The sequence below is a fragment of the Astyanax mexicanus genome, chromosome 2, assembly GCF_023375975.1.
Source record: "Astyanax mexicanus isolate ESR-SI-001 chromosome 2, AstMex3_surface, whole genome shotgun sequence".
NCBI classification, from domain to species: domain Eukaryota; kingdom Metazoa; phylum Chordata; class Actinopteri; order Characiformes; family Acestrorhamphidae; genus Astyanax; species Astyanax mexicanus.
The window spans coordinates 35463707-35607885 of NC_064409.1; the positions used below are offsets into that span (position 1 = coordinate 35463707).

A 144179-nucleotide genomic window follows, 5' to 3' on the forward strand; every position below is an offset into this window, starting at 1 on the left:
CTCCAATTTTATCCATTCACTTTCATATGTGGTATTAAATGTATGAATTATATGTATTCAATTTATGGCAGAGTGAACCATATACTAGTGCATCTCAAAAAATTATATCATCAATGAAAAGTTTTATTCAATGAAAATTTTATTTCAGTAATTCAGTTCAAAACTGACTTTAGACTTGATAATAAAACACAGTGGATCAACACCAGCAGATGACACGTCTCTCCAAACCATCACTGATTGTGGAAACTTCACACTAGACCTCAAGCAGCCTGGACTGTGTCTCTCTCCACTCTTCCTCCAGACTCTGCTCCCTTGATTTCCAAAAAAAAAAAAGTAAAATTTACTGATGGACAGTGATGGTTTTCAGAGTCATGTGATCTGCTGGTGTTGGTTCACTGTGTTTTATCAAGTCTAAAGTCAGTGCAGTGTTTTTCCTGAAAATCTTACAGCACTTCACTCTTCCCTCTGCTGACAACATTTATGGAGATGTGGATTTCATTTTCCAGCAGGACTTGGCACACTGCTCACACCAGATCTGCCAAAAGTACCAATTTGTCTTATATAATATGCACATTTTCTGAGGCATTGCTTTTTGGGTTTTCGTTAGATGTCGCGATAATCATCAATTAACAATAAAAACAAACAAACAAAAAAAAAAACACTTAAAATAGATCCTTCAGTGTGTAATTCATCTATATTATAAGAGTTTGACATTTTGAACTGAATTACTGAAATAAAGTAAATTTTTAAATATATTCATTTTTTTAGATGCACTAGTAGTGCGTATCTCAATGTGAGCCATACAGGAGTATTTTAGGTCAGGGAGAGGCGAAATGGATGATGGATGATAATGGATGAGTAAGACGAGACATTTTTGACTGGTGTTCCTGTACAAACTAAATTAGAAGGCTTGTGGTTCTAAACATGGAAACATGGAAATTTACGAAGTTTAAAGAATTTAAGGACACAAAAAAAAAAAAGTAGCCATAGCTGAATAACATGCCCTTTTTACCACAAGCTGGGACTTGTCCTCTATTATTAACCCAGCTTTTAGTCATTGTATCGGTTTTGATAGCTCATGTGATTCTAGAGCCTTATTTCTCATTTTTCATGACACATCTCCCAACATAATTTAAGAAAATTGTATATTTTTCCACTTTTATCAGGTCAAAAACAAGACATTTTATCTGTTTCTTTTAATGACAATCCCAGTCAACTGTTAGTAAAAATGATACTACATTTAATGAAAAGAATGTTATGTTATATTACCATCATTTGACATTACATATGGCTTACTTTCCACATATTGCATGACACTGAGCTTAAAAGTGGTAATAGTGTATGTTCAGGATATGTTTCTCTGTACATTCAGATCAAATTTAAAAGACAAAACATTTACTGCAGGAAAGAAATTAAAAACAATTAACGCTGGAAAGCAAAGAAGTAACTGAATTACAGATCAGCATCAACCGAGTGATGCCTGCACCCTAAAATACTGCTGCGGTATTTATTGAAATACAATGTTTAAAAGAACAAATTTAAGCTAAAAAAAGACATATACAAATACATTTTATGTCGGGGTAAAAACAAAGGGCTTTTTTGCAAGAGCATGGACAAGACATTAGTGGCAGTGATGCACAATATACTGATGAAGCTCCCAGACAAAGATTAACCCTAGTGTTGGAGACTTGAGTCCCGCTTTATACTGATTGAGGCCAGACTTAGACTTAAACGTATGAAAACCAGTCGGTCTGATAGTCTGAATGGAAATGTTAGTGGTTTTTATTTGCTGTGAGCACCTACCCATATTCCTCAATGTGATAAAAGACAAGACTTGATGGCTGTCCAGCTAGAATCAAATGAGCAAAAGCACGTCTGAGTCCGAGTGCTGATGACACAGTATTAACACAATGCGGCTAAACCCTGATGCAGCTGTGACTATTAGCAGCCCAAAACCTTTTTAATTTCACTCCCTTGAACAGCATCCATGGGAGCTTCTGATAAACAAAACAAAAAAATGTGATTTGAGCAACCAAATGTAGTTAAAACCATACAGGAACACGAGCGCCTGTTCATGATCACGATCATGTTGTATTTGCAACAAACAAAACGTAGCTGATGTTAAAAGCACCCTTTAAACAGCTACATTCCTTCTGCAGCAGCTGATAGATTCAGGGTGTTGCTAAAGGGAACCTGGGTGATCAGTCTTGAGTTACTGGAGGTTTTGATGCCATGTGCCCTGAGCGTGTTGATTCTGCAGGAGTCTGTGAAGCTCCTTAAACTGCTCCACAGTCTGGTCTTTCAGGTCAGGGTTGGAGATCTGCAGACGGATGCTGTCTGTGGACCAGGAGAGCTCGCCTGAGAACATCTCTGTGAGGATCCTTGCGACCACAGGCACCACCTGGACAGAACATTTATAAGAAAAAAAAAATTACTTATCTGGGAACTGCACAATATGCTGCTTCAGCCTTGCAATAAAATCAACAAACAAATAAACAAAGGCATTAAAAAAGTACAGCTGTTATCATATGCCATGCCTTAACTACTAGAGGCATTATATTTGCCATATATATATATATTTTTTTTTTTTTTAATTTTGGACACATAGAGTACATTACTCGATCTGACCCAGCTATTAAATATACTTATTTTTATTTGAGCTATACTGCTGATGAGGCGCAGTTAAATCTAATACACAGGTCCTTCTCAAAAAAATAGCATATTGTGATAAAGTTCATTCTTTTCAATAATGAAATGATAAAAATTAAACTTTCATATATTTTAGATTCAATACACCTATTGAAATATTTCAATTCTTTTATTGTTTTAGTACTGATGACTTTGGCATACAGCTCATGAAAACCCAAAATTCCTATCTCAGAAAATTAGCATATCATGAAAAGGTTCTCTAAACGAGCTAATAACCTTATCGTCTGAATCAACGAATTAACTCTAAACGCCTGCAAAAGATTCCTGAGGCTTTTAAAAACTCCCAGCCTGGTTCATTACTCAAAACGTTAGGTTATGAATATAACCCCTGTTCCCTGAAGGAGAGGAACGAGGTACAACACATAATGTATGGGATATCACGCCCTTGCGTGTCTGGCTGAAGACACCTTTAATCACGCCTAAAAGGCAGATGATGCATAGTGACGAGGGCAGGAGGGCCCGCCCCCTGCATATAACCCCACGTCACCAGCATCACTCCTCAGTTCAAGATGCTGCTCTTCACTGAGCTAACAGCGAAGCGGGGCAACCTGTGTTGTACCTCGTTCCTCTCCTTCAGGGAACAGGGGTTATATTCATAACCTAACGTACCGAGTGAATCGACTGAAAGGGAACAACACATAATGTATGGGACCTATATACACGCCCCGCGGAGCAGACACCGAACCAAGCGGGCACACTAGAGCACCCCAGACCCCGAAGAAAGAACAGCATGAGCTACTGAAGGGGCCACCACATCTAGGCGATAGAAGCGCACAAAAGTATGAGGTGATGCCCAGCTGGCAGCAGCGCAAATGTCTTTAACGGAGACACCCTTAAAAAGGGCCCACGATGCAGCCATTCCCCTAGTAGAATGAGCCCGCACCCCCACAGGCAACTCCAGACCCTTGCTGTTATAAGCTAATGCAATAGCTTCCACAACCCAGTGAGAGAGACGCTGCTTAGACAGAGCCCTGCCACGAACTGGGTTGGCAAAACAGACAAAAAGCTGGTCACACCCACGGAAAGCCTGAGTACGATCAATGTATGTACGCAGTGCACGCACAGGGCAGAGCGTGTGCATTTTTTGCTGCTCCTCAGAAGCAAATGGAGGATGAGAGAAAGAATTAAGCTCAAAGGCTAGTGAACTATAAGACATAGGCAGCACCTTTGGCACATACGCTGCATTAGGGCGTAATGTAACCTTGATGTCCCCTGGTGCAAACTGGGTACATGAGGGGTGCACTGACAGAGCATGAAGATCACCCACACGCTTAGCAGAGGCTAAAGCAAGCAGCAGAGCCGTCTTATACGAAACATATTTCATGTCTACAGAATTTAGGGGCTCAAATGGAGGCCCAGACAGGGCTTCGAGCACAATAGTGAGGTCCCAGGGAGGAACGGCTGGCCTAGATACAGGCTTTAGACGTCGCACTCCCTTTAAGAAACGTATAGCTAGGGGGTGTGCCCCAGGCGACAATCCCCCAAAACCAACATGACAGGCTGATATAGCCGCCAAATATACTTTTATTGTCGAGAAGGAGAGCCCACGCTCCAGTAACTCCTGAAGGAATGTCAAAACATCCACAATGGAACACTGGAAGGGAATCAAATTTCTTCCCTGACACCAGTGCTCAAATGCACGCCATTTATAAGCATACAAACCTCTTGTAGAGGATGCCCTTGCACACTGAATGGTAGCCACAACATTAGAGGGCAAACCGCTGGCCATCAAGGCAGACTTTTCAGCGGGTAGGCATGGAGACACCACAGCTCCGGCCGGGGGTGAACAATTTCCCCTCCCGCCTGAGACAGGAGATTCGAGTGAAGTGGGAGAGCCCATGGATCTCCTGCAAGGAGACTGATTATTTCTGCGTACCATGGTTTTGATGGCCAGCAGGGAGCTACAAGTATCAGAGAGAGGTTCCCCTGGCGCACCCTCTCCAGTGTTGGCATGATCAGCTCCACCGGGGGGAATGCATAAAGCAGAGTGTTGGGCCAGAGATGTGCCAGTGCATCCACTCCCAGGGGAGCACCCTGGTCTGCTAGAGAGAAAAACAGAGGACAATGCGTGTTTTCTCTGGATGCGAAGAGATCTATGTTGGCCCTGCCAAACCGATCCCAGATCTGTTCCACCACCAGGGGACTGAGTCTCCATTCTCGAGCTGGAGGACCTCCCCTGGAGAGGAGATCCGCACCCAAGTTCAGGCGGCCTGGCACATGTGTCGCCCTGAGTGAAAGTAGGTGAAAACTGCTCCACATTAGAAGGGAGTGGGACAGATTCAGAAGCAGGAGTGACCGCGTGCCCCCCTGCCTGTTTATGTAAGACACCACGGTGGTGTTGTCTGTTCTGACTAAAACATGCTTCCCCCTCAATTCTGAGAGGAAGCGCTTTAGGGACAAATGGACCGCGAGCAACTCCAGACAGTTTATGTGGAGGGAGCGCTGCGCTGAAGACCACGCCCCCTTCACAGCTGCCCCGTTGCACACCGCACCCCAGCCTGTCAGGGACGCATCTGTTGACACTACCACGCGAAACAGAACTCTGCCTATAGGCGAGCCCTGGCAGAGCAGGCGGGGCTCTCTCCAAGGAGATAGTGCTTTCATACAACCCTGGGTCACAACTATCTTTTTCTGGAGATGGTGTGAGGCGTTCAGGCGGTGTGATAATAGCCAGTGCTGAAACGCACGCATTAGAAGTAAACCCAGCGGAACTACCGCTATCATTGACGCCATTTGACCCAACAGCTGGAGAAATTGGCGAAAACGTAGACTGCGCGCCAGCTGAAACTGCGCGAGGCAGTCGCGGAACGCACATATTCTGCGCTCTGACAGACGCGCTCGGCTGGTGAGAGAGCATATTTCCAACCCCAGAAAAGACAGCTTCTGGCTGGGAATTAGAGAGCTCTTTTTCAAATTCACCGAGAAACCCAGCCGCTGAATATGGGATAACACAGCCCCTGTGTGCGCTAAAGCTTCGTCCCTCGACCGTCCAATTAGAGCCAGGTCGTCTAGATATGAAAGCACTCGCACTCCTCGCATCCGCAGAGGAGCGAGAGCTGCTTCCACACACTTCGTAAAAGTGCGCGGGGCCAGAGAAAGCCCGAACGGGAGAACGAGCCACTCGTAAGCCACGCCCTCGAAGGCGAATCTGAGATAACGTCTGTGATCTGGATGGACTGCAATGTGAAAATATGCATCCGTGAGATCTATAGACGTGAACCAATCCCCCGGGCCGACCGCGCGAAGGAACTGGCGAAGTGTTAGCATTCTGAATTTGAAAACTCTTAAATGCTTGTTTAATGTTCTTAAATCCATAATTGGACGTAACCCCCCGCCCCTCTTCGGCACCACAAAATAACGGCTGTACCAGCCTCTTTGTGCATCGGCCTGAGGAACTACACGGATCGCCTGCTTGCAAAGAAGAGTTTCTATCTCCTCTCTGAGCACCGCCGCAGCGTTGAGTGACACTTGCGTGTACACCACGCTGGAAAAGCGGGGGGGGCGCTTTCGAAACTGCAAGCGGTAACCCATGGCAACAGTCCGCTCTACCCAGGGCGAGACTGCGCATGCGCGCCAGTTTGCTGCACGTGCAGCGAGCCGGCTGTGATGATATGCTACTCGTGGAGGGGCGGAGCCCTCCTGTGGCTGAAATTGGGAGTGCAACACATTTTTTTGTGGGCTGGACATTTTTATTTCGCCCTGAGTTACAGAATGCAACTTTATTATTAGGGCACCCTCCCCCCACCCCTGAGTACAGTGACTGGGCTGTGGGAATGCTTGAACACACGTGTTTACAGAGAACAGGTGATTTATAAACGATGTTGGGGCAAAACGTGCCCTTTTTGAACTTGGCCCCGGAAGAGGGGAAAAACTGCGCCTCTTCGGTGGCTTTAGGGGAGAAACTGTGGTGTCTCCGACCAGCGGAGACCTCACTCCCCCTTCTCTGCGAGCTAGGATGAGTCAGGCTTCCTCTTCCTCACCGCGGAGTCTTTCTGGTGCCCGGGAGGAGGACCTTTGCTCCAGGCTGAGTGGCGTGGAGTGTGTTTGGGCTGCTGCTGCTTGGGCGGGGGATTCCCCGCAGTAACCGTAGCAGCGGGCCTCTTCATCGGAGGAAGCGGCGCTGCGGGCTTGCGGGCAGTCAACTGCGGTTTCTGCTTCTCCCGTCTTGGCAGAATAGATCGCAAAGCCTCCGTCTGCTTTTTCCTCAGCTCGAACTTGGCTTGAATGGCTTCGAGTGACTGGCCAAACAGACCTGCCGAGGAGACCGGCTCGTCCAAATAAGTCGCCCGGTCTCTGTCTGGCATGTCAGACAGCGTTAGCCACAAGTGGCGCTGTGCCACGACAGTAGACGCCATTCCTCTGCCCAGCGAGAGAGCCGCACAGCGACACATACGCAGGATGTAATCTGAGGCAATTCTAACCTCATTTAGCAGAGCTGTTAGCGGGCTGTCCGCGGGTAGCTGGTCTCCGAGTTCGGCTAGACACATCGCCTGGTAAGTCTGGAGGAGAGTGACTGAACTCATCGCTCTGGCCGTGCCTGCCTGCGCGCAATAAACCTTGTCCAGCTGGGAGAAGGAGAACCGGCAGTGCTTGGAGGGAAGCACGGCTGGTCCCGCGACTCCCTGATTATGAGACGGAGCCAGGTACGCTGCCAGCGAAGGCTCCATCGGAGGGGGGTTTAGCAGCCCCGCCTCCCCTGACCCTTCCAGCTCGAGAAACTGCGCGTAACCAGGCACCGTGGTGCGGGTTGACAGCGGTTTAGCCCATGACGACGTCAGCTCTGTCATGAAGTCGGGGAAAAGTGGGAGACGATGCTTCACCACTTGCGGAGCCGGGGGAAGGAAAAATCCCGCGAATCTGGTCGCTTTTTTGGACAGATGAGGAGCAGGCCACTCCACGTCCAGCTTTTGCGCCGCACGACGGTAAAGGGAAAAGAAAGAGGTGTCAGCCTCGTCCTGTTTACCCTCCGCAGCCGTCGGGGCTGGAAGAACCTGCAGCTCTTCCTGCTCGTCTTCGGAGTAATCAAGCTCGTCTACACCGAGACCGAACGGGTCGTCGTCCTCGAGCTCGGCTGCAGGCTCGGAGAGCTGCGGCTGACACGGAAGAGTCAGCGACGGCGAATTCATTTCGCACATCTCCAGACTCTCCATGTGCTCAGCCCAGTTAAGGCAAGGTTCCCCTTCGTACTCGGCTTCCTCGACGTCCGAACAGGACGGCCCAGCCTTTCCGGAGATCAGGGGATCCTCGCGTGCCACTGCTGCTTGTCCGAGAACTTTCTCAACGAACGTTACACGGCGTTCGAGGGTCGACCGCCTGAGCTGGCGACAGAGCGCACATGCATCAGGTTGGACCAAGGCCCTCCTAGCATGGACGATTCCCAGGCAGACTGGACATGCATCATGTTGGTCCTTCTCGGTAATGGCAAAACCACATCCCTGAGGACAAGGACGGGAGGCTTTCTTGCCAGGCTGAGAGGTAAGGTTGGCTTGCGAGCTCATTTTAGGCAGCCGTTAGCGAAGCTAAACAGGCTAGCCCCGAGACTTACAAAGCAGGTTTAAAAGCAGCAAAATCCTTTAAATAACGCTCCGCGGGAAGACGACTCACCAATATGAGGTTGTTGTCGTGCTTGCCTAATGGAACAGTTAAGTTATCCGAAGGATTGCTGAATTGAGCTAACTAGACTAGCAGAAAAGGTGTAAGGTGTTCTCAGCGAAGTGAAGAGCATAAGAACTGAGGAGTGATGCTGGTGACGTGGGGTTATATGCAGGGGGCGGGCCCTCCTGCCCTCGTCACTATGCATCATCTGCCTTTTAGGCGTGATTAAAGGTGTCTTCAGCCAGACACGCAAGGGCGTGATATCCCATACATTATGTGTTGTACCGAGTGAATCGACTGAAAGGGAACCGCAATCATGGGTAAGACTGCCGACCTGACTGCTGTTCAGAAGGCCATCATTGACACCCTCAAGCAAGAGGCTAAGACACAGAAAGAACTTTCTGAACAAATAGGCTGTTCCCAGAGTGCTGTATCAAGGCACCTCAGTGGGAAGTCTGTGGGTAGGAAAAGGTGTTGCAGAAAACGCTGCACAACAAGAAGAGGTGACCGGACCCTGAGGAAGATTGTGGAGAAGGGCTGATTCCAGACTTTGGGGGACCTGCGGAAGCAGTGGACTGAGTCTGGAGTAGAAACATCCAGAGCCACCGTGCACAGGCGTGTGCAGGAAATAGGCTACAGGTGCTGCATTCCCCAGGTCAAGCCACTTTTGAACCAGAAACAGCAGCAGAAGCGCCTGACCTGGGCTACAGGGAAGCAGCACTCGAATGTTGCTAATTTTTGCATGTCATTCGGAAATCAAGGTGCCAGAGTCTGGAGGAAGACTGGGGAGAAGGAAATGCCAAAATGCCTGAAGTCCAGTGTCAAGTACCCACAGTCAGTGATGGTCTGGGGTGCCATGTCAGCTGCTGGTGTTGGTCCACCATGTTTTATCAAGGGCAGGGTCAATGCAGCTAGCTATCAGGAGATTTTGGAGCACTTCATGCTTCCATCTGCTGAAAAGCTTTATGGAGATGAAGATTTCATTTTTCAGCAGGACCTGGCACCTGCTCACAGTGCCAAAACCACTGGTAAATGGTTTACTGACCATGGTATTACTGTGCTCAACTGGCCTGCCAACTCTCCTGACCTGAACCCCATAGAGAATCTGTGGGATATTGTGAAGAGAAAGTTGAGAGACGCAAGACCCAACACTCTGGATGAGCTTAAGGCCGCTAGCGAAGCATCCTGGGCCTCCATAACACCTCAGCAGTGCCACAGGCTGATTGCCTCCATGCCACGAGGCATTGAAGCAGTCATTTCTGCAAAAGGATTTCTTTACTTTTTTTGCCAAAATCATCAATATTAAAACAATAAAAGGCTTGAACTACTTCAGTTGTGTGTAATGAATCTAAAATATATGAAAATCTAATGTTTATCAGTACATTACAGAAAATAATAAACTTTATTACAATATGCACAGGACCTGTATATGAGCCAGATAATATACTGCTAAAAACAAATGCAGTCTCTGCCGCTTCTTGCTGTTTACACACGTGGTCTGTGCTGTGCTAACTGCTCGCAGCAGCGCAACTCCGTTTAATACATCTGCGCTGCATGTCCCATTGAAAACACTGTTTGAAAGAGCAGTGGCAAACTTTCAGCGTTGTGTGTTAAAGCAGCTTTACACTGCACAGATATACACGCTCCTGTACCAGACTGCTCTAGCCAAACAGAGACAATGTGTTCGCGTTTAATGGTGCGCATTTTGGTGCGTTTAGGTTTATGCCTGTATGAAACCAAACCAAACAGAGGAAGAAAACAGTCCGAGTAAACAAACTCATTAAAATGATCCGGACCAGAGAAACCAACTACAGGTTTAAAAAGGACCTTTTATACTCAGCAAATTAAGTTCTAATTTTGAAATCCTTACAACCAAGCTGAGATGTTTACAAAAAAAAGTTTTCTCTAGCCAATTTGTCATGCATTCTTTATTCCAGCAGCCCACGTTGGTTTGTATCCCCCCTTAAACATACAAGTATATACTGGTATTTTAACTGACACCACTAATATAAATATAGTTGCATTTTACATTTCTTACATCCATTCTTTTATTTACATTTACATATCCACTATAAAAACTTGCATCTTAAGAACAAGTGTGATTAATCTGGAAAAAAGAGACCACTTCAGTTTCTGAATCAGTTTCTCTGATTTTGCTATTTATAGCTATATGTTTGAGAAAAATGAACATTGCTGTTTTATTCTATAAACTACAGACAACATTTCTCCCAAATTCCAAATAAAAATACTGTCATTTAGAGCATTTGTTTGCAGAAAATTAGAAATGGCTGTAATAACAAGAAAGATGCAGAACTTTCGAACCTCAAATAATGCAAAGAAAACAAGGTCATATTCAGAAGTGTTCAGAAGAGTTCAGAAATTAATATTTGGTGGAATAACCCTGGTTTTTAATCACAGTTTTCATGCATCTTGGCATGTTCTCTTCCACCAGTCTTACACACTGCTTTTGGATAACTTTATGCCACTCCTGGCGCAGAAATTCAAGAATATATATTATATAATTACTTAATTATTTATTGATATTTATTGAGCTACACATATAGACGCTGTGTGTAATGCATGTGTAGCAGCATGCCAGATGTCTCGGAAAGGAGTTGTGTATTCTGTGTGTTCAATGCAAGCTCTTGAGAGCAGCAGTCTGTGTATAAACATTGTCCTGTTGGAATAGATCATTAAAGTGTGCATTCAGAAAAGGCACAACAGGCCTTGGATGTGTGACGCATTACAACAAAACATTCCTCTTGGCGCTGATCATTCATTGGTTATGTTCTCCAAAACAAAAGCAGAATATCAGCGTGTCAACTTTCGTAACAAGTCCCACTCTTCTATCTGGCCAATATAAAGACTTTTAAGAAGCTCACCAACTGTATGCTGAGACATCTGGCATGTTGTGTTACTCATGTGCTACACACTACTACTATAGGAGTAGCTCAATAGTAATAGTAGCTCTATATTTTTTTTTATCATTTATTGTATGATACTTCCTCCTCGGTGAAACTTCCAGTATTGTGCAGCCCTAATCTGGGGTCAACAGGCATAATGTATTCAATTATTTTGACATGTTTTACAGGTTGTATATTTGTCATCACCCATTTTAACTTCTTTTGAACATTTGTTAAGGCCTTCTGTGATTGGACAGCCTGACTTGCGATCGTGTCTTGTAAGCAAAGAAAATATGGCAAGTAATTAAATACAGAAATCAAGACCTATACGCTGAGATCATGAAATATATGTCCTTACATTGACTGAATACAAAGTTACAAGCAAAAGTCTGGGGTGAAATGTATATTGATATTAACGATTTTATAAGAAAATATAAAAAACACATCAGCTGAACACACGTCTAGTCATTTTATGCTCAATTTACTTAACATACTATATTAACAAAATACATAAAAAAACCTGAAATGAGTTTAAACACTTTCCATCAAGGATTTGTTACTTAAATAGATAAGTAATTAGCACATAACCATTTAAAGTGGTTGCATATGACTGTGTGTGACATTAAATATCACTGTGTGACTCTACAGTTCAGTAAACATAATTAGCTAGCTAGCCAAACAACAACACCGGTAATTGGTAAGCAAACACTCACTGTCTGAACAGGCTTCATTTAACACCTAGGAGAACATGGGATAAGTCAAAACTTGCTAAATATGCATGCAGGAATTGGCCATTTTAACAATATAAATTTTAAATGTGATTTCAAAATCTGATTTGAAATACTGTATTCTAAGCTTTTTTTAAGGTCTCATTTACACCTAATTTTTCACTATTTGTTAGACAAAACTAGTTTATATGCGCATGATCTTAATTTTTTTTCATTGCCATTTGATACTTCAGATTTATGTAAATAAGATTAACAATTGTCCATATTCAAATTCCAATAAATACTTAAAATTAGGGATGCCCTATATTTTGGCAAACAAAATTAACAGTGTTCAGCTGATTAAAGGAAACGACTTATTTTTTATTTATAACAAATAATACTTTTTTTTTTTTTAAGAGGAAGACGAACAAAAAAAAAAAACTAAGTTATTTTACTATTTTGATATAGAAAAAGGTTGCAAAATTACTGAACATTTAAGAAAAAAAAATCTAAGGTATTCAGAATTTTTTGGTTTGATTTGGTGCATCTGGTGCATATGTTTTCATGTTTATTATTTAAATGTATTATTTATTTTAAAATGTTGTAATTTCATTATTATGCTACTATATCAGTGTTACATGAGTGTTATTAAAAGAAAATTACAATACTATCGTTACAGGCTTAGTTAAAACATAGAACTGGCCATTCTGATTTACTAAAGTCTACTTGACAGTAAACTCATTATTCAATATGAACTTGCCACTGGGACTATGATCTAGCCGTGAATCTAACTGAAGTAATCAGGAGCAGGGCAGTTCTACCAGTCTAACGTGGTTTTGAAGGAAGTCTAACGGACATGAATGTCTGTTGATGTCGACACATGAAGTAGAGTTAATCATTATTCACAATCTCGGTCATTGCATTGCGATAATCCCCAGATGACTCACTGTATTTAGTAATAGCGGTGCTGAATTTAAAAAGCAGTTTAAACAATGCAATCCCTCAGATAAGCTCTCCAGCTACATCAGCGACTGAATCATAGGCATTAAATATAGTCTGACAAACACAGTCGTTGTCAGCAGGTTATACAACAACCATAGTGAGTAATACTAATCAAAGTATAAGACGGCATTACATTTTCAAAATACGTTTTAGTGAATTTACTCAAACCTGCACACCTGGACAACGATGAGCTTCTTCTCTTTAGGCTTACGGTCAGGCCAGTCCTCCCCAAAGCAGAAGTAAATTTCAAAGGGAGGAGGGCTGGGCGCCTCCCCTTTCTGGTACAAGATTAATCCTGAGAAGAACAAAATATTTTGTGATTAACAGTCATGTATAATCACTAAATAAGTCAAATCCTACCATGCTCAAAACAACATACAACAGAAACGAACACACATTTTTTATTAAAATATTTCTGACCAGTCGTAATCATTTAAACATAAAATAAGCCTAAAAGCACATTAAAAAGAGCGCTCTATACTTTAAAGGCATTATTGGTGATTTTTTGTAGAAACCAAAAGTGTTAGCCAGTTAAAAAATATACACAGTGTGTAGGATAGAGGTGCAAAACACAACAGGGAAGAGATCTTGTAAAGTCATCCTTCAGATATGTGGAATTTGTGCAAAGTACAAAATGTGTTTGTTAAAGTATTATATTGTATTGGCCTGCACTTAAAGGATAACCATTGCTTACTAACTATATTACCGTATTTTTCGGACTATAAGGCGCACCGTATTATAAGGCGCACGATGAGTGAACGGTCTATTTTTAGTGTTAGTCCATACACAAGGCGCACTGGATTATAAGGCACACTAAATGAAACTTTATTTATATCAGTAACAATAACTCTGAGCAATAAATCCTTCACAATACCGCGACGCTCCTGACAACGGTAGCCGCAACGCTCCGACAGACCATAATATTATGTTGAAGCACAGCAAGTACGTATTACTCCGCGACGCTCCTGACAACGGTAGCCGCAACGCTCCGACAGACCATAATATTATGTTGAAGCACAGCAAGTACCGCATTACTCCGCGAGGCTTCTGACTATAATAGCGTGTTGTGCCGAATTCGGTGAATAAAACGGTTTTAAAACAGAGATAAAGATTGGATAAGTTTCATTTCTGGATGAAGTGATTTCCAGCGCTGTTTGGATATAACTGTGGATTACAGGAGACTGGATTGATGGATTCTCTTTAGTCTGGACGCGTTTTGAAGGTAGGACCTGTGGCTGAGCGCGGGTGTGTGTTCGGGGGGTGGCGGCAGTGACCGGAGGTTACCCCAGGACAAAAGGAGAGCCTTTTATTACTGGAAACATGCGCTCTGACGCAGCTCTAATTCATGAAACATACATCCTACAGTAAAAGCACAGTTCTGGAATCCGGAGAGCCAGACGGTTCGAATGGTGTATGACATGACCGCATTCGATGAAATATGGACGAACGATAAACGCAAATATGAGAGTTATGAATTATTAAAATCATAACCAAGGCATATTTCGCCCTAAATGTTTATTTTCTGAAAGGATATTCCGCTAAATAGGCTAAATAGCTCAAAAGCAGAGATTCTAAGCTTTAAAATGGTATATTGGATGTCTATATTGAACCTGTAACTGTTCATAACTATTCAGAAACACAGCCAGTTATGAAATATTAAATATTTCTGGCCCGCCGGTGGGCCAGCGCGTGTTAAGAGGTTAACTTTACTTAGAAGTGGGCGCTAAAAAGAAACAGTTTGTGCTATTACCCCAGAACGGGTGGAAAGGAAAGTTTACCGGCACCTTGTTCTGGCCACGGAGCTACAGTGGAAACTAGCTACCCTGAACCACAGCCGAGAGGCAGTACGGCAGTCAAAGGTAACCGCGCGCTAGCCCAAGAGGGGGATCTTTTTCTGGCGTGGGTGAGGAATTCTGCACAACAGAGCGCCGTGTACCACATAAAATCGAGGTCAGTAAACACAAGCAAAATCCATACACAAGGCGCACTGCATTATAAGGCGCAATGACGATTTTTAGGAAAAAATAAGTATTTTAAGTGCGCCTTATAGCCCGAAAAATACGGTAATGGAAGAAATATATTTAAAGCGGCAGTCCATATTATTTAGTTTTTAAACTGAAAGCAGAAGCATTTTTGAGTGGAGAAGGGATAAAATATTGTGTTTAATATTACCAGTGGGCTGGATCAACCATCCCTGCTAAGCCTAATATATTCACTCGCTTTTTATGGGAGTTCTTCTGGCCACGTCATGAGTCTTTACGTACTTACGTCACATGTACAGCCTCTAAAAGAGGATCCGGCTCAGTTTTACTGAACGCGAGCGGCTGGTGGAGCAATGGAGACTTCAGAAGAGAAAACTCTGAGCTCACTAGCTCATTCACCCATAGTAAAAACAGAGAAACGAAGGAGTAAAGTTTCTGACTGAGCGCACTCTCTCTCTCTTTCTGACTGAACATAACCTGGAATCGGATTAATCTCCTCTGAAAGGAGACCGCATCACACTCGCCCAGTTTAAAATGATTCTTCCGCACACTCAGTGCAATTACCCATTCTCACCATAGAGGACCCTAAATCCCAAAACCTTCAGACATCATCACCAGTGCTTATATTCAACAGTGCCCGTATATGTATAAAGCACAAGGGGTATTAAATGTAAATAAAATCACCAGCATTTTATTGGCAAAAATAAATTATGTCACTAACTTTAAAACTAATTGTATTAATCCCAATATTGTGTAATTAATCATAATTACAATACTGATTTATTTTTTTTTAATGCTGGAATTTAATTGTATTGTTGGGGGGGGAGGCTAATAATAATAGTGTAGTGTGTATTAGGGCGGGGAGGGGTGAGGCAGGGCAGGGCAGCTGGGTGAAAATAAAGCGCTCTGATTGTTGGAAAGCACTAAATTTACGCACAGATCTTTGTTACTCAGCTGTGGAATCAACTTGTGTGACAACCTGACTGAAACTGGCAAAATGCAAGATCAAATGATATGCGAACTTTATAACATAAAACTGTACAAGTGTACTAGGAAGTTGAAATGGGTAAATTGGGAGCCCGTTAAACAAAAGGTCTGCATATCACAAATAAATCAGCTCAACGTAAAATGTCACACAACGTACACAAATAAATGCAAGATAAACACAGCTAGCTAGTTCACACCATATGTAGCTGAGTAAATAACAGGTTTTAAATGTCTCAGTCCATTAATACAGCAAAATCTCATCAGAAACACCATCACAAGCACTGTTGCCTAGCATGGAAAGCAAATATCTAATAGAATTCATTGTTGAATTTTAATATAAAATTTTTTTTTAAAAATCATTACATAGATCTTCTCACTAGATTCACACTGCAAATATCCATAATTTAAACACCATCAGACTCAATTCAATCAACTCAACAGGAGATCTCCATAACACAAAGGTTCACACAGACACTGAACCTGATTTTAAGCATTAAAACACAGCTCTCTAAAAACAATTGTGTTATGTTGGGAAAGTCATTCTGGAAAACAGTACATTTCATCATTAACAAGGCAACACTGGTAATTACCAGCTCAACAGCATCACTTTCCAGGCTACAGGTTACTCCCTTGTTTAAATAATCACCGATGGTCACTACAGTTTGACCTGATCCTTCATCTAATCTCTTGGCGGATTCTGTCTGTCAATAGCAGTGCAATCATGTGAACTAGCTTCTAACACAGAGTGTTTATGTTTGAGTCTGTGTAATGGACTCTATGCATGTGTAAATTTGCAGTACATTTGCAGTTTTTTACAGTAATACAATTATTACAATTAATATTTGCTTTGAGAGCAATTTGACTAATTATGTCTTTACCTTCCCTTTACCATACAAAATATTTAAAAAACATTTTTTTTAAAACAAAGCCAAGTCATGCATAAAAAAAATCAGAATATACACTTCTACTCACCCTGCAGGAAATTGTTGAGGCTGAACACGTTAATTTTGCGCTCCCTCTCCATGGGGTTAGGTGGGCCCTCCTCATGCACCCCTGGCCCAGACCAAAACACTTTACACTGACACAGACGCACAGCATAGATGTCCTGCCCTCGGATCTCCAGGATCAGCCCCCTATCCATCACATCCAGCAGGTGCTCTGTATAGAACCTCTGCTTCTCGTTCTGGATATCAGCGGTTCCGGGAAAAAGCACCTGATGCAGAGTGACTGGCCCAAACAGCTCCACCTGCTCCGGTGTAGGAGCTAGATTACCATAGTAGAGCCGACATCCCTGAGGATTGCTGACCGTCAGAGAACCAACTGACCGGCCCCGGTACTGGAACTTCAGGTCCAGGTCAGTTACTAGAACAAGATGAGGGAAGAGAAATAAAAATCAGATGGAAATCCTCATCTATATGGATAAAAGAGGTTTTTATCTTGGTCAAGTTAAAAAAATAAATAATAAGATGCTCAATAAATGGACCTGCAAAGAAATTTAATAAAACATGGGACACGTTTTTTGAGTTAATAGAAAAGCTTACCTACAACACTTATTTGCACATTACAGAAGAAACTTTGTATTGGCTGCTCACAGAATACTAGGCAAATTGTAAATTGTAAAATGTAAAACGTATGACTCTAAATACCTATGCATATTAAGGCGTTCCCCCTCCCTCCTTTTTTAGACTTCTCTCCTATAGGGTTTTTTTTTATTGTATATTTTGCTTTATACATGTGTTCACTAATATCCATGTGCCTTCTAATATGTGACTCAATAAACAAAATAAAAAAAATGTTTTAATGTTTAATATAATGGACCATTAAATCAGATCAGAACTAATATAAAATTCACTATTCACAGCTATTTCCAAGTCGTGAGATTGTACTTGCAAGAAAATATGCAAGTTAATGTCTGTCAGGCTTTGACAACTTCCGCAATGGATACAAACATACCAGCTAAGCTGGAAAAACAATGGTATAATGAGCTACTGTGATGACATTTTACATCATCTTCATTCAGATTAACTATGTATATGCTGAATGGCAAGGCCATGAATGTCAAAAGCGAGGAAATCAGTGGTTATTCAGGTATGTCTGCACTCCAGACAGGTCTTTCTTTCTCATAAAGAGAAGAAGAAGCACCATTAGAATATCCTAATAAACTACCTGCATGTATAACTAGGGGTGGGAAAACATATTGATATTGCAATACAGTACAGGCCAAAAGTTTGGACACACCTTCTCAGGGTGAAGGCAAAGGAACTCCTTCAAGACTGTTGGAAAAGCATTTCAGGTGACCACCTCTTGAAGCTCACTGAGAGAATGATAAGTAATCAGAGAAAAAGGGTGGCTATTTTTTTTTTAGTTATTTCACCTACATGAAAACTACATAAAACTCCACATGTGTTCATTCATAGTTTTGAGGCCTTCAGTGTGAATCTACAATGTAAATAGTCAGGAAACTAAAGAAAATGCATAGAAAAGTGTCCAAACTTTTGGCCTGTACTGTATATCAAATTGTTTTGATTGTATTGAATTGATACAAGGCTTTAAATATTGATAATTTAATTTTTTTTTTCACTTACTAAAGTTACTGCTTTATCATTCCAAGAAAAATTTTGGCAGTTGCTGCTTCACATTTTTTTAAACTATCATAAAGCTGCAACAACAACAAAAAAAAACTTAGCAGAAAGCTTTTTATTAAAAATGAGAGATGGAGACAGCCGGCCTCTACTGGCCTGGAGTGGATTAGCAACAATAGCTAACAAGCGGGTTAAAAAAAAACTTTTTTTCCCGATCTGTATTACTTAATGATATACTGATGTTCTTGTGAAAGCTCAGTCTACAGCCTCCTTTGTGGCTATAGGAAGCCCTGCTGTCTGTTTTTAGCAAACCCTGATGCCTTTTTGGCTCAATTTTGTCTCTTGGCATCCTGTAAATTGTAGGGCTGCAACAGCAAATCAATTAAACTGTTCAATTATTAAAATAGCTGGCAACTAATTTAACAGTTGATTAGTCAGATCTACAGGGAGCTGTGAGCACTGCTGACATAAAGTTAGCTTTGTTAGCCTTAGCTAGCATATTTCCTCCCACCTTAACTAGTGCTGCTCCACCAACAGTTTCAAAATAAAGCTGTAGTTGTAGTCAAGCAACTGTTAGTGACAAGTTCTATTTTGTCACTCACTCGATGATGACTGAACAATATCTGGTCAAATACTTAAAATAAATATTTATTAAATTATATTAATAACTATATTTCCTTTTTATCATGATCAAGTTAGAAAAAAAAGCAGGATAACTCACAAGGCAGCATATGAGGACTGCTCAACAGGTCGGAGATACACGGCTGCACCTGGCTCTCTGCTTGCGGGTGCACTTCCTGCATAGGACTGTCCACCATGGCCCCTGGAATACTGACTGCATGTGGGACAACAGGTGGAGGCATGACCCCAGGACCCATCCCTAGTCCATTTTGAAGAACGTCGCCAAGAATATATTCCTCCTGCTTTACAGTAGCAGCTATATGGCTGTGTCCGGAGAACTCAGGAGGTATGATAGATTGGAGGAACGGATCCACTGGGTTTGCTGAGAATGCAGAGTAGCTTGGAGGTTCACCAATTCGAGGATCTGTCACAGGAAATAGCGTTAACAGGAGCAAAATTAAAACCACATGCACACAAGCTAAAACTCTTAATTAAGCAAGAAAGAGCATACACCAACCCCCTTTCCATCTGGTATTAACAAGCATCCTTATTGATCTGATCAAGAGTGCTTACCAAAATGCATAGATGTTCATATGTGGCTTTTTACATATCATCGCTGTCCAATAAAAAAAGCACTTATCTCCAAAACAGCAACTTTACAGGACAGAGAAAAAACCTTGCAAACTTTCAATGGAAGTCAATGTAAAAAAAGTTTATTTCAGGTCATTTTGAAGAGTTTCTATTGGTCCGTTCATCAAGAAATTTTGGCACAGTGTAAGGGACAGTTTATCTGTTAAAATTATGTAGTAAACTAAAATTCAACAAAAATGGAGATGGGTGTTTTTCATAGGACAGCGACGATATGCTTACACTTACAAAGTGTTTTTTCTACAATAAAACCCAGTTTGGCAGGTTAGTTAAAAAACTGGACATTTTAGCTAACTGTGTTCAGCTAATTGTGTGAACTGTGGCTCGGTCACCGGCAGTGCTAACACAGCTTTGGACAAGTGAAATTAGATGGCCCTTTCACCAGCAGTATTACCGTGGCACTAGTGCCACTGAACGATCCGGTGGCCGCTAGCAATGTTAATGAGACACTAGCACAGATAGAAAATCCAGGCGCTAGCAGTGCTAATGCAGCGTTAGTGCCGCTGGACATTCTGGTTGCCGGCAGTGCTAGCGCAGCACTAGTGACCCTGGCAACTTTATGGCATTCCTTTAATGATCAACTCATCTCTGATCGGACAAAATAAAATAATAACACTTACTGAGCTTCATTCTCGAGAAGAAAAAAAAAATCAAGTCAGGCGTCAGGTTCCCCACTCAGTCAAATACACAAGGCTGAAGTTAAACTTCTCAGCAACACATGCTGATGACAGTCCTCACTGAAAATAATCTAAAACTAAATGCTGAAAATGCTGAATGAAAAATGTTTGTTAAGTTGAGTGTTGTTAATCACTTTCTTTTAATCTTAAATTTAATTTTAAACTGAAACAGAGTGAATAATGGGCTGAAGGGTGCATCCCTCCGGTTTAGCTTCACACCTGTTTTATTGATTTTCTGTTTAAAATAACAAATAATAAGTAGAGATTTTCAGATGGAGTTGGACATTTTAAATCCTGATGGAGAATTTATTTTGGTGTGTTATTGGTGAATTATTTAGGAACATGGCTGTAAATCACTCAACGCTGCTATTTATGTTTCCGCATTAACCAACACGAAAGTGTGAAAAAGTTTGTAGGAATGATCCAGCAGGGGCAGTGACACGGCTAATGTGGGCGGAGCTTTACTGTCTGGGAAAATGGAGACACAACAATAACAACATGGTCGTATGCGTCTCTGGCGGCCCTCCGAATGTGATTTGAGTGATCGGATTACAACGCGTTTTCAAGATGCTGTGTATCCCATTCAAACCTATACTTTGTGCTCACCACTTACAATGAGATCACACAAGATGCGTGTTAATGCCAGATCTGTAATTACTTCAATGCACAAACACAGAACATGAAGGAATAACTTACTGATGGATAGTTGCTCGAAGTTTGCCAGCTGAAACATAAAAAACAGGAACATGAAGACAAAGCTTGAGGTTGTTTCACTGTATTTTTGTTATAATAAATGGTATGTTGGAATACAGTTTCCTCTTCCAGTAAAGCTTACCTCTTCCTCATCATCCTCGCCTCCATCTGAAAGAGCATAAGGGACAGTTTTACCCTCGAATGCAGATCTAACTATAACTATAACAAGCCGATTCAATCATTCCTTACCTCCATTGACTGGTTGATCGCACACCTCATAGATTTTGAAAGGCTGCATGGGGGTTTCTTTGGTGCCGTCATATTTCAGGTTGAATTCTCGGCTCTTGTTGAGGGCACAGCGGAGGTTGGCCTTCCATTTAGCTGGATCTGGCTCGTCCACACCCTCCTGATACTTCCCTGTCTCTAATGCCCAGGCCTAGAGAGAGGGGTAAAGAAAAAAGTGTGGGGTTGAGTTGGAAATATTGGGTTTTGGGATTGTCAATAAAGTTGTTTTCTTAATAAGCAGTTTATCATTAATTTCTCAGTGAATTCCTCTATAATACATTAACAGTTCAATCTGACTATTTCTGTAATGCTTCTCATCCAAGCAGCTGCACCTCTGTTGCGTTTGGAAAGCAAAATGTGAAATTAGGAATGAAAATAAAAGTTATGGGAAGGAAAAATAAAGAAGCAAGACAATAATACATGTGGAAAAGCACAACTATGAAACAAATGCAGATGTTTCAGAAAAGACGTGCGGTTTTAAGGCGCCTTAATACTTCCTCTTTTGCCAAAGTCCTGTTGAACAGACCACGTGTGGAATTGAAACTAGCTCCACTTTTACTTCTGCAAATTGTTTATGAGAAGATCACTAAAAAGCCCCCAGAACCCAAGCTAAAAAAAATCATGTAAAAATGCAACCAACGGAGTTGGTCAGCTTAAAACACTGAGGATAATAATTTGATGTTAATCACCATTTATTTATTTTTTTACCCAATTTAGTAGTTTAGCAAAATGAGCAAATTAACCAACCCAACCCCATCCACCAATCACAAGGAGGTTGAGAACAAGAACAAGCTTCCACCGATACATGTGAATTCAGACACTGCCTCTTTTTTCACTGTGGCTAGTGGAGCATCACTAGGCAGCTAACACAACAATAGGAAAATGCTGGATCCCCAGCTCTGATGCTTTAACCAACATCAGAATGGCAGTAATGAGGAAAAAGCATGCTGACAGTTGTGGTTTTTAAGGCTCTCGCTGCTGGTGTTGACATGGAACCTCGCAAGCCTCAGGTTATAGAAGGACTGGGCAAAATATCGAGGTTTTAAAAAATAATTATATATTTTCACACAAGATAAAAGATGAGATAATATTGTTTAGAACGATATAGACAGTGTTCCAGTGAGCTCCATAAGTTCGCCCAGTGTCTCTGAACAGCTTCACCTTGCTCTGCCTTTCACATGGGCAGTGTGCCAAGTCCTGCTGGAAAATGAAATCCACATCTCTATAATAGTTGCCAGCAGAGGGGAGCATGAAGTGCTGTAAGCTTTTCTGGGAAAACACTGCACTGACTTGATGTAACACAGTGGATCAACACCGGCAGATGACATGACTCTCCAAACCATCACTGATTGTGAAAACTTCAGACTACACCATAAGCAGCTATGACTGTGCACCTCTACACTCTTCCTCCAGACTCAGTGATGGCAGACTGAAAGTTCTGAGATTATTTTGAGGGAGCCCTAGTACCATCTCCAAAACGCCAAGTTTCATATAACGGGGGATGTCAGAGACAGGCTACAACAAACTCACACACTCCCATACATCCCCCAAGTGCATGTCCCTGTCAAATGTGGTACCATTGTGGTACTTTCCAATGCTATAAAATTAATTGCCAAGAAGCATTGTTACAACAACAAAAAAAAATAATGTACCAAACACAAATGTCCCTACTTTTCGTTCTAAGTTTAGTATGTAAGCCTGAGTTAGTAAGTTCCCCAAAAAGTGGTAAAAGTTTCAATTAAGAAGATAAAGTGGGTTTTACAGGACGCTTAGCCTATTAAATGGAAACAAACAGAAAAAAGCCTGGTGAAAAATCTGCTCTTCTCAGGAAAGACTGATCAGTGTACATCATCTCTCTACGTAAGCAACTTTCAACTTTCACCTGTCCGAAAAAAACTGTGCAGTTTATTCTAGAAGTTTGTGTTTTTTTTAATGACATCTATGCACCTGCACGTGAATTTCAATAATTCAAGATTCAATATTCAAAGAGTTTATCGTCATGTGCACAGTAAGATACAAGTGTCCTTGTACAATTACATTTTTTATTAGCTCCCCGCAAAGTATGCCGCATAAAGATAAAAGTAGAAAATAGGCATTAATAAAAGAAAAAAAATAACTAAATATAAACATTAAATTGGTGTTAATTTACATCCAGGATGGAAATATGTACATGATAACAGTAATGTGTTATGGATATTATTTACAAGTACATGTTTGTTTACAGCAGTGAAATATGAAAAAAAGTGCAAAACATGTGCCTCTGATAAATGTCCTTGACATGTAAATGTGTAGAGAGAAAGGTGCAGGGAAGTGTCTCAATCTGGTCCCAAACGTACCATGGAGTGGTTAATTTGTGGGGAGAATGTGATCTAACCTCAATGTGAACAAAATATCAGCTGTAGCTTATATATTTGAGCTAAATACATTCTGCAGGTGCAGTTTAACCTTGCATATTAACCAAATAACTACAACAGCAATGAACAAATGCCACTAGTTCACTAGTTCTGCTTTTCAGCGCGCTTTTTCGGACAAGGCTGAGCGATTCTCACTTGAGCGGGGCGTGGCAAACCCCCTCATTCACACATTCTCTGTCTACACACCTCAGGGGCGTTACTCACGCTTTAAAAGACAGTCTGGTGGAGCTGATTTCCTATATCGCCCGCACCTGCGCGCAAATTCAGACTCCTATGTCGTTACTCACACTCGCCGAGGCATCAGCCGAAGGCGTCAGCTGTTGTGTGAAGACCCTCTCGTGTGAAGACCTAACTCGGGTAAAGACCTGCGAGTCTACCTGCGCGAGTCTACCGAGCAAGGCCACTGACAAGGCAGCCCGTCCTACTGCCTCACAAAATGTGCTCCCATCACATTCCTGTCATCTCCGGTACGCACAGAAGGCGTAAAAACACACATAGACGCCAGGACCATACTAACCTGCATCCTCTTAAGCAAGCCACGCCCACTACTACCTCATTCTCTGTTGGGCTATGGAACTGCCAGTCGGCGGTTAATAAAGCAGATTTCATCGCCTCTTATGCAAATCATCTCTCACTACAACTACTGGCTCTGACTGAAACCTGGATTAAACCTGAAAACATTGCTACTCCGGCGGCACTTTCAAATAATTATTCCTTTACCCATACTTCTCGTCTCTCAGGACGAGGAGGTGGAACTGGCCTATTGCTCGCGAATGGCTTAAAATACACTCCACTATTACCTGCAAACTCATACAACTCGTTCGAGTATCATGCCACACTGGTTAATACTCCATCAAAACTTACTGTCGTTGTCATCTACCGTCCTCCTGGACAAATGGGCGAGTTCACGCATGAACTTGACATGCTACTGTCTTCTATCCCCGAGCAAGATTGCCCCATGCTCATTCTAGGGGATATGAACATCCATCATGAAAGTAACAGCTTCACAGACTTCTCATCCCTCATGCAGTCTTTCGATCTGGAGCAGGTCCCCAGCCCCCAACACATAAAGCTGGCAAACATCTAGACCTGATCTTCACTCGTAACTGTGACACCGACTCTTTAACTGTCACTCCTCTACACCTCTCAGACCACTTCTTCATGCAACTCAACGTTCGCATTTCGAAAAAACCCACAGCTACTCCTACTATGGTCTCGTTCCGCCGAAATCTTCGAGATCTCCCAGCAGACCAGTACTCCTCGCTGGTGACTGACAATATGCCTCCATTAGGCTCATTTTCATCACTCAATGTTAATGATGCCACTGATACTCTTTGCTCCACATTAAGCTCCTGTTTGGACAACCTCTGTCCTCTTTCATCTCGAGCCATTAAACCAAGCAAACCGCAGCCATGGCTCAAAAATGACACGCTCAGGGAACTACGCTCCAAACTCAGAGCTGCTGAAAGAAAATGGCAAAAAAAGCAAAACCAGACAGACCTAAAAAACTACCAACTGCTCCTGGCTTCTTTTTCAGCCAGCCTCACTGCTGCTAAAGCTGAATTCTATCACAAAAAATCAGCTCCCTCACAGACTCACGGAAACTATTTGCTACATTCAAAACACTACTCAACCCTCCACCTCCTCCTCAGGCTACCTGCCTTACGGCTGAAGCTCTTGCCTCATTCTTTACTGGGAAAGTGGCAGCTATCAGCAGACAGTTTACTGATGCGACATGTAGCAGTCCTACACCATGCTCTGCTGCCCGGTATCCCTCTACCGAAGGCGTCGCTTTCTCCTCGTTCGCTCCTCTCACTGAGAACGAGACACTGGCTCTCCTAACGCGTAGCCGTCCTACTACATGTCCACTTGACCCGATTCCTTCAGACCTTCTGCAAACCATTGCACCTGCAATCATTCCGGCTATTACTCACACGATCAATGCCTCTTTAACATCTGGTGTGTTCCCGACTGCTTTTAAACAAGCACAGGTCACACCACTGCTTAAAAAGCCTTCTCTCAACCCCGCCCAGGTTGATAACTACAGACCGGTCTCACTACTGCCTTTTCTTTCTAAAACATTAGAAAGAGCAGCTCTCAATCAAGTCTCTGGCTTCCTCACCCAAAATGACCTCCTGGACCAGAACCAATCTGGTTTCAAGAAAGGGCACTCTGAGACGGCTCTGTTGTCTGTGACAGAAGCGTTAAAAACTGCTAGAGCTGCAGGACAGTCCTCAGTGCTCATTCTGCTGGACCTCTCGGCTGCTTTCGACACAGTCAACCATGATTTCCTCCTAACTATACTCTCAAACATGGGGATCTCAGACAATGCGCTGTCATGGTTCAGATCGTACCTCACTGGGCGCTCGTTCAGGGTGTCATGGCAAGGACGGCTGTCCCCAGCCCACTCGTTACCCACTGGGGTTCCCCAGGGTTCGGTACTGGGACCTCTTCTCTTCTCAATATACACCATCTCTCTAGGTCGGGTTATCCGCTCACATGGTTTTTCCTACCACTGCTTTGCTGACGACACTCAGCTATACCTGTCGTTCTCACCAGATGATCACTCAATCTCTGCACGAATATCACAGTGTCTCTCAGACATATCCGCATGGATGAAGGAACATCACCTCCAACTAAACCTCTCAAAGACTGAACTTCTGGTCATACCAGCAAAACCTTCTATTCAACACAACTTTGCCATAACCATCGACTCTCTCTCTCTCTCTCTCACCGACAAAGGTTGCTAAGAACCTGGGTGTCATGGTTGATGACCAGCTTCTCTTCACGCACCATGTGGCCTCAGTTGCTCGATCCTGCCGCTTTGCGCTTTACAACATCGGAAAAATTCGACCGTTTCTGACGCAACAGGCCACCCAACTCCTGGTACAAGCTGTGGTAATCTCACGCCTCGACTACTGCAATGCCGTACTAACTGGCCTCCCGGCCTGTGTAGTAAAACCACTACAGATGATTCAGAATGCAGCAGCACGTTTGGTCTTCAACCAACCAAAACGGGCACATGTCACTCCGCTGCTCATTGAGCTCCATTGGCTACCAGTTGATGCTCGCATCAAATTCAAAGTGCTTACAATCGCCTACAAGGTGATGACAGTACAGGCTCCTTCCTACCTGCACTCGCTCCTGAAGGCTTACGCTACCTCCCGGTCGCTGCGCTCCTCCAATGAACGTCGCCTCGCTTTGCCAAACAAACATTCACACAAAGCAATCCAGACTGTTCTCATACAGAGTTCCCCAATGGTGGAACAAACTACCTTCCACTACCAGATCAGGAGAATCTCTCGCTATCTTTAAGAAACTCCTGAAGACAGAGCTCTTCAAAGAGCACTTACTCTCCTAACACCTCTAACAAACTAACTAATTCTAACCTCATCTCCTTCTTCCTCTTCTCTACTCCTCTATCCCATTATTTCCCTCTGACCTCCTTAAGGCCCTATCTATAGATGCTTTATTTTTAACTTCTATTATTTTTGTACTTAACCTCTTCTATTATTTGCACTTCAATATTGTAAGTCGCTTTGGACAAAAGCGTCTGCCAAATGTAATGTAATGTAATGTAATGATACACTGTCCAGGACACAGGACCTTCTACCTGTATTTATTTTCTTGCTCCTTCCACAGACAGGTCTGACCAATAAGCAGAGAATGTTCTCATGTTCTGATAAAACGGGAAATCCAGAAAAAAGGCAATAAGAACCCAATGGAACCAAACATTTAACTGTGCAAATGTATGAAACTGCATTTTGCATTAAGTTTCATTTTCAGGTTTTTTTTTTTAACAGTGCAGTTTAACATCTGTATGATCGGAAATTAATTAAGCCAAGCTACACAAACTGAAAACATAAAAATATATATATAAACTTCAGCTTGTCAGACCAGATCTGTAGTACATGTTCCCAAACTAGAAGGAAGTAGACAAGGTAATTTACCACGTCTGTGGAAATGATCTAATCAGTTGATGCTTATCCCTGACAAGACCAGGGATTCTGCTCCATTAATCAAACTGAAGACAGCAAGAAGTTACAAATGTGTCATTACTCTACTCAAATAAAGAAATTCTGAAAAAGCCTTAATCTAATCTGACTGCAGGCATGTTATTTAGTCACTGAAACCAGGTGCAGCAGTAATATTTATGTCAGAGAAAGATGAATCACAGGTCTTAAGCAGGTAAAACTGGTATCAGGGGGTTGGATCAAACCTTTCAACTGATTATAGTGATTCAGATTCAAGTAATGTTATTTTACTGAAAATTAAAATATCGAATATACAAAATGAGGCCCATGAATCATTACACCAATCAACATATCATGCACAAATGCAATTAAATTCTGTTTTGTTGCTGCTAGAAACACGATGACAAAAGGATAATCTACAATATATTACTCTATTAGCATACCAGAGAGAAAAACACAATTATTAACAGCAATTTATTGTGTTTAATTAACTGATGAAGCCAAAAGTGGCAGGAGAAGCAGCAGGACTCACCCTGAATATAGTGTTTTCTTCCTCCTGGGCAGGAAGGTGGCGTGTGGCATGTCTCCAGGGGATCTGGAACAAGCGCCGCTCCTTATTGAGCCAGTGCAGGCCAGGGTATTTCCCACTGTTCACCTGCGGGAAGAAAGAAAGTCTGCATTTACAAAGTGCTTGTCCTGGAGAGCTGGAACATGGGAGGGTTTAGTGTTTCCCTGCTCCAGTAGCCAATTCAACTCTTGGTAATTAGCTATCAGGTTACATCAGATTTGTTAAGTGCACATTGCAGTCTGGCACCTCTGAACTAAACCATACAATGTCCATTGTTTGGAAATACAAAAAAAAATCAGAGACCAAAAATAAGAGACCACTTAAAAATTTAATTTAGTTTTATTTCTCTTTTTGCACCAAGAGTGGCATAACATTATCCAAAAGCAGTGTGTAAGACTGGTGGAAGAGAACATGCCAAGATGCATGAAAACTGTGATTAAAAACCAGGGTTATTCCACCAAATATTAATTTCTGAACTCTTCAGAACACTTTATGAATATGAACTTGTTTTCTTTGCATTATATGAGGTCTGAAAGCTCTGCATCTTTTTATTATTTTATTTTCTGCAAATAAATGATCTAAATGACATTATTTTTATTTGGAATTTGGGAGAAATGTTGTCCGTAGTTTATAGAATTAAACAACAATGTTCATTTTACTCAAACGTATACCTATAAATAGCAAAATCACAGAAACTTATTCAGAAACTGAAGTGCTCTCTTATTTTTTTTCCAGATCTGTATTTCAAGTTAAAACAACCAATGCGCACAAATTAATTATTTAACTTAAATTATAAGGAAACTACAAATTTACACAGATGTTGTAAAAACTACAGATAATCTGAGGGTAAAAGCAGATCTAGGGGTGTCTGTCGCTAAATAGATACATTAAAGTATTGAGATATTTGGTTTAGCAATAGTGTATCAAATTTCAACAAAACAGTACAGATTGTTTATTATTAGGTTAATTGCAAAGATTGGTGGTAGACAGTGGTTCATATGAGGTTGTGTTTAAATCCCGGCCACTGGATACCAGAATTGTCCTTAAATGACCGTTATGACTGCAGAAAAAGTCAACTTTTATTTTATTCAGATTTTATAACCTATAGTGTTTATACTTTGACAGTTTTCCTAAAATTCGATTTAAACCATATATCACCTTGCATACAGTATTGGAATACACCATAATACAGTGAAGGAAATAATTATTTGACTACTTGCTGATTTTGTTAATGTGCCCACTGACATGAACAGTCTATAATTTTAAAGTTAGTTTATTTTTAACAGTGAGAGATAGAATATCAAAAATAAAATCCATCGATCTGGGCTCCAAGCTAAATTTCATCTCGTGTGGAATCCTTGATTATGAGGAAGGTGAGGCATCAGCCAAAAACTAAACAGAGGGAACTTGATAATGATCTCAAGGCAGCTGGGACCACAGACACCAAGAAAACCATTGGTAATACATTACGCCATAATTTATTAAAATTCTGCAGTGCTGCAAGGTCCCCCTGCTCAAAAAGGCACAAGTGCAGGCCCGTCTGAAGTAAACCAGTAAATACCCGGAGGTTCTGAGAGTGATTGGGAAAAGGTGCTGTGGTCAGACTAGACAAAAATGAGCTCTTTGGAATTAACTCAATTCACATGTTTGGAGGAAAAGAAATGCTGACTATGATCCAAAGAACACTGTCCCCACTGTCAAGCATGAAGGTGGAAACATTATATTTTGGGGGTGTAAAATCCTGAGTGACAACCTCCTTCCCTCTGCCAGCACATTAAAAATGAGTTGTGGCTGGGTCTTCCAGCATGACAATGACCCAAAATATACAGCCAAGGCATCAAAGGAGTGGCTCAAAAAGAAGCATGTTAGGATCATGGCGTGGCCTAGCCAGTCTCCAGACCTTAATCCCATAGAAACCTTAAGGAGGGAGCTGAAGTTCTGAGTTGCCAAGTGATAACCTCAAAATGATAATGATTTAGAGATGATCTGCAAAGAGGAGTGGACCAAAATGTGCACAAACCTCATGGTCAATTACAAAAAAAAAAAAGTCTGATTGCTGTGCTCACCAACAAGGGTTTTGCTACAAAGTATTAAGACTTGTTTGCCAGAGGAATCAAATACATATTTCTCTCTGCAAAATGCAAATAAAATGATAGAATTTACACACTTCTTTTCGAACTGCTGCGGATGCAGCATTGACGAGTAGGCAGCACACTCGGAGGAAAGCGCAGCGACTCGGTTCTGATACATCAGCTCACAGACTCATTGTGCTAAGTGACATCACCATTTGGAGTGATGTGGGGAGAGAGCACCATCTACCCACCCAGAGAGAGCAAGTGCTCTCTCAGGGCTCCGGTAACCAACGGCAAACTACATGAACTGGATTCAAACCGCCAATCTCCTGATCATAGTGGCAGTGCTTAGCCCACTGGACCACTCGGAGCCCCCATCCTACTCTTAACTTTATTTTTATCTATCCAATGGAGTCAGTGTTGGCGGTCTACCAGGTTTTGAACAGACCTTCAGCTTTGGAATCCCTGATAATCTCATCACAAACATCTCCAGCAAATGAATAACTTGTACTTACAATGGTTTGCAAAAGTATTCATACTTTCATATTTTGTCATCCTACAACCACAAATTTCCACAACACAGGACCTTCTTCCTCTATTAATTTTCTTGCTGCTACCACAGACGGGCCTGACCAATAAGCAGAGAGAATGTTCTCATGTTGTTATGCAATGGAAAGAGAGGCAAGAAAGAACCCAATGATAACAGCAAAAAACTTGAAAAGGAAGCAGACAAGTTAATTTACTATGTCTGTGGAAATAATCTAATCAGTTGATGCTTATCACTGAAAAGAACAGAGATTCTGCTCCATAAATTATACTGACGACTCTACTCAAACAAAAGAAAGACATTAATTCATCATAACCATCTGCAGCAAATGAATAACTTGTACTTACAATGGTTTGCAAAAGTATTCATTCTCCTTGAACATATTCACATTTTGTCACCAAATTTAGATATTTTAATGAGCGTTTAAGTAACAGACCAACACAAAGTACCACATAATTGTGAAGTAGAATGAAAATGATTCATGGTTTTTAAAATTTAAGTCAAAGAAAAATCTAAAAAGTGTGACGTGCAAAAGTATTTAGCCCCCTTTACTCTGAACCCCCTAAGTAAAATCCTGTGCAATCAATTGCCATCAAGAGTCACTTTGTGTAATTTAGTCTCAGTATAACCTGTTCTGTATCGACCTCAGTGGTTTGTTAGTGAACTATAGAACACTAGTGTACAAACAGCATTATAGATATAAATATAAAGTTGTGGAGAAGTTTAAAGCAGACTTATGTTATTAAAACATATTTTATATTTTATGAAATATTTTTATATTTTATGAGAGAGGAGGGAGGCTTCTATTACGGTCACATTGTCAAATACAGATTCACAAATGGTGTCTGCTCACCTGGGTCAGCAGCCAAGGCTTAAGGCGGATCCTCCGGGGCTGGATGCTCATGGTGGTTCCCTTTAGGTGCTTTAGAAAAGTGGTGTGACAGAGCCTGTGCCATAAAATAAGATTGGTAGGTAAATTGAAAGTGCAAAGGGAAGCCTAAAAACTGGGAAATACCAACATTGAGACAGGATGAGGAAGCAAAAATTGAGGAAGCATGTAAAGACTTACAGCAAGAGTGATATATTTGCTTCTGGTCTTTGCATAAATAACTTGTACAGACAAATATTGATATTGGTAGTCATGCATATCATTCACATAACCTTCAGACTTATGCACACTACCACTACATGTTTACACATTACACAGTTACACAGATTATGACCACCCCTTTGTCGTTTTTTCAGGTTTACTGACCACCTAGCAGCACATTGTAGTGCTATCATTACAGACTGTAGTCTTTCTGTTTATCTGCGTTCTTTATTATCTTCCTTTCACCCTGTTCTTCAATGCATCTTTTTAGACTGACACTCAACACAACAGCATCAGACATCATTGACAATTCTCTTCTCGGCTACCAGACAGCAACATCACACTGATCAATTAAGAGATCAATCTGCTCTCTTAAACTCAAAGCAACAGATACCAAAATCATAATGAGGTGGTCTTTTCTTTACACCTTTCTCTAGTAAAGGGATCAGATTACTGTCACAAATGCAACAAAGCATGACTAAGCACATGGTGAACATGTGACTAATAGAACATTAGTGTAGTCCTGACCTTTTTCGCCCCCAAACTTTTCATTTGAGTTTGTCACCCGACAATACAAAAAAGTGTCTCAAGTGAATTGTTAAGTAACATGTGCAACGTAGGGGTAAAACTCAGGTTTAAATTTAGTTTCCAATCTTTTATGCATTACTGAGCTCCAACCTTAAAGTAGATAAAGAGAACCCAGTTAAACAAATGAGACAAAATTATTACACTTGGTCATTATAAAACAAAGTCAATCATTATGCTGACAAATCTGTGTGCTCAAGAACAAACCAACAGCTGTTAACCCCTTATTTCACATGGGAGAGAATTCCAGTCCTGTGGAGCACGGAAGGAAAAAACATTCTGGCCAAAAACACTTCTTCTTAGTGGAATAGTACAGTCACCTCTTGTGGTAGACCTTGTTGACCTATTTGTGACTTTACACACATTCTTCTAGCACTGGCGGCGCTAAACCATTTAATATTTTAAAGACCAGTACTGCATTTGTAAACTGGCAATAAGTAATATGTGGTAGAATCATGGCATTCATAAAGGCATTTTGCTGCCTCTGTAGTTAAACTATTCCTAATAAATCTAAAGCATTTAATGACCATCAACAACTCTTTTTCCTTAAAAACTTCCTCAAAAATCTCATTTGTTTGTGCCAAGATACACTTCCACAAATGTGTGTTGCAAAGAGCAGGCTTTGATAAAATCCCTGTTATTTAAATAAAACAGGCTTCGCCCACTCACAACTGATTGTCATCCCATTAACTGAAAATACCCAACTCTAATTTCACCTGCAAACTAACTGCTAATCCTAGAGCTTTTCATACATTTTGCCACTCATAAATACATAATATTGAATATTTTCCTCAATAAATAAATGACCAAGTATATATTTTTTTTTTATCTTATCTCTTTAACTGAGTTTTCTTTATCTACTTTTAGGACTGTCTTAGGTCTTACTCATGCAGAAAATTCTAAAGGGTCTCACAAACTCTTAACCAGCACTAATATGTACTGTACTGTCTGTCCACCTAATAAAGGCAGGTCTATTTCAGTGCAAGCAATAAATGTCAAAAGAAACTTTTTAAATGTTTTATGGTTTCCATAAGAGGAAAGGTCTATGGGCAATACACAAGAATTGTTGTTTTTTGTAATGCAGTGTTAAAACTTTAGAAGCCAAAGCATAATAATGTAAGATGAAAGACAGTCAATCCGGTGATGCGTAATGTGGTGCTAGATTGAGATCAAAAGTGACAAATGTGCTAAATCATACAGTATAATGTAACAGTCTACAGTCTTCACGATAGAGCTGGCCGATATGGTAAAAATCATATATCACAATATGTAATTAATGTTTTAACATGCAGAAAAAATGCATCAGCACTTAAATCAGCTGTGGCAGATTCTTAAAAACGGCTATTAAAATACTCTGTCATGCATAGTAGTGACGTTTAATTAAAACTGATTTTGACAGTCTTTGTAATAGAACAGAGGTCACTCATAGGCGGACCACGGTCCGGATGCAGACCCAGACGTTGTTGTATGCTGACCCAAACCAATAAACTGCTGAGAGGGATTTAATTCTGACAGTGTTTATTTAAAGCGCCGGAACTTTTATTGTCTTTACGATATATGTGCTTTGCGGTGCAGTAAACTCACAGACCAATCACGTGTGCTGTAAGATCACCAAACACTCTCCTCTGCCAATCAGATCTGTGCAGATTCGGGAGTGCGGAGCACACACAGGCGTAATACACAGTGAAAAGTTGCAGTTGGAGAATAATTCAGATAATGATTGACCTACAGATTCACATACAGATCACTTAGACTTGATAAGGTAAACTATTGACGGTGTTTCCATTTATTGTATGATAAGTCGATAACGTATTTGTGACCGGTCTATTTAAAACAATAAATATTGTTGAAATATACTGAATAGTATTTGTAATTTGTTTTGTCTTTTAGTTGTTGATGACATAAAACACTGACAGAACTACTAGGCTTCTTCAGTATACAAGAATTAGCACTAAATCACAACATAAGTTAAAAATGGTGAGGGTCCGGACCTTGGATTGACAAAATTCTCTCTAACTAGACTGTACTAAATTCTGATTAAATATGTAATGGAATGTATAGTTGTGTCCTTTTACTTTGAATACTGGAGATATCTTCAATATGTTTTTTTTAAAGCATATTGTATATACAATAAGAAAATTCATCACGTTACGATAAAATATCATCATATAGCCCAATCTGTAGGAATATCCCCGATCCGAACATGTGCCCAATCATGTATTCTTCAAAGAATCGGAATCGGGTGGAAAAGATCCGGATCACAGATGTTGTTACTCCACAAGTTCACTATAGACTTTGCTGCACACACTGAAAATGCCCATACTGCGCTCACATTGATAGTGACAACTCCCCCATATAACCTAAATTTGTCTTGTGTGTGTGTTTGTGACCTCTCACAAAGGCTCTCAGGCGCTGGCTCTCTCTTTCTCGCTCTGTTTATTCACACTTGCAAGCGACAAGTGGCTTGTGTCGCCGCACAGTCTCTTATGGGGGTGTTTAAGGCTGTCTGTGCTGTCGTGAGTGACATGGCCGGATAGCATGCCAGCAAGCTACCTGTCGAGCGACCACCTACTTTCTTTCAAAACTTTCTTTTTTCTCCAAACAAAAAATTTATCCTATGAAACAGAAAAAGCAAAAATGGTGGTTATTGTCCTTTTTTTGTTTTCAGAGCAGCATTGCTGGGGATATGAATAAAATACACTAGGAATCAGAGGTTCACAGAGTAGAAGCTGAGAACCTAGTGTCTGTGATTGGTCAGAAAGATTTTTTGGGCCAATCTGTGTAAAATTTTGAGACAATTGTTGCTTCTTGCTCTGTCGCTTTGTTGCCTGCCACGGCTACAAATCGTGCCCTCCCATAGGAAATAAAGGGTCTTACACTTGCGTACGCATACACACAGCATTTCCTGTTTCGAAAAAAAAAAGGTGCTCTGTTAACGTCAGCAACTCAGCACATTACAATATTCTAATTTTGAAAGCATTAAAAATACTCTGAGACATTATAATATAGTAAAAAAAAAGTCTAAATCTAGTCTGCCAGGCCTAAATCACATTAAACATTATTACTGTGTCCCTCCAAACAATAAACAATTAAAAATATATAAATCATGATTTTAAATTATGATTAATCACAGAATTAATAAGACATTTTCTAGTTCATTTATTAAAAAAAACAATGCATATTAAAAAAAAAACATTTATCTGGCTAATTAGTACTTGTTTATTTTGTGATAAAAATTGACATTTTGATACTGTTGTTTTAATAAAAAGTAATAATAAATAAAGAAAAAATCTTAAGGAACAACTTAGATATGGTGTTTGTTTCAATAAAATTAAAGAGTAAATAAATAATATTTGGAAATATGAAAAATAAGAGCAGTGTGAATTATCCTTTCATAATAAGCAAATTGTAGCACAAAATAATTAGTTGAATTTGCTTTGACACGCAATTCTGAACATTATAAAATATTGCAAATTTACATTGTGAGAATAATGCCCAAACAATATTCTATGCAGCTCACTTCACAGGTCACTATTAAACAGCTTCAATTCACAGTAACAGAAATGCCCAAATATTTTGCTACTGTATCAAATGCCATTAAACTAATAACTGTATTTATACAAGGTCACAATACGTAAATTTAAAAATCACTTTCGCATCACAGTCCAAAAAATTATGTAGAGCCATATATATTCTACAAGTCTATGAGCTTAGTCATATGAACTCCTCTTTAAGAGAATGTGTCCAACATACTTTAACTATACTAAATGCTTTTACATCACTGTCAACAACAATATAAAAATATATAAATCTGATGAAGGTGGTTTGTTAATGTATGATTGTTAAGGAGATCTACACCAGCAGGGTGAAGAAGCACGCTGGAAAAATCACAACTGACCCCTCACATCCTGGACATCACCTCTTCCAGACTCTCCCCTCTGGTAGAAGACTTCGGACCATCAAAACCAGCACAGCACGACACGCTAACAGCTTCTTCCTCAGAGCTGTAGCACTCCTTAACCACAGTGGTCACCTCTGAGTCTCTAACCTCACTTACTGAACTGCACTGACTGGATTCACAATTCGCTCTCTTGCGTTTTGCTTATTTGCACAGCTGTACAGATGTAAACATCATCTGCAATTTTCTTGCAACATTTAACATGAACCTACCTCAAGAATCTTTGGATACAATAATATTCATATGTGTACAGTTGAGATTTTTAATTTTATTTAATTTTATTTATCTCTTTGCTTCAAATCTCTTTGCTTCAAAGTGATTCTGCCTCACATTTCAGCAATGCACAATTTGTAGAACTAACTAAAATGTAAGTAAATACAATGTAATGCAGCACTGCTGTCTAAGAAAACACAGTTTCTTTACATTTTAGGTTAAAATGACTAAGTGGAGGAAAAAGGTTGAAAAAAAGTAGACAGCCACCTCATTTCCTGACCACAAGTTTCTCCTCCTTCCCTTCACCCACTTCTCATTTTGACCTCCCTTTAACTCAAGTTCCCAGTCACAGTTATCTTACTAAAAGTAGTTCTTTGGAATTCTGCATTTTTTTTATATCGTGTGATTCACTTTTTAGCAATTCATAGAAGTAAGGCTTACAATGAAAAGCCTTCAAAACTCTGAACTGCGGAGAAACAGTGCTGATGCGGAAAAGAGAAGGGAAGTCATAAACTAGGATTAATTTATTGCACAAACAAGAAGCAGGACAAAGAAAGATAGTTATGAGATAGTATTACCTTCTAATGTATAGACATGCCACAAGCAACCACGCTGCAGACGTTCTAAGACTTTTCAATAGGATTTTTAAATTTAATTATTCAGTGCAGTTTCCCCAACATAATGTTCAGCCTGCATAACACAGGTCAGGAGTGTACCAGTCACCTGTCATTTGAAGTCAGTTGGTATAGTATTTACATTTTACAACAACTACAAGAACAAAAACTAGCAACTATGAATCTGTTAAACTATAAGATTAGAGGAAACATGGTCCCCCAGCATGGTATGTGCTGTGGTAGTACTGCAAGTGATCAGTGATATTGCATACGAGTTTAACACTGTTAAAGGGTTACATGCTCTAATTTGAAACCACTACTGAACTCAATCATCAGTAAGTAAAACAAAGAGGAAGCAAAGGCTGTTTGTTTACGCTCCCTCAAATTCATATTCATATTCTGACTCACCAAATTACAGCAGTTAGTACCATCACGTGAAATATTAGTGCATAAATATCAAATATTAAAGTTTCCTGGAAACAGGAAAACTCAACAGGACGTTCTTAACCAAATTTGTTATGCTAGCCTTCTATAAATCCAGCTACAGATACACAGAACCAAGTTTGGACATAACTTCTAATTAATTGTTAATTTCCTCCTGATCTAAACCTGATCAGCTGAGATGATGATTTGGGATGAGCTGAAGCTTTACAGAGTGAAGAAAAAGCAAAAACTATTGTTCAGCACCTTCAGGAACTCATTATTAAAATGCTGAGAAAACTATTCCTGTACTGAAAGATAAATTGGGCTACTTAGAAGAATTTAAACTTTACAATATATGCTGGTTTGTTTATCACTTCTGACTAGTAAAAAGTACAAACTGACACAAACACTAGTACAAATGCAGTTTCGATTAGTAGATATGTAAAGTTTTATATCTCTATAATATAATACCATCCGGAACTACTATTACTTCTGAAGTGTTTACTAGCAGAAAATGTAATTATGGACAAGAGAGTGTGAAATTACATGCACTGTAAATCAATGGTAACGTATGAATAGTCAAAATTGATTCTGTGGTCCTGGTTACGTGACTACCAAGAGTGGCTTTCTAGATCTGAAATTATGCATAGGATCAATATCAAGAAAACACGCCCTTTTGTGTCCACAGAATAATTGTTTACATTTAATACAAACTTAGCATAACAATTTTTCAATATTTACTCTAAATGAACACATTATTAAACATATAGAGGAATATTAACCTTCACTTTAAAGTACTTTATACAGTTTTCAGTGATGTAGGGTGGCTTTTAAAAATTATATGTTTCGTAAACCTTTCACATCAGTGAATTCACAACGTTTTAAGTAATACTTTTCACTATTTTTAAGAGACTGGAGACACCCTGTCAGGGTAAAATATCAGGGTAATTAAAATCATTTCAGTAAATAAAATGTTGGAAAAAGAACAAGGTCAGCTTGGGCAATTCAAAAAGTTTATTTGCCAGTATGCAGACAAGTGAAATATAAAGTGATAAAGGTGAAAACAATTAAGAAACACATATAGAATTTTGTAGTAAACAAAAAAGTGTTTGGTCTCCACAATCTCCTGATCTAAACCCACCTGAGACATTTTCCCCTTCACACAATATCAATGAAATGTACTCTATTGTGACCACAGCATAGTTGTTTACATCTCATACAAACATTTTTTTTTTAAGATTAACTCTGAATGAACAAAATATTACACATATAGAGGATTGATAACCTTTACTTCAAAGTACTTTCTGTACAATTTATAATATTTTCTTTGATGTGGAAAAAATGGCTTTTAAAAAGTGTGTGTTTTCTTAAAGATGTTTTTTATGAATGAATGAATGAATGAATTAATGACCCTTTACAATTTACACGTATTTCACACAACCATTCATGTTCAGTACTCATCCACACACCGGTGAGAAGCGGCAGCCAAAAGCACACAGAATACTCTCAACCAGAAACAACCGGTCACCTGGAGCACTGCATCGGGCACTACAGCATTTAGCCAGCACAGAGTGCCAATTAATACCTGGGCACAGTCATGCATAAATTTACACACACACACACAAACCACACACTTATATACACAACATATCAATTTAGAGTATAATACTTTTCTGGGCAATTTAGAGCATCCAATTTACCTGATCTCCATGTTTTTTGGATTGTGGGAGGAAACCAGAGTTCCCGGAGGAAACCCACGCATGCTATTTATAGGTGTCTAAGAATTAACTGTCCATCCTGTCATGTTGGGATGAACACACCTTTAAGAAAGTAATCTTTCACATCAGTGACATCACAACCTTCATACTGTTTTATTTTCACAGGACTAAAAAGACACATGCAGAATGTTCTGCATTTAGTTAAATTAATTTTACATGTTTATTATATTATATCCATATTTAGCTGAGGTATAGTTTAAGCAGAATAAGATCAACATGGACAATTCAAGACGTCTGAATTCTAGATGTACCACATTTTCATTAAATGGCAGTTTTGCTTAAATTGTATACCTTGCCATGACAGGGTGGACAAACACAGAAAAGTGAGAAATAAAATGATTTAAGCTGAGAAAAAAAGATTTTGTGTAGTGTGAAGGCTTATTAATATGATAGAGAGAAAAGAAATGTAGTTTTTAAATATTCTAGGTGACTCTACCTCAAGAAGCCGCTAAGAAAATAAAGTGTGTGCAGATCTGTCTTTAAAACTAATTGTGGCTACTTAGAAAAATCTAAAGTTACAAAATAATTCCACGTGTTCTTGCATAGCTTTAATGTCTTCAATATTAAAATTATGTTAAAAATTATAAAAAGAAGAAGAATATGTAATATTTGAAATTGTAACCACTACAATTTAATTCTGACTAGTAAAAATTACATTTTGAAATAGAATAAGGTCAGCATGGACAGTTAAAAAGAAGTTTACAACTCTAGTGCAATCACATTTTCAACAATGTCAGTTTTTGCTAAACTTTTTTTTACCGTGTTATTATCCAATTAGTTTTTTTTTTTACACAGCTGAAACCTAAAATAAGTAAAAAAAAAAAACAACTAGTAAAACTACTTTCTAGAACTCTGAAATGCCTAGTTTCTAGCTGTTTTTACTAGTTTCTATCGAGTTAGGTTAGGTATAATTTTAGGTTAAAGGGCTGTGTCCCATACCGACAGATTTGTGGATTAAATCTGAGCTCCTCAGTGAAACACCGAGAAACCTGTAAACGACCTCAGACAACCTACTTCCCATTTCCAACAGCTGTGACGAAATAGACTCAGACTGAAGACTATAGTTCATAGTTAGAGGTAGCTATAACTGAAACACCTAGCTAACGTTATATCTCCAAAAAGGAGCAGAACTCCAGGTACCAGAACACTGTAAACAGCCCTCCATACAGGCTGGTTTGTTATTCTAGTTTTCCAGTCCACCTTAAAAAAGTGCTGCGGGACTAACTTACCTTCTACCTACTGCTCAGAAATAACCTACAGGGCGACCTGCTGCACATTTTAAGGTGGGCTGGAAAAATGTTAAAAAGTTATCTAAGCTATATAAAAACTTTGCATAACTATAAAGGTCGTTCCCTGGTTCTTTAAAATCGTTAATTGGGTTAAAGGTTCTCCCACCTGAGCAGCGAGAGGTGAACACTCCTCAGACGAACTTCAGCAGCAGATTCTCCACAAACAAACACGCAGCAGGAGGAGGAGGAGGACACATGGAGCCGCAGGTGAGTCTGTAAATTCCTCCTACCTGATCCAGAAAAGACACATAGCGGCGAGGTTTCCACACTTTAGCAGCGTCTCCGCGCTTTTTCACACATTCAGAAGAACTGAGAGAGAGGAGCCCCTCCGCCTGACTGACTGACTGACTGTCTGACCGGTGTTCCGTCGAGTTATGCTACCCATCGATACGTGCTTCCTAAAGGCACTGCGCATGCGCTGACCTTTTTAAATTATTTCTCGTGATTTTTTTTAATATAATATATCTGTTTTAAGCGTTTTTTTGCGCTTTAAACAACTTGGACCCACTTTCGCTGCACAAAAGTGTAAATAGAATTAATAATAATAAATACAATATTTATTATTAAAATAAAAAAATAAATAAAACAGCAGTTTTGTAATGAGCTCTATATGCCACAACTTTACCATGATACAATGATATATACTAACCTACATCTACTAGGAACATGCTCTACAGTTAATTTTACACTATGGTAGCGTTAGCACGGTTTGACATGGTGGCACAACTCGACAGAACACCGGCCTGAGGAGGAGAAACCGAGAGCTGAGAGGTTATATTTGCAGAACTGCCACAGGTACCACCCTTCCGGAGGATCAGCGCGCGCTAGACGGAAGCGCTTCATTTTCATATACAAACCGAGGCTCAGCCACAAGCCCGATTACCACAAACTGAGCCGGTTTTTAAATTATATCAGATTAAATCTTTAACTGGGAGAACAGAGCAGCTCATTCTCTGCCCGGATACTTAAACTGTCTGATCAGAGAGCTGTGGAATTTTATACATACTTAGCGTTAAACAGCGTTACAATACCAGTTTTGATTTTAATAAAATCATACGCGGTTATTTTACAGTTCAGGGTTAATATCTCAGTTTAAAAGAGTTTTACAAGCCTGTGCTGGTCCTGCAGTTCAGCCCTGTGGTCGATAGAGGGCGCTCCGGGATCATATACTGAATTAATAGATCACCAGTTTCTCTGCTTTTGCTATTTAAAGGTATATGTTTCAATACAATTACCTTAAAAATGCAGAGCTTGTAGACCTCAAATAATGCAAAGAAAGCGAGCTTATGTTCATAAAGTTTTAGGAGTTCAGAAATCAATAGTTGGTGGAATAACCCTGGTTTTAATCACAGTTTTTATGCATCTTGACATGTGCCTCAAATAATTAACCTTTGGATTCATTTGTCCAATCCACATTGTTTCACAACTCCCGGTCTTTGTCTAGAGCAGGGGTATTTAATTAGAATTCAGTTTGGTCCAGTTGGAGAAAATTACATCAGGCTAAGGTCCGGACCGTCGCTTGTGTTATAATTCAGTGTTTTATTCTGTTTACTAAAGAGGCCTATAGTAGTTCTGTCAGTGTTTTATCAACAACTGAAAGACAAAACAATTACACATACTAGTATATTTCAACAATATTTATTGTTTTAAATAGGCCTCTCACAATAATTACATTATCAACCTATCATACAATAAATGGAATCACCCTCAATAATGTAACATATCGAGTCTAATAATGTGAATCTGTATGTTCACTTTGTTTCAAAATGCTATATTTATTCTATTTTATTTTTATTTATATTATATTTATGCCTGCCTGTCATGATAATAATTACATGAATGATAAATCGTACAATATATGGAGAAATGTTTGCTGAACTTGGCCAAAATATCACCTTTTTTTTAAACAGTAGTTTTATTTTATTTAATATTATTACTGTAGCATACTTTATTATGTTGTGGGTAAAACTGATGGGGGGAGTTGCTAATGCTTTTTGTCCCCTTGGTGTTGCCTTAGTTTTGAGGTATGGTTGTTTTGGGAGTAGAGAGAGAGAGCGCCTGCGATCGAAGGAGTTTTTTTTTCTTGCTGAGTTCTGAGCAGGTGGAGTAAAGTGGAATATTTTGCACTCTTGTCTCGGTTGTTTCTCTTAAATTCCTCCAAGTAACACCACCAGGTTACATTACTGTCAGTATGTTTTATAAATGTAGTATTGTACTGTTGTTTTCTGGTGCGCACCATCTGTTTTAGCTTTTCTCGCTTTTCTCCGACTTCTCATCGCCTGCTTCGCCTATGTGGCTCCGCGCGCTCGCATCTGCACAGATCCGTTTGGCAGAGGAGAGCGTTTGGTGATCTTACAACACACGTGATTGGTCTGTAAGTTTACTGCTCTGTAAAGCACGTAAACCATAAAGACAATAAACGTCCCCGGCTTTAAATGAACACGGTCAGAATTAAATCCTTCTCAGTAGTTTATCGGTTTGAGTCCAGATTGGACAACGTCTATTAGTGACCCCTGGTCTAGAGGTTCTAATTTAGTCTGGCCAATTTAGTCTTAACCTGATGTTATTGTTTTTTTTCTTCTTGCATCAAATTTGTGTCTTGTCTCTTTTTGATGGTAGATATATATGAACTTTGATTTAACTGCAACAAGAAAACATACAAATAATTTCTATTGCTCTATTCATCAAGACAGCGTGACACACTGCAAGGGACAGTTTGTGTGTTTAAATGATGTAGTAAACAAAAAATTGGCAAAATAAAGATACTTGTTTTTCATTGCTGTATTTTTACATCAACTGTGGCAAAAGCTACCTGTTTGTCCTGTGATGACATTTTAGGAGAGTGTGACCTGAACATGTTGGGATTGAACATGTTGGGATTTATTTATGTATTTATTTTTTATTTTACTGTCAGTGTGTTCGAGTGCTGAGTCACTCTGAGCCCCTATAGTTCTTCACCTGTGATTTTTTTTATTTTTTGAAAGACAGTGGAACAGCTAATTGTTCTGTGATCTTTTTAAATTCCTTCCCAGACTCATCTGCATCTACAACTTTCTTTCTGAAGGTCTCAGAGAGCTTTTTGGATCTGGCCATGATGATCCACTCAGTTCAACAATCAAGAGCAAACCAAACCATGTAGCGTTTAATAAGTTTTGGAACAAACTCTATGCTATATGCAGTTGTGGTGAGCAGTAAAGCATCTCACAGTGTGATACACATGAAAACAGGCTATACCAACAGAACAACGTTGCATTCCAATTCTGTCAGTCAAGAGCAGATAGCTGAGGCTGCAGTGGACACAGACTTACCAATATTGAACAACTGAAGACTCAAAAACAGAGCTTTCTGCTGAGGCACACATATGGTGGTTCAGATTTTTTGTACCAACAGCATGAAACCTGCCTTTAGTGAACAGTCCAGGCTGGTGGAGGCAGTGTAAGGGCAGGGAGGACGTTTTCTTGGCACACTTGTGTCTGCCACTTAGTCATTACTTGAAAGCCATAGTATAAAAGTACTGGTGTTTAGCATGTGCCCATCTGGGATGCCTGCAACTTGGGATGTCTGCCATTAACAGGCATTGGCCGGTATACGAGCTAAAAGTGTAGTTTTTATTTTTTTTTATACATTTATTTCAAATTTTTCCCATTTTCTCCCCAATTTACACAGCCAATTACCCAACCCACCCACTGGGACTCGCCCCAACATACCAGGAGGGTGAAGACTAACACATGCCTCCTCCGATACATGTGAAGTCAGCCACCGCCTCTTTTCGAGCTGCTAATGCAGCATTACCGAGCAGCCAGAGCGCTTGGAGGACAGCGCAGCGGCTCGGCTCCGGTACATCAGCTCACAGATGCCCTGCGCTGCAGACATCACCATAGGATTGATGTGGGGAGAGAGCGCCATCTACCCACCTGGAGGGAGCAGGGCCAATTTTGCTCCCGCTAACGCCAGCAGATTGATGGCAAAGGTTCGAACCTGCGACCTCCCGCTCATAGTGGCAGCGCTTTAGACCGCTGGACCACTCGGCGCCGCTACAAGTGTAGTTAATACAAAGTTCTTTTTCTCTGCTGTTTTCAGTTGTTTACATTCTGAAACTTTGAGGGCTTTAGAGACTCCTACAGGAAACTTGCCTTGGAGGACATGAAATGTTTGATTTGTATTCAGTAGAGTATTAATTTTTAAAATCAAGTTGAAAAAGAAGTGCAAATTTTATGATTTTTATTTATTATATTTTGACTGTTGTAAATTTACTTTTACGTTTTGTTTTTAAATATTTTCTATTACAATTACGATTGGGATTTTCAATAACAATTCTTATTAAACATGGAACCTTTTTAACCTAATGCATGAATAAAAATAGTCAAGATTTGGGTGTGTAATATCAGGCAGAAAAATTACAAGAATGTGGACCTGTTAAGGTTTTTTTTGTTAACTCCAAATGGGTAGAGAACAGAAGGATGAGTATCTGAGTATGCTGGGTTTTTAAAAATATTTGTTTAAAAATTGTTTTAACATATAACAAATATAGCAAACATGTCTACCTTTTGGAATCAGTTCTTTTCTTCACTACTGTAAGTAATTTGTAAGTGTAATTAAATCACATTTTAGTTTTTTTGAGTATCTGATTCACCCAGTAGGGAGAAATGAATGATAAATGCACATTTTCTCTTATTTTGTCTTTCTGCCTCAGCTTCAATTGTATTGTTGTTCAGAATCTTGCTCAATCAACTTCATAAAGTCATTTAAACATTTGTTACATTTGGATTTTTTTTTTGCAGTGTGGTTATTCGCTTAAAGTGCTCAATTCTGACACCTAATTGTGTATGTATAGCAATAGCCTAAAGATAAACATATGTTATGTAAATACTACTCTTGCCCTGTTTGATGGTATTGTGAAATGTGTTTGTGATAAATAGCATCATTTCTAGTCTTTTGTATAAAACTTCACATTGTACATCATGAAAACAGTAGCAATTTACAAAAAAGTTCAAAACATAAAAAAATGTTACATGCATATGTACTGCATATTTGATTGTTAATTTAATCATCCACTGATTTATGAAACAGAGCAAACTTCAGACACTCTTCTGAAGCTGGACAGCAGAATGAGGGAAACAGAGACTCCAGTGTCCACAGTAATCCGGTGACCATATATTTACTGTACATACCATCGTATAGCATATGGGCTTCAGTCAGGGCTGGATTTCCCAAGCAGTGTGCTGAGTTTGGCAGAGACGACTGCAGGTCAGTCTTTGATAATTAACATGCAAGAATGACCAGGTTCAACTTCAATGCTGTCGGCCATGATCCCTTTCCAGGATATTGTGAAGTGCTCTTTGCACAACAGTCCACTGGGACAGCATAGCCCACATCTGTTCTGTACAGCACAGCAGGACCCGTCTGCTATAGCAGAACTGTGATTTAATCCCTATGGGGTCTGGTGAGTCCGAATGGGAGAGGAAGGCTCCTGCAGACAGACAGAGAGATAAGAGTCAGACAGAATGTGGCAAATATGATGTGTAATATAAAATATAAAAAATGTTAATCCTATGTGAGAAGGTTGGATGTCTCATTTCTATCTCTATTTCAATTTGTATTTTGTAAAATTCTCTGCCTGCAGACATGGTGGCATTTGAATAATCTGTTAATCAATTTAACACTCAGAATGGTTCAGTTTTATTACATAATTCCTCATGGGTGAAAAACAGGAATAATCTCAGTATGGGTTTAAGAAAAGGCCTTATAAAATGTTTTTTTTTCATATTTATCAAACCTTTATTGTATTTTTCATGAAACAATATTTAAATTATATTTCTTACACACGTGTGCATTAATGTTAAAAAATATAACACAAAATTACAATGAAATCTTACAACAAACACCACAAGAAAACTCTTTGAACACCTTCATACCAAGGTAATACTAAACTATTATAATAAACTATTCTAGGATTTCCCCCAAAACCTTTTTAGAAGAAAACATTTCCCATTATTGCAAATGCCATGAGCATTCAATTAAAAAAATATATATGGCATTAAAAACAAGTGCATTACTATGGCACAAAACACATTCACATTACTTCTACAATACTGTATATCCCTTGTATTGTTTTTTTTTGTTGTATGTTTATTTATGGTAGGTGTTATTCACTAACCACCTTAGTATTTCCACTTTGCTTTGGACCTTTTATGATGATATTGTGCTTCAACCCTTTTGTACACATGCAATTTAAAAATGTACAGACATTTTAAGTAATTCATTTTGCAGACTGAACATGTTTGCATCTGAGTGTTTTTCAAAGCATCAGACTGACTATCAGCATGATCTCATTCTTCATTATCAAACTGCCACGTAGACGCATTGACTTTCTGTAGATCCTGAAAACTAAACACTGTATAAAAACATGTAACATGTCTGTATGGATATTAGTCAATAATTATGTGCAGATCACTTGGACATAGCATGCATTCGAGTTAAGATAGTCAAATCAGATTGGAACAAGGGTGGAAAAAGTACAAATAATTTGTATTTAACTGAAAGCTAGATGAAAGCTAGATTACTTTGTCACACCTTTGTATGTTTAAAGTATATATACAGCATGTAGTCAAAACATTTATTTTAAAGAAAAAAACACACAAACGGTAAAAAATACTTAAACAAATAAATATAAAAAATAAATGTTTCATTTCACACAGTCCACTACTTGAATTCCGTTTTCTATAATAGTTCTCTGTGTAGTGGTCTGGATTTTTGCACGTAAGGAATAGTGAATAGGGCACTGTTTCAGATGCCTTTGACATCAGTTTTTATGAAGTGATATCACCACCTGCTGGAATGTCATCAGATATTCCCTTTATCCATTCAGTGCAACCCAAGTTACCCATCTATACATTACTATACATTAGCTTTCACTTAAACAGACAGATTTTCCTTGTAAAACATTTAATCAACCAATTCTTTACTTTGTATTGGTCCGTTTTACAGTTCCTAGGCTACTTTCACACCTGCACTTTTTAGTCCAGTTTAAACTATATATCATTTTTAGCTAAGATGTGATTCATTCTCATCACCGAAACCAGAAACCAAAATATGTGCTAGTTTTGAACACAAGAGCTTTTTTACTGTATTTACTTTCTTGCTTCTGTCCCAGACAGGTCTGACCAATAACCAGACATAACATCCTTGCATGGTATGTTCTGATGCATTTTGATAAACTTTTGATAAGTTTTTATCTTGTGAGAAAAAAACAAGGTAAACCTGAACACTAACTGATTTGGACCAAAAACAAATATGAATGCAGTATTTTCAGTGCTAAGAAATATTGTTCTGACCTGCAGAAAATGTGTTTGGGGCCTCCTGTACTAAATGTGGACATATAAGATTTCTATCCATGAGTTGCTTGTCTGTATACATAGATATTACATGGAGATCCCTATGTTTAAAAGAAAGAAAATGTGGTTTCCATTATATCTCTGTAGTTTCTACTAGACAACAATGAGGTCAGATGGAAAGACAAAGAAGATTTTTGTCTTTGACAAAACTTATATCATGCTGCTCACACATGTCTGTTGAGATAAAGAGCTCAGTAATCTCACACAAATCTCCTCTAGAGATTTTCTACACAACACAATGCATTCTAAAATAATTGCTACTGTTTGATTTGATCTGATCAGGCATGTGATTCAGTTCAGTACATTACAAGTGTTTTTTTTTTTACTACGCAAAAATATTTTTTGTTCAAGAATTAAAAGGTAATGTCACGAATAAACCTGGCATTTCACCACAACACAGGGGGTCACTCTCTCCTGAATTCTGATTTTATATTCACCTGTTTCCCATGTGTTTAGTGTTAGAACTATAGAAGAACACTAAACCTGGTTTGTGTTATTTACTGCAATTGTTTTTAGCAGGGTTCTGTATTGCCCTTTTTGGTTCCAGTACTTGACTTCTTTCTTAACTTACAAACTCGCTTTTCTGTTTTACCATTGTCTGTTTTGCTTGCCTGCTTTTCCTGTATTGAATTAATAAACCTGCATTTGGATCCTATTATCCTACTTCCCCGTCTTGTGTGACATAAAACTGATTGGACAGTTGTTTGTGTTGATTTAATTAAATCTGTATAATTAGAGTTAATAAGGCTTTCACTATTAACTTCTGAATGATTTTGCTATCTTTAAGGCAGTGGTGGCTCAGTGGTTAGAGCACCTTATAAAAACCATTGACAACAAGGTTGTGGGTTTTATACCTGGGTTTAGCAAGCTGTCAATAGATCTGTCAGTAGATATCATATGTGTCTAAAAACAGGTTCTTAGTTTTGACTTCATTAACCTCAAAAGTATCATATGTCTCATTTTCGTCTAATGCTGTTTTAGGAAAAACATCTTTGACCAAGTTGATCTTGAAATGAAACCTAAGTGAGAATCCTAAATAGAGTATGTCTCCTGAGACATCAAAGATCAACATTTGAATTTCCTATTTTCCTGTGGGTGATCATTACAACTCACTGCTCTGTCTACTGTGGGTGGCAATGCCTTCTATGATGTATTCCTAGTACACCTATGACACTAGGAACGTAAAAATGACTACACATCTTTGGAAATGGAATTGTGCCAGATGGTTCTATCCATTTGGCACCCACTGTCATGCCTTGTTCAAGCTCTGATAATTCACGCCATCTTTCCATGAGCATGCTAGCCATGCTAGGGTTCAACCTCACTCACAAGATCTCATAAGACCTCCTAACCCAGGGGTGTCCAAACTCTTTTTGTTGGGGGCCAGAAGGAGAAATATATTTGAAGTCACGGGCCACAGACTCTGAAATAAAACAAATAATGAAATATACTACTTTTTTCCTGATTATTTCATTTACACACCATTTTACTTGACTTACTATCTTTGTCTTTGACAGCGTGGTGTAAACTAAGATTTTTCAAACTGATATTTCATTTCATGATGTCTCTTAATATTCTACTCCTTAATTACAGCAACTTTTAGACTCTTTGGCCCGTTTTTCTGCTCTAGAAATGCGCAACCTCTCCGCTTTTAGACTCTTTGGCCTGTTTTTCTGCTCTAGAAATGCGTACCCTCTCCGCTTTTAGACTCTTTGGCCCGTTTCTGACACCTAGCGTTAAAACTTTAAATCTCACATTATAAAAACCTGCTTAACAGCGGGCCAACTTTCATTCTGTTTCTAAAATAACTTGCGGGCCGCTCCAAAAAAGGAAACAGGCCGCAAATGGCCCGCCGGCCGTAGTTTGGACACCCCTGTCCTAACCTGTACAGGTGTGGGCGTTAACAAGCCGACCCCTAAGAAAACACTTAATGATCAGAGTACATTTATCTTATCTATTATATCCCATGACTTTTTGAGCGACTGTTGTAAAAAAAATGTCTTTTAAACAGTTAAAGATCATGTGAGTCCTCTTCAAAGTATAACAGTCCGTCCATTGAAGAACTGGGAATCAATCTATATGAAGGACTTTCACTTGGTCTCCTTGTTTTTTGTTCTCTGCAGTCTGATGTCTCCTCTTTCTGCAGATCCTTTGATTTTGCATCCTTTAAGTCTCTTATAAGCCTGGATAGACTGTTAGCCTTATATATCTGTCCTTCATCAGTAACGGTGTTCTCATTATCACCAACATAGAAGACAGAGTGCATAGGCCTGCATGGTCTTTCTTCAGTAGCATCCGTATAATGAGCATCCGTGTTCTTTGTGTCTTGTCCCTCCTGGTTTGTCTCCAGTGAAGAGTTAAAAGTGGTCTGATGTGAGATGGGCATTGGAACGTTTACTCCAGTCTCCACATGATGACTTGATCTGTCTGCCACAGTTTGTGTGTATTTCTCTTTGGTCCCATTTGAGATTTTTGCTTCACAGCTGTCTCCTGCGTTCCTCTTCGTATCTAATCTCTCCTGAGTGTTTTCTGCACTTGCCACCTCTGATGCAGTGATAAAAGCAGCCTGCTGTGAGGTGGGCATCAGCATAGCTGCCCTGTCCCGCACTCCATTATGCCCTCCCATCAGGCTCTCTTTCACCTTTTTTGCTGTTTCGTCTGCAAAAGAGACTGATTTCTCTGTTGCTCCTTCATTTGATGTAAAAGACAACATGCCGATTTTAAACAGGGGCTCAGGAGGCACCAGAATGGGCAGCATGTCTGAAAGGGGCATGGATCTGTTCACCCCCCTGCTGCCATATGCCTGACCAGGCGTCAGGGACATTTCACCCCGTATCGTGTAAATTCCTGGCTTTCCAGTCGAGCCCCTGGAGTTGGAAGCTTCCTGATCCAAGAAGGCCTCGTTATTGTAGGCAGCTTCCTCTAAAAGAGTCATGGGTCGTCCTGATTTGACCTGTTGATCACGGAGAGAGGGGCATTTAGCGTCTCCTCCAACAACCTCGTAACAGGCTAACAGGTCTTTATTGTATTTGGCATATCCACAACTGAACTGAAGTCCACTGCTGCTTACAAAACAGTCAATTTACATTTACATTTGCATTTAGGACATTTAGCACACACTCTTATCCAGAATGACCTATAAAACAATCATCTACACCACTAACATCAAACAGCAACTTTTAAAGGGCCCATATCATTACAAAATCAATATAAGGAAATTAGGCTGCAAAGCACAGAATGTTTTCAGATAATGTTTTTTGTGATCGTATTGACTCTCAATAATGTTCAAAAGTTTTCATTACTTGTCATATCATTTGTTTTTTATTACTATGACTATTGGTCATTTTCAAGGACAGGGATTAAGCCCCATAATTCAATAATAACTTTATTTAAATTAAACTTTATTTAAATATAAGTTGTAAAAACAACAAACCAATAGTTGATTAGATGGTATAAAAAATACATTTTGGGTACAAAAACTCGATAAAATGACAAACATCGAAATATATATTCATTCATACCTTTATGTTGTGTAACTTAGTCTTATTTTCTTACTTTTTTAAATAATCTATAGTTCTAATCATCATTTCTTGACACAACTAATATTTATTTATTTTTTACTTTCAGGTTCTTAATTTTCTACAACTTATTTAAAACATCACACTATTTGAATGTGCATATTCAAATAATTTAATATATTATCTGTAACAATATATGTTTTTTTTTCAGTCTAGAATTTTTTTTTTCTCATTTTCTCCCCAATTTTACTCAACGCACTCATTATAACTCATTCTATCACTAGTGATGCCCCAACACACCAGGAGGGTGAAGACTAGCACATGCCTCCTCCAATACATGTGAAGCCAGTCACCGCTTCTTTTCAAACTGCTGCTGATGCAGCATTGCCGAGTAGCATCACAGCGCGCTTGGAGGAAAGCGCAGCGACTAGGTTCCGATACATCAGCTCACAGACGTCTTGTGCTGCGGACCTCACTCATTTGCCCATTCAGTCTAGAAAAAAATTTCCTGCATTTATATTATAATCATAAAAGGTATTTCAGCCCAGACTGCTGTTTAAATGTATAAATACACAATATTTGTATAATAAAAAAAAAATACAGAATTGTTGGATATGAGGCCTTTAACACTATCCAGCACTATGTGTTACAGCCACAGTTTCGCTACAGACAGAGACCCCATTTACACCTGATGTGTCTTGTATCTGATTTCAGATTGCTCAAATAAGATTGCTGAGTGTGACAGAATATGCAAATCTGCTCATTGCATTGATGTTTCAGGATTTGTACCTGTTTTCCAAATATTTAAAATACCTGATTTGAGCAGGTGTAAATGGGCTCAGAGTTTCCAAATGCACACATTCTACAGTGTAACCAGTAAAACACCAGACCAAGTATACAAATGCACAATAGAACACAGAAACTGACAACAATCACAACCAGTGTAAATACCAGAGTTGGAAACAAGTCACTAAGTAGCAAGTAAGTCTTAAAATAAACTTATAAAGTTAGACTTTTGTTAGATTAATCATGATGAAGCAGTGGTTCTTATTTCTGGTACAGGAGACATCCTCCTAGCTTACATGTTTTTGATGATTCCTGTCTCTAATACACCTGATTTAAATAATCAGCTTGTTATCAAAAGTGAACATTTTCCTTTCCCCCAAAAAAAACGTTCATAAAGGGTTGTTTTCTTCGCCCTTTCAGACCTGAATTATCTCCAGTGATGGAAAAAATGTCTTTAATGCACAAAAAAGGAAGCCTCTAATATTCTACTACAAAATCTATAGAGCAAATAAATCCAATTAACTAAAATATATAATTAAGTTTTTTTTTTATTATTATTTCCATTGCACTGGAAGCCTGTGTGTAATATTGTATATTTCATATTGACCTTTTTATTTCATAAAACATCCCTAAACAGTAAAAAATGATTTAAAAGTTGATTAAAAAGTGTTATAAATCCCAATAAATTAGTAAATATTGACTGTTACTTTGCCTCAATGGCTCTAGTACTACTGTTTTTCCAGTGCAGTGGGCGGGGCCAAGTTACTGTTTCATTGGTTTATAAATTTGTTGTTTGGCCTGGGTTATGGACTATTCTGATGGACAACAGTTCTCAAACAGTGTTATGTGCAACACAACCTTTAAAAAATAAAGAAAATACATAATGTCCATTGTAATGGATGCATGGTCTGAAAGGGTTAAAACGTAGGTAAAGTCTAGGTGGACTTGCAAGTCTTTATTTCCTTTTAATGTCATTGTTGCACATCATCAAATTTGTGACTGACTTAAAGTCATGTGACTTAATCCATGCCTCTGGTAAATACATACTGAACAGCCTTAGCCAGGTCACTGAGTCGTTTATAACACATCTCTCAATGGTGAAGGTTGTTGCTTAGAGATCCTCATTAAGGCTTGTCTCTAAACAGTATCTCACATCAAAACACTTCATTTTCAAAAAGCACAGTATCACTCCAGTACACACGACAAGTGAGCTTATATCACTTACCTGCTGGAACACCTTTAAACTCTACATGAGTGGCATTAATGAGGGACGGATCAGGACAGGATGACAAGGGCAGAGGGTTGTCGCAGCAGGCTCTGACATCCTACGTATTATAATCTGTCTGTCATCATACTATTAAATTTATTCCTTTTATCGTAGCTTTTTTTACTTGGATTGATTCTCTGCACATGTGATTTGATATTTAGCACTCTTGTGCTCAGGTCTCAGTTTTTACCCTTCTTTTGACATCTAGAAGAACTCAGGGTCAGCTTAAATTTTTCTTCAATTCTCTTGGATTTTTGTTTTCGATCACTGTCCGTCTCATCAGCTCCACTGATCTTATAGGTGACTGTAGACTGTTTGTTCCTCTGCATTATGCTCCGATCATACTGTCCTGGAATGGTCAGGACCCGACAAGAGCAGGTATTATTTGGGTGGTAGGTCATGATCAGAACTGCAGTGGCACTGGAATGGTGGTGGGTTTTTGTTAGTGTGTCTTGTTCTGATATGAGTGAATCAGACACAACAGTGCTGCTGGAGTTTTTAAACCTTTAATGCGCAACATATGCACACCCCCTCTAATGTGCAACATGGGTCAAAAATGACCCACATTAATTTTCTTCTTGTAACTTGTAAGACTTGTAAGTGTTTCTATGCGATCTTACCAATAAATTAATTCAGTCATTCAGTATCCAATGTATTCCTCAATAAACTTGTTTTAAGTTGTAGGACATTTTTATTTTACTGATGTAAAAATACAAAAGCTTCTTCATAAAGTAATAAAGGAGAATAAAAATAAAGATCTGTGCTAAAGAAACCCTCAGTCATACATGAATTAACATAGAAAATGAATGCGGGTCATTTTTGACCCATGTTGCACATTAGAGGGGTAGAGACACAAAAAGTTGTTTTATTCTAAAAGTAAGAAAGGAAAAAATAAAATAAGGATGTATGCTGATTGAAAACAAGTTAATTTAGGAATACCTTGGATACTGAATGACTTAATTCATTTATTGATAAGATGCATCACAGAGAACCTCAGCCCTACATGAAGTTCCATAGAAAATAATTGCAGGTCATTTTTGACCCAAGTTGCTCATGCTATTCTTTATTCAAACAGTAAGAAAGATAAAATAAAATAACTTATGATGCACTATGATTAAAACAAGTTAATTGGGGAATACCTGGAATACTGAATGATTATTGCATTTTATTGCAAAGAGAAAATTTAATCCAGCCGGGTCACTTTTGACCCATGTTGCGCATCAAAGGGTTAAACATGGTGTCCATTTATTTAGACACTCCTAAATAGCTGGTATACCTTGTGGATATAAAGATAGGATGCTACTCACAGGATGCTGTTAACTTGACATTTCTGGTGCTGATTAATCAGCAGGTGGTGACACTGCTAAATCTGATCCACTTGTACCAACACAACACAAACTAACACAACACCACAATGTCAGTGTCACTACAGAGCTGAGAATGATCCACCACCCAAGTAATTTTGGGTAATACAGCCTGCAATTATAAAATTACAAGTTCTCATATGTTTCAGTGGAGCATATATAATAGACTATGTAATAAAAGAATACCCAATCATTTATACAAGTCATTTTAGTGAATGATTGAGTGTGAAGATATCAACTCCAATAAGAGAGTGATAAGTCTACAGTTTGAGAGTTTAAACCCAGCACAGAGAAGCCACTGATAGAGCTACTCTTTCCATTCAGTAGAAACTACTTTAAAAGAGAAATCTTAAACATATTAAATGCATTTCTTACCACATTGGGGTGCTTGCCCAGTGCTACAGAGCCTCTCTCTACAGGGTCCCGTCGGTGTCTCCATCTTCTGAGCAATCTAAGCAGCAGACAGAATGCCGCCACTGCCAGCAGCAGCAGCACAGCAGCCAAGCCTCCAGCTATTCCCACATTCACGTCCCCAAATAGCCGCTCCTCTCCAAAGGGGCTTCTCGGAACTGTTAAAACAGAAAATTTTAATGTACCTAAAGACTAGGACTTTTCAATGGTGGATTTAGGCAACATTACAGTTTGGGCTCTATCTTACACACTGCACAAGCTGTGTCGCGATGCTCATTGCCATCTTACACCCCGCAGACAATCTATTTTCATGCCTGATAGCAACAGAGCTTGTGAATATATCTACACTGATGCGTGCGGTGGTCTGAAGTAAGGTGTGTTCAGGTAAATTTTTATATTCTATATTTCTATAAACTTCTGTATTGCTATATTGGCAATAGAAAACACTGGTGCACCACTGACTAAAAACAACCTAGACAGATATTAACAGTCAGACATTTATTGCAGTCTTGGCAGTGCCTAACATAAGCACACATGGACATGCAGCAATGCACAGACCCATATTTATATAACTATAAACAGAATACAAAACAAAAGCACTATTCTTATAACCTGGATGAGCAAGTTAGTTTTCTCTGATAAAAAGCGTTGGGAGGTGTCGAGGTAGCTGTGCCGCCAAAATAGCAAACCGCCAAAGTTAGAGAGCACCTGGTTCTCAAAGTGAATGTTACGCCCAAAACACACCTATGATTAATTAGAAGCATTAGTACATGCCTTTCGCGTGTTCAGAGCCATGCAAGGCATACTTTTTCTGTTGTTAAAATCAAGCTGTGCAGTATGCGGTTTACAGCTCACCTGTAGATTGCTAAAATAGAGCCCTTAATGTTAGAACCTTCAGTTCTGGTGCTGGAGAACTTCCCTACTTGCTGTTATGCCGTTATGTCTGAACATTTTATTTTATGTACAAAAGCACCTTGGGGGTGCTTTTTTATCACAAGGACTGTCTACAATCTATTGTACTTTAATGCAGATACATCTTTTTGGTAAGGACTGGTGAGATGACCGCATACAGTCAGATAAAAAAAAAGTTCTAAAAGTGTTTTAATTAGGGTTCTCAGTGTAAACATATTAAAGAATGGTATTATTTTGGAAACTTTAACACATTAAAGTAAATCACATCGCACACACATCCGCTAGCACGTTTCCTTTCTAAGTTGTTGAGGTGGAATATGGAGCTAGCATTCCTTATCTACAATAAAGCTCTCTATTATATTTGTACCTCTTACAGCATTTTATTTATTTGCTAAAGTACAATTAGAGAATCCATACTGTTGAGGTCAGCAGCAAAATAAAACCCAACAAATTTCTCTGGTGTGTGCTCTTATATGTGTTTCCCTGAGTTGTATCTGTCTTTGTATGTACTTGTATGTTTCTTTGCTTTGATGGGGGAGGGGGTTTTAGATATTTGCTAGATATTTATTTATTACTATTTCTATAGTGCAAGTCAAAATCAATGCATTGTCCTACTACAAATAGAAATATAAAGAAATCTACAACTAAATGAATCAGTCCTCTCAACCAGACACAAATAATAGTTTTGTGACACGGTTGTTAAACCGTGATAAATGATAGTATACTAGTATTCAAGGGAAATTTCTGTCACACTTTTTACCTGCTTGTCCCCTTTGTAGAACTTCAATATCCACAGTGGCGTTGGCAACATCTCCTGACTCTTGGTCTGTTGCTACCACCTGCAAAAATAATGAAGCAGTGAGAGGATGAAACATCTTCCTTTTAAATTTTTTTTTTTTTTTTGCAAATTGTGGTCAGTCAACCATTCTGATACTTTTTACAGACAGTCCTGATAATATGATTCCATATATCGTATTTTTCGCACTAAAAGGGACATCACATTATAAGGAACAGTGGTGTCACCATGTTTTCCTTCTAAATTCAGGTTAGTCCTGTAAAGCTAAGTTAAGTTAAATAAACAAAACTTTAATTCTTAAAAAAAAAAGAAGTCAAATGGTTGCTGGATGTAAATCTACACAGATATCTCTCAAGAAAACTGTTTATTTGGGTGAGTAAAGTGCTTCTATTTATTTACAGCAAACTTAGAATTGCAGATTTCCACTAAAGCATGAGCATGAGTGGCTAACCATTAGCGGTAAGTGGCTAACGCCACCTGACAGCGCTACACTGTGGAACCCTGTTAGTCCGGTTAGTCGAGGCGATATTAGCTAGCATTTCATCCCTCGTAGCTTGTTTTAACATAGTAAATGTGCAGGCTAGAGGCTGCTAATGGCCAAAGAGCTAGCATTCAGCGTGGTTAGTGGCTAATGCTGCTCCAGCAGTGCTATCCAGGGTTAGCAGTAGGCCACAGGCCGATAATACTCACCTCTGGAGAGCCAAAAAGCTAGCCCTTCACGTGGTTAGCAGCTAATGCTAATACTGCTGGAGATCTAAACTGAAACTCTTTTATATCTCAGTACTTCAGCAGAGTGGCTTTACTGCTACTTACAACCTGACTGGTAAAATTCTTACATATGGTGCACAGATGATAAATGGGAAAATTAAAGGATTTTAAGTGTGCCTTATAGTGCAAAATATACGGTATAATAGCTTTAAATATGTAACCTCACCTCAAGGATATGTCTGTCAAACGCGCTGAGATGAGTGGCCTTTGCGATCAGGATACCGTCCTCAGTGATATGGTACAGCTTGGTGCTGGTGGCGATCGGGTGAAGGGCATAGGTGATTTTTGGGTTGATGCCCTGAATAAGGTAGAGATCAAAAGTAGAGATCAAATAATGATCACATTTTAACTACAATGGTGCTTCAACGGTTTAAGAAGAACCCAGGATAACTTCTAAGCAACTAAAGGCCTCTCTCTCTCATTGACTAATGTTAATGTTCATGAGAAGAAGAACAAGTGAATGAGAGGGCCAAAGGGAGAAAGTCACTATAGCTGCCAGATTCAGAATTCTGTAGGCTATTATATTACATTTTATATTATTATATCATATTGCTTTGTGGACGGATGAGACCAAAATAGAGCTTTTTGGATAAATGAAAGGTGTTCTGTTTAGAGAAAGGAAAACACTGCATTCCATCATAAGAAACTTAAAAAAAAAAACATGGTGACATGGTGTCTAAGCTGGTGTTTTTTTTTGCTGTATTTAGAAAAGAATAGCTTGCCATCATTGATGAAAATATAAATTTCTAATCCATTTTTTAAACCATTCAAAGTTCACACACTCTTCGTTTACTTACAGAAATTCAATGTTGGATAGTTTTCCTCAATAAATAAATAGCCAAATCAGTTTTTCATCTGTTCAACTTTTAGTCTGAAGAAGTTTTTAGGAATTTTAGGTCAAAAGAATGATAAAAAAAAATCTAAAAGACTTTTTAAAACTTTTAAACACCACTGTATATAGGACTAAACGCAAGGTGCTGTGCACCAAATTATTCACTTATTTAGGTTTTATATTTATTATTAAGTTAACAATAATCTACATGTATCTATATAAAAGCATAGGAAAATGTTGATCACCATACATCTTTGAAATCTCTGTCTGTGGCTTGAATGATGAGGACCTCGCTTCCGTAAGTGGAGACTAGTGTCGCAGGGCTGGAGTTCTCAATAATGAAACCCTTGTAGGTAGTTCTGTTAAAGTAAGGAGGAAAGCGGTTCTCTGCCACCACCCGAACCAGTGCAGTGGTCACTGTGTACTTCTTAGGATCATTCACTTGGGAAGCCTGTTAAAAATATAAAAAAAAAATCGAATTATTATATAGGTTGTATGGTATTAATTGTAAATACAATGGCTTGCAAAAGTTCATTCACTTCAAAGTTCTATAAAAAACAAACTGCACTCGTCCGTTTTTTTTTTTTTCTATTTTATTTACCATCCTTTTACCATGTTCTTCTATGGTTAGGACCCCACAGGACCACCACAGAGTATATCATTTTTGGGTGATGGGTCATCTTCATAATATGAAGAGATCATTTGCCAAAACAAATAAAGAAATGTTTCTTATTTTGACTGGACTGTGCATGTGCCAGTTTTGTCATCTCACTACACCTGTTCCCAATATGTGGTGAACTAGTGACATAACATTGGCACATTACCAAAGTTCTGCCTGTTGACTGTGCCTTATCCCATACCATGATAAGAAGTCTGAAAGAGGAAGCCATCAGTCTGTTTTGTACTCGCCGTCTCAGGGTAATTTCTCCAGTTTCATGGTTGATAGTAAATCTGCCATTGTCGTCACCTGCAGGCATTTTTAAAATGAATCGCATTAATTTTGTTGCAGTTATGAACATGCTGTATCTGACGATAAGCTGAATAAGACATGAAGCTAGGACAATGCGGACACAATACTGGTATTTCTGATATACTGCTACTTGTTTTATTGCTATATCCCTCTGAATTATTAACACACAATGCCCTTCGCGAGGCGAGTCACAGTGCTCATTGCTACCTTACGCTTTGTGCTGGCATCGTTTAAATAGTAACGGTGCTTGTGAATACAGTATATCTATGCTGATTTACGTGGTGGTCTGGAAATGAGGTGTGTGCAGGTACATTGCTGGCTGCCATATTGCTATCTTGGCAATGGAAAACACAGGTGCACCACTGACTGAAAAGAACCTAGACAAACATTAACAACAGTTCATTGCTATCTTGGTAGTGAATTGCATGTGCAAACACCCCGCTTGTTACACAAAGATGCACACACGGTCATTGTCATATTACTTTTGTTAGTGTTAAATGACCTGCTTATGCCCCGTCACAGTCAGTTTCCTCTTCTGAGAAGCTTTGGAACCCTTCCAGCTGCGGCATTTAAATAGCAATTTGCCAAAGTCTTAAAGTCTTAAATGTTTTGAGCTGTGCAAGTTGTATTTTTCCCATTGTTACGATAGCAAAGACAAACTTAAACATCCCAAATCAAGCTGCATTGTGCAAAATTCTTATTTATTTATCATACTCCCCTTGTGGAGTAACCTGCTAAGTGTGTGTGAGTGAGTTACAAGCCAGATCCATTCGTGGCTAAAGGCTGGCATGCGTTATTTTGATCGGAATAGATTCTATATATGATAATATTTAGTCAATACACTTTAATTGATCAAAACACCCACAGAAAGACTTATTATATTATATAAAATGGTTATGAAAGATAAAAGGGCTTGTTTGAATATTGCAACCTTCTGAAGTACTTTAAAGCCCAATAAATTTAAATATTAACTAATTATGTATACTATGCAGGCTTACATCTAGGGGATGCTTTAAATACCTGATAGGATAGCGTAGGTCACAGGGGCCAGTATGTCTTTGTCTCCATCCTCAGCATGAATGGGACCAGGTGAGAAATGCAAGATGGTGTTCTGCAACAAAAAGACCATATTGTGCCATAAGTGCATAGAGAAAGACATAATCTGTCCTTGTCCTTCTGAGCAACATCAGCTAAAGAATTTTGATCATTTATGAATTGGGTTACTGTTACTGCCACAAAACAGGCCTAAAGCAAATTAGACACCAGACTATAATGCATGCATGAAACATGAAAAATGTCTTTGTTTAAAGGGGACACAAGTTAGAATAGATCTATGGGCTTTACAAACATGTTTATGAAGTTCCTTGCAAAAAATCTACTCACTCATAAAGAGCTCTCTACTTGCCAGTTTCAATCCAAATCAGAATGAGCTGTTTAAGGGCTTTGTCACTTTTATGCAAATAAGCTGTTGCTGGCCACACTATGTTGATGCTGAGTGTTTATCATGTGTTAGTGTTAGTTTTGGGCATAGACTGTGTATAGCTGGACAGAGCATCGTCTCTCGAAAGTGAAGCCACCACAGGTCAGGCGCCCCCTGCTGTTCGGTTGCAGAAAGCTGTGTAACCCCACCCATCCCCATAGGTTTCAATGGCAAAACAGACAACTTTCAATCACATTTTTTTCTAATATACTGTAATTCTACCTCCATTATTTAAATGCAGCAGCTAGCTCTGCACCTCTGCTTATATTGTCACATTTTTATATCCCCACAGAATTAGTTTTTAAAAAAGTTATTCAGCTCTATTCAAAAAAGGTGTGGTTATTGTAAAAGCGCTGGTTATGGGCGGGCCCAATAACAGACCGTGAGCTCCGCTCTGCAGCCTGTGACCTCGAGGCAGCCCTCAGGGGCGGAGTTATTTAAATGAGTAGGCTGTCTTTCTCCCTCCTCTGGTCCCTACTGCGCAGACTCTGGTATCAGGATCGCCAACATGGCGGAAGATTTTGGCTTCATTTTCATTGAATGAGTGGGAACGGCGACACGGTGTCCATCTTTTTTTGTTGTCTTAATGGCAAAACACAAACTAGCTAGTTTATATTTAACGTCCATAGAAGCACAAAACTCCATAGAAGCACAAAATGACTGAATTAACTGATCTATTGGGTGGGGATCTGGTAGGGGGTTGGCGTGTGAGGTGGTGCTGCCAGGATGGTTCTAAGCAGCTTTCCTTTTTGTGACATCACAATAAAGGAGGAGCCATCCAAATAGCTTATAGAAGCATAATGATTCCTGACACTAAACTCTTTTAACTGATTCACAGAAAATAGATGGATGGATTTCGGGCTTGGAGTGTTTACAGGAGCAGTCAAAACCCAAGTGGAAATGCAAAAGCTGGCAAAACGTGGGCTTTGTAATATGTCCCTTTTAATAGAAGTTTATTAAGAGCATTTCTATTTGTCCATTAATCGACAAATTGAGACACAACAAAGAACGTTTGGATTTCACTTATGTTAAAAATTGAAAATGGATATGGAGATACCTAGATTTGTGTGACAGCAACAATGTTATACATAGAAAATATACATATAATTGTACATAGTGGTGTTAAACTAATTGGAATAATCACAACAATATCCCGTGATTAATCATGATTAATCACATGTTTTTCTTATTAAGAGTTAAGATTTGAATAATAAGTATCTAAATGTAAATAAAAGAAATTCATGTTAGTTTGGCAAAATTAATATTACATATATATTAGTGGTCAATTACTTTAAACATAATGAATGCTTTATTTTCGTACTGTCTTCTTAACGTAAATCAAAATTTCTAGCTGTACTATTGCTGATATAGTGCAATAAGAAAAGTTGGTGCAGTGGTGAGGAGTTCACTTGTAAATATACACTACCTCTGCTTCCTCTGAGATGTTAGCGATGTATAGAGGGTTGGTGCATATGGTGTGTTCTGAAACTGGAGAACAGGGCAGGAACTGAGGATACTGATCATCTCCATCCAGCACGCTTATTTTTATTGTTGCAGTCGTGTTGTACTTCTCAATGGTGTTCATTTCCTGAAGGATTAGAATCAAATGCAGTTTTTTTTATATAGATAAAAGGTGAGATGAAAAGGTATTTTTTGCTAAAACCCATTTTTTCTTGTTCTTTGTGAAATACTATAGGTCTCTCTGAGTTGTATATAAATGCTGCATGTGAAACTGTTCTTCAGCCTCCCTTGTCTGCCGTAGCTAGTAAAAGAAAATCCTCAGAAATACGAGTTGATCAGAGAGATGCTAGGTGTCTACGTCAACCAGTGAGTTGGCGGACCTGATTCAAGCTGGAGCTTACAGCTTCTGTTTACAGAGGTAGTTAGCGTTAGCTATTTTGTGTAAGTAAGTGTAGGTTTAAATTGTATCTCCGGTTGATTCCGCGTTTTACAGAGACCTTAAATATACATTAGGGAAGCACGGTTTGACAAGGTAACTTAACTCGACAGAACACCAGGCAAAGCGGACTCCTTTCGCATCAGATTTTATGATATGGAGCGGACTCTGGGGCACTGAGCCTCCAAGTCTGAGGTAAGAGTTTAGTAGTATTAGTTTAGCTGAAAGAAACATTAGCAGTGTTATATTTGCATGTATGAATATTCATTAGCAAGAGCCAAAACCTGTCTTTCTTCAGAGACCTCTAATTCAGTGATCTAAAGCAGGGCTAAATAGAAACACCTGAGCACTTTTTTTTTCTCACAAAAACAGCTCACATGGCATTCATTCATACTAGAGACCACAACTAGACATTTTAAAATTAATTTAAAAACCTTTAAATATTCTGTTATGAAGACTACTTTACCAAATACTAAAGAATAACCAAAATCTGTTTCTAACTTACCACAGCACATATGTTCACCTGGAGCTCGGTTTTAGTTTCAAAGTCTAGTGGTTTGTTCAAGATAATAATTCCGCTGTTGGGAAGGTCAATTCTGAAATAGCTGGCATCAGGCTATGAAAGAGAGACATAGAGCATGGGTGAGATTTCTGTTACATCACAACATATGTTCAAACAAGTCTACTCCCCTTCTCCAGTTTGAAGAAGAAAGACAGCTTGAAAAGGCTGTTTCAATTTTTTTTGTTTATATGCTACTCAGCTACTGCAGAAGCATGCCAGACAGCTAATGATAATTGGCTAGAAAACCCATTATCATTGTATTAATTAGCCCTTTCATCAGTAGCTAATTTAGCATTCTGGATTTCTTTGTCTCAGTTGGGGGTAGAATGGGATTTACAGTAGTAGAAATGCCTTTTTACATCATGCATGAATACTGAAGTCATCCAGATTATTAAGGAACTCATAAGGGATCATGTAGTAATTTAAAACTGTTAAACAAACCAAAATACTACCTGGGGTGCTGTTTAACTTTGTGGTTTCTGAGGCTGTTAACTCTGACTAGCTAATCCTGTGCAACAGAGGTAACTTTTGGTCTTCCTTTTCTGGGGTGGTCCTGGTGAGAGCCAGTTTCATCATCATTTTAAATGGTCTTTGCGACTGAACTCAAGGATACTTTCAAAGTTCTTGAACTTTTTCAGATTGACTGACCAAGTCATTTTTTTTACTTTCCGTATTTTTCAGACTATAAGACACATTGGATTGTAAGGTGCACTAAGCAATGCTAGTAGGGATGTCTACATCGAAGTGAGCACGGGGGTCGCCATGTTTCCCTTCCAATGGGAAAGCTGTTTGAAGCGCCTAAGTAACTATAATTCTTTCAAAAAAAATTCTTTCAAAGTCAAACAAGCATAATCTACACAGATTTCTGTCCTGAAAAATGTTTATTTGGGTGAGTAAAGTGCAGTAAGCTTAGATTTCCAATATTCTGTCTAAGGCTCAGTTTTCAGTGAAGTTTCTCCAGCACTAAGGCTGGGTGCAGCAGCACCCTAAGTGTTACGCTATCTTAGTATTAGTCCCACATAGCTTGTTTTAACATGGCAAACACACAGACTACAGTCCAATATACTCGTTTCTCAATGGCGAAAGAGCTAACGCTGTGGTTAGTGCCTAATGCTAATGCTGCTGAACCCAGCCTTAGTGCTGGTAAAAATCTACCAAAAACACCCCCTTAAAACTCTGTACTTCAGCAGAGTGGCTTTACTGCTCCTTAATACCTGACTGGTAGTAATCGTACATAAAGCACAGCGGATTATAAGGTGCACTGATGATTTTTGGGAAAATGAAAGGGTTTTAGTTGTGCCTTATTAAGTGTGCCTTAGAAATGCAGTAGTTGAGTAAAACATTATTGAAATAGGGTTATTCACTGTATACAAACTCGACCTCTTAACAACACAATGCTCTCAAACACATTAAAATGACACACAATTGAAGAAACTGCCATTTAACTCTTAACAAGTTCAGCACAGCTGTTAACTTAAAGCCATTTTAGGTGACTCTACCTCCTAAAGTGTACTGGAAAAAATGATAAAATATGCAAAACTGTCATCTTAGCAAGAGGTGCTACATTGAAGAATGTAAAATATAAACCATATTCTAGTTTGTTTAACACTTTTTTACTAAACATTTTTGTACAAAATAATTTCATATGTGTTTCTTTATAGTTTGGACAACATTAGTATTAATTTACAATGCAGAAAATTTAAACATTTGAATGAAAAAACAATGAATTTAAGTTGTGTCCTATTTTTGGTGCTGAATTTTAGAGTGAATGCAGGGCTTTTTTGGACAATACTTACAGACAACTTATCAATGATGTATGTGATAATGTCGCCATCTGCATCTTTGGCTTTAACTGAAAACGCCACAGAGTTCACTGCTGTCAACTGGGAAAACAATCATCAAACATAATCAAATCATCAACTGTATGGTTTTCAACAATCTCAGACCAGGGCCGCCGCTCTGCATACGCAGACAACGCAGCCAGCGTTAGGCCTCAACCATTTTGCAGTTGCAGGGAGCCAAATTGACTGAGAATGAAATGTGTTGAAATTATGACATTATTAAATTTAAAACCCAATGTGAATTATTTATGATACGCTCATCTTTTTTGTCTTTAAACATTGCATGGGGCACCTACTCTACTACTTAAAAGCGGCACGTTATTATTTTTGTGCATAATATAATGCCCCCACCCCTATTGCCTGAAATGGCACGGCTCGGTTTGCTCTGTTGGTTGTTGCCAGATGTGACATTTTCCAGTCAAATAAATAATCAAAAAATGCATGGAGGCGCTAAATCTTGCGCATGTTTAACCATTTTTAAAGTGTATGTGGCCATTCTATACAAAAACTTGTCCAGTGCAATATTTGTGTAAGTTAAAAACTTAAAATAAAATAAACAAATAGGATGAAAAATCGTAACTTATCTGGCAACCTTAGTCCTAACTAAAGTAGCAACGCTACTTGAGTTTGGCAGGAGACAAGTTCACCGCGCGAAGTTGCTACTAAATGGTAATTCAACAATGAAGCGACGGTTTGAGTCTGGAGCTGAGAAGAAGAAAAATAAGCAGAAAGATGAGGCCCATGCATCCCTTTCTGGTGAGTAACTTCGATGATAAAGGTTTAAATAGTTTTGATTACTTCATGTTCAGTGGTGTTGCCTGAGCTAGTTACGTTGGCTTTGCTGATTTGGTAGCTTTAAACGCTTAACTAGAAACTAATCTGGGTATTGCAAGGCACGTGGCACGTTTGCAAATAGTAGTAGTGTAGTTTGAAGATTTTTAGTGACTTTAATAAAAAATTAATAAACAGAGTAGCCTACCTATTGACTAATGCCGTCAGTGCACTATCCAAATGGTCTGTATGACAGCAGGATCAGACAGCTCTATAGATTTTGACAGGCTGATATAAATACACCACGAATATAAACGATAATTTCATAACCTTTAAGGCTGGCTTGTGTAAATGACGTGTCCACTGCTTAAAATAGACATGCATCGTTTCATTTATTATTTATACATTATAAATAGTACTCTTGTGCTGTTCTTCACTGTTATTGGCCTTACTTATAACGTTGTAAATATTCACAGTTACATGTGTAATTTTAATAAATAGTAAAATTTTGCGTAAACCTTTTGTGTGTGTGTGTGTGTGTGTGTTTTTTTTTTTTTTTTTGGGGGGGGGGGGCCTCCCTGACCAGTTATGCTTAGGGCCTCCAAAACCTTAGCAGCGGCCCTGTCTCAGACTCAACAAAATCCATCTCTAGTTGTGTAGTTATTCTTGTATATTTAAAGTTAATATGGATTAACTCTCACTCTTACTCACCTCACTAATAGATCGTGGTTGAATAGTCTTTTCAAGAAAATATGGCAGGTTGTCATTTTCATTCAAGATCTCCACCATCACTCTGTATTCATTCTGAAAAAGGAGGAGAGACCATGTTTACACTAGTTTTTGGTTTATTTTACATTAAGGTTGTCACATTTAGGTTGTCTTATCTTATTAAGGTTCTTTGTCCCATACACTGTACCTGTTTTGTGTCCTCCTCATAACATGTTAAGGAGGCCAGCAAAATTGACCCCTGGACCTGTTGATGGATCATAAAAGGAATTACAACCCACTCAAATAAATGTTAATTTAATAAAAGCTCTTTATTTCAAGTTTATGTTGAACTCAGCTGGTAATTATGCTGGTGTATGATATGTATTGTAAAATAAAGAGGTATCTAATGGATGTATAGTTATTTCAATGGCATATGTCAGTTCTTACATTTTACACATCTGAGGGGTAAACAAACACTGTATCTGCTATTAAAAAGCAATTTATATCACATATATATAAAATATTACACAATTAATGTATAATAGTAAAGATATTAAAATAAAATGGGAATTGCAGATGGACATTACAATTTCTGATGAAAATTGGAAATTATCTTGCAGTAAGGTACATAAAATTACCCATAGCCAAGTCTGGAAGAGATTTGAATGGAAAGTTAAGATGAGAAATTTTAGGACTCATATTCGACACATTGAATAAATGTTGGAGGGGCTGTGATTTGGAAGGAGACCACACAGACATATTTTGGGATTGCCTAAAATGATTAGAATATTGGAAAAACATACAAGATGAAATAAACAAATGCCTAAATATAGAATTGCCATTAGAACCACCATGCTTTATTTTAGGGATTATACCAGAGGAAGTAACAGATAAAAAAAAACAGATATTAATAGCATGAATCCTTCTTTTGATCACTAAGAAAATGATTACAGTCTCCTGGCTAAAGCCACAGTCCCTCTCAATACAACAAAGGAGGGAAAGGGTTAAAGGGTGTGTATTTAATGGAACACATAACTGCAAACCTACAATTAAAAACAGACACATTTCTGACAAAATGGTGCCCAGTTTTTTTTTCTGTTAAAAAATGGTGCCCAGTTTTGGTGCCCAGTTTTTTTTTCTGTTTTTTTCTGTTTTTTCTGTTAACATACATGTACTGTGTATTTTCTTACATAAAGTTGCATTTTTTTCCTTTTCCTTTTCTTCCTTGAGTAATTGTATAAGGACTTTGGAGAGGATGCAAAGATTTCCAAATAAATGTTGAGTAAGACATTATACCTATATTGTCTTGTAAGCACACATGTTCTGTACTACTGCACTTGAAAGAAAATAAAAAAATAATAATAAATAAATAAAGTTGAAAAAATATATACACTTAATCTGCTTACCTCTCGGTCGAGCCCTCTTGAAAAGGACGTGTTTAATCTAATTGTTCTTCCCTCAAGGTAAAACCAGCCAGCATTCTCTCCGGTGAGGCACAGGCGAATACTATTGGCCCTTGGTTCTTCAGCAATGGTGATGTTTGCAATGAATTCCCCCATGGGACTATTTTCTTTAATTGCCGCTAAAATATCATGACCACCAAGGCATAAACTGGCTGTAAACAAAACGAAATATTAAATTGTTAAACATCTAGTCATACAATAATTATTCACTTTTTATGGAACACATAAAGTTTCTTCCAGGCCCATTTTGTACACTGTACAGTTTTACAGGTGTACAATTATAAACCATCTGTTCATGGATCAGATGTTGATGTTGTTGTGTTCATCACCACATACATTACTCTATATGCTATATACAATATTTTATGGAAAGATTATAGGTATTATGCACCTTTTACGATGTCATATGACACGTTCAGCACCATCTGATAGAACAGTGTCCTCCACGGTATCAGCATGGTGGAAGCCCTTGTCTTTGCTTTGCTCCGTGTCCCAGCTGTAAAGGAAAAAGAGTGTTCCATAATAAATTCAAGAATCAAGTCACAGGCTTTATATCAGAATTATCTCTGAATTAGTGTTTACTGTCAGTATCTACACAATAAATTATGATAATTGTGTAAATGACTGACATTAATTTCTTGCCATAAAATGGATTAGAGCATTACTCTAACTATTCACTGTACACCAAACATTACCTCTTCACAACTTTACAACTGATGCTCCCAAACACATAAAGAGAACAAGAAATGTAAGTAATTTACTCTTGACAAGTTCAGCACAGCTGTTAACTGAAAATTCCAGGTGGCTCTACCTCATAAATGCCCAAACCATGATTCATTCATCCCCACAGCTAAAAGAGATGTTCTTTTTTTGATATTCTGCACCTTTCTTTCCATCAAATACATATTTGCCTATTAAGCCCAATGTTGTTTTTAATATTGTAACAGGCAGCCATTTAATACCTGATCCACATATTAGTACTTCCCCATTACTAGTAATGTCCTCTACCAAAAATGTCTCAGTTTTAACATTATGCCTTTTGAAGATCATCTACTCTTGTACAGTAATTACAGTAATTATTCACAGTTACATTAATTTAATAAAATGTGATTTATTTAGACATTAGGCATTTAAAATAAAATAACTTGCAATAGTAAAGAAAATAATATTAAATTTGTTAATATATATTTTTTTCTGATATGATTATCCGATCAACCTTTTGAACATCTATGGCACGTCTTGGTGATATTGCTTTCCAACATCATAAAAGCATCAGTTGACTTCATCAAAGCACATTGAAGGCATTGTGGCGGAATTCCTGTGGTAGCCCAATACTTTACTACAACTTTAATTTTTCTGATTTCACCCTGTGTAAGATTTGCTTGGTTAATATGTGTGTAGCATTACTCATTTACCACCAGGTGGGGCACACCATCTGCTGCCAGAGGTATTGACTAAAGTTGATGAATGTCTTTTCAGCATTAAACCCATGTGACCAACCCAGACCTCAGGGAACTCTGTAAGAAAACTCACTATGATCTTTTCTTTCACATACTTCAGAAAGCTTGACACAGCATGTGCTTGACACAGCAACTGTTGCACTAAAGGTTTTAAAGGGAACTGGATAATAGTTTATTTATTCAATCTGTAATTTTCAGTTTTCCTTGAAATATGGAGCCCCGCCTCAAGTTCAGTAGTGGGTTCTGATTGGACAGTGACATACATTTTATTTTTGCACAAATTCCTAGATGCTCCTAGATGAAATGCAATCCTGTGCATTGTGATTTGCTTTTAAACATTCACAGAGCCATACTCCACTATTCTACTATATAGTGCAGTTGAGCTGATTGCATTTTAAGGAGGTTTGTGTGCAATTCTGACCCTTATATTCTGAAAAATAAAATTCTTGTGTAGTGTTTTTTAATAAAGTGATTAGGTGCATTTAAATATATTGTAAGAGTGGTTTTGCCTTTTTTTGCAGCATGTTAGTGAGGAAAAACAATGCATCTTGTAGATAGCATTTACAGTTGTGGTCAAAAGTTTACATACACTTGTAAAAAAACATAATGTTATGGCTGTCTTGAGTTTTCAATAAGTTCTACAACTCTTATTTTTCTGTGATAGAGTGATCGGAACACATACATGTTTGTCACAAAAAACAGTCATAAAATTTGGTTCTTTCATAAATTTATTATGGGTCTGCTGAAAATGTCACCAAATCTGCTGGGTCAAAAATATACATACAGCAACAAAATTTGTCAATTTTGGTGATGTAGCGAGTTGTGTCAATCAAATTAGCTTCATGTCATGGCCTCTTCACTTCTTGTAAGTGATTCTGATTGACTACAGCTGTTGACTTCTCATGAGCCCATTTAAATAGGGCTCATTTGACCCAGTGATTAGACTCAGCTACAAAAGCTACAATGGGAAAGTCAAAGGAACTCAGTGTGGATCTGAAAAAGCGAATTATTGACTTGAACAAGTCAGGGAAGTCACTTGGAGCCATTTCAAAGCAGCTACAGGTCCCAAGAGCAACTGTGCAGACAATTATACGCAAGTATAAAGTGCATGGAACAGTTGTGTCACTGCCACGATCAGGAAGAAAACGCAAGCTATCACATGCTGCCGAGAGGAGATTGGTCAGGATGGTCAAGAGTCAACCAAGAATCACCAAGAAGCAGGTCTGCAAGGATTTGGAAGCTGATGGAACACAGGTGTCAGTCTCCACAGTCAAGCGTGTTTTACATCGCCATGGACTGAGAGGCTGCCGTGCAAGAAAGAAGCCCTTGCTCCAGAAAAGGCACCTTAAAACTCGGCTGAAGTTTGCTGCTGATCACATGGACAAAGATAAAACCTTCTGGAGGAAAGTTCTCTGGTCAGACGAAACAAAAATTGAGCTGTTTGGCCACAACACCCAGCAATATGTTTGGAGGAGAAAAGGTGAGGCCTTTAATCCCAGGAACACCATGCCTACTGTCAAGCATGGTGGTGGTAGTATTATGCTCTGGGGATGTTTTGCTGCCAGTGGAACTGGTTCTTTGCAGAAAGTAAATGGGATAATGAAGAAGGAGGATTACCTCCAAATTCTGCAGGAAAACTTAAAACCATCAGCCCGAAGGTTGGGTCTTGGGCGCAGTTGGGTGTTCCAACAAGACAATGACCCAAAACACACATCAAAAGTGGTAAAGGAATGGCTAAACCAGGCTAGAATTAAGGTTTTAGAATGGCCTTCCCAAAGTCCTGACTTAAACCCCATTGAGAACATGTGGACAGTGCTAAAGAAACGGGTTCATGCAAGAAAACCATCACATTTAGCTGAACTGCACCAATTCTGTCAAGAAGAGTGGTCAAACATTCGACCTGAAGCTTGCCAGGAGCTTGTGGATGGCTACCAAAAGCGCCTAGTTGCCGTGAAAATGGCCAAGGGACATGTAACCAAATACTAATGTTGCTGTATGTATATTTTTGACCCAGCAGATTTGGTGACATTTTCAGCAGACCCATAATAAATTTATGAAAGAACCAAATTTTATGACTGTTTTTTGTGACAAACATGTATGTGTTCCGATCACTCTATCACAGAAAAATAAGAGTTGTAGAACTTATTGAAAACTCAAGACAGCCATAACATTATGTTTTTTTACAAGTGTATGTAAACTTTTGACCACAACTGTACATTTTTCCACATTAGTGTTTGCTTTTCAATTTGGCACTAATTCCTTTCCGTAGTGAAATGTTTTGTGACATTAACTTGAAATATCTTTGTATCAGAAGATGATAAACTCATTAAAAAGTATGTCACTGTAGTAGGAATAGGAAAGATCGTAGGAAGCCTCTTACCCCTCTTGTTTCACTATATTGTGACCATCAAGAAACTTTGGGATTCTGCAGAGAGCTGATAGTGGCAGCCGCATCGATAAGATTTACTCTGAGATTACTGGAATAGCTGCTGGCTATGGACTCCCAGCTCTGTGGGGATTAGGGAGACAGGAAGTAGGTCTGTGCCACATCTAAGATTATAAGATTACCACAGTGAGTATATGATTTCATATCCTTGCCTACTACGTCAGCCTGCCTTGGCACTTGCAAGCTGAGTGCGTAGAATGTGGGTGTGAGTTCTTGCTGATAAAAAAAAAAATTAATGCTCTTACACAAGTGTAAACAAAAGATTTGGCTGTTTCGCACTCTGTTGCAATGCCTTATTCCAGTCACAAAAGCGAAACCTTTCTAAAACTTTTTAGACCATATGTAACTTTTAAATACCAGCATCTGGGGCTACTGAGTAGCCTTGCCTGTTTCTACAATCAGACAAGCATTGATTTTTTTACTAGTTAATGCAGCATGCCTACTGAGAAATCTTGAAAGCTTGAAACAGAGAGATAAACAAGGGTATCTACAGAGCATCCTCCTAAAGCAGCACTAGGTAGGATTTCCTTGATTTTTGATCTTTTAAAAGAAGTAAAATTACAGCTTGAAACTCACTGCATCGCTCCATTGAGGTGTAATAGGAGAAATAGACTCTGAGCTCAAACCAGACTCTGTAGGTTTTTAGAGGCAGCCCGACCAAAACTGCGACCAGCTTTCCGACTTTTAGTTCTAACAGTTCTACAAGGACTACTGGTTCATTCTTTACAAACTAATATACAGACACTCTGACAGAAGCTGGAAAGAGACCGAATATGTCTGTGAAAGCCAGAAAACGAGAAAGAGAAACTAATCCGCCTGAAACATTTATTACACTCTACAACTGTAGGGGGAGCCCACGAGCACAAAATCTCAATCCTACCTAGTGGAGCTGTAAACCCTAGATAAATTACTTGGTTTATTAGAATATAATTATTAATTCTAATGCAAAGACTGCTGGAGATTAAAGAGTTCCACAAGGTTATATGGTAGGTGTACACTGTGCCTGTGATCACTGTTTATCTAACCTATGACATAGTGCTGGGTTGTATACCAGTTTATACTTTATACAGAAGGGAAAACTAGAACCGGTATCTATTTTTCTCACACTGCCACACCACTAGAGGCACTGCAGAGCGCTGAGTAGAACAGCACCAGCAAAGAAGCACGCTGGGACAGCTCGCTAGCTTAACAGTTAGCATAACAAGCTAACACACTGGAGTTGACAGTAGCTTAGCTCTATGGAGCCGAAACACTCGTCCCTCACTCAATTCTGCCTGAGAACAGCCTTTTATCCCAGAATCATTTATTCAGCAAGTGATAAAAGTCCCTAAGACTCGAGGATACTAGGTAAACAGTAACTATAACTCTGTTTAATCATATTAATACTGTAGTTGGAAGGATAATATTAATGCACACTGCACTGAAAGTATTTGTTAGCTGAAAAAGGAAGGGAAATATGGCTTTAGCTATGAATGGCTTGAACTATTTAAAATATTTAGTTTTGTAAAGGAAGTCGTGTTAAATTTGTTAGCGTATCTGTATTCTTTGCATTCTTCAGCTGTTTTTCTGCTAGTAAATTCGAATTTTTTCATATATTGTGTGTAGTATTTAAAATTATATATATGCTTCTAACAGAACAGTAACTCACAAACCTATATTAAACCCTAGTCAGAACAAAATATATATATATAATAATGAAAAAAAAAATACAGTGATATACTGTGAAACCGACAGAATCTTGAAAAATACCTTGATATACAGTTTCAGTTATCTTGCCCAACACTACTATGACACTGTCTATTATACTGACACAGTGTTTACTGAGATGAGCACTAAAAACAAACAAATTGTTACGAAAATGTATATTTTAATAGAGTTATTAAATTTTCAGAGATAATCTGGCATATCAGTTTAGGATGCTTTGCATACCATCAGTCATTCAGGTACTACAGTTTGAGATTAACTGCTTTAGAGTGTTTCACTTAAGCGTGCAGTAATGAAATATAGTGTATTCAACTATTTTAAACACAGCACTATTGAAAGGTACAATAGAGCAAATCAAGGTCTGAAACTTCATAAAAGCTTCATGACTCTTCATGTTATGTCTCTGATGCAACAGAAAGCACTTCAAACTCATTAAACCACTCTGAACATGGAGCAACTTAGAGCCAATTAGTGAGATGCATAAAAAGTCTATATAAATAAAACGAATATAAAAATAATAATGTTTTCAAAAGCATCCTCAACAAAATAAGAACAGCATGATGACAAAATAAAGTAGTTGGTTCCATTAATTAATAGAAGATTTGAATTGCAAATCTAACTTGAATTAAATCGTGTTGTTGAGGAATTTAAAAACGCTAAAGCTCGAACAGAATACAGAGTACAGAATACAGAAGGCAAATAAATAACCCAAACTAAAAAGTCTATTCTTTCACACTTTTACAGACAAATCGCAGTCTGCAGTGTGAATCAGACAATGTTGAGGATGTTATGAGTGGTCTGACCCATCTTTCTCCTTCACATACCATGTGGTGAAACAAACACACTCTATGTGGTGAATTCATTTAACGATGCACAGCAGAGCACTGAAGCCTCATGCACTGCACAGCTCCAGCGCTCTCTCAGACTGACCTCTAGGCGCTATGGTCCAACGGTTTTATTCACAAACATAAAGCAGCTAGTGTTCTATAAAACAAAGGACTACACACACACTCACACTCAGCCTCTATAGCTACATCTACATACTGCATTATTTCCTATGCTGTTTTTTCCTCACCTTCTCCGTGTGGCTATTTGTTTGTAACTCAGGCCATCAGGCAGCTCGTCCCTGCAGCGGCCTCCCTCCTCTCTGGCCTCATGTCTCTGCTTTTTGGGGTTAGATGTCTGGACTCTGCGCAGCTTGGGATGGCGGCTGAGCCACAACAACAAATGTGACGGATTTCCTCTGCCTGCCAAACTGGCCAAAGAGAGAGAGAGAGTGTGAGAGAGAAAGAGAGGCAGAGAGGGAGCGCAAGTGAAAAGTGTTTAGCTGGAGTATTAAGAGCTCCCGTGTAGAGCAGACATGGGGCTTAGAGGGCATTTCCAGGACGAGATAACTCTCTGGCAGCTGATAGACAGGTTAAAGTGAGAACGAGGGCTAAAGAGCTAATACTATTGGTTGTGTACAGCCACTTTCTCCACCAACTTTACTTCCAGGAATGGATAGCTCAAGATCACCCTTGTACTTGAGCTTGAACAACCTGGTCTTCCTCTAAATAGTATATTGCACCATATATTACCAGTTAAATGTTTGTATACACCTTCTTATTTAATGTTAATGTATTTTTTTCCTACATTGTACATTAATGCCAGGTTCACACTACATGATTTTGGGCCAGTTTTTCATTGATCGGCAACAAAAACTTGGCTCGGAGCAAATCGGGAATCACTCAGTGCTCGCACTGTTGTGTAGTGTAAACTGAAAGATGCTTGCTGACCTGTCACCGACTGATATGGCAAATATTCAACATGTTTAATATCTGACTCAGTCGGCGACTATAAGTCAGGAGCAGCAGCTACCTACAGCCAATGGGATGACCAAAAGAGAGAACCACGGGTCCAAAACAAATCTCCTGCTTTACCAGAGCAGTTTATGGAGAGTCTAACCATTTTATTTCCCTCCTTTTACATCAGTAAATGACTGTTAAACTCTAGAGGGAGCCAGTGAGTGGGTCCTCTATGAATGGGGTGAATGGAGCTATAAGCTAAAAGGCTATGTTTAAAAGGTTTAGAAACTGGAGTTTAAAATAATAAAAAAAATGATGTCTGCAGTGTTGAAACATTTAATATAGCTCTGTGTTGAGGACAGAAGTACACATTTCAGAAAAAACTAATCAGACATTTATAAACTCTGATTTTGCGCAGTTGCTTCATATGAACTCATTCATTTTAAACTCACTTTAAAGTGTGTATTCTCCTCTAAAGAGATTCTCTGGCTTGGCACCGCTAGTTTGCATGTGTGGGTTGAATAAATAAGCATAAGGATGTAATAAGGCTGAGATTCATTAAATACATCTTATTTCTGTAAATCTACCTTATATTTGTGGCTTTGTGGCTATTTTCTGTTCTGTTTTTATGTCTTGAACTGACAAAGGTTTTGTATGCAATATTACACCCAGCATATACCTCTGAGCTAAAAATGTATTGTAAAAATAAAATACTTTAAATACTTTAAAGGAACATTCAGGATTATAGTTTCTATAGTAAAAATAAGTAGTAATAACATGAATAAGATGTAGCATCACCAACATTCCCCAACTCCCATTTCCAAACCACAGGTTGCCAGGTATAGAACACATCATGCAAACAGTGTGCCGCCTCTTTCCAACTGCTGCTGATGCCGAGTAACAGCACAGTGCACTTGGAGAAAAGCTTGGCGACTCAGTTCTGATACATCAGCTCACAGACGCTAAGACATCACCCTTTGGAGTGATCTGGGGAAGGAGTGCCATCTACCCACCCAGAAAGAGCAAAGCCAATTTTGCTCTCTCAGGGCTCCGGTAGCTGATGGCAAGCTATATGAATGGGATTCAAACCCGCGATTTCCTGATCATAGTGGAAGCGCCTTGGAGCCCCCAACTGCCACCCAGGTAGGGACTTGAATCCAGTAGCCCACTGCTAAGAACCAATAAGCTGCCATGCTTTGGTAGAATTTCCTGTCTGCATGAAATATTCAAAGTTTTTGTTATTTTTGAAGGTTCACGCTGACTGAATGACAGACCTTGCTTGGTAGGTGTGTTAATTACTCCACACTTTATCTTCCGCTAGAGTGAGAGGTCATCCACCCCATCTCTCCTGACTCTCCGTCTCTTCTTCACCTCTAAAGCATTTGGCCGACTCCACAGGCCTTTAATTACACTGTAAAAAAAAAACTGTAGTTTTTACAGGAAAACGCTGGCAGCTATGGTTACCAGAGTTTTCCTGTTAAAATTACAGACGATAAGTAAATAACTCTACTGAAAAAAAATGTAAATTAATTTACAGTGATTGAAATCACTGCTAAATTACAATAATAATCTGTCAAGTTTACACAAATTAAATGTTAATTTTGCATAGCAGTGTTCTACATAAAAATACCCTTTCCTGTATTTTTTACCTCTAACAAATGTCTTATCTTTGACAGGAGATTATGGTGCCTGCCTAGTGTTTCTCTGTCTCTGCTCTCTTCAACTGTGTGTGGAAGTCAGCTGCAATGTTCAGAATGGGCCACTTTCCCCCCTCCTGCTTTTAGATGCTGTCAGACGGGGCTGCTGCGCTGATTATGTCTGGTCTCTGTCAAGGCCTTGGGTGTAGCTAAGTACACCAGCAGATAATTGGCTTAGGCTCCTTTAACCATGTGCTCTGATTAACCACTGTTACAGATTAAACACGTCCACTTTTCCCCAGCTATAAAGTGGCACCACCGACCTGTTTGCACATACTTCAGTCTTCAGGTGCTTGTGGATCATCAGGTGTGCTGGAAGATTACATTACATTGATTGCTGGGCCCGTGGAACAGACTTAGATCATCAGGCGGAGTGTTTCAGAGCCTCCCGGAGCTCTCGCTCATTATCCTGTAATGATTGTGAGGGCTGCTTGAGATTCTCCCGCACCGGGGGTTGAATTGATCGGCCTTAGACTGAACTCACCTTTGGATTGTCTCAGGATGAGACGATCTAAGGACACCTTTGGTGTCAGGACAGGTGCCACACCAAAGCTCAGCCCACGCACACACACACACAGGAGCACATGTTGGTTTGCACGTGTGTGCATGTGTTGAGAGTCACATTTACAGACACATGTAAAAGGTCACACAGATTGTGTACTCACACAGGTAATCACAAGCATGTGTGCACAAACACAGAGCAATGCCAGCGAGCAGCTACACAGTAGTGATACAGACACTGAGTGCATATACAGCATGGATTGGCAATTAGGTTTGGCCACAGCAGATTTTTTCCAAGACATTACGTGGCGGGCCACAAAAAAACTTTTTGGAAAATGAAGTGTAATGGGATGTAATGGGATGTAAGGAGTGCTACAGACTAGTAGCTCTTCAGCCCAGAGGGTTATTGAACCCAATTTGGCGAACAGTTGATCTCAAAGCAGGTAAACCCAGGAATAAGGGGAAAAAAAATAAAATAAATATACACACCGAAAAGACGAGAACGGGCGGAAATCAATTTATAAAGTTACCCCAACAAAAAAGGGCATGCAAGGAATTGGGTTATTCTAAAACTAGTGTACATTTCACAACAAAAAAATACCATCCTGGAAAAACATTTAAATGCAAGGCCTACAGAAAAAGTTGTGCAATTATTCATCCGTGTTTTATGTTACAGTGTGTGCAAGCTGTAGTGTGTTGGGGGGGAATTGATTCAGATTTGGATTAGTGCTTCAGATTTGCTTTACTGCTACTTTTCACTTCTGAAGCAGGTCACTCAAATCTATTACAGTAACAAAGCTTTTGTTATTCTCACCAGACAGCCTTGCATAACAATTCCCACCACATACTGGAAATACCTGTTGCAATTCAACAAGTTAATATCCCCTCCTAAAGAGAAAATAAGAAACATTTAGGTTTGTTACAGTGGTATAAAAAAGTTTGGGCAGCCCTGATTATTTTCATAATTTTCCTTTATAAATCACTGGTTGGATCAGCAATTTCAGTTAAATATATCATATAGCAGACAAACAGAAATATTTGAGAAGTGAAATTAAGTTTATAGAATTTACAGAAAGTGTGCAGTAATTCTTTAAACAAAATAAGGCAAAAGGTATTGATTTGAATACATTTAGTATTAATTACTGGAACAACAAAGTTTGTTTGTTTAGCTCATTGACCCTTGACCTACATACACAGGTGAATCCAATTATGTGAAAGGATTAAGAAGCTAATTGCAATTTTTTCTCCTCTTTGCAATTTTTGTTTGTTTGAGTGGCAACACTCTTAAATGACCTGAAAACATCATGGTTCAGAGATTTCCGCTGTCAGTTTCCACTGTGAGGAACATAGTCAGGGTAATGGAAGACCACAGGCACAGTTCTAGTTAAGACCTGAAGTGGCAGATCAAGAAAAATCTCAGATAAGCAGAGGAGAAGGATGGTAAGAACAGTCATAGTCAACCCACAGACCAGCTCCAAACACCTACAACATCATTTTGCTGCAGATGGAGTCACTGTGCATCGTTCACTATTTAGAGCACTTTACACAAGGAAAGGCTGTATAGGAGAGTAATTAATGCAGAATAAGCCTTTTCTGAGCACACGCCAAAAAACAGAGCCGCTTGAGGTATGCTAAAGCTAAAACGCATTTGAACAAGCCAGCTTCATTTTGGAATAAGAAGCTGTTGACAGATGAATCTAAAATTTGAGTTATTTGAAGGGCGGTATGCATGACGGAAAAATAACACAGCATTCCAAGACGAACACTTTACTGCTCCCCACAGAAAAATTTGGTGGTGGTTCCATCATGCTTTGGGGCTCTGTGCAGGTACTCAGTGCAGGTACTGGAATCTTGTTAAAGTTGAGGGTCGCATGGATTCCAGTCAATATCAGCAGATTTATAAGAACAATGCTCAAGAACCAGTGAGAAATTTAAAGTTAAAGCGCCGGGGCTGGATACTTCAACAAGACAACGACCCTAAACGCTGTTTAAAATCTATTACAGCATTCATGCAGAGGAACAAGTACAACGTTCTGGAATGATCATCTCAATTCCCAGACCTGAATAATATTGAAAATCTGTGGTGTGATTTAAAGCGGGTTGTTCATGTTCAGAAACCATTAAACCTGACTGAACTGGAGGATCTACTAAATATTGATAGATTTTTTTTCTGTTGGGATGCCGAAATATATGCACCTGCCTAATTTTGTTTAAAGAATTATTGCACACTTTCTGTAAATCCTATTAATTTAATTTCACTTCTCAAATATCACTGTGTTTGTCTGCTATATGATATATTTAACTGAAATTGCTGATCTGAATAACCAAAGATTTATAAAGGAAAATCATGAAAATTATCAGGGGTGCACATACTTTTTCATAACACTGTATAATGTTTTATATAGAGTTTTATTCAGTATAAGTATGGCATCCACAGGTTTGTATACATGAACTAACTCTTTTTTTAGTGCATTAATATCTTTAAGGGGTTACGGCCTGTGTCACTCAACCCCTCTTGTTTCAGCAGTCGCAGCTAGAGGGCAGTGTTTCAGAGGATATTCACTGCAGTCCAACTGGCATCAAAGTGAGTGATTAGGATTGTCTACTGAATGCATAATTATTGGTCTGTAGATGCTTCCTTTTGCTCTAAAATCCACACATGCATATGGGGTCGCCCCCCATCCACAGCTCCTCTGTCTCATGCTATCGCTCCTCCTTTGTTTCTCTCTCCATTTTAAAGGCCAATTTCTCCACTTGGCTTGATTTTGTTTAGTGACCGTTCTGCCATTGTTCTAATCCACTGACCTTTCTTTAAGACTGGCAGCACAATTAAACAAGACTGTGGGGGCACTCAGGTCAGGAATATTTCATTCGGAATCAATCAGAATGTTCGGTGCATAAACCTGGATTTACATTTTCCCAACTTCTCTCTCTCTTTTTTTTTTTTTTGCTAAATGAATGACTACAAAGTAAATCTTCTGTGGTTCCATTTATATTGTCTAACAATTTTTTGGATTCACAAATCAAACTAGATTTAAACTGCAAGTAATAGAGGTGTGTGATGCAATTATATGTTATTGCAGTTAATTGCATTTAATTATATTCAATTAAATACGTTAATGATGATTTGAAGTGGTAATTGTGATTCAGTATTAAATGCTCTCGTAAATAAATCCAACAAAAGCCCCATTTTCTTAATATAAAAATAATTTTAAAAAATCCCTAAAGAGTGTAAAAGCTGTAACTACCAAAATAAATGGTTAAAATAATGAAAAAGATGCAGTGCTTTGAGATCCCAAATAACACAAAGAACACAAGCTCATATTCATTTAGAAACAACAATACTGATGATTGAAGAGTTCAAAAATCTGGTGGAATAACCCTGATTTTTAATCACAGCTTTCATGTGTTTTGGCACGCTCTCCGCCAGTCTTTCACACTGCTTTTGGGCCGCTCCTGAAGCAAAAATCCAACCAATTCAGCTTTGTTTGATGAATTACATTCATCAAAGTTTTTTAATGAGGTTCATGTCTGGAGATTGGCTGTTTATTTGAATGTCTGTCAGCAACTGCAGGAACACATCACATGACCTACAAAAATAATGGTAATGTAAAGCTAGCAAAAAATCAGTGAGAAGCAAAGAAGAGCCAGGATTACATTTGCAAAAGACCACAAGGATTGGATCATTCAGGACTGGAGTAAGATTATCTTCTTTGATAAAAATGAATTGCATCTAATTAGATTCAAGTAAATACCTTAAGTATGTGATCCGGTATTACATGCTCTTTTGTATAAATGCAACAAAGGCATCACAGCTATTTTTATAATATAAACAATAAACATACAAGAAGAAAATCATAAAAGAGTGTAGAAGCTTTTACTATTATTTAAGTTTTTATTTATTATTAACTACATATGTTATTTTGATTCAAAATAATTGAATCAGTTAAATTCATTACTCTGCTCAGTAGTGTTTTTCATATTGGGATAAAGAGGTCAAATTACATTTAAAATCCTTAGGTTACATTTGTATATATCACAATAACAGTCATATATGTAATATATGATATTTTATTAAAGCATTTAAATTGTAAATGGAGTGGTAGAGGAATTTAGAAGCTAATCACACAGTAGCTAAGCACAACAGCATTTTGTAAATGATGTCATGTCATTTACAAAACAGATGCCAGGTGTCCAGTATATGTAACTTAAAAACTTTATGATTTAAAGTGAATTTAAAGTCATTTAAGCAGTTTTTCATATATTTTAAACAGTATATAACACATAAAGTCATAGACTTTATTGTAAATGTTTTATTATATATTTTCTCTGGAGAACACTGTAGATATGACACTTTGTTATAATGTAAAGTAGTCAGTGTACAGCGATAGTATATCAGTGTAAATTTGCTGTGCCTTCAAAATAACACATAGCCGGTCTAAATCTCTGGTTACAGAAGCGAAAATAACCAATTGTGCGAAATCTTCCGTGTTGTTCCATTAAAACATATAACATTTACAAAAATCGGAGGGGTGTACTCACTTTTGTGAGATATTATATGTCACCATGGGCTCTTCTGGGTTAAAAAGCCTTGGCTTCTACAAACCTTACAGTGCAGTAGTGCTAGGTTACAAAAAAGAAAGGTTTAGACCACATTTAGAGAGTCTGTACACACCAAAAATAATGTAGGTCCTGCATGAATTAGTAATTAGACATCTGGACAACTGTGAATTTAAAATTAAGCAAGCAAGATGTGGGAAAATAGACTTTCAGTTTTAAGAGGTAATGTACGTCTGGCTGTTGACTGTGGTCTAGGTTGTAATCAGTCAGTGGTGCACCTGTTTTTTCTGTTGCCAAGACAGATAGCAATACTATAAATCTACCTGAACACAGCTCACTTTCAGACCACCAACGGTGTAGATAAATTTACAAGCATGTAAGAAGGCTATTTAAATGACAGTCATTTGATATAGGGCCATATAACTTACTTCAGATAATGAATGTATTTGAAACATTTATGTCTGTTTAATGATTTTTTTTTCTACTGTAACAGAACATACAAAAAATACTGTAAAAACTGTACTTTTCTGGCAGCAGGGGTGCCAGGTAATGTCTGTAAACAAAGACTACTCTGTAACATACAGACTTTTTTTGACAGATACCATATATATATATAATTTTTTTTTACATTTTTATTCCATTTTCTACCTTACACAGCCAATTACCCAACCCACTAAGAAAGCGCAGCGACTACATCAGCTCACAGACGCCTTGTGCTGATCGACATCACCCTTTGAAGTGATGTGGGGAGAGAGCGCCATCTACCCAAGCTACATGACCAGGATTCGAAATGACGACCTTCTGATCATAGTGGCAGCACCTTAGTCCGCTGGACCACTCGGAGCCCTGACAGATACCTTTTACCTCAGATAACAGTGAAATGTCTATTTAACCGTCTTCTTGATTAGAATTAGGATACGGGTTTACTTGTTTTGCTGTTTTGTTGATGTGCTGTTAAGTTCTCCTTTGCCCCTGTTGAACTGGTCACACACTACAGTTTTCATCAGAAATGTTTAACATGATGTTACTGCTGGACATGAAGTACAGAGTTAGTTGAAAAAAGTGGGAAAAGTGGGACAAGAAAAGCCCCGTAATCCTGACCTCACAGAACTGATGCTGTCCTTATAAAACAGTTTAGAAGACACTGATTAATTATTGAACTGTAAACAGCAACAGTTTATATAAGGTTAACACATTGTGATGAATAATTAGCTTTATTTGCTCATTCACCCTTTTAAGCACTTCTTCACTGACTCCCTCATTCTCTTATGAGTCACTTGCTCAGTTTTGGCTGTGCTGTAATCTGGGGCAGAGCAGGGAACAAAGCTACGTGACTTCTGAGGTGTATGCCATTTGTTCAGAACACTTGCGCTGATTAGGGAGAACCATAAACACTTATATAACCACCTTCCCGCTGAGAGCCTGCGTTTCCCAGTGCTGTCATACCACTGATAAAATGGCTCATAAATGAATGCCAATTTGATGCCCAGTAGGCATCAACCTAAGGCTCATTATAGCAACCCCGCACCATAAAAGAGTCTCCCATAAACCCCTGTTGATTAATTTGTTCGTAGGATTTACAGAGGAAGTTTTTCCTTACATAAAGGAGGCTTAAAACCTTTTCCCCATAATCTGCAATGAATTCCTACTACGAGACATGCTTTACAAATAAATCTGATGAAATTATCCTGTGCAATAGAGGTAACTCTTGGCCTTCCTTTCCTGGGCTGGTCTCGATGAGAGCCAAAAAAAAAAAAAAAAAAAAAAAAAAACACAACATTCCCTTAACAACCAACATATGAGGAAAGTTATAAGGAAAGTGCAAATTGCATAGTAACTATAAAATCCAAAATCCACAATATAATATAAAAATGGGCACAGTAACTGTTTTTCATTATTAGTTATATTTTTTTCAGATTTTTCTGATTTTGAATTTATAAGGAATCCATCTCAAAAACACCAAGCCAATTTTTTGTTTAGTACACAGACTTACTACTTTTTTTTCAGAATTAAACAGATGCACCTCATGCTTTGAATACAGTGAGCAGCTGGTGTTCATAGACACTACTAAACATAAATGTTTCAGTCTGATTATATGATGCACCAAATTATAGTACAACATTCCTACCCAACCATGTGTGAGATAAATTATCAGGGTAGAATAGCAAGCATAGCAGGAGCAGCTATTCTACCTTCTTTATAACTAAAGTTAAGAACATCAGGCTATTGCAATGTCATGACATTGCAAATATGATAAACAGTGAATCTGGAACAGATCAGCATTTTCCTTTTCCTGTTAATATAACATATTAATTACAGTGTTTAGCCAAACTATCAACCAGTTCGAATAACTCATTGCACTAACTGTTCTAGTTCATTACTTGCATTATCTGCCAGGGAGGTAGCAAACATAAACACTGTCCATATATTTTATTGCTAGCCTACCTGCTGCTAAATTACAATATTTGTACAAGATGCATAGGTCTAATTTATTCAGTGTAGATGATCACTTAGGGCTGTCTTAATTTTCTTAATTGTTTCTTTTCTGGATTTCTGATGGATAAGTCTGCTTCATTATTGTTGAGGTTTCATATTTTTGCCGGCTGGGGGGGTGTTGGGTGCTTTTTTTATTTTTGTTATATTGTAAGACCGGATAAACTGAGTTTACTTTAAAAAAATGAGGAAACCAGTTGCCTTAAAAAAAGTTAAGTAATGGGTAATGAAAACTTGAGTTGGCATAACTTAAAACATCAAGTTATGACAACTAAAGGGGAACTTTTAACTTTTTTTTTTACTCTTTATACTGTAAGACCGAATAAGTTGAGTTTACTTAAGGCAGCCGGTTTGCTCAATTTTTTTAAGTAATGGGGAACAAAAACTTGAGTTAGCATAAATTAAAACATCAAGTTATTACAACTAAAGAGGAACTTGATTTATTTCTAAAGTAGCCCAGGGGGGATCACTACACACTGATGGTGAGTGTCAGAAACTGTTGGACACACCCAGTATGCAAATGGATTGTGACAGGAGCCAATGAAAAAGAAGCTGCCAATGGAAACTGACTTAACTCAGTTATTATAAGTTGTTTCAACTCAAAGATCTCAGTTTGAATGTATTTGTGCCCACAAATGTTCAACAACCTTAAAATAGTTGAGTATTCTTTTAGAAATATCGGATTTTATGTAAAACAGACTTAAATCATTTGAGTTCAAACAACGTACGGGTTTACAGTGTGGTTATGATTGGCTTAAGGCCACTCACCTGGGTTATGTAGATCAATGGACAATTCAATATTCAAATACTCAAATATTACAGATTCTATTTTTAGTTCTTTTTAGCAGCCCACACACAGATTGGCCCACCGGGAATCGTCCCTGTACTCCCTATGGCCATTTATTCCTCGACATTGCATTTTATTATTGACTGCATTCTATTTAAATGAGTTATGGTAAATGTAGTTATAGATTTCTTTACCGTTCTTCAATAAAAAGTAATAAATATTAACAAGATTAAAGGTTAAGTCTGGTAAAGGTCTGATGGATGTGTGTACTGTAATGATGCGCACTGACAGTGAATGACCTGGAAGGTCATTTTTTTGCATGCTTTTGAAGAGATACTTTGAATGGAACAAGATGAAAAATGACTAAGATAAGAAATCAGAGATATTTTGCTCTTTAGTAGCTTAATGTCACTGGATTTTACATAACCAAACTTTTGTTATGCTTTATTTAGTTTGTTACCTTTTTCCCCTTTTCTCCTTTCAGGCTATACTGGAGAATGCTTAGCCTTCAGGATGAAAAGATGTACTAGATGAGTTATACTTTTCTAAAAGGAAGGTGCAAATTAGGTGAAAATTGGTGACTGATGTCTAGGTTTTGGGACTCCTGCTAGAAATGAAAAGAGCTCCAAACACCCTCTGATTATTCAGTGCAGGAAAGCTAAAATCAAATCTCTAAAAAAAAACTGTTGGCCCAAAATGAAAGAATATGATGTGAAGAGAGAGAATGAAAGTTTATAGAGAGGAACAGTGGGTTATTCCCTGTATAAATACAGTACTTTAACCAGGACTCAATCATGACCTGCAAAGCTTGAGATGAGTCATTATATAAAAAGTCATTATGACATATTTGATGAATCAGATAGAATACAATGTGAAAGGTGTTTTATTCATGATGTGTCACATTGGCACTTGAGCACAACGTTGCTATAAAATATGACTTTATTAGAGAGGTGCATTTCTGTCTATTACTTTTACCAGTGTTAATGAAACACATACAGTATGAAGCACATGGTCCGAACAGTGGTGAACGGAGGTGAGCCCAGTTGATCCCTGATGTTCTTACTCCTACAGATTGAGGCAGAATGCCAGGTCTTCCGTGTCCAGCAAAGCACTTTTTTCTGGGCCAGGCTGTTCCTTTTCTCTTCACCATCTTCACACCTCTCAGCAAAACACCCTTGCCAGGCCCGGTCTCAAAAGGTCAGGATTGCCCTCCCATTACTTCAGGTAAATGGAACAGCCCTCTGTGCTATACGAAGAGGAAAATTGAGCTTCCCAGCACCTTGCTTTAAAAAAATACAACACACACATTAAAGGGGTGAGGAAATTGGGCTTCTTTTGAGACAACCCTCCAGATACTATCACTGCACATTCTCCACACTTTAAAGCTGGACACAGTGGTTTATCACTCCTGTTGCACTGTGCTCTCTCTCTCTCTCTCTCTCTCTCTCTCTCAGCCAATAACAAAACAACCGCACCGCAGTGAGCCGCAGTGTGGGCCACCAGCTCGAGACTGGCAACTCTCAGGACAGCAGGGACAGATTAATTTGAATTGTCCGTGCTGTCCTGTTATACAGTATATGTGTTTATTTCCTATGAGAAAAAACTCTGCACAAAACTCAAAATTATTGGAATCCTCCACCACAAGGTCTTATACCATCGTTTCTTCATTCATTTTAAACAGTCTAGATGTGGTCTCTAGTATGAATGAATTCCATGTGAGCCATTTTTTTGTGAAAAAAAAAGTGCTCAGGTGTTTCTATTTAGCCATGTTTTATTTGAATATTCATACATGCAAATTTATCGCCTCTGCCCGCCCCGGCCAATCTGCCTCTGCGGCCACGTGGATCCCCCCACACCTCTCTTCGCACCAGGCCCCTCCCTCCGCGCCATTGATACCGTTTCTTTCAGCTAAACTAACGCTACTAAACTCTTACCTCAGACTTGGTGATTCGGTACTTGGGCAGCTTCACCACGTCGAAGCTCCAGAGTCCGCTTTTGACCGGTGTTCTGTCGAGTTGTGCTACCTTGTAAGTCTGTGCTCCCATAGTATATATACAAGTTCTCTGTAAAATGTGGAATCATCCAGAGATCTGATTAAATCCACAGTTATTTACACAAGATAGCTAACGCTAACTAGCTCTGTAAACAAAAGCTATAAGCTCCACCTGTGGGCAGTCCTGAGCTGAGGTGGGCAAGGCTGTGTACTCACTGTCTGACGTTGACATTTTACGTCTCTTTGATCAACTCGTATTTCTGAGGATTTTCTTTTCTTAGCTACTGCAGACAGAGGCTGAGAAACAGTTTTATGTGCCGCATCATATACAACTCAGAGAGACCTATAGTATTTCACAAAGAACAAGAAAAAATGGATTTCAAGGGAAGGAGACCTTGAATATTTGTTTGCTCACCCTTAAAAATAATATCTGAAATCAGTCTCTTTCTCTAACCATCAACAAGCTTCTAACACCTCTCAACTGAAATTTTCAACCTTTTTTAAACTTCTCCAGATTAAGACTCATTGCTGTCCACTTCAGAACTCTCCATTGCGTCGTTTTCATCCATCTCTGGGTGCTTTTCGAAGTACATTTTGGCGTCATTGTCCTGCTTAAAGACACAGTCATTCCGACATATTCAATTGGATTGCCTGTTTATTTATTTATTTATTTTTCCCTTCCCTTTTAGAGAAGTTTTTGATGTTGGTGTCTAGTTGTGGTTCTGCCAGAGTTTATCACATACTGGTTGTTTACAGTGGCTTGCCAAAGTATTCATACTGCTTGGACTTTTTCACATTTTGTCACCTTACAACCACAAACTTATATATATAATGTATAATGTAATTTATACAGATTTTAAGATTTTATACAGTTTGTGAAGTGGAACGAAAATGATACATGATTTTTAAAATTTTAATCAAATAAAAATCTAAAACATGTGACATGCAAAGGTACTCAACCCCCCATATCAATATGGGGAGCCACCTTTCACTGCAATTACAGCTGTAAGTCTTTTGGGGTTTGTCTCTACCAATGTCTCTACCAACTTTATCTACAACTTTATCTCTGACCCCTCTGGTGAGTTCCTTGGTCTTTGTAATGCTGTTTGTTCACTAGTGGTTTCTAACAAACCCCTGAGGTCTTCACACTGGATTTTATTTAGAGGTTTCAAAGTAAACTGGGCTGAATACTTGTTTTACATCTTACACTTTTTAGATTTTTATTTGACTGAAATTTTGAAAAACATATCATTTTTTCAGCTTCACAATTTTGTGCTGCTTTGTGTTGGTCTATCATTTAAAATCTCAATAAAATACAAAATATAAAGCCATTGTGAGTGCAATTTATAAGCGGTAAAAACAATATTTTCCAGTATCCAATGCCATGTGAAAACATCCGTGCAGCTGGGAGCAGATGCCTTCCCTGTATTGCTTGGAAGTGTGCAGAGTCTACCCTGACTATTTGAAATTCAATACAAAAGACAGACTGCTATCGCCTACCTCACTTTTCTTTGATTCGGGGAGCAGCAGACACTTTGACAGGTGTGAGAAAAGGAAGTAGAAAAGCAACAGAGAAAGGAAAAGTGTTCTATGTTGGTGTATATTTGGGGAAAGGCTGTCTATGAAGTGTTATAGGCAGTAATGGCAGCCTTCATGTATTCTGCCTGTGAGTCTGTGAGTGCGAGAACAACAGGGATCAACTGGACTCACCCACACACTCATTTCCCTCCCATCTAAGCTGCTGTGATGATCTCTGAGCACCTGCAGGTGCATTTGATTATTGGCTTCAGCTGAGTCCTCTCTGTTTGTCTGTGAATACTGTGGTTCCGACACCGGTGCTGACGAGATTATACGTGCTGTATCTGTCGAGGGGCAGTATATTTATGGTTTATATGTGTTTAAAGCCATATGTATTTCTTCTACGATTGCTTGGTGTGACGCAGTTTCTCATTCGAAGCCCACCTAACTGATGTTTACCAGACTCGCGCAATTACATTAACCTTGTCATGTGAGAGTGGACCTTTATCAGAGATATGCAGCACAATGACAGTGCTTGACATTTAAAATCCAGCATGGTGACCATTAAGCTCGGTGGATTGATGGTGTTGAGTGGTTGAGCTGGAATTCTGATAGCCTCGGTGCACTTAAGATGAAGTGTGCCCCCCCTTTGCCTCATCATGCCTTGTTTCCGTGGTTATTCTGTGGTATTCAGGCGATTATCGCGGCAATTGCACCGTTTCTTTAACCTGTTCTGTGCGCAGAGAATTGAGACAGCTTTGCTGACAGATGCTGTGTTTACTCATGTCAGCTGTGGGATTATTTTGATGTAGGATTGCTGTATCTATTGGTGATATTTCAGTGGGTCAGTGCTGTATGCATTCTTTTTTCCCTCCTCCTTTCAGCATTTCTGGAGAGCATTAGGATGGGAGAATGTGAGAAGCTAAAAGCCCTTTTGCCTCGTTTGTGCTGCACTTCTATGGAGGTGCCAAATTACCCACATATCTCATCATCGCCAATCTTGTCAGCACGTTGGTGGCTCCTCATCTGGCGCCTGACAGCAGCGTTTGTTTAGAAGTGTGGGGGTGGCCCAATTAACTGGCAGCTGAAGCTTCGAGCTTGAGGTGGAATTATATGCTTGCCATCTTATTGGCCCTTGGAGAACATGATCGTACGTGCTGCCTAAGATGTATCTCTTGATTTTTTTTTTTTTTTAGAGCCTGCAGTTGTGGTCAGAAGTTTGCTTACATCGCTTATAATGATGTAAACGCAATATTAGGCTTTCACAAATTTCTTTGACTGAAAAAAGTATACACCATTAAGTCTTGAAAATGCCTGCGACAATAAATACAATTTTGATTTCTTTTTCATGAAGTGAAGTGTTTGAAGTGCCTCCCAACAGATTTCTTTTGTTTTTGCCTTTTTTGTCATACTGTCATACTGATCGTGCCACTAATGTCAGCAACATCTGCAATCAAGCTTTACCAAAAACTGTTGATGAATCTCTGTGGAGGAATTTACTTCCACTCCACACAGAATTGTTTTAATTCAGCCACATTGGAGAGTTTTCAAGCATGACCCACCAGTTTAAGATCATGCCACAGCATCTCAATCAGACTTTGATATAGCCTTATTTTTTTTTAAAGCCATTCAGAGGTGGAGTTGTTTGGCTGCTTTTGGGTCATTGTCCTGCTGCAGAACCCAAGTACGTCTGAGCTTGAGGTCACAAACATATGACCAGATATTCTTCTTCAGGATTGTCTGGTAAACAGCAGAATTCCTGGTTCCATTTATTACAGCAAGTTGTTCAGGGCCTGAAGCAGCAAAACAGCACCAGACCATCACACTACCACCACCATGTTTTACATTCAGTCTGATGTTCTTTTTCTAAAATTATGTGTTAGTTTTACGGCAGATGTAAAGGGGACACACATTTCCAAAAAGTTACACTTTTGTCACGTCAGTCCAAAGAACATTTACCTCAAGTGGGGATTATCAAGATGTTTTTGGCAAATGTAAGATGGGTCGTTGTGTTCTTTTAGGTCAGCAGTGTTTTTTTTTTTTTTTGGCCTTGGATTTCTCCCATGGAGGCTATGGAAAACACTGACCTTAACTGAAGCAAGTGAGAGCTGCAGTTCTTGAAATGTAGTACTGGGTTCCTTTATGACCTCTTGGATGAGTTGTCCATGCTCTTATGGAAATTTTTGGTCAGCCATCTACTACTGGGAAGGTTCAGCAGCGTTCCGTGCTTTCTCCATTACTGAATAATAGCTCTCATTTTGGTCCGCTGGAGTCCCAAAGCTTTAGAAATGACCTTTTCCAGACTGATAGATGATCAATGACTTTGTTTTCACATCTGTTTTTCAATTTCTTCAGAGCTGGTAATAATGTGATGCTGTTTAGACCTTTAGCTACTTTAAGTTGTCAGACAGGTTCTATTTAAGTGATTTCTTAAATGATTACCTACACTGCCAGATCTGCACACCTCCAGAACCAAAGAAAATCGTCAGAGAATACCCTGGATGTCACCTGTTCCAGCATCTTCCCTCTGGGCGGTGTTTCAGCCAACTGAGGTTTAAGGTGTGGTCTTCCCACACGCCATCACACTCTTGAACAGCTGAACACTACACCACATTTCTGGATCTGATCTGTTACTTACTTATGGCTGTTACACCCAAAACACAACCCTTATCCAAGACATCCTGGCTCACTCTGTTCACTACACTGTAGGACCCGATAAGTTGAACTTACTTAAAAAAATTGAGGAAACCGGTTACCTTAAAAAAGTTAAGTAATGGGTAATGAACACTTATAACGTATAGCATAACTTAGAACATCAAGTTATTACAACTAAAGGGGAAGTTGATTTAACTGTTTTTTTTTGTTATACTGTAAGACCAGACTAGTTAAATTTCCTTAACTTTTTTTAAGGCAGCTGGTTTGCTCAAAATATGGGGAACGAAAACTTGAGTTAGCATAAATTAAAACATCAAGTTATTACAACTAAAGGGGAACTTGATTTATTTCTAAGGTAGCCCAGAGGGAATCTCTACACACTGATGGTAAGTGTCAGAAACTGTTGGACACACCCAGTATGCAAATAGATTGTGACAGAAGCCAATGGAAAAGAAGCTGCCAATTGCAACAGACTAAACTCAGTTATTATAAGTTGGTTCAACTCAAAGATCTCAGTTTGAAAGTATCTGTGCCCACAAATGTTCAACTAACTCAAAATAGTTGAGTATTGACAGTACAAAGTACTGTACTCAAAGTATTGAGTAACCAAACACAAAGTCCTTGTATGTGTGAGCACACTTGGCCAATAAAGCCCTATTTCCTGTGCAGAGACAAAGTTTAGCTGCTGTACTTTTTTAGGTCCTATTAATCCCAAATATCTGGGAGAAATAAAAATGCACACCAAGCCAGGTCTCAAGAGGTTAAAAAAACACAGGATGAGAAATAAGACAGAAATAAAAGCTACATTTAAGGTAGGACCATCTGGGCTACATAGCTGTTTGGCGCTTCCTCTGCCGCTTTTTTGTGCTATTTTGATTGTTTATGATTCACTGGAATGAGTCTGCATTTGCAGCAATGCTTTAACTACCCATTTGGAGTGCTTTGGTGTTCTATCCCACTCAGCAGCTTGCTCATCATGTTAGCCAGTATTGTATATTTATTCTGAAAAGATAAAATGAAATTGTATATGTACAATGCATTGAGCAGAAACAACATTTTAATGAAGCAACTGACATTTCCCCTCAATATGTAATGCAAAACCCTTTCCACTTACGGCTCTTCACAACACATCACCACATGTACTATTCATTAACCCAATGAGCAGTATTTAATTCCAACAACACCCATGACCTCCAGAATTACTAATGTCAATGCAGAGTCTCAAAACACGAACATGTTCTACAGGCTGAATGTTAGTGAACGTGGTGAGAAAATGTTGAATACTGAGAAAGAATAAAAGCACTTGGTCAGCCCTATATACAGCCCAGCAGTTCTGGTGTAATAATAATAATAATAAAAAAAATACTGTGTTAAATCTCTTCAAGTTACAGCTAAAGTAGACAACCCTTTCTGTTAAATAACACTTTTTAAGGCTACTTTGTAGCACATTTATAAGCATTAAATAATGCATCATAAAGTAATACTTGAATATTAATTAATAGCTTATGACAGTACTCCCAACAAAACATGTTACAAGAAATAAATGCATGAGTGCTGAATATCATATTTAAAGGGGGCATATTATACCTCTTTTAACACAAGTACAGTGTATCACAAAAGTGAGTATTCCCCTCACATTTCTGCAGATATTTAAGTATATCTTTTCATAGGACAACACTGACAAAATGACACTTTGTCACAATAAAAAGTAGTCTGTGTGCAGCTTATATAACAGTGTAAATTTATTCTTCCCTCAAAATAACTCAATATACAGCCATTAAGGTCCAAACCACCATCACACTCTCTCATACTGGTCACTGAAATTTCCAACATGGCACCTCATGGCAAAGAACTCTCTGGGGATCTCAAAAGACGAATTGTTGCACTACATGAAGATGGCCAAGGCTACAAGAAGATTGCCAACACCCTGATACTGAGCTGCAGCACAGTGGCCAAGATCATCCAGTGTTTTAAAATAGCAAGGTTCACTCAGAACAGACCTTGCGTTGGTCATCCAAACAAGCAAGGTGCACGTGCTCATCGTCACATCCAAATACTGTCTTTAAAAGATAGGCGCAGGAGTGCTGTCAGCATTGCTGCAGAGATTAAAGAGGTTGGGGGTCAGCCTGTCAGTGCTCAGACCATACGGCGCACACTACATCAAATTGGTCTGCATGGCTGTCATCTCAGAAGGGAGACTCTTCTTAAGTCTGTACACAAGAAAGCCCGCAATCTACATTTCATTGAGGGACACATAAACTCTAATTCACACCTCTGAGATGACAACTGCTTTATTGAAGAGGATGAAATTAAAGATGATGTATCCAGACTTAAACCCAATAGAACATCTTTGGGGCATCCTCAAGTGAAAGGTGGAGGAGCGCAAAGTCTAAAGTAACTGGCAGCTCCGTGATGTTGTCGTGAAGGAGTGGAAAAGCATTCCAGTGGAGCTCTGGTAAACCCCATGCCCAGGAGAGTTAAGGCAGTTCTGAAAAAAATAATAGTGGCCACACAAAATATTGACACTTCAGGAACTTTCACTAAGGGGTGTACTCACTTTTGCTGCCAGCTTTTTAGACATTAATGGCTGTATATTGAGTTATTTAGAGGGAAGAATTAATTTACACTGTTATATAAGCTGCAAAGTGTCAAAGTGTCATTTTGTCAGTGTTGTCCCATAAAAAGATATACTTAAATAACTGCAGAAATGTGAGGGGTGTACTCACTTTTGTGATACACTGTATATAGAATAGGTCTATGGGCTATACAAAACAAGCTGTTTAAGGGCTCTGTCACTTTTATGCCATTAAGCTGTTGCTAGCCACGACCCATTAGAATTTACCGCACACTAGTGTTAGCTTGTGCTAAATGGCTTAGCTGCAATATAAGCACATGACTCATTATTTGAAAGTGCTTACATCTTCCTCATCTCCCGACTTGCCATGAACAGTAGGTACAGATCCCTCCTTCAGATGAAATCTGCTGGCTAATCCTGCTTTGTACTGTCTGACCATTCTCGGGAAAGGTGAGGGGTGGTGCCAAGGTGGTTATATATAGGTTTTCTTATTGTGACATCACAATAAAGGAATCATCTAAACAAATATTAGAATCACATGATCCCTGACACCAACTTTTTTTCAACTGATTTACAGAAAATGAAAGGATGTATTATTCTTTTTTTGATTGTATGGAAGCAGTTGAGAACCAAGTGAAAATACAAAAGAAATAAAATTGATTTTTGGGTAAAATTTTATAATAACTTTCATTAACATACCATTAACTACTGAGTAATAACTGTAAATTTCACGTTTTAAGAAACTAAAAAGTTGCTATCACATTTAATATACTAATGAAAGCATTGGCAACATGAACTGCAATTGCTAAACCTTTAACTAGTTTAAAATTCATATTTACTAGTGATTTATTAATGTTCAAATTCTGATGATCTAATGATTTGCTGACATTTTTAATATAAATATCCATGCTGATAAACAAGTGTCATGTGTAAGAATTTGTTAATATTTAAATTCTGATGAACTACTGCTTTGTTCACATCTACTGATCATTAGTTTAAAATATATTAATGAACGTTATTATAAAGTGTTACCAATTTTTGCATTATATGACCCCTTTAAATATCTGTTTTTCCTCTTATCAACCATATCCATTAAATTAAAAAAATAATATGCAACACTCATGCATGTTATATCACGACATGCTTAATCAAGTCTTAAGTCATGTAGCGAATATTGGAATAAGCTGTTCATAAATATCTAAAAATTGCTTATAAATACATTATTCAATGCTTATGAATGCTTTATGAAGTGTTATGTGGATACCCTACAAATAAAGTGTTGTTAAACTCACTCTTATTGGTGAGGCATGTAATAATGTGAATCAGGTGTTTGTGAGGACCACAATTCTGCCTTCACTGTAACTGTTTTTTTAAATTACTCGCATCATCTTCATTCAAACTGTCTATATGCAAGAAAGCAAATAAAGAACATCTGACCATTTTGAACATCATGAGATCAACACTGATAACAATCACATACTGAACACTAACGACTGTCATTTCAAATGTGCACATTTTCACATATTTTATGCCTCTGGGCTATGATATCAACAGTACGCAGTAATCTTTTGTGGATAAGCAACAATTTTACAAGACAAAAGTCTTATCCGTTTTGTCAACTAAGGCCTCTGTAGAATGTCTTTATCATACACTCTTTTTTTTCTGAAACAGACTGATCTTGTCAGTTTAACTGTCTATTCTGAGAGTTAAAGGTTCCATTTTCCAACGTACAGCATCTCTTCATTACCAGGGCTGAACTGGTGTACAACACCAAGGCTTTTCCCACAAGTCTCGTGGCCATTCAGCCTCGGTAAAGGACCCTTGCACGGGAGTCTCCTAAAAAAGGCTCAGTCTCCTGATCGACAGCACAGGAGTTTGTGAAAGACGTTCCTGAATTCAGCGTTGAAGGCTGTGTAAATGATGGGGTTAACAGCGCTGTTGACATAACCAAGCCACGTGACCACACTGATCAGCGTTGGTCCGATGTCACATGACTCGCAGAGTGCTTTGGTCACGTGAACTACAAAGAAGGGAGTCCAGCAGGCCAGGAACACACCTGCAAATAAACAAAGAAAAGCTCAAGTTAGGGACAAAGTAGTATAAGTATAAACATATACCATTCCGACACCTTATTGGTTTGTACACGATTCATCACGTCAAAATCCAGCAAGAACATAGCAGATGTATGTAGCCTAGTATGAAGATGATCCGAGCAGAGACTCAAGAGAACTTGAGCAAAATGTTCCAACTAAAAGCTTCTTTAATATATTTGCTTTGTATCAAAATGCATTCTTTTTTAATGGGTGCATCCCTAATTTTTCATCATTAAGCTTGAGTAAAAAGCTTGAGTTGCTACAGTATTTTAAACCCTAGTATCTATACTTCTACCTAATTAATGAATGTGTATACTTCTGACATCTTTGGACACATGCCATTTAGGACACAGCAGGTTTTTTAAAATAGTGTACCAATATATCAACCCTTATACTGACTTTATTAAATCAAATGTGACATATCAGACATTTTCGTGGGAGAATCAAGTACTTATCTACAAGTAGTAACTATCTTTATTATTAAAGGTCTCATTCCATAATTTTTCATTTTTTTTTAAATGTCTAGTTGTGGCCTCTAATATAAATGAATGCCATGTGCTATTTTTTAGTGGAAAAAAGTGATCCGGTATAATGGTGCTCTCAGTGCATTGGAGGAGTGGGGGGAGAGAAACGACTTGCTCTGTGACACTAGAAGACGGACTACAGTTAAAAACATTTAAAGTAACGTCATTTTACAGTAATAACAGTCTTTGCAATGTCAAATGTTACGTTACAACATGTGTAATGCCCTGCTAAGTACAGTTTAGCCACTGACCTAGTCTTAGAGTCTCTGTAAAATGCGAAATCCTCCGGAGATCCTAGGTAAACCTATGTAAACACTCAGAGGTGCGTAGTCCAGATCCAGAAAGTAAAAATCCACCCTGAGCCGGGGTTGGCTGAGCCGCTTCAAAGCCGCTCAGGTAGTTGGAATGAAAACCAGGGGTGGATTTTTATCTTTTAACTAGTGTAAACAGAACTGTTTTAAACATAAACCTACCTATCTCAATTGTAGTTCGCTGGTTATGTTCCATAGTTTCAGTATTAGTTATGAGAAACAGATTTCTTAATAGAGCACCATTTGTATCTATTTGTTGTTTTTTTTCTGGTGAAGATACTGGGATCAGTTTAAAGAGAGAAGAAATTGGATAAGCCTGCACACGCAGTTTGTTACCAGTTCATGGTAAGAATAGAACAAACTAACTAAACTGAATAAAAAAGAATCAAAAAGAAACTAATTTCCCAAAAAACCTCGTGAAGTCACTGTGCTCAACAAATATGAAGTAATCTGTGACAGATGGTAATTAAACAAACAGGCATGTGTTATATTCCAGTAAATAGTGTGAGCTTTTGACTAGTGACTTTCTTCAGAAATTGGATGAATATGTATCTCATCTGTGGCTATAAAATCAATTTACACTTATACATTATTATTTAAAGCATTGCACCAAAATTTGGTTAATTTGTTTGTTAATTTTTTTGTTTTGTTTTTTTATTGTGTTTTCTCTCACATTTTTATGTGAAGTATACATTTTTATTATATTATTTATGAATAGGTTTTAACCGGAATGCTTTACTTCCGCTTTTGTTGAAGAAGAAGCTGCAAACTGTAAACTGTTATAATTAATTTAGTTTCTTATTTTAGGCTCCTTTAATTTTTTGTCAGCACACAAATTGCATGTAAAAGTTTACATGTGGATTGCTATACAATGATATGGCCTGCTCTAAAAGTGTATTTGATGAAATCTCAGTACAACATATTTTAACAATCATTTTCTCAAAAGTCCATATAGAGTCTGGCAGCATTCATGTAAAGACCTGCATGTAGGAAAGTGTACCTTTTTCAGCAGAGTGAAAAGTCTCACAGATAGTACCTGTGAAAAATGATCTATGTACAGGATCAGACATGTATCCAGACCAGGTCAGTTGGTTTACTCTGAAAGTATTTGCATTCAGCTGAAGGAAAAGTAATCCAAAGAGCAGGTAGGAGAGTACATGGTCTGGAAGTAGCTCTCTCTTTCATCAGACTGTCTGTAGCTTGCAAAATTGCCTGATGCTGGAGTAAAAAACTGTATGGATTTTTCAGGACATCTGCTCACGCTGGGCAATGAAATCCCATAATTTATTACCTTTTTTCACTTATTCTTTCACACAAACCTGAATCTGACACTTTACTTTGGAAAAACAACTCAATATTCATGACTAACCGACTACCTCTCCACACACAGACAAATACATGTGATGCAGCACATAAAAAAAAATATTGATGTAAAAGTATTAAACTCATGGAAAATATGTAGTAAAGTAAAAGTGGAAGTAGTAGAAATAATAATACTCCAGTAGATAGGATACAGCATTTCAGTACTTAAGTACAGTAGTGAAGTAGTTCTACTTCATTACTATAAATCTCTGGTTGTATCACTAAAGAACTCAGGATAGCCAAGAAATTGCAAAGCCCATAAAAAGGAACCCCCTGCATGCTCTGCAGTCAACGCTTTCTGTCTTATTAGAGTAATTTAAGCACATTTATGACTTGGCCAGGATTTGTTATAACCAATTGTGAAATGTGAAACTATATAGTTATTACACATACACTAAATTTAAAGTAGTCTTTAGTGGTTAAGAAGTAATTGTTTTTTTTTACTACTCCTTTTTATTTTGATGTTTTTGTATTAGTTCTAATCTTTTTTCTAGTCTTTTCCATTTTAACCTTGCACGTTTACTACTAACCATAAACTGGCAGATAAAATAAAAGTTTCAAAAATGACCCCTGATCTGAATTTTACTCCTATCTGAGTATTTATTTTATTTTATTAATTTATTTTTATATATAAATTGAGTTACAGATCTGACTGCATCTGTGTGAAACTCTGCCTTAAAATCACATGTATAACTTACCTACTACGACAGGCAACACCTTCATGGCTTTGCGTTCTCGTCCGCTCACTCTGCTGCTCTTGCTGTGCCTCCTCACTCTGTGGGACCCGTGGTTCTTCTCCAAGCCGTTCTCTCTCAAGCTTCCATCCTCAGTGGCTTTCTCCACGTTCTCTGCGTCTGAAACGCTGTCCATCTGCGTGGTCATGGGGTCGGTGTCGGCCATCGGGCTCTGCCCCTCCGGTTGCTCGTCTGTGCTCAGGGTAACAGGGCTGGTAGGTGACAGTGGACTAGCGGGAGTGGCAGAGAGCGAGGTGGGGCTGAGGCCCCCCGGCATAAGGTACACCACCTTCTCCCTGGCCCTGCCCTTCTCCCTCTGCAGTGCCGCCCCCAGCCGCAGGGACAGGCTGTGGCGCCCCCCCGAGGGCCGGTTGAGGTGCGAGCGGCTACGTCCCGAGCTCCAGCGCTTCAGGCCCCTGAACATCCAGTAGTACAGCAGGAGCATCACAGGGCAGGGTACAAAGAACGAGCACACAGACGAGTAGATCACAAAGTTGTTGTCTTCCAGCTTGCACACGTGCGTGTTCCTGTTCGGCACCTGGTTCAGGCCAAATATCACGGGACTGGCCACACCCAGGGACAGCACCCACGTGGCTGTAATCAGGGCCAGCTGACGAACGCTGAACTGGTTCCGGTTGTATTTCAGAGGAACCACCACTGCAATGTACCTGAAACAGATAGAAGACAGTAGATCCCTCAGTATAGGCTGGATCACTTAACCACAAAACTGAAAGCAGTTGACAGGTAGGTAGGTAGGTAGGAAGAAGGGTGGGTGGGCAGGCGGGTGGGTGGTTAGGTAGGTAGGTAGGTAGGTAGGTAGGTAGGTAGGTAGGTAGATAGATAGATAGATAGATAGATAGATAGATAGATAGATAGATAGATAGATAGATAGATAGATAGATAGATAGATAGAGGTGCAGGTGCAGATGCAAATACAAATATACTTTATTAAACAAGGCATTGGGCTGAAAAGTAGTCAAAACCGGCAAGGTCAAAAAACAGCAAAAGAGGAAAAATGTACTTTACGCCCTATGTTTAATAGTCCAGGGGTCATACACGGGCAAGGCAATATCAGAGAGCAATCAAACAAAAAAAAAAAGACGGTAAATACAAAAACAGGGTCGGCAACAAAAAAGTAAACTTAGGCAAGGAGAAATACGTTGTACGTGGATAATCCATCAATTCTCAACACAGAGTGAGGTGTGCTTGAGGCTTAAGTAGGTCTCAAGTCACGTGCTCAAGTCAATATTCAGGTGACTGGATTCTCGATAGTGCCGTGAGCAGTGTCATGTGATCAGGAACAGGAACAGAGTGATGAGATTGGAGATCGCAGGCAGAGCTGAGTGAAGGAGAGACAGGAGCGCTTTCAGCAACAGGCATGACAGTGTGTTTCATATTCAAATATCCTGTCAAAAAAAGAATGAAAAAATGGAAAGAAAAAAGGAAAAAAATAAAAATAAAACAAAGAAAATAGTCAGCAATCATAGAGCAATCATAAAAAAGTTTTAAACAGCTGGAACAGTGAAAAACAAGCCTGGAAGAAGACGCAAGTGTATCTTGCCACCTCGCACAGTGAAAAGGATGGGAGGAGAAGTAAAAAGTTCTCCAAAGCTCTCTGTAAGAGAATTGAATCAGATGGGAGCATCTTGGGGTTAAGAGGTCTCCCAAACAACCATCAGGGTCTATCTGCATACCAACAAGCTGTTTGGGAGGAGTACAGCACGAAGAAAGCCTTTTCTGAGTTATAATCATAAGCGTAAACGGGTGGAGTTTAATAAGCAGTAATGGGATTTTAAGTGGGATTGTCTGCTTTGGTCAGATGAGACCAAGATAGAGCTTTCTGGCAACAAACACTCTGTGTGTCTGGAGTAACAGTAAGGATGAGTACACAGAAAAAACCTCATACAAACTGAAAATTACTGGGGAGGATTGGTGGTGCTGTGGGCCTGTTTCTCCTTCAACAGACATGGGAACCTTGTAAGGATACATGGGATCACGAACTCTTTAAAATATCAGGACATTTTGGATCAGAATCTGGTGTCTCTGCCCGAAAGCTGAAGATGGGTCGTCACTGGGTCTTTCAGTAAGATAATGACCCTAAATATGTGGCCAAATCAACTCAAAAATGGTCCACAAGACACAAAATCAAGCTCCTCCTATGGCCATCTCAGTCCACAGACCTCAACCCAAGAGAAAACAGGTATCTACTTTCTCCTCCGAAATAGGGGCGAGGTAGAAAGTCCACAGCTTCCTGTCGGTAATCAGCTTCCTGTCGGCGGCGCGAGCAGTCGCAGCAGCTACTCCGGAAGCAAAACACGGTGCTTTTGTTTGTTTTTCTGTGTAAATAATCCGATCTGAACTCGCAATCATGCAAAAGTTCGCTATGGGAACAACCGACAGACCCTGCTAGACCTGCAAAATCAACAAAAATCTGTACTTACAGACGGTCTACGAGCGGAGCTACGCGTGCTAGGCCTGCTAAGATCCGCGGCGTTTCCTGAGCCTGCTATCCGGAAGCGGTCTCTCCGCAAGCGTTGCGCGAGGAGCCGAAAGCGCGGTAAGAGAGCCGGTGTCCGCGCTAAGCTAATGGCTAACTCCAGCCGGCCAGCGGTTCCATCTCTCCTTCTCTCCAACGTTTGCTCCCTGCCGAACAAGATTGACTATCTCCGGCTCCAGCGGACATCCCAGCACGAGTTCAGAGACTGCTGTGTGTTCGTTTTCACGGAGACGTGGTTAACGAACTCCATCCCGGACTCCGCGATTGAGGTGAGCGGCATGCTATGCTACCGCGCGGACCGCGACGCCGGCCTCTCGGGCAAGGTACGTGGAGGTGGGGTGTGTGTTTACATCAACACAGCATGGTGTAACAACGCTGCGCTGATCTCCAGCTACTGCTCGCCGCTGGTGGAGTTTGCTGTAGTCAGAGCCAGGCCATTCTACCTGCCCAGAGAGCTTAGCAGCGTGTACATAATAGCAGTGTATGTAGCACCCAGTGCTAATGCTAATGCTAACGGTGCTAATGCTAACGCTCTACAAGAACTGTACACGGTTATCTCCAAACTCCAGAACTCACACCCCGACGGACTGTTTATTTTTGCTGGTGATTTCAATCACAGTAATCTGAAGGCTCTGCTGCCCAGCTTTCACCAACATGTGGATTTTCCAACCCGTGGAGCTAACCTGCTCGATTGTGTGTATACTAACTTTCCCGGTTCGTACAGAGCAGAGCCCCGCCCCCACTACGGCTACTCTGATCATATCACTGTCATGCTCATCCCAGCATACAGACAGCTCATCAGACGTGCCAAATCAGAGAAGAAGCAAGTTACAACCTGGCCTCCAGGAGCCATCTCTGCTCTTCAGGACTGTTTTGAGCACACTGACTGGGACATGTTCAGAGAAGCTGCTACCTCTGCTGACTCCATCAACCTGGAGGAGTACACAGTGACTCAGACTCAGTGACTGGCTACATCAGCAAGTGCATTGAGGATGTTACTGTCTCCAAAACCATCACAACCCGCCCCAACCAGAAGCCGTGGATGACTGCAGAGGTGCGTGCGCTGCTGAGATCCCGAGACAAGGCCTTTAAGTCAGGGGACAGGGCTGGCCTCCGAACAGCTAGAGCCAAGCTCTCCCGGGGGATCAGAGAGGCAAAGCGCACCTACGCAAAGAAAATCCACGCCCACTTCCAGGACACTACTGACACTCGGCGCATGTGGCAGGGCATCCAGACCATCACCAACTACAAGTCACCCCCCCCTGCTTGTAACAGTGATGCCTCCCTTCCAGATGCATTGAACTCCTTCTACGCAAGGTTCGAAGCACAGAACTACACGACAGCATGGAAGACTACACCTCCTCCAAACGATCAGGTACTGTGCCTGTCCTCAGCTGATGTGCGGAAAACTCTACTCAGAGTCAACCCACGGAAAGCCCCAGGACCAGACAGCATACCTGGCAGAGTGCTCAGAGGATGTGCAGAACAACTCACGGATGTTCTCACGGATATTTTCAACATCTCTCTGAGTACTGCAATCGTGCTGACGTGCTTCAAGACGACCACCATCGTCCCTGTGCCGAAGAAGTCTCAAGTGTCCTGCCTTAATGACTACCGTCCCATTGCACTTACTCCCATCATCATGAAGTGCTTTGAGAAGCTGGTCATGAGGCACATCAAAAACCAGCTCCCGTCCTCACTGGACCCTCTGCAGTTTGTGTATCATCCAAACAGATCAACAGACGATGCCATCTCTACTGCGCTCCACCTGGCTCTCACCCACCTGGACAACAAAGACTGCTATGTTCGAATGCTGTTCATCGACTTCAGTTCAGCATTCAACACCATCATCCCTCAGCATCTGATCGGAAAATTGAGCTTGCTGGGCCTGAACTCCTCCCTCTGCAACTGGGTTTTAGACTTCCTGACTGAGAGACCACAATCAGTCAGGATTGGAAACAACACCTCCAGCACCACCATACTGAGCACTGGCGCCCCCCAGGGCTATGTGCTCAGCCCACTGCTGTTCACTCTGCTGACTCATGACTGTACTGCAAAGTACAGCTCAAACCACATCATCAAGTTCGCTGATGACACAACTGTAGTTGGCCTCATCAGCAAGAACGACGAGTCAGCATACAGAGAGGAGGTGCAGTGGCTGACGGACTGGTGCAGAACCAACAACCTATCTCTTAACGTGGATAAAACCAAAGAGATGGTTGTTGACTTCAGGAGAGCTCCAGGTGTCCACCACCCGCTGAACATCAACGGCTCTGCTGTGGAAATTGTGGATAACACCAAGTTCCTCGGTGTTCACATTGCAGAGAACCTCACCTGGTCCCTCAACACCAGCTCCATAACCAAGAAAGCCCAGCAGCGCCTCTACTTCCTGCGGAGACTGAGGAAAGCACATCTCCCACCTACAATCCTCACCATGTTCTACAGAGGGACTGTAGAAAGCATCCTGAGCACCTGCATTACTGTCTGGTTTGGGAATTGCAACACCTCAGACCGCAAGACCCTACAGCGGATAGTGCGGACAGCTGAGAAAATCATCGGAGTCTCTCTTCCCTCCATCGCCGAGATCTACACCACACGCTGCATCCGCAAAGCCACCAGCATTGTGGACGACCCCACCCATCCCTCACATGGACTCTTCGGTCTGATGCCGTCCGGCAGAAGATACAGGAGCATCCGAGCCTCCACTACTAGACTCTGCAACAGCTTCATCCACCAGGCAGTCAGACTTCTCAACGCACAGAGACAGAACTGAACCCCCACCCCACCCACCACTCACCCAACACACTCACACAAAACTAAACTGTACACCCCCTCCCTTTACACTCACAAGAACTGAACTTCACCCACACACACACCCAGTCAGCACACAGAGGCTGACATGACTTTATTTGCTGCACTCTTAAAAACTATAAACTCTACCTCAGTAACTGCTGTGATTATATATGTTCTATATGTTACAGTATGTCACACATCTCTGCACCTTATCCCCACTATACACTTTATTATACCGTATCGGTACTGCACTGTCCTGTCTTTAAATTGTCTCGTCCTTTGTATTTATTGTATTTATTGTTATTTAGTGTTATAATTTTATAATTTTATGTTGCACTCCTGCACTTTATGTTGTCTATTGCTTGTTGTTCTATGTTGCACCATGGTTCCGGAGGAACGTAATTTCATCACACTGTGTACCTGTACTCAGATGTAATGACAATAAAAGCCTCTTGACTTGACTCTTGACTTCTATGCATCCTCAATGATGAGGGAGGGATAAGAACACATTTGGGCATTTGTAGTGAACTTGACTGACTGTGAATTTCTAAATGAAACACTCAGACATTTCCTGAGTCCAAAGAAACACAAGTACAGATAAGAAGGCAGATTGAGAAACAGCCAAGGTTTGGTAAAAGCTAAGTAAATGTTGGTGCTGGTTATGAGAGGCCACAGGGGTAAGAGCCATAAAGGTAAGATGGTGGATGTAATGTGTCCCAGGTTGTGTGGATACTGCATACTCGCATACTAAAGAGCATACTGCTTTAACGGTAAAGCAGTGCGTACTGATCCCAAATCAATACGCACTGATCCCAAATCAATACACACTGTTTAAATATGCGATTTTAGACACAGCCATTACTCAACCGACATCATTACATTACACACCAAAAACAGAATCAACCATTATATTAGTTGGGAGTTGGGAGGGGGCAGTTTAGGACTGGTAATAAAAGCAGTATTCGCAAAAGTCAGAGGATCTTCAGTTCTTAACAAATTTGTAAAGAAAATGATTGAAATGTTTAAGAAAATGTTCCACAAAGAAAGTCTGAAAGTGATTTGCATATTTCTTCCTCTACAGTGCATAATATCATTAAATGATTCAAAGAATCAGGAGGAATCTCAATGCGTAAAGGGCACATTTGTATGCTGGCGAGTGTGATAGACAGTTTTCCTATTAAAGCCCATCCTTTAAGAAGATTTGAACACGGCTATGAACTGTTTACTCTTATTCTGTTCTGTCTGACTGATTTCATTCACTTGCACTTTCATTCACAGTATTCCGTCGCTGTAGAAGAATAGTGAAATCTGTTTTTTGGCAGAAATCCAAACCCAATTTTACAGCAGTAAGCAGCCAGCACCGTTCTCTTGCTTTATAGATTTTTGTATGCTGGTCTAATGAGTGCAGGCAGTGTTGGCTTCTGGGTAAAAAAATGAGCGGTCTTTGAAATCTCAGCGCGTGCTGCTGAATGTAGTTTATTGAATTCCTCTCTCATTTTTACGTGCATTTTTACCATTGATTACGAGGTGTGCTACTCACCTTCATAACAAAAAAGTTCAAACATTAAATCCCAGGGAAATGCAGAGGTTGTTAAATATTTATCCCGTTCTCTGAGCCCTGGGAACTCTTGAAGTGGTAAAATGTTGTTTACTGGATGTGTGGAGGCAGAGCTCTTTGCTCGGGGTCATGTTTGCTGGGTGGCTTCATTAGAGGAGTTTAGTTGCACGTTGTTCTCAGGAGGCAGCCCCAGCAAGCAGCCGCCGCATTTAACCACTGACTTATGATTCACCATCTGAACTCACTGTGGGGAAGGCAAGTGGCCACCAAGCAACTGCTGAATCTGCATGATATTAATTTTTTATCCAGAAAATGAATGAAATGAACCCTGTAACTTGTTATGCTGTTATTTTTGTCCTAGTTTTCGTCATTGAAAAACATTTTTCATGCCTTTTTTTCGGGAGGATGACTTGATTTTGACATTGAGGAATACATTGGGGTGAAGTTGTTGTTGTAGTTTTTTGCTGACATCATAAGGGAACTGTGTAACCAGATTCATGACCCCATTCACTAGAACCTAGACAGATTACGTTTTGGCCTACTGATCTCAATTAAACTCAGTGCAAAGTTTAAATGTCAGGGACTGCTGGGGGTCCTCACTACGAGAGTCATTTTGGCAATTGAGATCCACATGAAGACCCTTTAAAACCATTTAAACAAGCTACACATTTGGTAAAGGTTTTAAGAGTAACCCATCCATTCATATATATTTAATCATATTATTATTTTTGGGCCAAACTTTCACGGTTTTTGCAAAAACTGATGACGTATTGACAGTTTTTAGCACTTTGTAGATTTAGTTTATTATATTTAACTATGTAAAAACAGCAACTCTCTACTGCTCTTAAATTCAGAAATATATTTTTTATCTATATTGAAATGTGAGGCATAAGTTATCCATGTTCCCTCTCCCAACTGTTTAATCCACACTATTATCTCCTCAAAGAGAGTCTTTTCTTCTTCATGTTTCACATGTTGCACTGATGTTTTTGTGGTACTTGAATATAGTTCACAAAGGACTATCAAATTTAAAGTTGAAGATACAATTAAACAAATATATATGAAGATAAATAAAATCCCATTGTGATTATCTTACACTGGATCTTTAATTTTACATTTAAATATCAATTATAAAAGGTTTCATTGCTATTTCAAATTGATCCCTAATGATAGGACAGTGGGATAGAGAAGTGAAGGATGGGAAGAAGGAAATGAGGTTAGAAGTAGTAAGTGTGTTAGAGGTGTTAGGAGAGTAAGTGCTGTTTGAAGAGCTCTGTCTTCAGGAGTTTCCTAAAAATAGTGAGGGATGCTCCTGCTCTGGTATATCATCTCTAATGAAAACTATTCAATTAATTGTGTTAAACTGGTGTAGTTATCTTCATTAGTTATCTAGTTATCTATATTATTTACAGCACACTTCATGCTCCACTTTTTCTTGATTGAACAATGATTTTTGGTGTCAGTGTTTCGCTTACCGGTCGACGCTGATGGCGCACAGATTCAGGATGGAAGCAGTGCAGAGCATCACGTCCATGGTCATCAAAGCATCACAAATATACATGCTCAGAGTCCACTTTCCTCCAAGAAACTAAACACAAATACAAAAACATGCACAGAAACACACACAGTTTTTACCAATCATCTCTCGTACACTGGCAGATTACACACTGATATACCAAATATATATCACATAAGACTAGTATAGTGTCCCATGATTTTTACCACTTTTACCATCTATGATGTAAACTGTGAAAAAGCATTTTCTTCATAATTCCATGATTGTTATTTCATAGTTTTTTATGTCTTAAAATGTCTGCAATTTAGTAGAAAATATATATCTAAATCTAAATCTGAACCCTTTAGATTTTTTTTTTTAGAAACTTCTGCATTAATTAGACCTAAAACATGATCAGATTAGAAGTGGATAAGAGAACTCACTTAAAAACTATTTGGACAAACAATATTTTATTTGGTCATTTATTTATTGAGATAAATGTGGCAAAAGTGTGTGAACCTCTGGGATTAGGGATTAGCAGTAAATTTGAAATTAGAATCAGGTGTTTTCAATCAGTGGGAGGACAATCAGGTGTAAGTGGGCGGAGCCTGTTTTATTTAGAGAACAGGAATCTATCAGAGTCTGATCTTCACAACACGTGTTTGTGGAAGTGTGCTGGAAAAGGTTACAAAACCATCTCTAAAGTGTTTCTGTACAAGCAGAGAAAAATCAAGACCATTGTTACACTCCCCAGGATTTGGTCGACCTACATTGGTCACTCCAGGAACAAGACGTGTAATAGTTGCCAAGGTCACAAAGGACCCCAGGGTAACTTTTAAGCAACTGAAGGCCTCTGTCACATTATTAATGTTAATGTTTTACCATCAAGACAATACTAAATAACAAATGGTGTGCATGGCAGGGTTGCAAGGAGAAAGCCACTGCTCTTCAAAAAGTATTGCTGCTTGCCTGCCGTTTGCTAAAGATGGATGGACAAGCTAGAAGGCTATTGGAAAAAAGTTTTGTGGAGGGATGGGACCAAAATAAAACATTTTGGTTTAAATGAAAAGCATTATGCTTGGAAAAAAGAAACACTGCATAGTAGCATAAGAACATCATCTTATCTGTGAAACATGGTGGTGGTAGTTTCATGGCTTGCCTTATTTGAGCAATGAATTCTGAATTTTATCAATGTATTCTAAAGGAAAATGTCAGGACATCTGTCTATGAACTAAATCTCAAGAATGGGTTGGGTCATGCAGCAAGACAACAACCCTAAGCACACAAGTTGTTCTACCAAAGAATGATTCAAGAAGAATGAAGTTAATGTTTTGAAACGACCAAATCAAAGTCCTGACTTTAGTCCATTCGAAATGTTGTGGAAGGACCTGAAGTGAGCAGTTAATGTGAGGAGACCTACCAACATCCCAGAGCTGAAGCTGTTCTGTACAGAGGAATGGGCTAAAATTCCTCCTATCTGGTGTGCAGTTATTGCCTCAAAGAGAGTTTACATACTATTGCCACTCACATATAAGTAATATTGGATCATTTTCCTCAATAAAAAGTGAGCAAGTATAATATTTTTGTCTCATTTGTTTAACTGGGTTCTCTTTATCTACTTGTAAGTTAAAAATGCCCCGTGCACGGGCTACAGGTGTAGGTGATACAAAACCCTTTTCTCTGCAGTAAAATAACTTATTTACATTCTGAAACTTTGGGGGCTTCAAAATCTCCTTCAGTACACTTGGAGAAGCTGCCTGTTTTCTCTACTCCACTTAATAATTCCAGTAATTCAGTGACCGGAATCAACCCAAATTATGCATGTTTGAAAATAGACTTCAAAACTAGACAAACATAATGAAACTAAAGGTTTGGAGAACATAAGATGTTTGATTCATATTCAGGAAAATATTCATTTTAAAATGAAGTTCAGGAAAGAGACAGACTTAAGATTTTATTCTTTATATTTTGACATTAGCACATTTACTTATTTATATATATATATTCTATTACAATTACAATTATGCTTTTCAGTAATGTTCCTTATCAAACATGAAAGCTTTTTATTTTTAATGCTTGAACAGAAATCCTCAAGATTTAGTGGTGTAATGTCAGGCAGACAACTGACAAAAATCCTGGCCTGTTAAGGGGTTAAAATCGGGTGACGTTTTGGGTCATATTTATGCAGAAAATGTCAAGCACCACTGTATTTTTTGGCTGGTGCTATACTTAGAATCTGGCTGCCAAATAAAATACCCTGAAGCAGTGCTTTCTCTAGCACTCACCTCCGAATACACATAGAGTGGTAGGACTAGAACTGCCAGCAGCAGGTCTGCCACAGCCAGGCTCACGATGAAATAGTTGGTGGCGGTCTTGAGGGACCTCTCGGTCAGTACGCTGAGGCACACCAGGACGTTGCCCAGGATTATGATGAGGATGAGGGGCACGCCACACACCAACGCCAGGTAGTTGTACTGTTCCTGGGCCTCGTCTGGCCCTTCACTGTACGTCACATTACTGGCCATGGTGCCCCCAGGTTCGGACGCCGGCCTGTAGTCAACATCTGTGGAGAACATATGCTGGGTTATGGAGCTCTGCAGGAACATGTGTGTGTCTGCATGGTGTGTGTGTGTGTGTATCTGCTTTTCTGTGAAGCTGTCCTTAGAAGAACTATATGTGAGTTGCTGTGATTTTGTGTTTTAATGTGCATTTGTGTCATCATTAGTCAGTTTCTGACCTCAGGACATCTGTTCACCAGATAATATTTAGGCCACTCTCAGCTTAGCAACGACACTGACATAGTAGTGTCAGGATGTGTGGTGTTTCCGGGGCCTGTCACATGTTGGCTAGATGATGACTAGTATGTGCTACACATCACTTTTACCAGGTAATAACTTGGGTTATTATAAAATATGAAATGATAACACACTTTCACATCTGACATTTATTATGTAATGAAAGAAAATCATATATAAATACAACTGTAATCTTAAAACTGTCAAAAATGACTGAGTATTAACAATTGCTTTAAACATGGCTTAGCCAGTCAGATCAACTCAAAATAAGGAGGTAGATTTTGCAAATTGTTGGGACTTTTTTCTTACTACATCTTGATGCTTTTACTTAAAATTTGATTGAAATAATTTTTACATTTGACACCACGCTGATATAATTGTATATTTATAACCTAGTATTTGTCTTATAATCTGCATACAGTAACATCTGTAATTTTTTTGTGTTTTAGCTTGTCCTTAATGGCACTCGTGCAGATGCTAGGCATTGGTCATTCTTCTTCCCACTGATCAATTTTGACTGCCTTTTAATGCGACAGTAAATTTATGAATAGACCACAAATAATAATATGTTGATGATATAATTTTGATATTGTACAGAAGCCACTCGGATTCATCTGCTCCATAAAACACTGCCTATCAAAAAAAGGTCACCTCCTGCATTTAACTAAGCAAATAGGTAAAAAGCCTCCCCCTTATTGGATAATTACTGCATGGGTGATTATGTTTCAGCTGGCAACAAGGCATTTAACTCTAACTGATGCAGTGAGTAGCTTCTCATTTGTTAAACAACCATGTGGAAAGACAGGAACATCCTGTTTCAGAAGGGTCAAATTATTGGCATGTGTCAAACAGAGACAACTTTTAAGGAGTTTACTGAGAGCTACTAAAATTTGGTTAAGTGTCTCACACATTATCAAAAAAGTGGAAGGAGAGAGAGTAAATATCATCTTGCAGGAGGAAATGCAGTCTGAAAAACAGCTTGAATGATCGTGATTGGCAATCAGTTTAGTGAAATCAAATGGTAGAAAAACAACCCTAGAAGTCAGGGTTATAATTAATAGTGAAAGTAAGAGCATTTCCACAGGCACAATGTGAAATAAACTTAAGGGATTGAGACTAAACAGCTGTCTAGTCTTAAGAATACCGCTTATAAGTGAGGCTAACTGGCAAAAATGGCTTCAAAGGTTAGACTCTAGATCAATGGATGAAGGTCATGTGGTCTGATGAGGGTAGTGCTGTGATCTGGGGTTTGCTGCAGTTGGTCAGGTCTAGGTTTAGCAAAGTTATGTGCGCAAATACATAGTTGAGGTCAGCTGACTACCTGAATATACTGAATGACCAGGTTTTTCCATCAATGTTTTTTTGGCAGGTATATTCCAAGATGTCAATGCCAGGATTAAATGAAAGCAACTCTGGACAGAAATAAATGTTGTGACATTGCAGAAACTGATGCAAAGATAATGTGTGTCATTTTCAAAGCTAAATGAGGTCCAACAAAATATTTGACCTTTTTTACATGCTGCATGAGTCTGTTATCCATATGGCACATACTGGTAAACTAGTGCAGAAAGCTGATGGTCAGAATGTTGTCACACCTGAAAAAAAAGGCTTAGCTCCAAGTGAAATCCTAATTCATACAGTATGCTGATGATGTGATGTCATATCTCCCCATCCTCATCTTTACATTCTCTAACTATTGTAGTCATTGAGCCATTATTGAAAAATACAATATCTTCACACATTTAAATCTCTGTGTGGCAGATGACAGCTGTGGTTGTACTACCTTGAGAAAGTCCCATAGATGGCTGCTTTGGTTGCAGCGTGGTTAAAGACGTCAGCACACGCAGAGCTGGTGTTCCGGTTCAGTGCGTCAAACATCTGGGACGTGTCGTCAGCGGCTCACACCTCACCTTCGGAGGCACACGCACCTGCGAGTGGAAGAAAGGGGTGATAATTAAACGGCTGATCTGCTGTGTACAGGCAGAATCTGCATCTCGTCTGCTGCGTGTGAAAACAGGGCTTAAAAAGTACTGTGAAAAGAACAAGTAGACAGTGCTCAAGTAGATATTTTTGGAAGATTTTGATTGAAATTCACTCCACGTTTCCAGTTTTACATAGCAGTGTCACAGAGACACTGTGAGTGTCATCAGCGAGTGGAAAGGTGTGATCGGCCAGGCACAGATTTTCTCACAACCAGAAAGGATCCAAGGAAAAGTATGTTTCATATCGGTGCTGTCATCAGAGAAAAATCGTAAATCACTAATGCAACCCTTTAAAAAAGAGAGTAAACCTAAGAGCATTAAAAGTATGTTCAAATAGGGTAAAGAATACTAAAAGTGTCTTTCTATTTAATATACTTTATAAAAAAAATACCCATTAAATATACTTTCTCTGTATTTTTATAAAATCTGTTTTTAAACAATATGCTTTCAATTATATGTTGTGTTAAGAAAAAAATATATATAGTGGCATTAAATACTGCTTACACTAAAATGCACTTTAGTGTATTTTTTCCCCAGTTGCATTAAGATGTAAACAATATGTGCATCAATACACATAGTATTACATTTACAATATACTGCAAGTATATTAAAAATCACTTTTAAAAAACACATACTTCACATACACAATTAAACACATACACAAAACACATACACAATTAAATGCTTTTATGTTGTGTTTAAATATAGCTTAATTATAATTGAAATATACTTAAGTTTCCATAAGTTGTTCCAAAATAGTATATTTAGTGTGTATTTAAGTACATATTTTAATTTTAAAAAGTTTGTACTTTTCCATTGTAAATTATACTTTTAATATACTTTAAATAAAATATACTTAATACGCTTTTCTTTTACAATGGAAGTTACAAATAAGTTTTTCATATACTTATATTTAAAGGAGCATTAAGGATTATATTTTTAGTAAACAAAGATAAAATGATCAGGGTGTGTCATCAGGTATTAAGGAAACATGCAAAGTTCAAGCGCTGTTATCTCTCATCAGCAGAGCTTCATCCAGTATTTTGTAACTAGAACTGTGCAGTATGTCATGGAAATCTGTGTGGTATCAGAACACTGGCATAATGGCTGTCCTCAGAAGGCCAGATGTAACTTATAAATGTAACAAAATTTAATAGAATATTAATGTAACTACCCCTTAATGTTAAATAACTCTGAGTGTATTACTTATTAAATTAAAACATTACAGTTGCATGGAAATTTGTTTTTGCTTGTTGCTCTGTTACAACATAAATCCTTTAAATTTGTCATGTTATGAAATCCACAAACTCCATCAATCAAGGATCAAACTATAAATAAAAATACACCAAACACAAGTTAGAATATTAACTTTGATTAAAATGTTTAACATACTGAAAAAATGTCTTATTTAGTATACAAATAAAAATTGTAAGCTGCTAAGTGTGTGACAGACGCAGCATCTTCCGCCATGTTGGCGATCCTGACACCCGATTCTGCGCAGTAGAGACCAGAGGAGGGAGAAAGACAGTGGAGAGACAGCCTACTTATTTAAATAACCCCGCCCCTGAGGGCTGTCTCACGGTCACAGGCTGCAGAGCGGGGCGGAGCGGAGCTGACATTCTGTTATTGGTCCCGCCCATAACCAGCCCTTTTACAATAACCACACCTTTTTTGAATAGAGCTGAATAACCTTCTAAAAAATGAATACTGTGGGGATATAAATTTTTTACAATATAAGCAGAGGTTACACTAGCTGTTGCATTTAAATAATGGAGGTAGAATTACAGTATATTAGAAAAAAACGTGATTGAAAGTTGTCTGTTTTGCCATTGAAACCTATGGGGATGGGTGGGGTTACACAGCTTTCTGAAACCGAACAGCAGGGGGCGCCCGACCTGTGGTGGCTTCACTTTTGAGAGACGATGCTCTGTCCAGCTATACACAGTCTATGGTCTGCACAATTACGGCAGCGTTTCCACATCAATGACTACACTGCCGTGTAGTGGCGGTAAGGGCATTGTGGGTAATGTAGTTTTTGGTCAAAGCATGCTTCTGAATTATTTATTTTTAGACAATAAAAGACATTTTTAAGCTCCCACAGGCCACATAAATGGACGTGGCAGGCCACATTTGGTTTGACACATATTGCTTATGATAACAAAGCTAGTGGTGCATAAAGCTAGCTAGCTAACTGTGAATAAAAAGTTATATAAAATTAACATGAGCTGGTTTATAACGTTGCTTGCCATGGTAAAAGTTACTAAACTCTTCTTGCACTCGTTTCTGTGCTGGTTCACTGCGCGTGATGTCTTTCGCGGGCTGGACGGGGGATTAAACTCTTTCCAGTCAGTGCTTTAGAATTGGACTGCAGTAGCCATTTCACACACTAGTTCTCATTTTCTACTGATTGCTCCTTTTAAAATGCCAGCTGCCCTTTACATTGTGTATATAATCTCCTCGTCTCTCTTTCTCAATGGATATGTATAAACAGTAAGATATATAAATATATTTGTGGGTATTGGTGCATCAAGAATATTACATTAAATTAGGAATGTATGGGGCGCCGAGTGGTCCAGTGGTCTAAAGCGCTGCCACTATGAGCAGGAGGTCGCAGGTTCGAACCCCAGCTCATGCAGCTTTGCCATCAAGCTGCCGGCGTCAGAGGGAGCAAAATTAGCCCTGCTCCCTCTGGGTGGGTAGATGGCGCTCTTTCCCCACATCACTCCTATGGTGATGTCTGCAGCACAGGGCGTCTGTGAGCTGATGTACCGGAGCCGAGCCGCTGTGCTTTCCTCCAAGCGCGCTGGCTGCTCGGCAATGCTACATCAGCAGCAGCTCGAAAAGAAGCGGTGGCTGACTTCACATGTATCAGAGGAGGCATGTGCTAGTCTTCACCCTCCTGGTGTGTTGAGGTATCACTAGTGATAGGGGGAGTCCTAATGAATGGGTTGGGTAATTGGCTGTGTAAATTGGGGAGAAAACGGGAAAAATTAGAAAAAAAAAAAATTAGGAATGTATTTTTTTCTAAAGTTGCCCTTTTGGAGATATTTGGATGCGCTTAATTATATTATAGGCATGTACCAATGCAAACATTTTACATCAACTTAGGTACCTTATGTTTATTGTTATTTTGTTGATCTTGAACAATGCACATTAATTAACATAGAGTAAATGTGCCTATTAAGGATGTAACCCAATAGAACGCTATTAAGAATAAGGAGAGAAAATGTTTTCTAAACATATACAGGTACAAATACACACGTGCACATTTCTCCACACCAGGCAAGGCCTACACTGTTGGAACACTTTACTTAAACTAGTTTTTTCTTGATTCTGTGTAATCTTTTCACTTTCCAGGCCTCCATATAACCCACACAGACCATACACTACACAGGGGGACTGTGCTGGGACTGTGGCTTGGGTAGGACAACAAAAACAGTGCAAAAAGTTTAAGATCAGGCATTTGGATGGGTGAGAAACCTCCTGGACCTGAAAGGCATAAAAAAGGACAAGACATATGCATTTCAAACATGCTTACACGCCACACCTTGTATCTCTAATGCACAGAAAGGACTATAGGACAGCATCCACACCTATAGGACAGGTGCACCGCTGAGAAGCCGAAAAATGCAGGTACCTAACAGCCAATCAAAAAACAGCATTGTTGTATCTGGGTGAAATTTACGTGATCCTGCCAATAACCTTCCAAAGAAGACGATGCAGACCGGCACACATTGAGGTGGGAGAGCTATGTTAGGGAAAATTGTCTCTAGCTATAAATGTTAACTATCAGTTTGACCAGAACTGACTTTAAAACTTGAGAGCCTTATTTTTTCCCATTTGTGACAATAGTCACGCTGGTTTGCTTAGCAGTTAGGATCTATAGCCCATTCACTGTGTTAGGTTTTGCTTAGATAGCTCAGCTAGCTAAAGATTTACAGAGAATAAGACAGTTTAGTGCCTATGTTCAGCTTTTGGTAAACTTCTAAGCCTCTGACACAAGTGTTAACAATAAAAATAAAAGTGCTGAACAGCACCGTCAAAGAAGAGAGTCAAGCGCTGGTGTAGCTCCGTCCTGCAGAGAAGTCAGAACACTTCCTGCTGCTGCTGTTTCTACTGTATGAGTGTTTTATCCCAGTAAAATAGAGCAATAACTACAGCCCTGTTAAATATATTAATACTGTAGCTTGAAGGAAGATTTAAATGTAGTTTTTGACTGGAGAAAGAAGGGAATTGTAGCTGATTTGAATACTGTAATGCCTATAATAGCTTCAAGAATAACACATAGTAAATTTATATTAAACCTGTGTCTTACCAGTGCAATAAAGCTTTTGAGAAATATCTTAAAACACTGAGTATTTTAGGTTCGTTTATAGTGTTTATGGAACCATTTATTAAAATATTTAATTTTGAAAAGGGAGCCGTGTTAAATTTGTTAGTGTATCTATTTTTAAGGTCTACTGTTTACACTCTTTAGCTGTTTTTCTGATAATAAAGTCTGATTTCTTCATATATTGTGTAATTTTGTGGGACAAAGTAAACCCAATACTAATCAAAGCCTTAATTTAAAGCCTTAGTGTTTTATATTATATGTACTCCTAACAGTACAGTAACTCACAAACCTATATTAAAGTCATGGAAAAAAAAAAATCAATAAAAATGTGATATGCATTTTTGACCGTACCCCACAGCACTAATATCAACCTAATAAATTGTTATGGTAAGCTGGCATTTGTTCATATATGGCTGTTTTTCTGATATGGCTAGTTTAGCGCACTTACGTGTATTGTTGTATTGTATCAGTGGGGAATCGTCATGGCCTATCAGAGGGCCTAATATATATATATATATATATATATATATATATATAAATCTATTTATAGTTGGTAATCTGCATCTAAACAATGACAAAAATATAAGCTAATTATTCAAACTAGTCTATTCAATTTGTGTTGGAACATTAAGGGAGTTAAAATGTGGAGGTGTTGTCTCCCCCTATCAGAACTGTGATGACTCTGCAGAAGGTTGGTGGGCCAGCTGTTAATTTACAGAGGGCCAGGGAGGTGTAGTTCAGCACGATGCCAGTGTCAAATGACAGTAAAATTGACCAATAACATCTTCCCACTAAGTGGGCGGGCTTAACTGTGTGACCATTTCAGCCCGCCTTGGCGACACAAGAGAAATAGCTAGCGAGAGAAATAGCCAGCGAGAAAAACAGCTAGCCAGCGTTAGCTAGTTTGTTGAGTTACGATGGAAGCAGGAGCCGGCACTACCACTATAGAGGAGGACAGCGTTACAAATTTGTAATCCAAACTGTTTTCTAGATTAACTTTTAGTGAGAAGTTGACAGTTTGGCCTTGATTTCCATTGAGAAAGAACTGTTAATGGGTTTAAAAGCAAAGGATCCGTTGCATGACCCTGCTATCAACTACTTTATCCAAAAGGACAGGAGAATGGTCTTCGTTTTCAAGTAATTCCCTGATGGGTGAATTATTTAACATTGTTTAGGCCGCCGTGCCAGCTGGTTAGATTGTGTCTGCGCTGTTGGTGCTGTTTGTGTAATGTGATTAATGTGAATTAGATGTGAATTAAGACATTTTCTGAGCGCCGCTGCTCATCGCGGCCACAACAGCCTATAAGCTCGCTGCCACCACCAACAGAAAGAAATAATATTTAACCAAAATAAATAAAAAAAATTACATTCCTGCATAAAATAAACTCAAAAGAACGGATAAAATTATAAGAACGGATCAGAAGCCGAATTTGCTTTAGATTTTTCACCATTTTCATATTCAAATTACTTTTCCACCTCGGGCTCATAATGACAGTTTATGAGGCGGGTCAAGTCGGGCAGAACGGGTACGGGGTCGGGTCGGGCTGGATTTTACAACATTGTCCAGATTAGACCTGAGATCGGCCAAAAAAATCCAGCCCGAAACGACCTGAGCCTGTGAAGGTTCTACCAGAGATAGACATAAAATTAAATATATTATTTGAAAGGGAGAGTTATAAAATAGACTTAAATCGAAATATATTTTAAAAGGGAGAATTATAAAATAGACTTTAAATGAAATTCATCATTTGAAAGGGAGAATTATAAAATAGACTTAAAACTAAATTTAATATTTAAAAGGCAGAATTATAGAGGGCCGAGGTTCCAGGGTCACGGTTCGCTACTGGTATATATTGAAAACCTTGTCTTTGTTTGGAAATGGGACTCCATTTCACACTCGTACTCTCTTTTATTACTTATTGTTCCTTTAAGCTTAAGCCTGTTCCTCTCTGCTGTATTTATTCAAATTAGTTGGTTGGTTTTTGGCTGTCTTAATGGATATTATGTCTTTGGTTTCCCTGAGACTAATTCAGAAAACCTGCTTTAGTCTAAACATAGCACTGGGCAATAATTCAATATCAATATATACTGTGATAAAAAAAAAAAAAAAAAAGTAAAGGTGATATTATTTTCAGTGATATTTCATTATTCACGTATACATTATTTAAAACATCCGTCCATCACTGACTGATGTTGTCACTACAGCACAATATATGAATTAATTATTCCATTTTTCAATTGAATGTTTTTTATACTGTTCATATAGATGACTGAAAAAAATGATATATATATATATATATATATATATATATATATATATATATATATATATATATATATATATATATATTCTTGTATATTTTCATATTGTTCAGCCCTATGAGAATGATAAATGACATTCACAATCAAGTGAATGGTCATTCAGTTGACTGTTTCATATTTTGAGTACAAATATCAACAAGCAAAAAGTATATATTTTCCCTGCTGTGTTTAATTAAGATTGAACCTGTTCCTCTGTGCTGTTGCAGTTTTTATTAGAGTCAGCTTGTTGGTTAAGTCAGTGTATTTGAGTCTCTTTGATATCTTCTCCAGAAATATCCCTGTTGTTATGATAACCATGTGAAGTGACTGTGTGTTTCCTGTAAGGCGGCGTGTAGAGAGGGATCAGAAGATGCTGGTCGGCTCTGAGAGTACAGCGTAGCGCCGTAGCGCCGTTTGAAATTCTCTCCTCTCTCTACTACAGGTGAGGGTTGCCATGACACCCAGCGGTGTGCGTAGCAGAATAAAGAGAGAGGCACTTGTCGCTGTGCACATAAATAAAAAACCCAGACACGCCGTTTCAATCCACTTCACATGAAGCGACTCTGCCTGCTCCTCCAAAACCCATCGTTTGGAGAAGTTTTTTTTTTTTCATTTATTAGGTTTTCTCCTTTTTTGTACTTTTTTGCACTGTCAGCATTGACAAAGAATAGAAGTATCATCATATGGCTCTCATCTCCCTCTCTATCTATCTCTCTGCAGCAACTTCTACACAAATGACTGTCTGTATCAATTGCTGGGGCAAGATTTTCAAAGATTTCACTTAATTAAAATGTTGGTATCACTTTATTTGGATAATTTGTTACTGATGAATGTAAATAATGCACTACAGAACCTAACCCTACATCTAAAGCTAATCTTAATCCTATTTTAACCAGGAATCAACAATAAAACCTAATCCTGATCAAAACATTAATCTCAACTTTATCTTTATCTAATCCAAAAATGTTTAGGTAAGAGTTTTGGATAAGTTTAGGTGTCGGGTTACATTCAATAAAGAATCATTTACTGTATATTTACCTTATACTGTATATGCATGACCATCAAATACACTCTGTGGCAGAGTTAAATCTGAACTGTTGTGGGAGTTAAAATACTTATCCCATAAAGAGTAAAATACACCTCTCAGCTGGAGTTCATTTTACCATAAACTCCTTTACAATGTTAACAAATAAGGCAAAAAATCATTACTGATTACAATGACAATTTCATACTCAACAAGTGTATGCCAGTGTGTATTTTTTTACTGCATGGGGACTTTAATCCTGCACTGCAGTTCTCAGTGCATTGCCAGCACTTTGTCACAATTTATAGAACAGAGGTTGGTTACTTGCTCTTATAGCCAACAACATGCTGGCTAGGCAAACAACCATTATATAAAATATCATAAAATACCCCATGGAAGACAGCCCCGGTGGGCAAGACTACACACTGATGGTAAGCTAGGATTGGGGACACGCTCATTAGAGAGTTCAGTCACGCTCCGCAACACCTTGGAATAAACTCTGAAATACTACACCGCCAAAGAGTTCCCTTCAACTTAACCTGTAGTCTAACTTATAGAATAAACTCACACAATTTAACACTTTCACACATTTTTGTTTAACTCCAGATTTTTGAACTCCAGAAATTTGCTGTGTATTTAGAGAGCAGAACAATCAGTGGATAGATATACAGTACAATGTCAATATCAGTGCAAGGTGGGAATAAACTAAATCAATACATGAAACAAAAGACAAGTGCCTAATTCCAATATTCAGCGCACATTACAGTGTCTGAAATTGCATCATTTATTTTGTATGTGCACATTTTTTATATATATTTAATGCTACTCTCTAACTGTTAAAATAGATTTGCTGTAATTTGTAGAAAAAAGCAATGACAACTAAAACAGTTTAGATAAACCTTAACCCTCTATGGCATAGTTTTGCCCTCAGGCCATTCTGTGACATACCATACCTAATTATTTATTTATTAATTTGTCATGTATCATGTTACATGGCATCATTATCAACACAATGTAGTGTATAAGTGAGTCATAAGTAAAAAAAAATTATATGAATGCAAGAAAATGTAAAGAAATGTATTTAGCTGTTTATATTCTTTTTATATTATTTAATTATTGTTGTAAACTTACTAAAACAGGGTTTTTATACGCAGTTAGGCCACTTTTATCACCGCATTTTTTGGACTATAAGGCGCACTGTATTCTAGGCCGCACTTTCAATAAGCTGCAGTCCGATATACTCACCTCTGACCAACGAAAGAGGTAGCGCTTAGCGCTGTTAGTGGCTAATGCTAATACTGCTCCAGCCTCAAGGCTGGAGAAACTTAAATGAATTTTCTGCATAACACTGTGGACTGGCTTTACTGCTCCCTACAAACTGACAGTTTGCATTTAATAGACATGCAGTTAAATGTTAGTTGAGCATCTATGAGGCACCTATAATGGACCATCCAAATAGTGTTACCAGCATTTTTATTTAAAATTTTAGTTAGTTAGTTGTTTCTGTTGTTAAGGTGAGGCTGTATTATCAGGTTATAATATTCTCTGTATGTGTAAAAAGACCTTCTTCATTCTTATCTTTAAGCCTTGTCACCATTTTTGGCACTCGGCACTTAATGAGTGCTGTTACAGATTCTCGTCACCGCTCTTCCTGCCTGTTTAACTGTGTAGATTTTAAATTAAATGTAAAAGCTTGTCCAGCAGAGCATCTGTTTAATCCCCTGCTGTCTGAACCCTAACACACACACACATGCACACAAACACACACATGCACACACACGTACTCCCCCTGATGTGCGTCCCTGGCACTCATCAGTCAGTAATCCATCTCTACGGTACCCGGTGTTCCGCTGTAAATGTCACCCCGAGCGGGATCGCAGTGTAACGGGAGTGAGGGGAGGAAGACAGTATACAAGAACGGTGGAAAATAAAAATGCACATAGGGTGAGATTTTTATCAGGATCAGGATGTTTGAATCTGCTAATAACTCCTCAATGTCATAAAAATCGCTCTTCTGCGGAGTGTCTCTTCAGAGGCTCTTCAGAGAGATGTGAAAATAATCATTTTAATAAACACAGAAATGCCACAGTGGACACATAAGCCAACTGTAAATGTTACAAGTCATCCCCGCCAACCTTCACGCATGAGGCCCTTTTTGTCTTGTTCACTCAAACGTCTGTTCTCTGATTAGAGATGCTTTATTAGCTTCACACATTAACGCTAAGCCTTCTTTTTACTGCATGTGCTCCTGGATGCGTGCTAAACTCTTGTATGCTGGTAGTCTTTAGAAATACACATTAGGGCAGCTCGATAAATTGTTTCAGCTTTGTCATATTAATGTGGGTATGCACAATACACATCAAAGGATGTGCAATGTTACATCATGCTAAAGCAGTTACAATCCGATACTGGTCAGAAGCTGTTGCTTTCATAAAAGATAAGTTATCCTGAAATAAACTGATGAATGGGTATTTGTTACATAGTATTATGTAAGGGTGTTTTGAGTGCTTGTGTGTTAATTTGTATGTAGGTGGATGTATGTGGATGTCTGCTATATATATTATACAGATATTTTATTCATTTATTTATTTATTTTTTTAACTCTTGATGGAGGGGTGTGTGCTGTGTTGTGTTGTTTACAGTGTTGTAGTTGTGTGCCTATATGTACCTGTTTCTTTGGAAAAAAAGGAAAAAACAATAAAAATATATTCACAAAAAAAACGGATGTGCAATGTAATGTAAAGAAATTTAAATGATCAAGATACAACTTTTTTTTTTTTTGCAATTTGGGACAAAAAAAAAATTCACACGATTTTAATTTCCCAAGAAACACATATGAAATACGGATTATTAAAGGTGTGAAAAGTATTCATATTCATTACTCAGGTAGAAGTATAGATATTAGGGTTTATAAATACTTATGTAGAAGTTGAAGTATCAAGTCAAGCTTTTTATTCAAGTAAAAGTGTAAAAGTACTTATTTTAAAACCTTAAACTTAACCGCTGTCAAAATCCTAACCCTAACCTTAACCTTAGTCTAAAACCTTTATCTAACCCTGGCCCTAATCCTAATACTAAATTTAACACAAAACACAATACTAAATTAAACACAAAAGTTATAACCTTAACTTCAGTCCAGGACCTAAACCTAGTCCCTCACTCTGGCCCTTGTTCTAACTTTAACTTTAAACCAAAATCTAGTTCTAACCTTAACCCTTTCATGCATAGAGGTCACTACAGTGTACAGCTGTTTAAATTTTTTTTTTCTTTAAATATGCTTGCAATTTTGGGCACTGCTGCATATAGTCCACTGTAGTGGAAGCTATTGCATCATCCTATACAAGAAAAACCCATTGGTTGGTCATTGTAATGGGAAAAAGAAGTCAATGAAATCAAGATGGCCGGCAGACAGGGAAAACCACCAAACACCTTGGCTATTTTTGTTTCTACCTTTTATAAAATTATATCACCGCAGGTAAAAAAAATATAATTACATCAAGTAACATCTAAGGTGACATATTATGTAAAGATTTTCGAAATTTTGATTTTATATTTGAGGGAATTGTAGATTAATCATCTGTCCACTTAAATGTACATCATGCATCATTAGCTATTTTTCAACTTTAATGCAATGTCAATTACTTCCAGTGTTGTTTTTAAAATAATTCATATTGTTTAATGTTTTGGCTGTAAATCAACTTCTTTAATTGAGGAATGTCTGCCAGTACAGACAGTTGCAAGCAGAGAAGTAGGGTCAAGCAGTGATAGTGAAGGTGAGTCTGGAAATGTTACTGAGGGAGTTGAGGCTGAGGAACGGAGATGAAGGAGATGAGGCTGTTGAAACTAAGGGCACCCCAATATCCAGTATGCCCCTGGAAACCACTGGCCCCAGCTCAAGAAAGTATAAAATGCCAGCACACGAAGAACCAAGTACATCTGCATGCAGTGTCTTGTAGCTTTGTGCCCTGTATGCTTTGGCAACCATCATAGAAAATAGTCTCAGAAATTAGCAACAAGCATGATTTGACAGGAAATATGATACATGCTATAAAATACTATAAGAGAATATGCTCACTTAACAGTTCAGAGACTTGACAAGAATACAGTATGATAATACCAGTCACAATCAAGATTCTATAAGGTTCTACGGTTCAGAGACATTTTCTTGTGTCACAATATCCTCCTCAGTTCCACTATTCCAACAGAATACCATATTACAACTGTATAACTGAATTACATTTGTGTTTTTTTTACAACAAAAAATGCATGAAGTACACTTGAGTGGACAGATAAATATTTCTTTATCGAATAAAGATAGAATATATATTTTTTTCAAACCTTGTTTTACATCCCTAAGGATGTATGAAAACACTTAGAAAAAAAATTCTGACTGAGTTTATTATAATTCATGCATGAGAGGGTTAATCTAAGTTCAAGACCTAAATCTGACCCTTTAATCTCATCCCTAATCCAGTTAAACTCTAGTTACAGGCTGGTGTCTGTAGCAGGTCTGTAACAGCTTGTTGGGGAAGATTAGATGGTGTGAATTAGAGTTGTTACACAATCAGTCAGATTACTCCAAATAATGTGTGAAAAAAAAAAATTGAATTCAGTCGACGGTGTCACGCCTGACGCTGTCAGTCTGCCTGCTCTAGTCCCTGTTTGCCCTAAAGACTCTAACTCCCAGCATGCTCCTACAATGGACTACAATGATTCTGCCGAACATGTGACTCAGCCACGTTCTTCCTCTCCCGAGTTCTAATTGGTTGAATACATGATTACTCCCAGGTGTGTCCTCTGTATATAAGCCCCCCTGTTCCCTTTGTTCCCTGCCGAGTATTACCTGGTTATCCAGCTCTTAAACAACGCGCTTTCTTGCTTTCCTGTTATCCTGATTTCTGATCTGCTTTCTGTTCCTAGACCACTCTTTAGCCTAGCCCCCTTACCGCCGTCTCTATTATCGACCTCCTGCCTGGTTAGAACTCTCTCTCTGCCTAGCCTTTTTATTTGTTTGCTCCTCCGTTGCCGAACCAATGCATGGCCCACTACTATCCTGGTATGTCTTGTGTTTTTGCTGCCCTGTTTACATTGTATATAGTCTGTGTTGTAAAAAAATAAACCACTGTTTTATATTCAGCATGTGCCTCCGCATTCCTCGGTTCCTGTGTTCCTAACATACAGCTTCAGTAAAAGTTTGCTGCTACAACCCTGAGATGTTGTTGATAGGTTACTGATAAGTCTAAGAATTGTCTATTCCAATTAAAAAGGATGATTCCAAATAAAGTGTATTCTTTCTTTTTTTGTACTCTGAAATATAAATAGAATAAAAAGTCAACAAAATGTAAAATCTTAATCGTCACAAGGGCAAAAATGCACAGTATTCTGATAATGACTAATTCTTATATCATTATTATAGAGGTGCCTTATTATAGGGGTTCTGTCATAATTGAGCATTTAGTGTAGCTGCTATTTGTTGGGCAGTCTATCCACCTCTGGGTGAAGGTATGCATGAGAATGAAGAAATCTATGTGTTTTCTGTTAAGTGTAATGCTCTTTCAGGCTCGTTCACAGCTGTAGTTCTGCATTTCTGAATGCCTTTCGTCCTCTCTTCAATTATGTATCGATTCAGGGCTATTGAACTACTGTTCCACCTCTCCCAGCACATACGGATTTCCTGCTGCACGACCTGTCTGAAGGCAGACAGACTGCAGAAAGAGCCAGAGCAGCCACGTTCCTCTAGAACAGGAACAATGAAGTGTGATCAAGGTAATTACAGCCCTCCTTCTGTCCCTTGTTACTGTTATTTATAATTATAGGCCTCCTTCTGTCTCTTATTACCATTCTTCCAATCAAAGCGCAGCAGGTCTGAGCCGGGCCTGCTTCTCACACGCCTCGGCTAATTCAACAGAAAGCACATAGCGCATCTCAGGAGCACGGAAAGGGAAAAAGTGGCGAAAGTCATAGACGGGCTCTGTTTTGTTCTAATGAGAAGTATTACTGTCAGACCTTCAGCACAGTGTTTCACAGATGAAAATGGTGGAGGAAATCAGCCGGTGTAACAGTTCTTCCCGTCTCAAGACGGTGAAAGGAGTCAAGACAGAAAGTGTTTTTCACCATTAGCCCTTTGATTTATGAGAACGCGCTGGAGATGTTCGACCAGGCGGTGGCCTGTGACATTTCCTTTGTAAGTCTGAATGTCTTTTTGAAGATTTATAACAACCTGGTTATTGAGCGGAGCCATCAGGGCCCCGGCAGGGAGAGAGATGGGGGTGGCATTAGGGACGATGCAGCCTGTGGAGGAGGGGGGGGGGGAGGGGGGGCTTGGAAACCGTCAGTGTTATGGATTCTTCTTTGAATGGGTAGTATACATACATATGGACGCTATCTTGTCTGTCTTTGTGTGTGTGTATGTGTGTGTATGGATGGATCATGACGCATTTGAGTATGTGTGTGTGTGAGAGGGCACTGAAAGGGTATTTGTGTCAGAAAGCAGCAAGCTTCTGCTGGCCTTTTTTTTTTTGAGCATTCCCCTTTGATAGATGCTCTAAGGGGATAGAGAAGAGAGGACCTGTAAATGTGTAGTGTATGTCCTAGCACACTTTTTGTTTTCACACATACAGATAACCTTTGCTGGTGCAAAGATTTGTCAAGAGCTACTGGTCATAGTTTCATCATGCCATACCTTAAAATAGTATCCTTAATAAAGCTGGCTAAAAGCAGTGGCCTCTAATATTTTTGTATTTTTGTTTTTAATAGAAAGCAATAGCAGTGAGTTAAAAAAAAGACACAATTTTGTAATTGATCTATGAAAAACAAAGTGCTCTGGTAGGTTTGTAAAAAAACTACTATACGCGGTCATGTGACAGAGAGAGTAAAAAATCTCACTGGCCCCCCTGTTTTTTCAATTGCAGTATGAATGATGGAGTTTTATCACTATGGAGTAGAAGTGTGAAATATTTTTAACAGACGTCCCTCTGAAAAATTAATCCTGTACAGACAGGGCTTAAAAAAAAAGCATTACTTCAGTTATTTCTACTTAAGTAAGCTAACAAAGTGTGTTCTCAATAATTTGACACCTCTGATTAAAGTTTAGCTCCTTTTCTTTTTATTCTTTGGATATTTCTTTGAAAAAATCCTTCTTTCCCTCATTGAACACTGGTAGCAGACAACTCGGCCTTATGGAACACCAGGGTTCCACTACTGGCTCTCACACACTGTGCTGCATTACTACAGGCTTCAAAGACAGGCTGTGGGATCCTCCACCGCTACATCAAATGTGGATTTTCCCTTGTCAGTTTATGTCCAGAAACTGGGTCTTGAGCCTATTTACAGCTGAAATCCCCCCGGACCCCTGAGCCATCTCACTCCCTCCACTCACAGGAGGGGAAAACCCTCTGCTGCATATAAAACTAAAAAAAGTTAACACTGGCTAGACTGACCTTAGATACACAGCAGTCTTAAATCAACACACTTAGTGTTGTATAAACACTGTGAGTGTTAATATTTAACAGTCATTATATAATTTAACACTAACAGTGTTGATTAAACACTGGCAAATTTGCAGTATGCTTCAACATGCTGTTTAACTTAAAGAGCCACTTAATCCTAAACCATATATTTTTTAATTAATAGCTAAAACATATCACTCCTGCTTAAAACTTTTATAAACATTTCCTAACCTTTAAAAAAACGCTTTTAATTGTGGTGACTTTCTCCCTTGCAGTGCCCTCACAGGTTCAGCTGTGCTATAAATGTGAATTATGTATCCATATCCTTTGGTAAGCGAACACTCACAATATGCAGATCAGACAATCAATAGTACCACCCCCCCATCTGACTTCCAATCATCTGCGTCTCACCACTATCAGAGGCACACTGCTGCTGCTGCAGCTCATCCAATCTGCTCTCTTAATCCTGCCCTGCCTCTAAACCCATACATCACCCAGTAGCTGGCTGACAGAGGACTTAGATGACAGTTAATTTGTTGTAATAACCTACCTAATTCTACAATTAAGTGACTGATGTTCAATAATGCACCCCGACTCAACGTCTGCCATCTTGGCAAAATTGTTTTGAGTGTGCTATAGAGGCATGTCTAGCAGTCAACAATATCTCACCAAGAGGTGCACTATCTAAAAGTCAAGTCAAGTCAAGAGGCTTTTATTGTCATTACATCTGAGTACAGGTACACAGTGTGATGAAATTACGTTCCTCCGGAACCATGGTGCAACATAGAACAACAAGCAATAGACAACATAAAGTGCAGGAGTGACGACAGTGCAACATAAAATTATAAAATTATAACACTAAATAACAATAAATACAATAAATACAAAGGACGAGACAATTTAAAGACAGGACAGTGCAGTACCGATACGGTATAATAAAGTGTATAGTGGGGATAAGGTGCAGAGTTGTGTGACATACTGTAACATATAGAACATATATAATCACAGCAGTTACTGAGGTAGAGTTTATAGTTTTTAAGAGTGCAGCAAATAAAGTCATGTCAGCCTCTGTGTGCTGACTGGGTGTGTGTGTGGGTGAAGTTCAGTTCTTGTGAGTGTAAAGGGGGGGGGGGGTGTACAGTTTAGTTTTGTGTGAGTGTGTTGGGTGAGTGGTGGGTGGGGTGGGGGTTCAGTTCTGTCTCTGTGCGTTGAGAAGTCTGACTGCCTGGTGGATGAAGCTGTTGCAGAGTCTAGTAGTGGAGGCTCGGATGCTCCTTTATCTTCTGCCGGACGGTATCAGAGCGAAGAGTCCGTGTGAGGGATGGGTGGGGTCGTCCACAATGCTGGTGGCTTTGCGGATGCAGCGTGTGGTGTAGATCTCGGTGATGGAGGGAAGAGAGACTCCGATGATTTTCTCAGCTGTCCGCACTATCCGCTGTAGGGTCTTGCGGTCTGAGGTGTTGCAATTCCCAAACCAGACGGTAATGCAGGTGCTCAGGATGCTTTCTACAGTCCCTCTGTAGAACATGGTGAGGATTGTAGGTGGGAGATGTGCTTTCCTCAGTCTCCGCAGGAAGTAGAGGCACTGCTGGGCTTTCTTGGTTATGGAGCTGGTGTTGAGGGACCAGGTGAGGTTCTCTGCAATGTGAACACCGAGGAACTTGGTGTTATCCACAATTTCCACAGCAGAGCCGTTGATGTTCAGCGGGTGGTGGACACCTGGAGCTCTCCTGAAGTCAACAACCATCTCCTTGGTTTTATCCACGTTAAGAGATAGGTTGTTGGTTCTGCACCAGTCCGTCAGCCACTGCACCTCCTCTCTGTATGCTGACTCGTCGTTCTTGCTGATGAGGCCAACTACAGTTGTGTCATCAGCGAACTTGATGATGTGGTTTGAGCTGTACTTTGCAGTACAGTCATGAGTCAGCAGAGTGAACAGCAGTGGGCTGAGCACACAGCCCTGGGGGGCGTCGGTGCTCAGTATGGTGGTGCTGGAGGTGTTGTTTCCAATCCTGACTGATTGTGGTCTCTCAGTCAGGAAGTCTAAAACCCAGTTGCAGAGGGAGGAGTTCAGGCCCAGCAAGCTCAGTTTTCCGATCAGATGCTGAGGGATGATGGTGTTGAATGCTGAACTGAAGTTGATGAACAGCATTCGAACATAGCAGTCTTTGTTGTCCAGGTGGGTGAGAGCCAGGTGGAGCGCAGTAGAGATGGCATCGTCTGTTGATCTGTTTGGACGATACGCAAACTGCAGAGGGTCCAGTGAGGACGGGAGCTGGTTTTTGATGTGCCTCATGACCAGCTTCTCAAAGCACTTCATGATGATGGGAGTAAGTGCAATGGGACGGTAGTCATTAAGGCAGGACACTTGAGACTTCTTCGGCACAGGGACGATGGTGGTCGTCTTGAAGCACGTCGGCACGATTGCAGTACTCAGAGAGATGTTGAAAATGTCCGTGAGAACATCCGTGAGTTGTTCTGCACATCCTCTGAGCACTCTGCCAGGTATGCTGTCTGGTCCTGGGGCTTTCCGTGGGTTGACTCTGAGTAGAGTTTTCCGCACATCAGCTGAGGACAGGCACAGTACCTGGTCGTTTGGAGGAGGTGTAGTCTTCCTTGCTGTCGTGTAGTTCTGTGCTTCGAACCTTGCGTAGAAGGAGTTCAGTGCATCTGGAAGGGAGGCATCACTGTTACAAGCAGGGGGGGGGTGACTTGTAGTTGGTGATGGTCTGGATGCCCTGCCACATGCGCCGAGTGTCAGTAGTGTCCTGGAACTGGGCGTGGATTTTCTTTGCGTAGGTGCGCTTTGCCTCTCTGATCCCCCGGGAGAGCTTGGCTCTAGCTGTTCGGAGGCCAGCCTTGTCCCCTGACTTAAAGGCCTTGTGCAGAAGTGCAGAAGAATAAGACATTTTAGGTCCTATTTTGGCAAGACCCAATGTCTAATCAGAAGACACCCGTATTAATTTACTTACCTGCCTGATACATAACTACATATAGAGTCCTGCTGCAATCCTGGGGCTATTTTTTATAACAAAACTTGGCTAAATATGTGGAGAATAAACTGTTTAAATTAGCTATACAATGCACTGAAGAAAGAAAAGGACTGTGGCAGTTTCCGTACCCCATATGCCAGGGGTCAGCAATTAAGTTTGGCTACGGGCCAGATATTTTCCAAGAAATTACGTGGCCACAAAAAAAAAAAACTCCCTTTTGGAAAATGAAGTGTAATGTGATAGAGTGCTACAGACAGTGTTGGGCACGTTACTTTGAAAAAGTAATTAGTTATAGTTACTCGTTACTTCTCCAAAAAAGTAACTGAGTTACTAACGGAGTTACTCCACTATAAAAGTAATTAGTTACCAGTAAAAGTAACTATCGCGTTACTTTTTATTATTCGCCCGTCAAAAAAAGGAAATCAATTATGCATTTACTATTATTATTAGAAAAATAACAAAAAATAACAAACGAAAATAAACCCAAAATGTTGACAAAAATATAATCTAACGAATTTCAAAAAAATAAAACGAAATTCTCCACACAACCAAAGAAAATTACTAAAACTTGTAATACTGAAAAAAGCGGAAAAACGCGTCTGGGGATGAAATTAAGCAAACCAAGCCACACTCAAAAGAAATATGTATATATAAAACAAAATAATGGACAAAAACAACAATTTAATGCCCGTTCAAATGGTATTAATATAACAGCTTCACCAAAAGAGAATAGAGCTTAGATCGTGCCCAAAAAATCCGACCCAGACGGAGCCCGTGCACATTCTGCCCAAGCCCGAACCATAAACTGTCATTATGAGCCTGACCCGATCCGCCCCATAAACTGTCTGTTTTCGGGCTGATTGAATGAGCGAAATATAATCAGAATTATGTTAATTAACACTGTAACATAGAAGCATAGAACTATTATTTAATTTAAATGATTTTTAAGAACAGCTACACACAATGCTGCAAGTCAAACGCGGAGGCGTTCACGTGCGCCCAGAGCTACGTGATTACAGTTTTCATTTTTATTATAGTTTAATTTTATTTTGTTTTTATTTTTTCTGTTCATTTTAGGGTGGGCTTGCTAGCGCGAGCGCTTTACACAAGAACTAACGGACCACGAGTGCCGCGCGCTCGGCACAACAACTCCTGCTGTACAACTCCGCTGTACAACAGCGCTTATAAATAAATTAAACACAAAAATGAGGGTATTCTATCAGTAATTTCAGTTCGTTTTAGTTAGTTTTATAAACACAAAATACAGTTCGAGATAGTTATGTTTTTCCTTTTAATTACCGTTTTTATTAGATTCAGTTAACACAAATGTTTTTCACTTTCAATTTTCGCTATTTCGTTCGCTTTAGTGAACAATAATAATTGGTTACTTAGCAACATTGTGATTATCACACCAGAGCTTTATATAAAATAAAAATAGGAGCCTGATTTCGGGTCGGTCCTCAGGTCAGGTGGGATTCGGGCAGAGAATCTAAGCTCTAAAATAGAAAGCAGCAGCACCACAAAAACCAGAGCAGCTAAAAAGAGCTTAACGTCCTTAATTCGGAACTTGGGTTGTCCACGGCAATCACTGAATTGATTAGAGCACGCAAATCGTCACAATTGTGCCTCACTTCACCACGCCAAACCACAGGCACAGCGGCCAGAAGCTCAAGTTCACCGGAAAAAGGAGGGGTTAACCAGGGCAAAGCGAAAAAAAAAAAAAAAAGTTCATAGAGCTGCTAAAGTAACGTGCAGTAACGGTGTGTCGGAAATGGTAACGGCGTTATAGTTACAGTCATAGTAATTAGTTAGATTACTCGTTACTGAAAAAAAGTAACGGCGTTAGTAACGCCGTTAGTTTTAACGCCGTTACTCCCAACACTGGCTACAGACTAGTAGCTCTCCAGTCCAGAGGGTTGTTGAACCCAATTGCAGAACAGTTGATCTCAAAGCAGGTAAACCCAAGAAGAAAGGAAAAAATAAATAAATAAGCACACCGCTCCTCATGCAGGATCAAACCTGTGTTGTCAGGGTCGCGGTCCAATACACTACCGCTGCCCCGGCTAGTGAATTAGAACATGGCCAGGAAAAAAAACCCTCTTATAAGGAGATAGGAAGCCCAAGAATGAGTGGAAAAACAACAAACTAAACGGAAACTAAAGTCATGCCGAGCACAACAGAGAGACAGGGGAGCATTTTATTATTATTTTTTTTCCATTATCGTTCAATATAGTTCAAAACAACCTCACGGGCCAGATGTTTCATGCTTCATGCTTTCTATTGCCATCCCAATTATAGGTCTTTAGTTCTAGCATAATTCTATATACTATATTTTTTTCTTGGTCCTAAAGTGCTCAGATCAGTGGACAGCAAAGCACTTTTCAATTGTTTAGTATGTATTTGTGTTTGTTGTCTATGTGGAGAGGGGGAAATTTGTTTTTCCAGACTATAAAACATTGTGTGTTGAGACTGGGTGTTGAAAAGACTATTAAATGAATTAGAAGAGACCAGGCTAGGCTAGAACTGAGCTGGACTGGTTTCGTGGATACCCGTTCTACATGCACCAATACAGAAATCATTCTGCATCCCAGTCTCTGGGGTCATAAAAAAATTATACACAACAGCAATTTCTGTCTTTCAGGTGAATCATTAGTAGTCAGAACACATTCGTATTCCTGTAATTCATTCAGAGTATGTTCAAAGAGACTATTTTTCCACATGTGAGTATACCACTGCTGTCTCTTGTGCTTTTTAGATTCTATGGTTAAACTGCAGGCATTTCCAATACTGTTGAAGATAAAGATTTTGAAAGAGATTAGAATGAGATTTTAAATAAATGTTGGTTTGCGATCGATAAGGGAAATTAAATTAACATGCCGGGAGCTGTTAACCCCTACGTAGACTCAGATGGACCCACAGATGGGCCCTGCTTTCGCTGTTGGTTTACTCAGACAGCTTGTAAACTATGAAGAAGAAACAGAGGGAGAATCGAGGGACTGAGCCAGAATCAAGCAGAGAAGAGGTGAATGAGATATCAGCTGTAGGAACAGAGCCAGCTGGAAGGTGCATGTTCGTATCGAGTCTGGTGTTTTCAGATTCGTTGCTTGTTTGTACATCTGTTAGCTTGAGCCTATTTACAGCTGAAATCCCCCCGGACCCCTGAGCCATCTCACTCCCTCCACTCACAGGAGGGGAAAACCCTCTGCTGCATATAAAACTAAAAAAAGTTAACACTGGCTAGACTGACCTTAGATACACAGCAGTCTTAAATCAACACACTTAGTGTTGTATAAACACTGTGAGTGTTAATATTTAACAGTCATTATATAATTTAACACTAACAGTGTTGATTAAACACTGGCAAATTTGCAGTATGCTTCAACATGCTGTTTAACTTAAAGAGCCACTTAATCCTAAACCATATATTTTTTAATTAATAGCTAAAACATATCACTCCTGCTTAAAACTTTTATAAACATTTCCTAACCTTTAAAAAAACGCTTTTAATTGTGGTGACTTTCTCCCTTGCAGTGCCCTCACAGGTTCAGCTGTGCTATAAATGTGAATTATGTATCCATATCCTTTGGTAAGCGAACACTCACAATATGCAGATCAGACAATCAATAGTACCACCCCCCCATCTGACTTCCAATCATCTGCGTCTCACCACTATCAGAGGCACACTGCTGCTGCTGCAGCTCATCCAATCTGCTCTCTTAATCCTGCCCTGCCTCTAAACCCATACATCACCCAGTAGCTGGCTGACAGAGGACTTAGATGACAGTTAATTTGTTGTAATAACCTACCTAATTCTACAATTAAGTGACTGATGTTCAATAATGCACCCCGACTCAACGTCTGCCATCTTGGCAAAATTGTTTTGAGTGTGCTATAGAGGCATGTCTAGCAGTCAACAATATCTCACCAAGAGGTGCACTATCTAAAAGTCAAGTCAAGTCAAGAGGCTTTTATTGTCATTACATCTGAGTACAGGTACACAGTGTGATGAAATTACGTTCCTCCGGAACCATGGTGCAACATAGAACAACAAGCAATAGACAACATAAAGTGCAGGAGTGACGACAGTGCAACATAAAATTATAAAATTATAACACTAAATAACAATAAATACAATAAATACAAAGGACGAGACAATTTAAAGACAGGACAGTGCAGTACCGATACGGTATAATAAAGTGTATAGTGGGGATAAGGTGCAGAGTTGTGTGACATACTGTAACATATAGAACATATATAATCACAGCAGTTACTGAGGTAGAGTTTATAGTTTTTAAGAGTGCAGCAAATAAAGTCATGTCAGCCTCTGTGTGCTGACTGGGTGTGTGTGTGGGTGAAGTTCAGTTCTTGTGAGTGTAAAGGGGGGGGGGGGGGTGTACAGTTTAGTTTTGTGTGAGTGTGTTGGGTGAGTGGTGGGTGGGGTGGGGGTTCAGTTCTGTCTCTGTGCGTTGAGAAGTCTGACTGCCTGGTGGATGAAGCTGTTGCAGAGTCTAGTAGTGGAGGCTCGGATGCTCCTTTATCTTCTGCCGGACGGTATCAGAGCGAAGAGTCCGTGTGAGGGATGGGTGGGGTCGTCCACAATGCTGGTGGCTTTGCGGATGCAGCGTGTGGTGTAGATCTCGGTGATGGAGGGAAGAGAGACTCCGATGATTTTCTCAGCTGTCCGCACTATCCGCTGTAGGGTCTTGCGGTCTGAGGTGTTGCAATTCCCAAACCAGACGGTAATGCAGGTGCTCAGGATGCTTTCTACAGTCCCTCTGTAGAACATGGTGAGGATTGTAGGTGGGAGATGTGCTTTCCTCAGTCTCCGCAGGAAGTAGAGGCACTGCTGGGCTTTCTTGGTTATGGAGCTGGTGTTGAGGGACCAGGTGAGGTTCTCTGCAATGTGAACACCGAGGAACTTGGTGTTATCCACAATTTCCACAGCAGAGCCGTTGATGTTCAGCGGGTGGTGGACACCTGGAGCTCTCCTGAAGTCAACAACCATCTCCTTGGTTTTATCCACGTTAAGAGATAGGTTGTTGGTTCTGCACCAGTCCGTCAGCCACTGCACCTCCTCTCTGTATGCTGACTCGTCGTTCTTGCTGATGAGGCCAACTACAGTTGTGTCATCAGCGAACTTGATGATGTGGTTTGAGCTGTACTTTGCAGTACAGTCATGAGTCAGCAGAGTGAACAGCAGTGGGCTGAGCACACAGCCCTGGGGGGCGTCGGTGCTCAGTATGGTGGTGCTGGAGGTGTTGTTTCCAATCCTGACTGATTGTGGTCTCTCAGTCAGGAAGTCTAAAACCCAGTTGCAGAGGGAGGAGTTCAGGCCCAGCAAGCTCAGTTTTCCGATCAGATGCTGAGGGATGATGGTGTTGAATGCTGAACTGAAGTTGATGAACAGCATTCGAACATAGCAGTCTTTGTTGTCCAGGTGGGTGAGAGCCAGGTGGAGCGCAGTAGAGATGGCATCGTCTGTTGATCTGTTTGGACGATACGCAAACTGCAGAGGGTCCAGTGAGGACGGGAGCTGGTTTTTGATGTGCCTCATGACCAGCTTCTCAAAGCACTTCATGATGATGGGAGTAAGTGCAATGGGACGGTAGTCATTAAGGCAGGACACTTGAGACTTCTTCGGCACAGGGACGATGGTGGTCGTCTTGAAGCACGTCGGCACGATTGCAGTACTCAGAGAGATGTTGAAAATGTCCGTGAGAACATCCGTGAGTTGTTCTGCACATCCTCTGAGCACTCTGCCAGGTATGCTGTCTGGTCCTGGGGCTTTCCGTGGGTTGACTCTGAGTAGAGTTTTCCGCACATCAGCTGAGGACAGGCACAGTACCTGGTCGTTTGGAGGAGGTGTAGTCTTCCTTGCTGTCGTGTAGTTCTGTGCTTCGAACCTTGCGTAGAAGGAGTTCAGTGCATCTGGAAGGGAGGCATCACTGTTACAAGCAGGGGGGGGGTGACTTGTAGTTGGTGATGGTCTGGATGCCCTGCCACATGCGCCGAGTGTCAGTAGTGTCCTGGAACTGGGCGTGGATTTTCTTTGCGTAGGTGCGCTTTGCCTCTCTGATCCCCCGGGAGAGCTTGGCTCTAGCTGTTCGGAGGCCAGCCTTGTCCCCTGACTTAAAGGCCTTGTGCAGAAGTGCAGAAGAATAAGACATTTTAGGTCCTATTTTGGCAAGACCCAATGTCTAATCAGAAGACACCCGTATTAATTTACTTACCTGCCTGATACATAACTACATATAGAGTCCTGCTGCAATCCTGGGGCTATTTTTTATAACAAAACTTGGCTAAATATGTGGAGAATAAACTGTTTAAATTAGCTATACAATGCACTGAAGAAAGAAAAGGACTGTGGCAGTTTCCGTACCCCATATGCCAGGGGTCAGCAATTAAGTTTGGCTACGGGCCAGATATTTTCCAAGAAATTACGTGGCCACAAAAAAAAAAAACTCCCTTTTGGAAAATGAAGTGTAATGTGATAGAGTGCTACAGACAGTGTTGGGCACGTTACTTTGAAAAAGTAATTAGTTATAGTTACTCGTTACTTCTCCAAAAAAGTAACTGAGTTACTAACGGAGTTACTCCACTATAAAAGTAATTAGTTACCAGTAAAAGTAACTATCGCGTTACTTTTTATTATTCGCCCGTCAAAAAAAGGAAATCAATTATGCATTTACTATTATTATTAGAAAAATAACAAAAAATAACAAACGAAAATAAACCCAAAATGTTGACAAAAATATAATCTAACGAATTTCAAAAAAATAAAACGAAATTCTCCACACAACCAAAGAAAATTACTAAAACTTGTAATACTGAAAAAAGCGGAAAAACGCGTCTGGGGATGAAATTAAGCAAACCAAGCCACACTCAAAAGAAATATGTATATATAAAACAAAATAATGGACAAAAACAACAATTTAATGCCCGTTCAAATGGTATTAATATAACAGCTTCACCAAAAGAGAATAGAGCTTAGATCGTGCCCAAAAAATCCGACCCAGACGGAGCCCGTGCACATTCTGCCCAAGCCCGAACCATAAACTGTCATTATGAGCCTGACCCGATCCGCCCCATAAACTGTCTGTTTTCGGGCTGATTGAATGAGCGAAATATAATCAGAATTATGTTAATTAACACTGTAACATAGAAGCATAGAACTATTATTTAATTTAAATGATTTTTAAGAACAGCTACACACAATGCTGCAAGTCAAACGCGGAGGCGTTCACGTGCGCCCAGAGCTACGTGATTACAGTTTTCATTTTTATTATAGTTTAATTTTATTTTGTTTTTATTTTTTCTGTTCATTTTAGGGTGGGCTTGCTAGCGCGAGCGCTTTACACAAGAACTAACGGACCACGAGTGCCGCGCGCTCGGCACAACAACTCCTGCTGTACAACTCCGCTGTACAACAGCGCTTATAAATAAATTAAACACAAAAATGAGGGTATTCTATCAGTAATTTCAGTTCGTTTTAGTTAGTTTTATAAACACAAAATACAGTTCGAGATAGTTATGTTTTTCCTTTTAATTACCGTTTTTATTAGATTCAGTTAACACAAATGTTTTTCACTTTCAATTTTCGCTATTTCGTTCGCTTTAGTGAACAATAATAATTGGTTACTTAGCAACATTGTGATTATCACACCAGAGCTTTATATAAAATAAAAATAGGAGCCTGATTTCGGGTCGGTCCTCAGGTCAGGTGGGATTCGGGCAGAGAATCTAAGCTCTAAAATAGAAAGCAGCAGCACCACAAAAACCAGAGCAGCTAAAAAGAGCTTAACGTCCTTAATTCGGAACTTGGGTTGTCCACGGCAATCACTGAATTGATTAGAGCACGCAAATCGTCACAATTGTGCCTCACTTCACCACGCCAAACCACAGGCACAGCGGCCAGAAGCTCAAGTTCACCGGAAAAAGGAGGGGTTAACCAGGGCAAAGCGAAAAAAAAAAAAAAAAGTTCATAGAGCTGCTAAAGTAACGTGCAGTAACGGTGTGTCGGAAATGGTAACGGCGTTATAGTTACAGTCATAGTAATTAGTTAGATTACTCGTTACTGAAAAAAAGTAACGGCGTTAGTAACGCCGTTAGTTTTAACGCCGTTACTCCCAACACTGGCTACAGACTAGTAGCTCTCCAGTCCAGAGGGTTGTTGAACCCAATTGCAGAACAGTTGATCTCAAAGCAGGTAAACCCAAGAAGAAAGGAAAAAATAAATAAATAAGCACACCGCTCCTCATGCAGGATCAAACCTGTGTTGTCAGGGTCGCGGTCCAATACACTACCGCTGCCCCGGCTAGTGAATTAGAACATGGCCAGGAAAAAAAACCCTCTTATAAGGAGATAGGAAGCCCAAGAATGAGTGGAAAAACAACAAACTAAACGGAAACTAAAGTCATGCCGAGCACAACAGAGAGACAGGGGAGCATTTTATTATTATTTTTTTTCCATTATCGTTCAATATAGTTCAAAACAACCTCACGGGCCAGATGTTTCATGCTTCATGCTTTCTATTGCCATCCCAATTATAGGTCTTTAGTTCTAGCATAATTCTATATACTATATTTTTTTCTTGGTCCTAAAGTGCTCAGATCAGTGGACAGCAAAGCACTTTTCAATTGTTTAGTATGTATTTGTGTTTGTTGTCTATGTGGAGAGGGGGAAATTTGTTTTTCCAGACTATAAAACATTGTGTGTTGAGACTGGGTGTTGAAAAGACTATTAAATGAATTAGAAGAGACCAGGCTAGGCTAGAACTGAGCTGGACTGGTTTCGTGGATACCCGTTCTACATGCACCAATACAGAAATCATTCTGCATCCCAGTCTCTGGGGTCATAAAAAAATTATACACAACAGCAATTTCTGTCTTTCAGGTGAATCATTAGTAGTCAGAACACATTCGTATTCCTGTAATTCATTCAGAGTATGTTCAAAGAGACTATTTTTCCACATGTGAGTATACCACTGCTGTCTCTTGTGCTTTTTAGATTCTATGGTTAAACTGCAGGCATTTCCAATACTGTTGAAGATAAAGATTTTGAAAGAGATTAGAATGAGATTTTAAATAAATGTTGGTTTGCGATCGATAAGGGAAATTAAATTAACATGCCGGGAGCTGTTAACCCCTACGTAGACTCAGATGGACCCACAGATGGGCCCTGCTTTCGCTGTTGGTTTACTCAGACAGCTTGTAAACTATGAAGAAGAAACAGAGGGAGAATCGAGGGACTGAGCCAGAATCAAGCAGAGAAGAGGTGAATGAGATATCAGCTGTAGGAACAGAGCCAGCTGGAAGGTGCATGTTCGTATCGAGTCTGGTGTTTTCAGATTCGTTGCTTGTTTGTACATCTGTTAGCTATGGTATCATATCTTTATCTGTTTTGAATTTTTGTTGTTTATGTTGCTTGTGTGGGTGTGCATGCAGGGCTTTGTTTGGGGTGTCTTTTTCTAGTCTTGCATTTAATCAGAAATCAAGATTATGAAAAAAGTAACTCTCTCAGTAACAGCCTTACTTTCTGTAAGGCTGTTACTGCTGTCTTTCTGATTGCCCTTGACTTAGGGTCTGCACATTACGCCCCCACCTACGCACTCAGTTTGGTATCTCATTACACCTCTAACACCCTCTGTGTGACCAACCATGGAAGTACGACTGGCATTCCGTTCATTTATGACCGGTATTCAGGAGCTCCCCTCTCCCATTATAAGACAAACACCAAAAGGGGTTTGTCTAGAGAACAATTGAGTGAAGACCATCTAATCCAATCACACTGAGGTCACCTTAGGATGGACAGACAAAGGAAAATCACATTGCTCATTCAAAAAAAAAACAAAAAAAAAACAGTGGGCTGTGTCCCATTCTTTAATTGTCTGTACTTAACAAACATTTGAGGAAGTATGCATTCAAAATACTGAAACATCTTGCCTGTCAGATTGTTTGAACTATAGTGAACGATAATGAAAAAAATAAATAAATAAAATGCTTATCTGGCAACCTTTTGTTCATTCCTCCCCTGTCTCTCTGTTGCGACTTTAGTTTCCGCCTGTTCTCATTTTCCGCCCGTTCTTGGGCTCCCTACCTCCTTATAAGTGTGTTTTTTCCCAGCTGTGTCCCAGTTCACTAGATGGGGTAGCAGTAAGCAGTAGTGTATTGTGCCGCGACCCTGACGACACGGGTTCGATCGCGCGTGAGGAGTGGTGTGATTATTTATTTATTTTTCTTTCTTCTTGGGTTTACCTGCCTTGATTTCAAGTGTTCTGAAATTGGGTTCAACAACCCTCTGGGTTGGAGAGCTACTAATCTGTAGCACTCACTCCCATTACACTTCATTTCATGGCTCGGAAAATATTTGGCCCGCAGCCAAACTTAATTGCCGGACCTTGTTCAGTGCCATTCTATTCATACTGTCAAAAAGAATTTGGCCCCCCTACAGATTTCTTTAGTTTTTTCAGAATAACAAAAACATTTAATATCATGCAAATTTAACCTGAGTAAATATAAAAAAGCCTTTTGTAAATGATATATAGATTTAATTTATAAAGTAAAAAAATATATCAAATCAACCTGGCCCTATGTGCATAAGCAACTGCCCCCTAAACCTAATAACTTGGTTGTGCCACCCTTGACGGCAAAAACAGCAATCCAGCATGGTGGTACCTGACAATAAGCAATCTCAATCAGACTTCAAAACCTTCATTTTGTTGTCAACCTGCTGCAGAACCCAAGTATGCCTGAGCTTAAGGTCACAAACTGATGGCCGAACAGTCCTCCTTTAGGATTTTCTGATAGAGAGCAGAATTCATGGTTCCATCAAGTATAGCAGCAAAAGCAGCCCAAGACCATCACTCTACCGTCACCATGTTTGACTTTTGGCATGATATTCTTTTTCTGGAAGTATATATTTGTATTACACCAAATGTAACGTGACACACATCTTCCAAAAAGTTCCACATTTGTCTCCTCAGCCCAGAAATAATTTTATTTTAGTCCTGGGGATCATCAAGATGTTAGTTGGCAAATGTGAGACGCTCCTTTGTGGGGTTTTTTATGGTTGGTTTTTGCCATGGATATTATTTTTAACCAGTCTCTTTGTTATCATTTAATCCTTAACACTGATTTTAACTGAGGCAAGTGAGACCTTTTTAAAATTTACTCAGGTTTTCTTAGACTGATATTAAAGTTTCTTTGATAATCTGAAAAATGTAGATATGATTAAAAAAAAGCAAAAACAAAAGAAATCTGTAAGGGTTCAAATGTTTTTTTATGACACTGTGTTAGCAATCTTAGCATCCATTTGATGATGTATCTAATGTTTGCATTTAGCGGCATGGCTTAGGAGTTTTTGACAGTTACAGTCTCGATTAGACTCTGCACTAAAGTGTGGAGGCTTCCATGGTCATCTAACAGGAAGCAAGTCTTTTATTAGATTATCTGTGTATATAGACGATTATCTGCTTTATTCTCCCTCCCTCTGCAGCAGCAGAGCAGGAATCAGAAATTCTCATCTCTCATAATACAAAATCAGGGCTCATCATAAACCACACCAAGAGCTGTTGATGCCCCACCAAGAGATCATTTATCTGGTGCCCATGATAAAAGCTGTCTCGTTCCAAGCTACTCTACTGTTGTCTCTCTTTTGCAGAGGTAATTGTATCTCATTCAGAACATGTCATCACCTATTAGCTCTGATGGCTCCCACATTACTGGTAATTCCTCTTGGACGGCTCAGAGAATGGGGAATTTGTTGTTCTAGATTTCAGTGCTGTGCTGTTGTGTCCTCTTCATCAATCTCCTCATCTTGGCACAGTACAAAGGAATGTTTGGTGGATCTGTGATGGTGAAGAAAACCTATGGATCTTGAGCAAGGCTCCCCACTGGGTGAAGAATCTTTGAGAAAGGTGGTGTAAATGAATGAATGTGTTACTCACAGTAAGGGGTGCAGTCTTCGACTGGCATACGGGCATCAAGCCTTCGTGGTGAGCGCTTCAATTTTTTCAATCTGCTGTCAATATTCCTCGCAATCAAACACTTTATTCCACTTTTCTGCGGTCATTATGTTCTGGGCTGGGGTGGGGTTAGTTGTTAACATAATCAATGTCATTGATGATCGAAATACAGTGACTTGCACAGTGTGCTGTCTTGTGACACAAAATAGCGCACCATTAAATTCCAATTGCGTACATTTATGTAGTAAGTGTAGATGTGTGTGGCTCGAGATGCAGACATGGATTTCTCTGGAGAACAAGCTGTAACTGCTATACAAGAGCACTTTGTCAAGAGAGCAGCACAATAGTATTGTAAGTGACGTATATATTTGATTATACATAAATTTGGAACAAGCTTATTCACTGTACTGTACATCTATGTACCACCCTTACATTTGTGCACATGTGTTTTTTTCTATAACCATGTTCTTTTAAAGGGTTGTAGTATATGTATGTATATATATATATATATATATATATATATATATATATATATATATATATATATATATATATATATATATATATTGAAAGAAAGATGAGCTCATGTTAAGTTTTTTTTTTCCAGGTGTGATCTATTAGAGCATATACTAGTGCATCTCAAAAAATTTCAATATCCCTCCCTGACAAAATACTTTATTTCTGTAATTAGGTTCAAAATGTGAAACTCATATATAATATATTTGTATTACACAAAAAGTCATCTATTTTAAGCGTTTACTTCTTTTATTGTTGATGATTCTGGCTTACAGCCAGTAAACCCCCAAAAATCAGTGTCTCATAAATTAAAAATATTATATAAGACCAACTAATACTTTTGGCAGTGTGAGCAGTGTGCCAAGTCCTACTGGAAAATGAAATTTGCATCTCCATAAAAATTGTCAGCAGAGGGAAGCATGAAGTGCTGTAAGATTCTGTGGGACAACACTGCTGGAAAATGAAATCCGCATATTTATAAAAGCTGTCAGCAGAGGGAAACATCAAGTGCTTTAGACTTGATGTAACACAGTGGATCAACACCAGCAGATGACATGTCTCTCCAAACCATCACTGATTGTAGAAACTTCACACTAGACCTCAATCAAGCAGTTTGGACTGTGTGTCTC

The 144179-nt window shown here is 39.2% G+C and overlaps 3 protein-coding genes and 1 long non-coding RNA gene across 4 annotated transcripts in view; 1 reads left to right on the top strand and 3 right to left on the bottom strand.

Annotated features, from left to right (window-relative positions):
* Positions 1 to 1217: 1217 nt before the first annotated feature.
* On the bottom strand, positions 1218 to 41154 carry irf5 (interferon regulatory factor 5). The gene is made up of 10 exons (XM_022671648.2): positions 41023 to 41154; positions 31820 to 31913; positions 28312 to 28434; positions 21356 to 21542; positions 21249 to 21274; positions 21110 to 21137; positions 19189 to 19512; positions 16858 to 17247; positions 13093 to 13211; positions 1218 to 2401 (listed from the first exon to the last, which is right to left on the bottom strand). The coding sequence occupies exons 2-10, from the start codon at positions 31868 to 31870 to the stop codon at positions 2213 to 2215; spliced, it is 1437 nt and encodes a 478-aa protein (XP_022527369.2). The 5' UTR covers positions 31871 to 31913; positions 41023 to 41154; the 3' UTR covers positions 1218 to 2212.
* On the top strand, positions 41035 to 45587 carry LOC125798963 (uncharacterized). The gene is made up of 2 exons (XR_007437746.1): positions 41035 to 41123; positions 44583 to 45587. It is a non-coding gene; the product is annotated as an uncharacterized LOC125798963 (long non-coding RNA).
* Positions 45588 to 45672: 85 nt separating this feature from the next.
* Positions 45673 to 76234, bottom strand: cdhr5-rs (cadherin-related family member 5, related sequence). The gene is made up of 15 exons (XM_022671647.2): positions 75342 to 76234; positions 69048 to 69152; positions 68600 to 68808; positions 67402 to 67458; positions 67197 to 67289; positions 65670 to 65756; positions 63817 to 63927; positions 62841 to 63002; positions 60955 to 61045; positions 59825 to 59931; positions 59215 to 59415; positions 58299 to 58430; positions 57329 to 57407; positions 55621 to 55814; positions 45673 to 46386 (listed from the first exon to the last, which is right to left on the bottom strand). Exons 2-15 carry the CDS (start codon positions 69112 to 69114, stop codon positions 46348 to 46350), a joined length of 1629 nt encoding a protein of 542 aa, XP_022527368.2. The 5' UTR covers positions 69115 to 69152; positions 75342 to 76234; the 3' UTR covers positions 45673 to 46347.
* A 16879-nt stretch (positions 76235 to 93113) lies between these two features.
* drd4-rs (dopamine receptor D4 related sequence) overlaps positions 93114 to 144179 on the bottom strand; it is a 59643-nt gene continuing 8577 nt past the window's right edge. The window contains exons 2-6 of the mRNA XM_022671649.2: positions 112775 to 112919; positions 110482 to 110759; positions 108177 to 108289; positions 99818 to 100521; positions 93114 to 96885 (exon numbers count right to left, since the gene is read on the bottom strand). Coding sequence (XP_022527370.2) covers positions 96677 to 96885; positions 99818 to 100521; positions 108177 to 108289; positions 110482 to 110759; positions 112775 to 112790 — 1320 coding nt within the window. The 5' untranslated portion in view covers positions 112791 to 112919 and the 3' untranslated portion in view covers positions 93114 to 96676. The remainder of the gene's footprint in view (positions 96886 to 99817; positions 100522 to 108176; positions 108290 to 110481; positions 110760 to 112774; positions 112920 to 144179) is intronic.

Excerpts from the sequence above, each read along its gene's own strand:
- irf5 (XM_022671648.2), bottom strand. The coding sequence starts at position 31,870 with ATGAGCATCCAGCCCCGGAGGATCCGCCTTAAGCCTTGGCTGCTGACC. Across the intron at positions 21,275-21,355 it reads CGATCAACCAGTCAATGGAG|ATGGAGGCGAGGATGATGAG; the intron begins GTAAGGAATGAT and ends ATGCTCTTTCAG. Across the intron at positions 13,212-16,857 it reads CCTCAACAATTTCCTGCAGG|GATTAATCTTGTACCAGAAA; the intron begins GTGAGTAGAAGT and ends TGTTCTTCTCAG.
- cdhr5-rs (XM_022671647.2), bottom strand. The coding sequence starts at position 69,114 with ATGCTGATACCGTGGAGGACACTGTTCTATCAGATGGTGCTGAACGTG. Across the intron at positions 61,046-62,840 it reads ACATCTCAGAGGAAGCAGAG|AACACCATCTTGCATTTCTC; the intron begins GTAGTGTATATT and ends TTTTTGTTGCAG. Across the intron at positions 46,387-55,620 it reads TGGGCAAGCACCCCAATGTG|GAGCCTTCCTCTCCCATTCG; the intron begins GTAAGAAATGCA and ends GTCTGTCTGCAG.